The 142,436-nt window shown below is 50.0% G+C and overlaps 1 protein-coding gene, 1 long non-coding RNA gene and 1 other non-coding gene across 4 annotated transcripts; 2 read left to right on the plus strand and 1 right to left on the minus strand.

Moving 5' to 3' along the window:
- Window positions 1–20,398: 20,398 nt before the first annotated feature.
- Window positions 20,399–50,017, minus strand: Vstm2b (V-set and transmembrane domain containing 2B). Its single transcript, XM_020174158.2, has 6 exons — window positions 49,790–50,017; window positions 48,726–49,357; window positions 48,001–48,185; window positions 47,012–47,041; window positions 45,264–45,735; window positions 20,399–23,585 (listed from the first exon to the last, which is right to left on the minus strand). Exons 2-6 carry the CDS (start codon window positions 48,817–48,819, stop codon window positions 23,497–23,499), a joined length of 870 nt encoding a protein of 289 aa, XP_020029747.1. The 5' UTR covers window positions 48,820–49,357; window positions 49,790–50,017; the 3' UTR covers window positions 20,399–23,496.
- LOC141417953 (uncharacterized) lies at window positions 46,666–72,281 on the plus strand. 2 transcript variants are annotated; one of them, XR_012442543.1, is made up of 4 exons: window positions 46,666–46,779; window positions 48,679–48,783; window positions 57,394–57,469; window positions 71,004–72,281. It is a non-coding gene; the product is annotated as an uncharacterized lncRNA (long non-coding RNA). The 2 variants fall into 2 exon arrangements; XR_012442542.1 differs by lacking the exon at window positions 57,394–57,469.
- Window positions 72,282–95,102: 22,821 nt separating this feature from the next.
- On the plus strand, window positions 95,103–95,267 carry LOC141418417 (U1 spliceosomal RNA). Its single transcript, XR_012443051.1, has one exon. It is a non-coding gene; the product is annotated as a U1 spliceosomal RNA (small nuclear RNA).
- Window positions 95,268–142,436: the final 47,169 nt, after the last annotated feature.

Consider the following 142,436-nt stretch of genomic DNA (forward strand, 5'->3'; position numbering starts at 1 on the left):
GTGGATGCAGGGAGGTGGGGCTCTGAGATTTTGACTGTTCCCCAGAGGCCCACAAGGTAAAGGCTTGGTTCTCAGGGTGGCAGGTGGTGGAATCTTTAGGAGGTGGGACCTTGGGAGGTCCTTAGGTCGGTGGGGGTGGGGCATGCCCTCAAATGGAACCGTGGGACCCTGGCCCCTTCCTGTTTTTCTTGCTTTGTGGATTATGAGCTGAGCAGGATGCTATGACGTGTGTCCCCCACCACTGACATCTAGTGCCCCCAAAGCCATTGGTGTGCCTGACCCTGACAGAACCTCCAGAGCCATGAGCCAACAATCTTTTCTTTTACAAAGTTAATTATTGAACATTTCACTGCAGTAACACGGAGCTGACCAACAGACCAGGCCACGGGAGCCTCACCTGTCTGAGACCTGCCTTGCAGCTGGGGGCTGTCACCTTGGCCCACTGAGATACAGAGTGGGTGCCCCACAGGTGGGATCAACTTGAATCACAGGTTCTAATCCAGCCTGGCCATTGCCCTGGTAGCTTTTCTTCCTCAGGTTTGGGGCTTGAACTCAGGGCCTATGCCTTGAGCCACTCCACCAGCCCATGTTTGTAATGGTTTTATTTATTTATTTATTTATTTATTTTGAGATAGGATCGCTGGAACTATTTGCCTGGACTGGCTTTGAACTGTGATCCGCCTGAGTAGCTGGGATTACAGGTGTGAGCCACCAGTGCCCGGCTCATTACCCCAGGTTTTTGCTGAACCTTCTGGATTCTCAGACGCGCTACACTGGAGGTCCCTTTCCTGTGTCAGTTCAAGTCTTTATGCCACTTGCCTGCTACCCAATGGCAATGGAAGGATGTCTTATAGCTCCGGGGTATGAGGGCCTTACCATTTCCATTAGAAATGTCATTCCATTTGGAACAATTTAAGAAGAGTTTTCAGTAACAATTGTTACAACACCAGGTATCATCTTTAGTGGGGTCAAAAGAGTCAAGAAGTTGAGTTTAGATGAATTCGGCCCATCTGGCCCTCAGGGTGGTAGAGAGAAGGGTGGTGAAGAGAAGGGGTGAGGAGGGGCTCTGGTTCCCTGAGGTTTTCAGGCGGAGTAAGTAGCCATCCGTCCACTCTCAATAGTGCTGTCATTCCCTGACCCATGGCAGGAGGCAGAACCAGGTGGTGCCCAGGGCTCCCCTCAGCTTGAGACTTGAGTGTCTGGGTGCTGTAGGGTGGCATCAGTCGGTGTGAATGACCTGGGAGCTCTTGCGGGCTGAACCCCCAGCCCACCTGCTACGGACTGCATTGTACACCTGCAGTTCATGTGGTGAAGTCCTCACTCCCAAATATGGTGGTATTTGGAGATGGGACCTTTGGGAGGTAATCAGTTTAGATGAAGTCATGAGGGTGGGGCTCTCACCAAGAGATTAGTGTCCTTGTCAGAAGAGACACTGGGGGGCTCTCTCTCGTTCTCTTAGTGAGAAGGCAGTTTTCTGTAAGCCACAAAGAGAGCACCAGAACCATGTTGGTACCTTGATCTTGCACTTCAGCTTCCATAAATGTCTGTTGTTTAAGCCTCCAGAGCTAAGACACTTCCAGGGAGGCTGAGATGACTCATCTGCAGAAGTGTGATAAGTCTGGGTCAGGAACTCATAGCTCCAGGCCTTGGGCAAGCTTGGTTAATCCTACCACAGTCGGTTGGGTGATTGGTTTTGGTGAGGCACACCAGTTTCTCTTCCTTCTACCCTCTTGTCTCTTACTCAACTCCTGCTAGAAAAGAAGACCAAAGGAATTTGATTGCTTTCTTAAGATATTTCTGTTTATCTTGGGAAAAAAGTATAGAAAACTACCCAGCAATCACAGTACCCAAGGACACCCCTCCTGCTCCCAGTGACCTTGCTGGCTAGAGCCACATGCAATCTCCTAGCTGGAGCTGGATGCCAGTGCCTCATGGCTGTAATCCTAGCTACTCAGGAGGCAGAGATCAGGAGGATTTTGGCTTGAAGCCAGTCTGGGCAAATAGTTAGTGAGACCCTATCTTGAAAAAAACCCATCAAAAAAGGGGCTGGTGGAGTGGCTCAAGGTGTAGGCCCTGAGTTCAAACCCCAGCACTACAGAATAAGTAAATAAGTAAATAAATAAAATAAAAATCATCTGGATAAAACCTGCAACTCAGGGTCTCCTGTTGGGATGTGAGGGGTGGAGGTTGTCCCTTCCTTGCAAACCTGCCTGTTTCGAGGTACTGACAGAAGACATGACACTATTGACTCAGAAGCAAAGCACTTTATTTTTACAGCAGTGGCAGTAGCCAGAGCACTCACATCTTCTTGGACCTGGTCCCCAAGATCTAACTTCCCCAGGACTGTGCCAACTCCAGGGGTACCCCCACACACAGTGCTTTGTGTGGCAGGAAAGTGACTCTGGGGTCCCTGGCTTTTTTTGGAAGAGCCTTTTGCTCTTGCACCAGGAACTCGTCAGGACCCCGTGCTCTGAGAAGAGTGTGTGTCACATTTCTCCTGAACAAAGACCCCCTTCCTCAATTCTCCAAGTTAACTTTCTGCCGACAACTCCATTTGAACCTCAGAAACTCAGATTTGGGTGTGACTGGTCTTTTCCATGTGACCTTCTTGCACCTCTGCTAACTACCAGCCTGTGGGGACAGGGCTCTGCTGGTGGGCAGCAGTTCCAAGCCTGGAACTCAGCAGGAGTCATGAACTGGCAGAGCGACCATGGGCTGCTGATCTGCACTGCAGTGAGGTCCCTCCTGGGATACTGAAGTTGCCGCTGGGATGTGGTCTCTAGACTGCATTGACTTGGTGACTCTTGCAAATAGCTGTTGCCTCTGCAGAAAGCGTCCTGAGGTCACAGCAGACTGTTGAGATCTGGGTTGAAGTGGGTTCTCTAACTGATGCTGCAGGTCTGTCTCATCCTGAGTTGAAGAAGGGAGTTTTTTCTGGGAGATAGAGATACCACTGGGTTTCCAGGGTTTTACCTCTCAAGTCATTCTGCTGAGTTTCCAGCGTGCATGTGCAGTGAGTCGGGATTAGGGCTCAGGTAGGGTATAGCAGCTTCCATGCTGCAGGATGGGATCGTGGCTCTGAGCAACAGCAAGACTTGCAAACATGAGACCTGCTTCTGGAAGTGGAGTCCCCTTATTTATTTCTGCTTACTACCCCGAAATGCACTCCCTTCACAGAACGTGCACTGTTCTTCCTCTAGATCAGGACCATGGGAGAGGAGCATGGAGCAGTTCTGGCTCAGGGCTTCTTGGCTGGTAATCTCCCCACAGCAGGTGCTTCTGAAGGTGCGGCTGGGGGTGGGGAGTCTGCTCCCAAGATGGCCTTACCCTCGTGGGCGTGGCCAGGGCTTGGTTCCTTGCCATGTGTGCTGGCTTCCAGAGAGCTGTTTCTTTTTGTTTTTTCAGTGCTAGGCATGGAACCCAGGGCCTCACACATGCTAGGCAAGTGCTCTGGCACCAAGTTCCAACCCCCCCCCCCCAGAGGGATTTCTGAGAATGTCACAACATAGCAGTTGACTTCTTCCAGAGTCAAGGATCCAAGAGCGAGTGTGGCAGAAGCCACAGTGTCTTTTAAGACTTACCTTCCAAGGACACTGTTCCTGCAATATATTCTATTGGTGACCCAGGCTGGTTCTGGCTCCTCCCGTGGAAAATACATTTGTCACCTCTGCATCAGGGTCCAGGCAGGGGGCAGAGCTCCTATGGAGTCTGTCCTGCAGATGTTGCTGGTTTTGGCTGTGACACAGAGATTCCCCCATTCCCACAGGCTGTCCTGGCAGAGGGTGGGGAGTCAGCAGGTGGCCACCTGAACAGGCTGCCGTGAATCCTCCAGATTCTGCCCTTCATCAAGCTGTGGTTCAAAAAAAAGTTCTTTTTGCTTTGTTGACCTAGATCGGTCTAGCGAAAGCAAAGATACATTTTCTCCCAGGGCCCAAGGCAGTCAGCCCCTAAATGAAGTTTATTTAATAAAGGAATTAGTTCCAGTTGAATTCTCGAAATGGAATTATGGGTTCATTTGGAGCAAAATGAAAGGGGTGGCGAGCTTGGAGGTCGAGGGGAAGCTGATGACACCATTTTATAAGCACACATGATCATGGTGTACCGTCTGAAAAATGCAATGCTTCTAGAGTGACATTTTCATTTCCTGAGCTGTGCAGGCTGTCTCCTTCCCTCACACAGCACCCCGTGAACACTAAGTCTGTCACAAATGCAGGTTTTGGTAGCAGCTTCCTGCTCCTGTGTTTTCTGTGCCTGAAGGAGTCTTTCCAGGGCTCGTGCCTTGGACCGAGTCCCTTCTGATTCCTTCCTTCCTTCCTTCCTTCCTTCCTTCCTTCCTTCCTTCCTTCCTTCCTTCCTTCTTTCCTTCCTTCCTTCCTTCTTTCCTTCCTTCCTTCCTTCCTTCCTCCCTCCCTCCCTCCCTGCCCCTCTCTTCTTTCTTTTTTGGCAACACTGGGGTTGAACTCAGGGCTTCACATTTGTTAGACAGGCACTCCACCACTTGAGCCAGTCTGCCAGCCCTTTTTTGTGAAAGGTTTTTTCAAGATAGGGTCTCACGAACCATTTGCTCAAGCTGGCTTTGATCTACAATCCTCCTGATCTCTGCCTCCCGACTAGCTGGGATTACAGGCCTGAGCCACCAGCTTCCAGCACTTCTGATTTCTTGTAGGAGACCTTAGTTGTTTTGCCTTCAGCATCTGATCTCCCTCTGGGGAATTACTTACCAAATTTTCACCCCAGAGCCCTCCATCCTCACCCCTGGATGCAGCCTCAGTGCATGTGGGAAAGCCAGTTCCAATCAGGGATCACCCGTTGAGCACATTTATTATTTATGGACCCAGTGATGGCTCAGGATGAACACACGATGCAGGAGGTACCAATCAGAGCCACGACAACTCAACTCTGGAACTTTTGTTGAGCTGGTGGACCTGCTGCCACCAGCTCACCACTATGTAGCCACCTGTGCATTGGGCTGACTGAACTGAACACTTCTGTATTGCACTGGAACCCAGCCGAAGTCTGGATTTGGATTGCCAAATTCTGCCAACCGTGGGAGGTGCATTTGACACCTGCTGCCTGCTCTGTAGAAATCAGGAGTCCTGCCTGTCCTATGTGGAACATAGCACTTCGGGACAGACACCAAGGAGAGTGGGTTTCCTTCATGTCTGTGTATGGCTCTTTTGTCATGCCTGTCTTCCACTCACTCAACTCCTGGTCTCCTGCAGCTGGGAAACAGCAGGCATCCACAGCACTTACTTATAAGCCAGCCTGTCATCAGGTAAGGCATGGCAAGTCATCAGGGGTGACAAAGTGACAAGGGACATGATCTGCCAGCAGAACCAGCACACGGTAACTGTGTGATACATGGAGCCTGAACTTCACTTCTCTTCGTGAGGGTAGCATGAGAGAGTCTATCAAAGGGGGTCTTTGTTCTGTGTCACCTCTGAGACGTGAGGGAGATGTGCTTCGTAAGGCATCGGGAAAGGGGCTGGAGCCTTGCTGTTGTCTTCAGGTCAGTTAAATCATCCCCCTCCCCAGGCATCACACACAGTATTGCTCTGCAATTAAGCAATAATGCAATTAGAAATATTGCAGTGAAGACGATGCTCGGTGGTGGGGCATGTTTGTGAAAATGCCTCATTTAAATATTGAGCTCCGTGCAGAGAAAGAATCAACACACACGTTTCTGTTTTTTTTTTTTTTTTTAAATGTGGAGAGGAATTGGCTGTGATGCACTTCTGCTAGCCTGCAGTTTTCTGCTGCAGGGCTGCTTCCTTGTGGTACTCACTCTGTGCATCTGCTCCAGGCAGTGGGGACAGTTCCACAGGCAGATACTGTCCCTTGTCACCCTTGCACCCCCTGGATGCTTTGCCACGCCTTACCTGAAGGCCAGCTGACTGCTGCCTCCTAAGGTCCCCCTGTTCCCTCTCCTGGGACTGTGGGGCAGACTGCTGCATCAGTGTGATGGAGGAGGGGCTATGGAAGCTGAGTTCTGTCCCTGGGGCAGGGCACAGGGTTTCCATGGCAGTGCCCCCCCAGAATGGGCTTCCCTAGCATTTCTTTGACGTGATGGAGAAAGTGGGCCCTGGGGACTGTAGAATAACAGGACTCCCTGGCTCCCAGAGCTGGCACAGTGACCTCACCACAGTACTGGCTTGTAAACGACACATATCACGTTCTGAGACAGTGACCTTTTGCCTCTGTAGTCAAAGTTTCTTACTATTTGGAGTGTTGCTAATAATGCAGTTTTTTTTAGTGTTCTTGCTCATTAAAATTCACCTTCTAAATTGTTCTGTATTTGGTTGAAGCATTTGCAATTGGTAGTATTTGACTGGTTTTGACCTGTACGAGTGGCAGATTTGCTGTTATTCAATCATTTTTGTCAGTAAAAATGGCAACATCAGAAAGTTCAACCTGATGACTTTTCTAGTTTATGAGAAGCCAAACATCTGAGACCATGTGGTATAAGGAAAGATTTCCAACAGGTCCTGGAGGGGGTCCAGTTCACCTTCCCCTCTCTCTCAGGACCTGGTGGGGTGGAGTCCAGCTCACCTCTCTCTCTCTCTCTCTCTCTCTCCCTGGTGGGTGGACCCAACTGGACTTCTCTCTCTTTCTCACACAGATTCTGGGGTGTGTGTGTGTGTGTGTGTGTGTGTTTGGGGGAGTTCAGCTTGCCTCTTTTTCTCACACAAGTCCTGGTGGGGTGGAGTCCAGCTCATCTCTCTCTTGCTGTGCCTCTCTCTCTCTCTCTTCTCAGGTGATGGACCCAGTTCAGCTTTTCTCTCTCACACAGATCCTGACGGGGTAGAGTCCAGCCTCTCTCTCTCTCTCTCAGGTGGGTGGACCCAGCTGGGCTTTCCTCTCTCACACAGGTCCTGGTGGTGGTGGGGAGGGGAGTCCAGTCCACCTTCTCTTTCTCTCTGTGACATCAGCACTACCCTTACCTGGACGAAGCTGTCTCCTTGGCTGTGCGGTGGAACCCATGGTCACCATGCTCCTCTCATGGGGTCACGTGAGATACATGCATTAAATGAAAAGGAGAGTGCCCTGTGAATGTGGACTGACACCCTGCAGCTGGGTGACTTTTTTTTTTTTTTTTTTTTTGGTGGTACTAGGGTTTGAACTCAGGGCCTCACATTTGCTAGGCAGTTGCTCTACCACTTGAGCCACACCACCAGCCCTTTTTTGTGATGGATATTTTCAAGGTAGGGTATTTTGAGCTATTTGCCTGGGGCTGGTCTTAAACCTGAGATCCTCCTGATCTCTGCCTCTTGAGTAGCTGGGATTACAGGCATGAGTCACTGGCTCCCAGCTGGAGTGACTCCAGTGCAGTGAGTGAGTCCTTGGCTTGGGCCTCTGGGAGCAATGTCCCCTCTCTATCTCCCAATTTTTCATCTCTTTGGTTGGAAACCCTGGGGACAAGCTCTGGGGACTGACTAGGCCCCGTGAGAGGCTAAATTTACATTTGTATGGTGGCGAAAGTTGGAACAGCTGTGTTAAAAGTGCAAAAATCAGTGTCAGTGACTTTGTCTCCAGAAGGGTTTGAATCTTTCAAGAGAAAAAACTGACTTAAAAAAAAAACACACAAACTTGAAATTCAGTTTTCCCATCTCAGGGTGGATTAGAGACCATGTTACTTATGAAATGTTTTGAAGCACTTGTTGAGAATAAAGCATCATTCTCTAAACCCCAGCAAGTGACTTCACTCAACAGTCTACCAACCAAAACCTCTGTTAGCTATATTTTTGTCAAGATCAGGGTGTCGTGGTCAATGATATTCCCAGCATAAACCTAGAATTACATTCTCCAGTGACATTAGGGCCTCTGTGACAATGTGGTTCAGCACAGCCTTTGGAAATTGGTGTCGGCTCCCTGCCAATGTCCCCTCCCCCTTCCCGCTTTAGGGCAGGTCAGTCCCATTTCCAGTTGCTGACACCTGGGGTTTTTTTTTGTCACTGGGCACAGCAAGTCGGAAGTGCCAGGGAATCATCAGCAGCTTTCAACAACAAGAGATGCTGGGCAGACACCCCAGCAACCTCACCCCTCTGGTGGGATAGCTCTGGGGTCTTCTGTGGGGTCGGAGACCCCGGGGGCTTAGTTCCAATCTCCCCAGTGTTCCTCAGTGGGTTAGTTCTCTAGTGGGATTAGTGCCAGCCTTCCACTGTGGTAACTAGCTGATAATACATCCTTTGCTAGACACCTTTCTTTTACTACTCATTTTCCCTCTACCCTTCAGAGGCTTCCCGACTGCCCAGACCAGCTACTTTTGCTCAAGTCTTTCTCTAAGGATCTGTGCCTGGAGTGATCCAAGCTAAGACATCCAGTAATCCCAGTGTGAGGGGAACGACTGACAGAGGTGACTCCATTTTGGATGAGGGAGAGATTTAAGAAGCAGACATCTGAAGGGGTGTGGGGAACAATAGGCTCCTTGGAGAACTAACAGGCCTCTCACCAAGATAACAGATGTGAGTGGTGGGCCCCAAGGCCAGGACAGGCTCGACCTTCCCAGAATGTCCTGTTTGATAAGGAGGGGGATGGGCAGGTAGCTGGGTTCAGTGGGAAGTTGACTTGGTGCCAACCATTTACAAATGTAGTAAGTTTCAAGGTAGAATAGTTGGACCCAAGCTAGGCAGAGTCCTATATCACTCCTAGACTTCAGCTTCCCTAAGCCCCTCCCTTGTGGGAGCTCTGCTGTTCTTTCAATAAACTTTGTGCTTGCTTTACTCTTGACTTCTGGTCCAGTATCGTCATTCATTGACTTCACCTGGACATAAACTTGAGATCAGTGATCCAGTTTCACCAGTATGGTGAGGGTGCAGTGCACCCTATTAACTAGAAGTATAGGATTATACAGTATGCATTCTTCCTTGTTGGATGGCTACTCACTGTGTTTTTTTGCAGTACTGGGGCTTGAACTCAGAGACTACACCTTGAGCCACTCTACCAGCCCTTTTTGTGAAGGGTTTTTTTCAAGACAGGGTCTCGTGAAACTATTTGCGCAGGCTGGCCTTGAACCATGAATCTTCTGATCTCTGCCTCCTGAAAAGGCACCTGGCTCCATATTATACCTGGCCCGTTATTATACGTGGTAATTGCGGTAAGAGCTATGAATTGTTCCCAAAGACTTGGCTGTTTAGACAGTGTAATTTGCTCACCTTCCTCTGTACGCAGCTCCTCAATGCCCCTCTCCCACCCTCACTCAGCCTTAGCTCTGCTGATAGACTACAGACCTGGTTGTCCAATGAGCCTCACCTGTCCCTCACACACAACCAAAGACAGACTAGTGCCAATAGACCCCAGGGTTCTAGCTGGAGCTTTAGGGAAAGAGGTGGGCTCTTTCCATGACTGCTAAACTAATCAGGTGTGGGGTGGGGCAAGTCTGAAGCCACATAGAGATTGCTGGGAGGTGGAGCTTGGTCCTGATGCATTGGATTCACCCTACCCTCTGCCATGTCTATACTCAGCCATGTGGGTTTCTTATTTTTGCAGTTAGACCCATCCTGGCCGTGATTGAGGAGCACACTCTCTGGGGCACAAGGCTCCCTTCTCAGAAGCAGCTGTCCTAACGGAATCGCAGGCTACACTTGAGTGAGGGTAGTGAGGCTTGGTGCTTCCCTCCCTCACCTGTGACAGGTTCTGGTCCACAGAGACTCACACTGACTCTTCTGAGGAAGAATCTCCAGGCACCGGAGTCAGGATTCCATGGAGCGTGAACTCTCTGAGGACGCAGGCTCATTCTTGGTCCCAGTTTGGGGTCTGGGTGGTGTGGGGAAACTTTTCCAGAAGGGGGCATGCAGAGGTGGACAGAAGGTAGAGTGAGATGATGGCAGGTTGAATAACAGGTGTTGAAGCTCTGCTGTGCCAGTGTGTGACAGGCTCCCCTTGGACATTCCATCGCTGGAACGCAATGCCGTGTGGCCCTGGGTCTGGGTGTCTGCTTTTGAGGTCAAGGGAAGGGTCAGGCTCGCCCTGCCATCTGGCAGCCTCACAGACAGGTGGTCTGTAGAGACTCCAATGATATTCCTTTACTGTTTTAAATGGACAGTGCCTCACACTTTGTGGGTGGCTTGGATAGAGCCCAGGGCCACCTGCTACTGACTGGTAAGAAGTGAGGTCTCTGAATGGCAGGACAGGTCTCGGCCATGAAGGGTAGATGAAATAGGAGAGTCTGGCTCTTATGGCAGCTGGGGTTGTGGACAGTACAAAAGGACAAAAGCAGGTAGAGAAAAGGGTTGAGAAGGGCAGGCCAAGTGTGTAAGGCACAAGTGTGAGTCTCTGTGGACCAGAACCTGTCACAGGTGAAGGAGGGAAGCACCAAGCCTGGGTAGGGGTGAGGTTTACAGGAGGCTGGGGTCTAGGATGGATAGCAAGGCCACTCTGGAGACTGGGCAGGGGAGAACAGATGAAGCAGCCCACTTTGACATGGCTGAGCCAAAAGTGCTGTGTCAAGATGTAGAATGAACCACTGTTTTTAATTAATCAGCCATGTTTTCCGTCACAGTCCCTGGCAGATGACGGGGGTGAAGCCTGGGGCTGGGATCTGATTTGATCATTACTTGGTGAAAGTAATTACTTGGCTGAAAGTTTAATGGTTTGGTTTGTAGGCTGTGTCAAATGTCCCTGAGTACAAAAAGCCCCATAAAATGTCATCAACAACTCACTCCTTATCATATCTCAACCGGAAAGAGTCTTCCTTTTAATCTTTGCTGTTAATCTTTTAATCTTTTGGGGCAAAGGGAGGGGAAAAGGGGAGGGATAGAGGCTTACTTAGCCAGCCTGAAGCGGGGACAAGCATGTCCTCTTTAGCTGACCCTGTAAAGCCCTGGTACTCAGAGCAGGACTCTGCACAGCTATGTCAGCACCACTTGAGTGCTTGTTAGACAGGGTGGTTCTCAGGCCTGACCCCCGACTCCAAGAGCAAGACTCACCTTTCAACCAGGTCCTCCCAGGATCTGTGTGCACACAGGTGTTTGTAAAGCACTGCGGGATGGACATCAGGTCACAATGGCACTCTGTTCCCCTCACACCTGCAGCAGGGGGTGGGGTTGGCTACCATATTGGATACACAAGTCCTTGTCACAGTTGATTAGATTAGGGCTGGTCATCTGACCCAAGATGGGCCCAATCAGAGCCCTTCTCTGGGAATTTGGATTTAGACTGTGTGTGTCCTATAATCCCAGCTACCCAAGAGGTAGAAATTCAGAGGATTGAGGTTCAAGACCAGCCTGGGCAAGACCCCATCTCAATCAACAAGTCAGGCATGGTTGAGCATGCCTGTGCTCCCAGCTATGCAGGAGGCTGTAAGTAGAAGCATCGTAGTCTGGGACCAGCCCTGTGTAAAAAAAAAAATCCCCTGGGAGACCCTATCTGAAAAATAAGTAAACAGGACTGGGGGCATAGCTCAGGTGATAGAGCATCTGCCTAGCAAGTGTGAAACTTTGAGAGTTCAAATTCCAGTACCATCAACAAAAGAAAGGGAACAGGTGAAACTAATTTTAATGTGTTTTTCCTTAACCCAGTATCCCCTGTTAGGAAAATGCCACACACCGCACACAAAGGAGGCTCACGAGAGGTATCTCATATCCAAAGTTTAATAAGCAGGCTGGCTGGCCGAGAAAAAATGGTGCTGCTTCTCTCGGCGGGTCTGGCCTTAAGTAGCATTTGGGAGAAAGCAAAGGCTAGGGACAGGCAAAGGGAGGTGGCAGGAGATAAGGGACAGTGGGCTCTGTTCTGCAAGGGATGAGACCAGCTGTGGCTCAGGCTGCAGAATGGTGGCAAGGGGCAGTTCTTATCACCCCCAAATCATCATTTCAACTCATAATCAGTAATAAGACAGAGCCTTATTATGTTGCCCAGATTGGCTTGGAACTCACAACCCTCCTGCTTCAGCCTCTGAGTGCTGGGATTACAGGATGAGCCACGAAGCCCAGCTTGTAATCAGTGGTTTTCGTGAAATGGTTTACATCCCTTTAAGTCTTTTAAATGTGGTGTGTACTTTATACTAAGCAGTAGTGTGGCTTAACTCATAGGATACATTTCTATTGGAAAAATAAGACTGTGAGAGAGAGAAAGAGAGAGAGAAAAGGAAAGAAAGGTGGGAGAGAGGGAGGGAGAAAAAGGGAGGGAGGGAGAGAAAAAGAGACAGAGAGAAAGAGAGACAGAGAGAGAGAGAGAGAGACGGAGGAGTGAGGATATCTTTGTCCCTTTGAGCTATTAAAAGAAAATACCATAGCTTTGTGTCTTCTAAGCAATGGGCATTTATTTCTCAAGGTTCTGGAGGGTGGGAATCCAAGAACAAGGCGAGGTCCTCTTCCTGGCTCGTCAGTGGTGCCCTCCCATGGTTTCCTCACTTGGTGCAAAGTGTGAGGGTCTCTCTGGGCCCTCTTTCATTAGGACACTCATCCCGCAACAGTCGTCATGACCTGAGCACCTCCCAAGGCTCCACATCCTCATAGAGTCACACCCAGGACTAGGATTTCAACATAGGGACTCAGGGGACACATAGGCGCTCAGATCATAGCCGTGGCCTTTATTTCTGGATCCTGCCCCATCCTGAGCAGAGCTGAAATCTTGCCCTTGGGACCCAAGGCTTCCATAGAACTCTATTCTGATGAAGACCCCAGCTAACCTTGTCTGCCAGGGACTGTGGTGGCATCATCAGAACCTGACTCTGGCTGTCTTCAGTTGGGGAGAAGCTCTGGGGAGGGTGAGGGGGGTCAGTGCCAAGAGCCTGTGTCAGGGGGAGGTGGCCCTGAGAGATGCACAGCCTGGGCCATGCAGGGAGGATAGCTTGGGAAACACAGGTTGCTGTCAGCGGGTGAATGGCCACCTGTTCTCATCTTTGTCTCCTTCCCTCCAGGGGTGCCCAGAGGCTCAGGTCCAGGTTAGTGCTAGTCCCTAGGGGTGGGGAAGGGAGGAAACTGGTCACTTTGGCTCCCTCATGGATCTAGCTGAAGCACCAAGGCATGGTGACTCCCCAAGAAGACACCCAGTTCTTGGCACGATGAGGAAGAATGGATGGAAGCTGGACTGCTAACACCTACAAAAGCCTGAGTGCTCTGTTTTGGGGTGATTCAGGAAGGCAGGAGGAGAGAGGGAGCAGTGAGAAGGAGCCTTGATGACAAAGTCAATAAAGAACATGATATCTGGGTTGTGGTGTGGGCAGGGCCTCAGCTGCACACCCAAGCACACAGAATGCTCTGCTTGAGGGCAGGAGGCAGGGCAGTCCCCTTCAGTGATCCCCAAGGCACCACTCAACCCCAGTGCATTTGCACTGTGCCCCCTCTTGACCTCAACAGGCTTGCGGCTTTAGTGGAAGCCCTCGATGGAAAGGCAGAAAGGCACAGCCTTGAGTCATCTCTTCCCTCCTTTGGTCAGCTTCTACTCCAGGGGGGCTGAAGTCAGAGAGGGCTGAAGGAGCCCAGCACCTCTAATCTTATCTACTCAGGAGGTAGAGATCAGGAGGATTGCGGTTTGAAACTGGCCCAGGCAACTGGCTCACAAGATCTTATCTCAAAAACAAAACAAAACAAGCAAACAAACAAAAAAGGGCTGGTGGCTCAAGGTACAGGCCTTGAGTTCAAACCTTAATACTGAAAAAAAAAAAAAGTGGGCTAAAGGAATGCCCTTCACACACAAAATGCCACCTGCTGTAGGCACAGCACACCTAGAAAGTCACACTTCTACCTCTTCAGTGCCTAAGTAATCTAGACCCTGGGAACATGGTGGATGCCCACCCCCTCCAAAAAAAAATCAGAATGGCTGACTCATCAGGGTAGTTTGCATGTGAACTTCTTGTTAAAATTCCCCTTTCTGTCTTCATCAGGCAACTGAAAACTTTATTCATAGCAATAAGCAAAGACAAAAGCTCTTAACTTTCTCTGTGGTTTTATAGAGTTCTTTCCTCAATTTCTGTTTTGTGGAAAATCTACACTGTAGCACGCCAAACACCATACATCTCAACAAATAAAACTGATTGCTGAACTATTTCCTGCTGGATAGATCATTTTCTTAGTCCCCTTAGGAGGCAAATGGCAAATACCTCATTTGTTTGACCGACTTTTAGTTTTCTACACAGTCAACGAATGCAACCTTTGAACCTGGGTCCTTTTTGGTCATTTGAAAATCTCTTGAAAGCAGCCCTGTGTCAGGGCGAATTGGTACACAGAACATCTGGAGCCAACAAGGTAAGAACTGGTGTTTCTACAGTGTTTTCTCTGACTGGGAGTCTTCCTGGTTATTTTTGGTTGATGCTGTGACTACCTTACCCCACCCATGCATCTGCAAGTGACAGTTGCTCTCTGATTCACATCGTGCAGAACCATCTCTTCTGGCTTTGCTGGGGTTGTTCAGAACACACCACTCCTGTCACCGACTCAACCCTTGACTTTTGCTGCACGTCACAACCCTTGTCTAGAGGTTTCTCCATGTTCTTGAGTGGACTGCCACCCAAGCTGTCTAGCACAGACAACACACGACTCACTGGCTCTTGTTTCTACATCTCAAAACACCTTGGAAAGAGGGCTACGTGTGAAAAAACACTGGGTTTTACCCAAGTGACACCACCTTTGGCTGTGTCTATATCTAAACGACTGTGCAAGTAGCAGTTCTAATGCCAGTTCACCTCAATTCCACAAAAGCCAGGGGAGCCCTTCCCATCTCCCCCAGTCCCCGGGGGTCTATCAGAATAAATTCTCTCTTCTCCTGGTTCATTTCTAGACTCATGGCTGTGTCCATCACAGTTCAAGGTGAATTCTGGTTAACTGTGGCTGTGTTTATTCCTCTGGCCAGTTCCTTTGTGGGGGCGGAGCTCTGTGCTCATCTCTTTCTCCTCCTTTATAAGGGTGTTCATGGAGCAATGGTCAGTGTGTATTTGTTGAATGAATACGTATAGCTTACTTCCACGCTTTGTACAATCTGTGAGTCTGTGGTCCCTGTGACACCCCATGATCCCAGCTTCTTTTTCCTGGCTCCTGACCCTTCTTGTTCTTGGGCCATCTTTTGGGGTGGTGGAGTGTGGTAGGATGCCACCCACCCCAAATGAGCCTCTAGCTCCTCATCTGGGAGATCTGCTCAGTGCTATCACACTCAGCCCCACAGACGGAACCAAAGGCGCTGCTTTCCTGGACGGTCTCTTCATAGAGTAAGTGTTCTGACAACAAGTGGAAAGATACATCTTTACAAATCGAATCTTTTTTTTGGGTGAAATTGTCTTTTTAAAATTAAAATTATGTTATTGCTTTTATCTTATCACAGAAATAGTAAATGCTTGTTACAGAAAAGTCAGACCTCAGTCAGGCATGAAAGTCCACACAATTCCATCAGCTTGAAGACATAAACGCTTAACACCATGGTGTAAAGCCTTCCAAATCTTTATTCATTCCTGTATGCCTCTCTTTGTATAATAAGACTGGGATTCAACTATTTTAAACATGTGACAGGAGCTTGCTATTTAAAGGAATTCTAAAGTGAATCCTTATGAGAGGTGAATAAATTCCCAGAGATTTATTTGTGGTATTGGCTCAGGTAAAATCCAGAAGTCATGTTTATGGTTGGTGGTGGAGGGTATTTACTATCTCTGTCTCTGCCCATCCATCCATCCACTCATCCATCATCCATCCATCTATCCATCCATCAATCATCCATCTATCCATCCATCAATCATCCATCTATCCATTCATTGTCTATCCATCCATCCATCCATTCATTCATCCACTCATCTATCATCCATCCATCGTCCATCCATCTACCCATCCAACATCTATCCATCCATCCATCGTCCATTCAGCCAACCATCCATCCATCCATCCATCCTCCATCCATTTATCTACCCATTCATCATTCATGTATCCATACATCCACTCACCCATCCATCATTTATTCACCCATCCACCCACCTATTCACCATCCATCCATCTACCTATTCACACACCCATCCATCCACCCATCCATCCACCCATCCACCATCTATTAGCCTGTCAAATAGTTCCTAATTGAGTGTTGAGAGATTGACATAAAAAGACAGGCAGAAAAGCCAGTTCTGGGCTGATTGAGTGTCCTCCCGAGGGAGCCTCACACACTCAGTGCCACATATTCATGGCGTTCCCCAAGGACTGGATTACACGGCAAAAGATTAACATCCCTGCTGTACAAATTAAAAACACTCTATTATTTGCAGCACGAAGCAGACTAACTGAAGATCAGCAACTTCTCTTTGAACAACATAATTGAATGTCTCTCAGCCTGAACCCCTCGCTGTATTGATTTGAATTAATTATTTGTGCATTTGTAATCTCCTGGCTTCCCCAGCCCAGGAGTGCCTTGCAACACTGCATGACCGCCTCCTCCCAAGCCTTCATCCCGAGCCTGGAAGCCTCTGCCAGTTCTTAGGACAATTAGTCGGTCAGATGGAATCAGTTTTTGCTGATGAAGAAAAGCCTGGCCTGTGAAGCTGACATCCCATTTTATGGGGATTAACATTTTGAAAAGTGACCATGATCTGCCTCCATTCATTAGGTTCCCTTAGGTGGAAAGAGGGGCGGGAAGGGGAGGGTGGATATGTAGGTCTGAGGGCTGGGGCAGGGAAGGCGGCTGGAACCAGCATTGCCGAGTCTTTTCATCTTTCAGGGGCAGTGACGTGGTTAGCCTGACCTGGAAACAGCCATGTAGATAGGAGTATGTTAGCAGAATGTGTGTCAGGCACCCTGCTGACTTGCTTCCAAAGCAAAGCAGAGTATTTTGCATACTAGAGTTTATCCAAAAGAAAGTGAACACACAAAAAAATCGACATTTTTCAAGAAAAAGCAAACTGTTTGTCTGCAATCCAATTTAACTTTGTTGCCGTGTTCTTAAATCGAAAACTGGATCGGTGTTATTTAAAAATATCAATCACTGGCTTTGAGAATGGGATTGGGGTTAACCCAGCAATCTCTTTGAGGAGCCCTTTGATTGGCTGCAATGTCTTCTGGCCCTGGACAGCCATTCTGGTGACCGCAGGTGGCAGAGGTGGCTGAGGGTCAGGGCAGAATGGAGACCTGGTATAAACTGTTATGTCCACAGCTGCTCGGGGACAGTGTATCTGCATGGGGTGAGTGATGAGGTGGGAGGCTTGTAGGGGAGTAGGGAGACCATGTTCAATCTCAGTTGCACCTGTTGCTTGGTCACCACCAATTGTCACCAAATAGGAGTGTTGCCCTCATGTGGACATGGCATAATTTTTAAAAAGAAGCCAGAAGGGGGGAGAAATGATCCAAGCATTGTATGCACATATGAATAATAAAACAATAAAAAAAATTAAAAGAAGCCAGAAATTTGGATTTTTGCCATGAGAGTGTCTGATAGGATAAGGTGATAATGAAAACCCTTGTTGCAAACCAAAAAGATACGTCTGTGAGGCATGCTTGGGAACAGCCAGTGTGCAACTTTTAGGTGCAAGGTGAGTCCCATGTACATTTGTCTTGGGGCTGGGGACAAGGAAAGTGGTTACTGTGGTTTTGTTTTGATATAAATACATGACGGCACCCTTATCATTTTTCTTCCATTGTTTTAAACTTCACCCGCAGAGTTGATTAATCACTGTCCTTGTTCATGGTGTGCTGTCATCGTTCCACTGGGGCCTCATTCGGTCATTTATTCATTGTGATAAGGTCCCAATTGCCCCAACCCACCTCTAAGTGTGAAAACTAAGATCTTGATAATCACCTCTGTGCACCTATGGGCCCCCTGTCCCCCATCCTTCTGCCTCCCCACACCCAGACACCCATCGTCCTGTATCCATATCCACTACCCTCTGCTTCTTTCCTTAGAGAGTGTGTTTTCTTAAGAACTTTATCTATCGATCTATCTATCTATCTATCTATCTATCTATCTATCACCTATATGCCCATCTATCCATCCATCATTTGTCTGTCTTCTATCTACTTGTCATCTATCTATCCATCTATCATCTATTTACTGTATATCTATCATCTATACATCACCCGTCTATCTATCTTCTAGATGTCCATCTATCCATCCATCATTTGTCTATCTTCTATCTATCTATCTATCTATCTATCTATCTATCTATCTATCTATCTCCATCTACCTATCCACTCATCCTTATCTTTCCTTCCCTCTATCCTCAGTTTTTTCCCCTATTGGTCTTGGCTCAGACTCAGCTTTTTCTTAAAGACTGTCTTTGGGACTATCTTTTTCCTGCTGCTGGATGCCGAGACTCCCTGTTTGCTTGCTCGTTGTTTGTAGTGCATTTGCTTTGGTCCTGTGTATTACTCCATCATGGGAAAATTCTACAACCACTTCCTGTATGTGGTCACTTGTCTGTCTCTGGGTTATGTGAGGGGCTGTGTGAGGTTTTGGTCATATGCTCCTTGGTGCATGCACATAAGCAAACTTTGCCATTGAAGCGAGGACTCTGGGTGTCAGTCCATGCCGAGGTGTTCCCCGGTGGGGTTGCACTGATCAGCACTCCCACAGTCAACACACAGCTTTCTGTGGATCCGTCCGCTGCAAAATCTGCTGCTCAGAGTTCTAATCACTGGTAATTCTGTGGTATGGTCATCCTGGCTTTGATTTGCCTTTCATTTGATCACAACTGGAGCTAAAAACCTTCTATAAGTGTACCGACCACGCTTTCTCTTCCATGACATGGAGGGTCACTCCTTCTGTCCATCATCCCATTGGATTCTTCGTGCTTTTCTTACTGATTTCTAGGACTTTTGTTTTAAAATTCTTACATCTGGGGCTGAAGGTGTGGCTCAAGTAGTAGAGCACCTGCTTTGCAAGTGCAAAGCTTGGAGTTCAAACTCCGGTTCCACCAAAAAATAAAAAATAAAGTTCTTACATCTGATTTTTGGTTATTAGTGACAATTTTCCTTCTATTTATATCTATGCATTGGCAATACTGGCGCACTGGGGTTTGCACTCAGGTCCTCATGCTTGCTAGGCAGGCGCTGTACCAGTTGAACCATGTGCCTAACCCTCAGTTTCTAGGAATTTCTTTTATGTCCTTGATAGCTGACCTTTGGTGGTTGTTTTTCTGTATCTCTTCACTTTCTTTGTGGTGGATTTTGATAAGCAAATGCTTTCACATATATGTAGGCAAATTACCATCCTTTATAGTTGCCACTTCTTGGGTCTCATTTAAGAAGTCCCTCCTAGTTTCAAAATCTAGCAGATATCATCTTTATTTCTATCTATCTATCTATCATCTATCATCTATCACCTAGGTTTGTGGAGGTCTAGGCTTGTGAGGCAGGTGTTCCACTGGTTGCACCACACCTCCAGCCCTTTTTCTTTGGTTATCAGATAGGTTTTCACTTTTTACCCAGGTTAGCCTGAACTGCAATCCTTTTATTTTACTCTTCCCACCATAGCTGGGATGAAAGCTGTGCACCACCATGTGCAGCTTTTTCCTGTTGAGATGGGGTCTCCTAAACTTTTTTTTTTGCCCAGGCTGCCCTGGAACCTTGATTCTCCTGATCTCAGCCAGATATCTAGGATTACAGGTGTGAGCCACCATGTGCCTGACTCTTCTGTTCTTCTGAGACAGGGTCTTTCTATGAAGCCCAGGCAGGTCTCAAACTCAGTTTTCCCATCTCTGCTTCCCAAGTGTCATTGTCTACTCTATTAAATCTCTTTTTAAAATTATTTCCCCTTTAAAAAAATCAGATGCATGGAGCAGATCTAAACTTTGTTGATTTTTTTGGCTTGTTGATGGATTAGATTTGGTGTAAAGTCATGATTTCTTTGACTTGAAATACATTCTCAGTGCTCCCTGGGTCCTTGTCATTTAAAAGAGGTCACCTCTGGTGATGCTTCTAGACTTTACCTCATGCTCTGTCTGCAGCAGTGACAGGGCAGGTCCTTTGTAAAGGTCACAGGTCTTCTTGCATTTCTAGAGCCCCTGGGATGAGGTAAAGTGAGTGTCTTTGGCTTGGTGGGTGGTGCTGGTGCTTGGTTCATGATGGCAGGGTGCAAAGTACCATCCTTTGGTGACCAGATGGGCTGAAGTTTCTCTTGTGCCAGGTCATTCCTGCTACTGGGTCACTCACTGAAGGACCACTCAGAGAAGGAAAACAGAAGTGTTCTAAGTAGGGTCTGCTCTACACAGATGCAGACATGTGCATACACACGGGGCAGGAGCACCAGGCCCTTATCCAGGAACAGCAGGGGTTGCAGCCTCTGAAATGCTGGCAGAATGGACGCCTATCATCGCCTGATTGTGTGTGGGGGGGGTCCATAGGGAAGAAGCAAGAGAGAGCAGTGGCTCAAGTGGTAAAGCACCTGTTTAGCAAGTGCAAGGCCAAGTTCAACCCCCAGTACTACAAAAAAAAAAAAAAAAAAAAGAATGACCTGGGTGTGGTGGTGCACTCCTGTACTCCCAGCACTCAGGACACTGAGGTAGAAGGATCACAAGTTCGAGGCCAATCTGAGCTATGTAGCGAAACCCTGTCTAAAAACAACGAACAAACACACAAACTAAAAAACAAGAGCTGTCTTCCTGACCGTCAGTGTCAAAAGCTCTGAGCCCAGCCAATCACGAGTGACTGTTGGTTTGTTATGCTCCAACTGTGGTCATCTTGGATCAGTTGAACACAGTCCCCCTTTTTTTGGGGGGGTCCAGAGTTGTATCTAGGGAGATGGGTTGGGGTAGAACCAAAAGTGAGAATGCTGCTGCTTTTGGTCATGTCACCTCCTGCTAAACTGAAATTCCTGCCCCCTCCCCTGCCATGCTTGTTTTGGTGTTTGTTGTAATGATGAGCAAGTAGATTGGGGGTCCTCACAGGCTGGGGCCAGAGCACTCATCACCACGGTGGGTGCGTTCTTTCCAATGGAAACAAGCCATCTTGTCTTTGGGCCCCACCTGTGTCTGCGCTGAGCTGAGAGCAAAGCTTGGGAGCGAGCCCAGTGCCCCGCTTGTCCCTCCAGTGTTGTATTGCACATACAGTCACTGCAGGCTGCCCTGTCTGTGTCTTCATTTTGGGGTGCTGAGGAGGGACGCCAGAGAGCAGAGTCTTCACTGAGACCTCCGAGGTGCGCCCATTCTTTCTCGTTTGTTTGTGTCCAGGGATACATGCCACCAATGTCTCCTGTGGCCCAGGACCAGGGAGGTTTGCTTTATTTGCCTGGGTGGTTGCAGTTTCTGCCTGCATTCCAAGGGCTTCTGTAATTGGGGTTGAAATGGGGGGCTAACCCTCCACTTCAGAGAACTCGCCCAGCTGGCCCATGATTTCCTTCCTGGATGTGCTTGGTCCTCGGGGGGCAGATGGGATCCCTGTGGCTCTGTTCCAGGTCAGGAGAGTGGTTTCTCCAGAGCGCACCTGTCTCCCCATTTTCATGAACGTCACATCATTCCAGGATCAGGAGCTCCCCGCAGGAAGGTGACTGACAGTACTGGTGGGACCCGTCTGGTTTTGGTGATGGGAGGTGACTCCCTGCCCCCTGGAGCGAGCTGCCACAAGAGTCCATCCCCAACACACGTCTCCATCCAACTTGACATTCGGGAAGTGACTTTTTCTTTACAAACACAGAGGGCCAGTATTTTACAGGACATTAGTCCACTGCAGTATTGAGTTAACTGTAAAAATAGATGATCCTTCTGGACGGGATCCCTATCCACCGGACAAAATGATTACCTTTATAGCTTACTTGGTGCTGATTGATAGAAATCGGATGGAAACAACTTCATGTATCTCCCAGAAACAGCAGTCCTGAGTTTTCTTCCCAAAGATGCCCTAGTACATTGGTTTCACACCAGCTCCTGTGATGGGGTTTGAACTCAGGACCTCAAGCTTGCTAGGCAGGCACTCTCCCACTTGAGTTGCTCCACCAGCCCTTTTTTGTGTTGGGTTTTTTCAAGATAGGGTCTTGAGAACTGTTTACCTCTGGCTGGCTTTGAACCATGCTCCTCCTGACCTCTGCCTCCTGAGTAGCTTGGCTTACACTTCTGCCTCTACCTCTCAAATAGCTGGGATTGCAGGTGTATTACACCATACTTGTTCTCTCTCCTCTTAACTAACTCTGATTAGTCAGCTGAATACCAAAGCAGTCAGGATGGGCTGGGTTAGGTTGCAATAACAAGTAAACCCACAGCTCAGGAGCTTGAAATGGTGAAGGCTGATTCTTCAAAACAGTCACTCACTATTTTGAATGTTGCCACTTATCATGGTAGAGGAATTGAGTGCTTCAGAGGGCTTTGAACAAGTAATCAAGCAATCCACAGTCAGAGCCATCAGGTGCCAGAAAGTGTAGCCATGCCATCTGCCCGGTCAGCAGAGCTCAAGAGCATTTTTTGGGCAGTATCAGTGACAACCACACTTGTTTAACTTGATTTTATTCAAGCCCAGGGGGTCTGGCTACTTAAGTGAATCTTGTAGCATGAAAAATAGCAGGTCCCAGGGTGTATCAATTTCTTTCAGATGTGAACCTATCCCAAAGCCCGCAGATTTTCAGATGCAAAAAGAAAGGACGTGGAAGACCTCATCTTCCTTCTAAGTTCTCTTTTACAAGCTAGCAGTGAAGCCAGCAACAGTAAGTACACCCGATGTCACATCTTCAAGTAGACGAGTGCACTGCACAGCTCATTTAGCTCAAGAGGGGAAAGAATGGCTCTGGATCACACAGCGACCTCTTTCCTTCTGGATCCAGGCTGGGGTTCTTCTCACCCTGGCCTCCACAAAGTCTCCTGCCCCTTGAGAAAGGCTGGGCAAATGCTTCTGGACTGCTGGCTGTGACCGCTGCCAGTATCCCAGGCTGTTCTCCATGCTGGGAGACATCCAGTCACAAGAGCGCAGCTGGTGTCATCCGACAAGACAGGACGTCATGGTGTCCCCGACTGCAGTGGTCACCGAGGTTGAACAGTCACACATGGCTGTGGAAAGGTTATTTCAAAGTTGCGTTTTATTCAACTGTGAATTCAACAGTATACAATACGGTTTATAAACAAGTGTCTGACTTTGTTTCCAATCTTTATTTAAAAATAAATATTATTGACAGTGAATTTTAATTATGATGTGTCTTTAATCAAAATGTCTCAAAAAGAAATAATTTAATAAAAAAAGAAAATCACCCCCCCTAACGAAAAATGAAATTAAAAAAAATTCCTAAACACAATTATCTACTAAAAATATTTTGCTTTGTCAGGAAGGCTGCGACCCAATATATATATAATTTTACATATTATCCTAACAACACCTGCTCCAGAGTTCGTGCAAAATGAACACTTGGAAAAAAGTGTAGAAAAGAAAAATACATCACAGTCGAGAACTCTCTGGCCCCATGCACAGTGCATGGTTCCAGCTTCATCTGATTTGGAAACTAGATGCATTATTTGAGGTGTTCTAGATTTGTGTGACTTCCCCAAAATATATGATTCTTTTGTTTTTTGTGTGGACTTCATGCTTCTTTCAGTCTCTGTGTCCACCTGGCCACGTGGTCCTCCCTGGGGGTGTGGGCAGGTGTCACATGGCTGCTGAGGTGCTCACTCAGGTGTCCTGTCTGTCAGTGACCCAAGAGCAGGTGCAGGAGCCTATGCAGGGCTAACAGGAGCAGGGAGAGGAGTGTGTCTGTGGCATAGCTGTGGCCGGTGCCTGTAGGGGACGAGAAGACAGGAGCGGTTAACCCTGGATTCACCACAGGCCGGGGGAAGGACGACTTCCCAGGCACCCAGCTGGAGGCTTTGATTTAATGCGGAGGCATTTTGCGGTTGCTGTTTGTTATTTATGGAGTACACGATTTAGGAGCCTTGTGTGGTCAGACACAAGGTGCCTTTGGCCTGAGGGGTATGCGGTAGATCGTAGCTCAGATTCAAGTCATTACCTGATTTTAGTAAAAAGACAATTTGTGGGCTGGCAGTGAGGCTCAAGAGGCAGAGCACCTGCCTAGCAAATGCAAGACTCTGAGTTTAAACCCCAGTGCAGCCTAAAACAATAACAACAAAAAAACTGAGTTTGAAAAAGACAACTTGTTTCCCCCACCCCATATACTATACTGCAAAGTGTCCGGAGCATTTTAAGCCTGGTTTCCTCTTCTTCCAGGAAGACACCATGACTGCATACAGTTCCAGGCTTCCTGGGACCCTCACCAGCCGCCTGCCTAAACTGCCCAGCTCAGCCTTCCATAGATAGGCCCTGTCTTAGGTGTCCCTATGTTTCTGTGCCCAACTTTTCTTCCTTCTACAACCCCCTGCCAGCCCTCCTAACCCCTACCTTGGACAACTCAGAAATCACAGATTGGTGATATGGGTGGGTTGGACCCTAGAGAAACCACCTTGGCACAGTCTGGGTCTCTCCCACCTGCTTCTCCAACACAGCCATTAGCCCGGGCCTCCTGCCTTCCTCAGGGGCCCTAACCCCTTCATCCTGCCTCATCTAGGCCACCTGCCCACTCCCCACCTGTCTGTACAACCAGGTGAAGCCCACCACGCACCCAGGCTTCTCTCCTGGACAGTGGGATGCTCCCCACTCCCTCTGGGTTATGAGGTAAGCGAAGAAGCCAATAGGGCTGGGTGCTGCCCACTCTCTGGGGATCACTGTTAGGTGGCTGAGAGTCCAACGAATTAAAGAAGCAGTGTCCAGCCCTGCCTTGCTCACCTGCGCCACCTGGAGGCCTTCTGCTCCCTTCACCCACCCAGTCCACCGAAGAGAGGAGGGGGCTCCCAGATGGTGCAGAGTGGGTGATATCCTCACTCAGCTGCCTGTGGGAGCTGCTGTGGGGTAGGGGGTAGGGAGAGGAGGGGAGGAGTGGAAGATGGCAGTTCCTCTGGTGTCCACTGTTGCAGATTTGTGGCATCCTTGACAAGCCTGGATCTGAAAGTACTACTTCGCATCTTCAGGAGGAAGTACAATCAGTCTCTCCTCTTCAAGGGGCTTCCCTTGCTCTGACACAACTGTCTGTGTCACAGGGCCACTGTCCTACTCCCGTCTTCTCTTTATCCAGGGAGCAGTTTGATCAAATGATCCATCTTGAAACTCCACGATTCCACCTGTCCATTTGGAGAGCAGGGACTGCATTCAAACTTCTGGATGAGCAGGACGGGGCTGTCCACCGTACCTATTTCATGAGGAGTTAATTGTTTCTGCACGGCTCTGAGCCACTGCCGCGAGGCACCAGCGCAGCACAGGCAGACTCAATTCCTCTTCAGATCCCAATTCTGATGCAGTCATCCTCACTCCCCGCCCTCCTGCAGCGCAGCTCTGCTCCCTACTGCCTCTGGCCACCATCAGTGGGAGGAATCACAGTGCAGTGGTCACAAGTGGGTATCAGGTGGCAGAGCAGGGCAAAGCAAAGCACTGCTTCTAGGGTGCATGGGGCTCGTGAGACTAGACTAAGCCTCTGGGCCTCCTGATCTCCAGATCTTTTTATTTCTGCGCATTCAGGCAGGTGCAGATGAGACAGAAACCGCCCCTCTGAGGCGTCCAAATGCAGACATCCTTGTGCATAGAACACCAGACCCTCAAAGTAACACCAATGGGCAGGCAAGTCAGGCAAGGTGTCCTGGTGGAGCCATGGGTATAGGAGACCCGAGGAGAGATTTAGGTTTGCCTCCAAGTACTGCTCAGTGGTCATGACCCCATCACAACTCACCTATGCAAGTAAAAGCTGTAAATTGCACAAGACTCAGGAGTGAAACACGCTAGGACCAGAGTGGAAGCAGCAGGGGCAGGAGAGCTGTGGTGGTGGCTGCTGACAGTGGGTGCCTGGGGAGGGCACAGTTTATCTTCCTAGTCTATTACTGTCCCCAGCTTGCTGTGTGACCCCAGGCAACACCCTTCACCTCTCTGTGTCTTGTATCACACTCCATCATAACATAGGGGAGTGCACAGCTCTGTATAATTAATACGTGCATGGCTTGTGTCCCTGGGCTAGGCTCCAGATTAAACAACATCCTAGTGACAGAGTGCAAAAATGGCCCATTCCTTCCCCCAGCATCCAGAGCCTATAATAGTTGCCCTCCTGCCGGACCTGTTTGGGCTGGTAGAATATTACCAGGTGTGATGGAAGCAAAGCTTCCCCTCTTGAGTGACTCTAGGAACCCACTGCCCAAGCATGGGGCAGTCCACTAAAGGATAAGAGTCATGAGATGTCCCCAGCTGAGCTCCCTCTGCACCTAGCAGCCCCCAGCAGAGCCCAGCAGGGCTGCTCAAAGGACCCCAGCCCAAATCCCCAGGCCACAGAACCACAGTTAAATCAACATTATGCTGTCACACGCTAGCCACCGAGCTTTAAGGTCCTTTGCTGCATAGCAAAAGCTAAGAATAAGCAAAAGAGGCTCAAACAGTCAGCTGCCATGCCAACCGATGTCAGAGGCAAGGGTCCTGGGGCCACCTCTCTGGAAAGGGCTGGAGGGGAGTGGAACTGACTTGGAGATGCTCTTCTCTCAAGAGGAGACTTTTCCTGGATGGAACAGGCAGACCAGCCATCTCTTCCACCACTTATTTTACAGCATCTCTGGGTTCTGTCGAAAGAAGGACCCCTTTTTACTACCTTATTTATCAAACATGGTAACAGTCTCTGGTTTTCCCCAGAGGATGGCAGGTGAGGAAGCCTGGCTCCCAGGCTCCTAGGAGGAAGCAAAGTCTTTACTTCCTGGGGAGAGGGATCCCCACTCCCCAGGCATGGCCACCTTCTTCCAGGGAGACTGCATTTGGCTTTGGGGCAGCCATTGCATCTGGGCCAGCATCCCTGCCTGCCTGCTTTTGGGAAGAGCCAGAAGTGTGCACCCCAGAGGGGTCCCAGCCCACCCACCCAGGGCTGGAGGCTATGTGTGTGTGGCTCAGCGTTTTCCTAGAGCTTCTGAGGGGCCTGACTGAAGGCTGCTGTGCTGACTGGTGCTAACAGTCCCTTTATTTTTTTTTTTTTTTTGCTTAGAGGGCCTGGGATTTGAACTCAGGACCTCACATTTGCTAGGCAGGTGCTTTTATCACTTAGGCTATTCTGCCAGCTCCCCCTTTTTTTTTGAGATAGGGTCTCATGAACTATTTGCCTGGGGCTGGCTTTGAACTGCAATTCTCCCGATCTCTGCTTCCTGAGTAGCTAGGACTACAGGTGTGAACCACCGGGACCTGGCTCCAGGATGGCCTGTCTACCTGCTTCACCCTCCTGAGTGCTGGGATTACAGATGTGCACCACCAGGCCCACCTGCTGATTTAATCTTTACATTAAATGAGTAGTCACTTTGCTACAAGAAATCAAAGCCTCTTTGGCTCAAGACTAAGACATCAATTAAGATACTAATTTTTGTCATTTAGATAGTGAGCACAATTAAGAGACACTCTGGAGCTATTTAAAAGAGACTCCAGAGGAACACAATGAAAGGGCCTTGACTTGCCCTTACCCCATCCTTTCAGCCCAAGCAGCTTTGGCCTGGGAAGTTCTTCATTTCCATGTAACCAGCAACAGCAGTGTCCCAAAGTCCTGCCAGAAAAGAAGGTGGAACTTTGAGGCTTTGAGATAACGAGGAGGCCCTGATCCAGCCACCGGTGGTGACACACGCTGTCTAGAGGCTAAGCATGAGGGGGAAGTGGGGGGCCTTAGGACCCCTGGCTCTGTTTCCATTGCTGTCCTGCTGCTGGTCGGGTCATGTAGCAGGGGGAGGTCACCCTGGGTGAGAGATTTGCAGGCAAGTTGCACTCAGAGTCTATTGGTTTCTGCAGAGCTGCTCCCAGGCTGCAGTCTTTCTGTGTACAGGTTTGAGAAGAGTAAGTAAAATGAGGATGTTTTAAGGTAACCAGGCTGGTTCTGGCTCTCTGCAGGCTGATGCCGCAATGCTTTTCTTGTCTTTGAGTCATTCTCTCCAGCGTGGCACAGTGTTCCCACGGTGAGCACAGCAGCCACAACCAGTCCAAGACAGACACTGTCCAGTCCTCCACGGGCAAAGCCATTGCAATGGTGCTGAGTGTGGCAGTCTGATCAGGACTAGGGTCTCCAGGTTAGGCCCCTCCTCTGTCGGGTGGATAAAGGCTGCACGCGTCTGCTCTGCATTTTGTGCTGTTGTAACACATCTTTTGAATAAGGGCTTCTTGCTAGAAGGGTCTGGGAACCAAGCTGAATGTCCTGGATGGGACCCTTTGAGCATGGGTGTTCAGTTCTGGTTCTTTTCTCTTTTGCAGTCTTCTGAGAATGAGACAAAAAGGTTGCCCCCAATTGGCGCCAACGGCCTTATGGGCTGAACTTGGATGTCCATTCAAGGCTGGACAGAGGCCCATCTTTCTGGGGCAGCTTTTACTCCAGCACTTACCTGCTGGTCCCTATCTCCTGCCCTGGACCTCTGCCCACCTCAGTTGCACCCCGGGCCCCATTCTGATTACAGCGGATGGTTTCAGCTCCTTCTCTGTGTAACCCAGCTGAGGTGCACTGAGTCTCTCTGGGTTTGCAAGGGCTTGTGGGGTGAGAACAAAGGAAGGTATCTAGTTGTCACCTGATCACAGCCAGGTCAAGCATTGTCCCTTTCTCCCCAGAAGCCAGGGTCAGCATCCAGGGCTGTGCCTGGGCAGCACTAGGCATGCCTGGAGCCTGGCCACTGACCTTCTTCACTTTCCCCACTGCACCTGCTTCCCACCTCTCTGATTATGAAACGCTGACTTCTGCAGAGCCCAGGGTCAAGGTCAAGGCTCCCGGTGTCTGCCTGAGGGCTGAGTCTATTTGCAGAAACGGCTTAAAAATTGGGAGATGGCTGGGTGCCAGTGGCTCACGCCTGTAATCCTAGCAACTGAGGAGGCAGAGATCAGGAGGATCATGGTTCAAAGCCAGCCCGGGCAAATAGTTTGTGAGACCCTATCTTGAAAAAACCCATCACAAAAAAGGTGGAGTGGCTCAAGATGTAGGCCCTGAGTTCAAATTCCAATATTGCCAAAAAAAGAAAAGAAAAAAAATGAGAGATGTCTACATAGAAGCATCGGGAAAGACCCAAGAGCCGGAAACCCCAGTCCTGTTTTCCACCAAGCTACAGGCTGCTGAGGGCGGTGGGGGGGCCACCAGTAGCTGGCTGACTTCTCAGCAGGAATTTCCCTCTCTTTGCTCTCTTCTGGCCCTCAACCAGGTGAGATGCCCACCTCTGCCTCTCCCTGTGCAGGTGGGTCCCTGCACAGGTGTCTCACTCTCATCTGTTACCACACGCTGCCCTTTGCAGGTCCATGTGTGCAGTCTCTGAGCTAGTCCTGGTGTAGGACCCAGGTGTGCACTGTGTCCTGTACACTGGGCAAGCCCTTCCCTGATGTGGCCCACCTAGCAAACACAGCCCCTACTCTCCCTGGATGCTGCTCTGGTCCAGCTGGCCAGAGTGGAAGATGCCACTTTGCAAGGCTGTTTTCCTTACTGACATTTTAATTAAAGCTGTCCTACTAATTAATATGCCAATAAGTACCCTCTTCATGGATATTCACGGATATTTATCAAAGGGTGTCAGCTAGGAACAACTGAGCACTGACAGGGTATCTTTGGATAGAATTAATTTCTGTCATAAAATTAATGCATCCCAGTAACTGGGGCGAGAACTTGGAGCAACTAGTCAGGTTTTAAAGGAAGTGGAGGTATGTTTTTAATTTTTTTGGCAGCACTGGGGTTTGAACTCAGGGCCTCGTGCTTGCTAGGCAGGTGCTCTATCACTTAAGCCACTCCCCCAGCCCAGTGGAGGTGTTTTAAAGAAGTCCACTGTGGGATATGGATCCATGGATGACTGATAAGATGTAGTCCATCTGTCCTGTGCTGATGGTGCCCTGCTGACCTGTCCTACCCAGGATCCCAGTGCCTCTTGCTTGTGTTCAATTCCTCTCGCTCCCCAGCCCTGAGCAGCTAGGGGTTTTGCAGAGAAACTGTCCTCTCTGTGGACAAGGGACGATGCCCAGATGATGGCCTCGGCAGGTGTCCAGGGAGTGAGAGGAGCCCTAGAGGCTTCTGGGCTCTGTTTGTCACTGTGACAAAATACCTGAGCAAATACTTTTTAAAGAGGAAAGGTTTATCTGGCTCAGGGTGTCAGAGGTTGCAGTCTGTGGTCAGCTGGCTCCACTGCTGTTCGGCTGAGGTGAGGCAGAACATCATGGCGGAGGCACATTGTGGGACCAGGCTGCTCACTTCACAGTCGCTGGGAGCCAGGGAGACGAGGAGGAGGATCCAGGGACAAGACATCCCCTTCCAAGTCACTTCCTCCATCCAGGCCTCACCTCCTAATCCACTGATGATGCTAGCTTGCACACGGTCCAGTCACCACCTAGGGACCAGGCCTTGAACACACTTTATGTCCAAACCATAACACAGGGTGAATGGGGCAGAGGTGTCCCATCTTCCTTGTCAAAACCCGATGGCATCAGTGGCTTGTGAATCCTTTTCTGCCTTCATTACCACCTGTGCCTGCCTTCCTCTCACAGATACACCTGGAGAGCTGCCCTGAGGCCTGGAGGCTTTGATGGGTCCCCTCTGCCCACAGGACAAAGGCACCACTTTAGGGCACAATTGTGGTCTCCCCATGATCCTCCCCAATGGCTTCCCAGTCCCAGTTCCCTGGCTACCAGGGGAACTCTGGTCCATTGTCTCCACAAGCCACCAGCCCTCCTTTCCTTTGTCGATGACAGACATTCTTTTGTTGTTTTTCTTGTTTTGAACTCAAGGCCTTGCACTTGCTAGGCAGGCACTCTGCCACTTGAGCCACTCCACCAGTGTGACAGATGTTCTCTTAAGTCTCAAACACATGCTGCCCCCTCCAGGGAGCCTTCCCTGAACACCTGTGCACAGAAGTGTGGCACAAAGGTCTGTGCTGCTCATGTGGCCCTCGCTATACAGCCCAGGCTGGCCTGGAACTCCTGGTCCTCTTGTCTCAGCCTCCCAAGAACTGGGATTACAGGTGTTTACTACCATGCCCAGCTTGGAGCTGCTCTTTTACCCCTGTATTATGATGGGGAACTGGGACCAAGAAAAATCTAAGGCCTTGGTTGCCAGATAGGACATGGGGTTAACTTGGCATTTCAGATAAACAAGGGATGTTTTCAGTTCAAGTATATCCCACATACTGAATGGGGTCCATATAGATTACAGTGCTCAGCCTGGGGCTTGAGCCAAGGCAGTCTGGCTTCTGTGCACACAGTGAGCTACCACCACTTACAGCCCCTCTCAGAGCCAAAGAGCAGGAAGCCTCTGCCCCCATAGCCTGGCTGGACCCCAGCCCAAGGCCACTTCCAAGGAAAGGGGAGAGGAGGAGATTCCCTGCCCCCCCTACTCAATTTTAACATTCAGGATGTGTTTTTCCCATTGTTGTTATCGGTGCATATAAATTCTACAAAATCTTGTGTCATTTTCATAGCTGCAAGGAATATACTTTGTAATGTGGCCAACTCCTTTCTAGCCTGCTATTCTGGATATTTTAACTTTTTTTTGCAGCACTCTGGGGCTCTACCACCTGAGCTACCCCAACCCCCCCCCGCCCCCTAGCTTTCTGATTTGCCCTACTTCATGGTGTCACTTAATGGACAAGGTCAAAGGCCCTTTGTCTCATGTCAGGTGGCTGCTGTTGGGGCCTTGACCAGAGAGGGCACCAGGGTGCTCACCAGGCAGGGGTGCTGGCACTGCCTCCCGCAGTGTGGGGCCCTGTTCTCATCTGGGGAGCCCCCATCCCCAACTCATCTTGGTTTGATGACACTTGGGGCTGTAGGGTGCTAACAGGCACCCTACAGATTCTCAGTCCTTTGTGAGAATTCTCTCCTTTACCCCTCTCAGTGGCCTCAGGGGATAGAAGTCATTTTCCAAATTCACAGGTGAAGCCCTGAGAGGTCGGTGACTTGCTGCATACCTGGTAGGTAGTCAAGGGGAGGGTGAACCAAGGAGATGGAGCTGAGGGAATATGGTGGATGGATTTCATATACATATATGAAATAGAACAAAGAAACCTCCTGCAATTGCTTTAAGTGGGGTGGGGAGGGGGTCCATGGGAAGAGATGGTGGGTGATCTAACCATTGTGCAATGTAAGACAATTTGGAATCGTCACAAGTCCTCCTGGTACAAGGAATATACACTAATTAAAAAAATCATTACAGGGCTGGGGATGTAGCTCAGTGGTAAAGCTCTTGCCTAGCGTGCGTTTTGGGTTTAATCCCCAGCACCTGTAAATGAATGAATGAGTGAATGAATAAACAAACAAACAAACAAATAAATAATAAAAGCATCAGATACAGAACTGGTTGAAGTTGGGGGTGGGGTTGGATGCCCAGGGTTCCAAGGAACACTGTTTAGGAACCAGGATCTCTCAGCAAACCCCTCCTCCCCCTGCAACTTCTGCCCCAGTCTAAAAATTCTTGGACCTGTGGGTTCTGGAGGGCTGACGTGCTCATCACACCACGTGGGGAGTCAGGGAACAGCTAGGGGTTTGAGGAAGCAGACCCTGCCCTTCCTTGAAGTCTCCTGTCTCAGGCCTTTTCAGTCCTCGTCATCTGGGGTGCTGTGCCCCCTCTACAGTCTTGAAAACTCTCAAGTCGCTGTGCCCCAGATCCCTCAGATCAGGCAGGCAGGGGGCTCCTGCTGCTTGCTTGGGGAAGGCTGTAATGGGGCGTCCAGCCTCAGCCGGTAATTCTTCCTGTCTCTCACCGAGGACTTCTCTTTAAAGTGCAATTTGGATGAAATGGTTAACACGTTCTAAATGTTCAGGACAGGACCCTGAAAAGTCTGTAACGTGCTCATTAAACAAAATTAGCACAGAGGAGCTGCCTGGGATATGTCATGAATTAAAATATGACTCTGGGGAACAGAATGCATGATGAATTATGGCCTTGTGTATTTTTTTTTTTACATTAGTCTTTATACAAATAGTTATTCGTTTGTTCGCTTGGAGATTTGATTTTTAAAATACCTGCAAGAAACATGTACAGTAACTTTCACACAGACACGTCTAGGCCAGATTGTACTCACTAGAATGTCCAGTGTCCAGCAGATGGGAGGGGCTGGGGATTAGCTGTGCCACTTGCTCTGCCCACCCATCCTGTCTTTCCACCCCACTGTCCTGTCCAGTGGCCCAGGTGATCATGCCACCATGTGGGACCATTCCCTCTTCTAGAAGACATAGCTTGAAGGGCAGTGTGGGTGCCTGAACTCTAACCTTAGGCCCGTCTGAGCCCTGAATCCACCATCTTGCAAGGCTCAACCTGTGTCTTTCCCATCCATGACTTATCCATGTATTCACACCTCCTCCTTTCTGTCCTCCAGGTCCCCATCTATCCACCCACTCACACATCTTCCTTCCTCCCACCCATTGCTATTTTTTTCCGCCAGTTCCGAGCTCACCCATTCTTCCATCCACCCCTTGTCATGGATTGGTTATGAAGTGTCCCCTGAAAGGCTCGTGTGTTGAAGGCTTTGTCCCCAGATGTTTGATGTAATCATCGAGAGGCGAGGGCTCTGGCCTAATCTATGGGTTAACCCATTGATGGGTTCATTGGGAGATGAGGGGAAGTTTCAGAGACGGGGCCTGGTTGGAGGAAGTAAGTCACTGAGGGAGTGCACTGGCAGTTTACATATTGCACCAGGCCCCTTTCTGTGCCTCCTCTTACTTCCTGGCTTCCATGAGGTGATCGTATCTGCTCTACCACGTGCTCTCCACCATGATGCGCTGCCTCACCTTGGGCCTCAAAGCAATGGAGCCAGTTGACCATGGCTGAACCCACTGAAACCATGAGCCAGAATAAATCTTTCCTCCTTTATGCTGTTTAGGCCAGGTATTTTGTCACAGTGATGGAAACTGATGAACACACCCACCTTCCCTTCTGCCCTCTCACTAGATTCTTATTTTATCTTCCATTCCCAACCCACTTATCCTTCCATCCATTCACTCATTCACACATCTGTTCATACTTTCTTTTGTCCATCCATCCATTCCATCTACCCTTCCTTCTACCCCATCTTCCTTCCACCCCGTCTTCCTTCCTTCTGTCCTTCCACTCATTCACACATCTGTTCATCCTTTCTTTCATCCATCCATCCTTCCTTCTGCCCACTCTTCTTTCCCTCCCTCCCTTCCCTTCCTCCCTTCTGCTCATTCACACACCCAGTCATCCTTTCATTCTGTCCATCCATCCATCCACTCATTCTTCCATCCATCCCCCCAACCCCATCCTCTTGCCAGCCATTCACACATCCTTCCCTTCCACTCACCAGCAAGCTACTTTTTTTCTTTTCATCATCCACCCCACCACTTCAAGCCCTGTCATCTCTTGCCTGGATCACTGTCTTGAAAGTGGTCTTCCCCATCCATTCTGCCTCGTCAGTCTCCACACTGCCGCCAAAGTGTTCATTTCCAAGAACATCAGGCCCTGCCCCACCCCACCTGCTCCCCATCCCACTGCCTTTAGGGTGAAGCTAAGCTCCCCTAAGGAACTTTGTCTGACCAGTGACCCCTCTCTAACTTCTAGGTCAGCACTGTCTCCACTGAGAGGCTTCGTTCCTGGAGTTCCTGGTGCCATGGCCCTGGTGATGCTCTGTGGGGCTAGGACCCAATGCCCTCTGGGGCTCTCACTCTTCTGATTTGTGTCCAGGGTTACACACCCCACACCCTCTGCAGGCTCCCAGAGGCCTATGTAGCTGCTGGCTGATGTCATTAACTGACTTGGTCTTTTTGGGTAAGGTTGGAGTGACTTCAAGGCAACTTTTAATCAGTTTATTCATGACTGAATTGGAGAGGAGGGGGAAACTCTCAGAGGACCTGGAGCAGAGTGGGATGGGGTCAGTACTGATGCCAGTCCCACACCTCCTTCTCTTCTCCTGACCTTCAGAGCCCCCTTGGCTTGAGGAGCTGAGATGGATGGAGCATCTCAGGCCATCCTCCAACCCCAGAAACCCAATTCACTCTTCCACTTTCATGCCTCCTAAGCTTTCCAGAGCTGGGTATCCCCCAAACTGCCTCTGAATCTCCAGGGCCCAGCACCAACCTCATATATAACAGGAACTGGTGTGTATTTTTAAAGAACATCTGAGAAGAAGAGCGGTCAAATTGTCACCCTGTTGCCTATAGTTTGCATTCACTCAGTTCATCTGATGCTCTGAGCAGCGCCCCCACCCCTTGGCCAGGGCCAGACCAGATACAGGGCCAGGAACCCCCAACCCCAGCTGAGATGGGGTCCCACATGACAGAACTCCCCTCCCCCAGGGTTACTGAAGTGCTCCTCTGTGCTAAGTAGCATTTGTACGAGAATCAATTGCAATAAAAATCAATCTATCCAGACACCAGTGGCTCACGCCTGTAATCCCAGCCACTCAGGAGATCAGGAGGACTGTGGTTTGAAGCCAGCCCAAGCAAATAGTTTGCTGCAAGATCCTATCTCAAAAAAAAACCCAACACAAAAAAAGGGCTGGTGAAGTGGCTCAAGTGGTAGAGCACTTGCCTAGGAAGTGTGAGGCTCTGAGTTCAAATCCCAATGCCACCAAAAAAAAAGTCCCTCTAGAGGAACTGACATTAGATTAAAGAAAACCATGGTTTCTTTCCTCCTGAGGGGAGCCGATGGACAACAGATGTGGGGTCAGCAGGGGAGCTCTGTCATTGGAGTCATCCAGTTCCAGGCAGGGGACCGGCCTCGGGAGTCTGTGGTGGACTCTTCATGTTGGGTGGCAGGCGTGGAGGAGTGGGGCTGGAACAGAAAGGTCCTGCACATGCCCAGCTCACTAGGAGATGGCGTCTGGCACCTACCTTCTCACCAGTCCAGGGTGCCAAGAGGCCCCTTCATTGGCACTCGCTGGGCACAGCAGCCACAGTGAGGAAGATGGCCAGGAGGTGAACTTGACTCAGCAATTCTCCTCCCAAGAGGAATGAAAACATATGTCCACACAAAAGCATGCACACATTCACTGCACTATTACCCAAATGTTCGTCAACTGATGAATGAATAGATAAACTATGGTACATCCATATACGTGAATTATTATTTGGCCATAAAAAGGACTGAAATGCTTTTAAACATGAATGAATCTTGAAAGAATTTATGCTAAGTGAAAGTGAGGCAGGAGAGACCAGGGAAATTGAATTTACAAATAAGTATTGTATTAACGCATAGCTTAGAGATAGTGGTTTCTTTGCTTTAAATCTTATACTCCCTCAAGAGCAGCTCCCTCCCTGACCTTGACTGCTTGTCCCCCAAATAATTAGTGCACTCTGGGAACTGAGCAAGGATAGCTTAAAGAAAGACACTTATCCTGGGGGCGACATGGGGAGTCCTCTTGGGAAAATGACTCCTCTGGGCACAAAAGTGTCCACAAAGGAAAATACTTGTCGCCGGGATGGACCCCTGTCCTGAAGGAAGCATCTGGCAGGGCCCATTCCTTGTTGAAAGGGACACTCAGGCATCTATGTCACCGTGACCCAAATTTAATGAGAGAGCCAGCCTTGAAATCTTTGGGCTCAACTGAGAAAATGGTGTACAGCAAAGAGCACTTTTCCTAAGGTAAATTCAAGCCAACCCACTTTTTCACCATAAACACCCCTGATGTTAGAACACTCATTGCACCTGTTATCAGATGTGCCCGCTCCCGTGTCTGGGCGGTGCGCTATCTTTCTATCTTTCCTTTGCCTTGCTTTGCTAATAAACTTCTTGTTCAAAAAAAAAAAAAAGAAAGAAAAGTAAAGTTCAGAAACACAAGAGGAAGAGCCACCCCAAGCTGAGTCTGTGAAGGCAGGTCCCAGCTCCCCCTGCTCCATCACCTCACGCTTCCTGAGGGAGGTCCCAGCACAAGTGACTCTGTGTGTCTCTCTCACAGTGGAACCTCAGGGAAGGGGACTCCAGGCTCCCCTGACAGTCCCAGCCTTCCCAGAGGCTCCTTTCCTCTTTCCCTCTGCTCCTGTTTTCTATGGTGACACAGTTGTCTAGAGCTGCAAACACCAGCCTCTCCTCAGGGGTTGGCTCCCTTGCTTCCTGGCTCTACTTCCCTATCACAGTGGTGTCCTGCCTATGGCACCTGTACAAGGTGGGACCAGGTGTAGCTTTCCTAAGGAGCCACCTTGGCACCTGTGCAAACATGGTGATTTTGCTGGAGGGACATGAAAAGCCATCTGCTCACCCAGGAGCTCTTGACTCATGGAAAATATCCCCAGTCAGGCAAAAACAAGGATTTGGTGTCTGCCCCATTCTCTAACTGTCCCCTGTTTTCAGGGAGAGGGTGCACCAAATGCCAACAGAATGGAAATTCCTGGGGCCATTTGTAGACTCTGTCTCATGACTCTTTCTGTTCTAGAACTACCCCAGCTTCCTGCCATCGTCTCAGCCCCACGATGCTCAGTGGGTGTGCCAGAGGGAGAAGAGTCTCATGGCTGAAGTCTCAGATCGGGCATCTTGTCCAGCTTATTAAATGATCTTAGATGTGTAATGCTATTCCCACAAAACCTCTGATAACAGAGCTGACATGGACTGGGGTTCTAGGTGCCAAGATCTGTGCCACACTAGCACCCCTGCATCTGGAAGCAACACCCCGGGGAGGATAACAGGCAAGGAACTCACATGTGTAAAGTTAGGGAGTCAGGATTCGGGTCTGTCTGTTTGGACATGTCTGGAATTTGGGAAGCACGGTGCACATACAGGACACAGTGTCTGCTGTGATCTCTGGGTGGCTGGAGGCCCAGAAAGAGGGAGAATTTGTTGGCATTCTAACCCTGGCTTACCCACGAATGAACTAGCTGAACAGTGAGATGTTTAAAAAATGTCAGGAGAATGTGGGTGCAGGTAGCTCACGCCTGTAATCCTAGCTACTCAGGAGGCAGAGATCAGGAGGATCAAAGTTCGAAGCCAGCCCCAGGGAAATAGTTCTCAAGACCCTATCTTGAAAAACATCCACCACAAAAATGGGCTGGCAAAGTGGCTCAAGAGGTAAGAGCACCTGGTCTAGCAAGCATGAGGCCCTGAGTTCAAATCCCAGTGCTGCAAAAAAAAAAAAGTTAGGCAAAATGCAAAAGGGTGGAGCATAACTTCCTGCAGAACTGTCCTTAGCCTTTCCTGGGATTGTGCTTTGGGCCTTCAGGCAGAAAAGAAGCTATCCAGAGGACTTGCTTGCCCAGCTTATTCCCCGCCTCACTCCCTGTCAGGCTTTGGGTGCCAACTGGGTTCTTTTAGGAGATGTCCTGTGGACAATCGGCTTTCAAGGACTTCTGAATGGTCTGTCCCTCACAGTCATCCCTTCTGACAAATCAGCCACTTCTGAGCTGGCTCCGTGAGCACAGGAGAGGAGGTGGGTACGGGGAGGTGGGTATGGGGAGGTGGGTTCAGAACTTCTGAAATGACCACCTTGGCTTCTTACACTGACACCAGGACCTGAAGAAACTCCACCCAAGGAGCCATCAGGCTAGAGGGAAGTCTAGCCAGTCTCAAGCAGCTTTGGTATTTCAGCTTGGAGAGAACAAGAGGTCATTGCCATCAACAGCCTGGGGGTGGTGTTGGGGACAAGCCTGAGATCTCAGGGCCACCTCACGGGGATGACCAGGGCCAGGCAGCCTCTGGGGGCATGACTTTGGCCAAGTACCTTCTTCATAGTGTGGTGTTCCCCCCTTGCCCAGAGGAGGCCAAGTAGGGTAACCCATCCTACATCCACAGCACACCTGCCCTGGAAGCCCCAGTGTCAGACGAGCAGGCTAATAAAGTCCCCAGCAGCACCACCCAGGGAAGGTGTCTTGTCCTTCCTCACAAAAAAGGCAGGAATCAGGAGACACAGGGGCTGGACCTGTTGGCTTATCACCTTAAGCTGTCCAGCAGCCTTTATGTAAGACAAAGTGAAACTTCTCATCGCTTTGGATGTGTTTCCCAGAAATGCCTGGTAAGAGTCAGCAGAACACAGGGGAATAAAAACGATGCTGCAAGAAATGTCTTCAAGTCTTACTGGCGTGTCCCAGAAAGCTCAGGGGTTTAGACCACAGCCAAGCCCCACCGTGGTCCACGCGGGTGCAGAAGGAATCAATATTATATTACAAAAACACTTGACCTCGTTTATCCCCATGGATGCTTTGGGAATCCTTAATACTCAAAGCTTTCACAATGTGCGCCTGGCATATTTAATGAGAGAGCTCTTTGGTGGGTTTGGCTCCCGTTGACATTTAGAAAGGCTGGCTCTCAGCCCTTCCCTTGGGGACTTTCGCTCCATCAGAGGGAAGGAGCCGGAGCGCTGGCTACAAGCAGGGGAAGGGCTGTGCTCTCTGGGGATGGAGTGAGACAGGTGGCACGCAATGCCTGCTAGGTAAAAAGCAAGTTTGCTGTGTGTTCTCTGGCCAGAGCTTTATTTGGATGTTTGCAGGCATTGGAGCAAAAGGCTGTGCAGTGTGTCCACTCACCATTCAAGATGGACAAAGGTCGTTCCATTTGGTGTGACCTTTTACTCCCTGGGGTGCAGGGTTGAGGGACAGGCATCCAGAAGTTTACCTGGGACCCACCTAAGCCCCAAGGATATCATCCCCAGAAGTCTGTTTCAAGCCCAAGGTCACAGGTTGTCTTCAGGCAAGGTTCCTGGCTATCTCTGTTGCATCAGGACTCTGGCTTAGACACCTCCCTCGGTGGTGGAATCACCTGGGTGCCCTGAGTCTGAGTCTGTGGTCGCCATCTCTGGTTCCTTCCTGCTCATGGCAAGCATGAGGCTGGGTCCCAGCAGGACCATGGTGACTGATGGGTGACAGCATATCATATTGCTGATAATCACGTGCCTCTCTGGGGAATGACGCAGGCTCAGCCATCCCTTATGAAATCCTTTAATATTCTCCCACGGGACAGTTACACTCTCTCTGCTCTGGGATGTCTCTTGCCAGATCTATTTTTCTCCTTAATGATGACACTCATGTCACGTCAGAGCTTGAGGGAAGTGTGGATTGTTTATTTAAGGTGATGGTTTTTGGGTTCTCATGGGTGTGCATTCCCTGACCTTGCTGATGTGGTCCAAGATTCTGTCTGTCAGGATGGAATTCTCCAGGGTCACCCTGCCACTATTTCTGCCAGCTCCGCCATCCACCCAGGGTACAGGCCAAGACGTAGTGAGTGTCTTCACCTTGCTCACAGCCCGAGTTAGTCATGGTTTATGGTTGCCATGGCGACATCCAAGGATGCTCTCTCTTGGTGGCTCCCACCAGTAACAGCCTCTCAAACACAGTCACACCCCTGGCCTTGGACGTCGTTCTCTCATTACTAATTGAAATATTGACAGTCAGCTCTCCATGTGGGCACCAGGCAGTGATTTGCCACATCCAGTCGGCTCTGGGGCTAATTAGAGGTTCATATACCATGATCTGATCCTGAGGTCCATACAGAGAGGAACCTCTTGCAACACAGAAGCCCTTCAGTTGTAAACTGTATTCTTCTGAGGCAGTGTTGGGTTTCACTGCAATGCCTTACTCTACAAGAGGTGTTTGTCTGGAAGACACTGTGTGTTTCTCTCTCCCTCTCCTCTCTTTCTCCCTCTTCTCTCTCCCTCTCCTCTCTTCCTTCCACTTCTCTCCCTTTCCTCTCTTCCTCCCTCTTCTCTCTCCCTCTCCCTTCTATTCTTCTCTCTTCTCTCTCCCTCTCTTCTCTTCCTCCCTCTCCTCTTCTCTCCCCTTCTCTTCTTTCTCCTCTCTCTTCTCTCTCCCTCTCTTCTCTTCCTTCCTCTCCTCTTCTCTCTCCTCTCCTCTCCTTTCTTCTCCTCTCCTCTCTTCTCCTCTTCCTCTCTCCCCACTCCCTCTTTCCAACCAGCAACAGTGTTCATGATATGTGGATCCATGTTCAGATTAATTTCAGATTAACTAGGAGCCACTTTACAAATGTGGCTAAGAAGGGTCCAGCCTCCTGAGCTGGCTCTGTCTTGCTAATCCAGCCCTTTATTTTTTTTTTTAAGCACAAACACCAAAATGCCTTTTGACAAATGAGACGTAAAATAAATGAGTTTTTGCACATAAATTTTTTAGTGCAAATATGCTTTTAGCCATGCTGGGTTCAGAAAGGGTTTTCTTTTCTTTCTTTTTTGCCTGGTTCTCTAGTAGCTAAAAGATGAAAATTTGAGCAATTGTCCTTTGTCTCCTTCCTGTCATTACCAAAGTAGATCATGTAACAAAATAGAGACCTTCACCTGAAGTCCTTCTAGGAGCAAATGCTTAAATGGAGACCATGTGGAGAAGTCGTCTGGGATCACTCCTGAAGTCACCAATGTCCACTTCACCCGGGCCTGGGAGGAGAGCTGATGGTCCTCCAGATCCTCCGTCTGTCCTTCCCCACTCTGCACTGAGTCATGGGGCTGATCTCTATAGACCGCTTCATCATCCAGGAGGAGGCCCGGATGGAAGAATGGAGGTCTTGAGTGGAGTGAAATCCTTGCTGGGTCACTGTGGGTGGCTGTTCCTCCAACCCTGTCAAGCACCTCTGTCCACCCAGCTCTCCTCACTGACTCCTGCCAAGTGTGACCTTGCATCTTAGCTCAGGGGAGTTAAGGTCACCACTGCTGCCAGCCCTGGGGACCTGCAGCCACCCTCTGCTGGCTGCCCTAACCCTGCTCATACCTTTATAAACGCTCTTTATCAACACTCCTTGGGGACTCTGTGCTACCTGCTTCTGACAGCATTCTGGCTCATGGATGCTACCTGGTCATCAAGAGGCAGCAGTCCTTTCTGGAGCTCTTATCACCAAGGCGCTGGGAATTGTGAACTGGGGAGGCCGGGTCCAAGGTCACTTTCCCTGTGGTCTTTGCCATCTCCTGCTGCTGGAGGCCCTGGGTCAGGAGCTCACAAGGAGAGCTGAGAGCACAGTCCATATTAACGCTGTCCACCCCAAAACAGCAGGCTGCACACCCATCCACAGCCCATGGCCTGCGTGACCTTGGGTTGCCAGGGCAAGAGGGCCACAATACTGGGCATGCTTTTGTCCTTGGGATAAAGGCTGCTTAGAGGTCATGGGACCCACTTCTGCATGCTCGGGGTGGGACACAGATGTCCACAGTCAAGAGACTCCTACGAGTTCTACTTTGAGAGCAGGGGGCACAGGTTTTCTGGATTTCCAGCTGAAGACATGCCTTCCAGGTCCTCCAAAGGGGCGCTGGAGAGAAACTTGGGGCTCCTTCTGAGGTGTGGCTACCTGGTTGTTGGCCTGCTCAGGCCCTGGCAAGGGTCATAGGGTGAGAGGCATTAGGAGTGATCATGCCTTATCCCAAGGTGCTGCCCCGTCAGCCCTGTGGGAGCCCAACAGGCTGTGCTTTGTGGATGACAGTGACCACCCCACTTAGGAATGGCAGACAGGAGTCCCCAGTCCCCAGCCCTAAGGCTGCCCTGACCTACAAGGCTCTGTGGCTGGCAGGCGCTCAGGGCCCCGCCTGCAAGGATGGCTCCCGGCACTGTGCCACCAGAACTGAGCTGACATGAGAATCCCAAATCTTACAGGAGGAAGGGCACCACCTTCTAGGGATGGGTCCTCTGCTGTGGGGACTGGATGCCTGGAGCAATCCACACTGTCATTCAGCCCCTGTGGCCAGCACAGAGACAGGCCACAGGCCAGGTGAAGAGGGAGAGTCAAGTAGGAAGGAACTCAGAACTCAGGACCTTTTGACCTGGCTACCATTTTGTGGGCATGACCAAGTTCACTCACAGATCTCTTTCAGGAGGCTCTTGCTTGACCAAACAAGTCTTTACTCAGCTACTTGGCTCTTAAGGCCCTCTCCTACAGCATGCCTTGTCTCTACCATCCCCCTCTCCAGCTAGAACAGTAATAATCACGGCGACCACAATGAGCACATATGTACAAATCCCATATCCAGCTTTCTCCCAGGTCAGGGATTATCCTGTCTAATTTTACTGATGGCTCAGAGATGTTACACCACTTCACGAAAGTCACACAGCCAATAAGTGTTGGAGGCACAGCTCACATCTGAGCTTCTGCCTTCCAAACCCTATGCTTTGCTACTGTACTTGTAGTTTGGGGACCATCCCAAGGGTATGTAGGAGCCTGTGACATACATGCTCATGTGCTGGTCCTCAGAGGATAGGGTGAAAAGGTCTTTCTTTCCACCCATCAGCATCAATTAATTAATCACTTTATAAGTCAATAAACACTTTTCCAGCACACCTACTGTGTGCTACATAGAGACATCTAACTGTCCCCCAAAGATTCATGTTCTCCCCCCATTGTGGACAGATAAATTGGAAAATAGATGCCAAGCCAAAGATTAACCTTTCCAAAGAGCCTTGCACCGATGTTGGACCATGTGGTGCTCAGCAGATGAGGGCAGAAGTAATAATTACCACATCTATGTCGGGTCCTTAAAAACTCACCTTGCCATTCTTTAAAATTTTGGAGGGCAGTACTGGGACTTGAACTCAGGTCCTCACCCTTGCTAGGCCGGTGGTCTACCATTTGAGCCATGTCTTCCTCTAGTCCTTTTTGCTTTAGGGTCTTCCACTTTTTGCTAGAGCCAGCCTCAGACCAAGATTCTCCTACCTATGTCTCCTGTGTAGCTGGGATTACAGGTGTGCACCACCAAACCAAGTTGGGCTGGCCTTGAACCTTGATCTTGGTCTCTCAGGTAGCTGGGATTATAGGCATGAGCCATTATTCCTCATCTTCACCGTGCTATTCTTGATACCAGCTTGTCTCTGAGAGAAGTAAGCGCTACCAAATGGTTCAATTTCCCAAGAGTGATGAATACTAAGGGCCATCCTAAATGCATAGAAAAGAAGGTGGTTCATTGTGTGTAATTCATGCCTTAGTACAGTGAGGTTTCATTATCCAGAGAGCTAGGTGGAGAAGGGCAGTTCCCATCTCTTCCCAAGGACTCTACAAGCCACTTGCTGAAGCTATTAGAGTCTCCGTCAGCCTAGGTCCCAGAATGGAACAGAGCAACATGCTCTCCGCCCCAACACCCAGGCAGGATTTCATGTGAATGAGAAACAATAAATTTGAAATGCGTCAAGTCATTGACATTTGGGGTTTTTCAGCACGTAGTGTTATCTTCAATTAGGACAGAGTGTGGAAAGTTCCAAGCCCTCTTGGAAGCTAGGTGGTGTTTGGGAGAAGCCCTCTTCAGGTTCTAGCTGGCCCACTTTCTCTATGGCCTGGAGGAAAGTCTTATGGGCGCCCAGGTGGGCCTCCAGATCTACCCATCAGCCAGAGATAGAGGAAGCTTCCAAAGTAAGGAACAGAACAGCAGCTCAAACTGTTCAAGGAACTGGGTGCCAGTGGCTCATGCCTATAATCTTGGCTACTGGGAAGGTTAAGACTTGGGGAATCATCATCTGTGCAAAAATTTTCCAAGACCCCATCTCGACCAATAGCTGGGTGTGGTTGTGCACATCTGTCATCCCAGCGATGTCAGGAAGCATAAAATAGAAAGATCATGGTCTACGCTTGCCTGGGCAAAAAAGAGAGACCTTATCTCCAAAATAACCAGAGCAAAAAGGGCTGGAGGTGTGACTCAAGCCCCGAGTTCAAATCCAAATATCAACCCCCCAAAATCATGAATAACAACTACCATCAAAAAGCTTAAGGGGGTGGATCAGACCGTGATCAGAGGCCTGTCCCCTCATCCTCAGCACCATAGACCAGGAGCTGCAAACTTCGCTGGAGGCAAGTGGGGAGGCCTTGGGAGGAAAGACACATGGGCAGCAGGCCTTTCTGCCTATGGTATCCCACCCCTGTGTTACACAGTACCTTCCAGAACTGCCTGATTGGGCAGCCAGCTCATTTCCCTGGCCGTTTGCTGTCAGATGCCCCATATCCCCAAGTCCTCCCCTCCCCAGCCTCTCAGCTCCTTAGGAGAAAACCAGGACTTAACTCCTGGCTCCACTACCCTGCACTTAGCCAAAGAGGGCAGAGGCTACACAGCCAGGCCTGCACCAGCAGGGGAGACAACCCACTCTCACTTGGGTGCTTGAACCCCATCTGGGGAAAGCCCCTCTACAATCTTAGAGCTCCAGGAGGGAGCACAGCCTTCAGGATCTACTTCTTCAAACCCAAGCCTCAGAACCTCCACACTCCAGCCTCAGGGCCGGTCATGAATACACTTGGTCAGGGTTCCAAGAAGCCAACATTAAAGACAGGGAAACTGTCTAGAGAGAGGGAAGAGAGGCTCCCAGCCAAAACGCGCTTAAGGTGTCCACAAGTCCACAACTTCACCAGCACCAAATGCAGACACAAATGATCCAGAGATTCCAAAGACCCCCAAATGCATATGCAAATGACCACCCTCCAACGTTTCCAAACGCATACAAACGACCCCTTTCACTGTCCCCAAATGCACCTGCAAATGACTGGAGTGGGGCAGCAGCTCCGGCCTCCGCCCTCCCCCGCGCTTGCGCCCCCGGCTCTGCGCTAGCCCTTACCCGAGCCGTGCCAGTGGCGCAGGAGGACAGCTTGGCCGGGTGGCGGCGACGCTGATGAAGCAGCTGCAGCAGCCGCGACGGTGGTGGTGGTGGCTGTGTTGGCCACAGAGGCGGCGGCCTCGGGGACTCCGGGTCCGGGGACGGCAGGAGGGCTCCCGGGCGGTGGGTTCTTGTTGCTGCTGCCAGGCTCGGAAGTGGTGCGCCCTGTGGCGCCTGCGGGGTTAGCGTTGACGGCACCGGGGGACCCGTGGCGACGCGGGCCGCTGCTCTGGATGTGGGACACGGCCTCCGCTGCCTGCATGTTGGGCGGCGCGAAGCGGGAGAGCACGCGCAACAGCGCCTGGGCTTTGTGCTCCTGCGTGTCGTCGTCGCTGTAGTCCGACACGCGGCACTCGTACACACCCTCGTCCTGAAGTCGCACGGCCGACAGCCGAAGGCGGTGCGAGATGTCATTGCCCTGGACCCGCACGGTCTGCAAGAGAGCGGGGTTAGATCCAGAGATGGGCAGCTTCCCAACCCGCGCTTCTGGCAGGGACACCCCTAGCCAGTGCACTCCAAAACGTCCCGTACCCCTGATTTGCCCAGCCTCAGGATCCCCCTTTCTTTTGACCCTTCTCCCTGCCGTGTCACTAGGACCACTGCGTGTGGACTCCAGTTCTCCATCGTCTTAATCCAACCCACGCAAGCAGGATGGCTTCTCGTCTTCCTGCAGCTTTCCCTCAATGACACCCCCATCCCTCCCCGTTCCCCAGAAACCTCAGGCTAAGCCTCAAGTTTTCTAACAGTTCACATCTTTCCCACAGCCAAGTGCTCCAGGTGACCCCATGGGCTCTGGGGCATCGCTCAACCGCCGGCCACTTGCTCCTGGCACCAAGTTCCCTTTTATCTGGAACCCGGGAGCTGGAGTCTTGTCCCAGGGAAAGCCGCTCCAAGTACAGCAATAGACCTGCTCTCCCAACCCCCCTGACCTTCACAGCCCTCGCCCTCCCAAGGAGGCAGGCGACCACTAAGGCTGCTTCCTGACCCCTGGCTTCCTGCTAGGATCCCGCCTTTCTTTCACTAGGTCACGTGACCTCCACTCCCTGCGACTAAGCTCTTCTCCCCAGTCCTGGTGAAGACCTAGGGTGACCTCCTCCTAGCACCCAGGAGCCCACAAAGAGACTCTCGTGTCTTCAGGCCCTGCTCCTTCCACGCTGCAGCTGGGAAAGCTTGGATGCTTCTCTTCCAACCCCCGATACCTGGGTCGCGTGCAGCTTGGGGGACACTGCTCTTTCTGCCCCTTCCCCACCCTCCACCCTCAGCCTACAACGCTGCACTGGGCGGAGGAGAAGCGCAGAGCCGGGGGAGCCCGGCGCGCGTGCTGGGCGGGGCAGACGCGGGTGGGAAGCGGGAGCATCAGTGCTGCCAGGCGAGCAGCTGCGCGCTCACGGCGACGAGAGAAATGACAACCGAGGAATGGCGAGCGGACGGGTGGAGGGGCCTGAGCGCGCGATCCAAAGCAAGGAAAATTACACAGGTGAGCGCTGAGCTGATTTGGGGGTGTCAGGTTTTGGACCCTTGATTTACACAACAATGAACCCGACTCCACTAGGCGACAGATGGCGCCAAGCAGCGGGCAATGGAAGGCTGAGAGCCCGGCCCTACACCGCTGCCACCACGCCACGGAGGCTTTCTAATGGGGAGGGAGCTGCGGGGCGCGAAGCAGCCAGAAGGGGTCTCCCGCGGCCCACGCTGGGCTCCACACTTACGCTGATTTTAGTTGCATCCTTATTTGTTACCTAGAATGCAAAGAGGGAGTGAGAGAGAGACAGAGAGAGACATTAGGTTGGTGGCTTTCAGGCTGGGGAGCTTACATCCGCTTTGCGCAAGGCAGCCGGCTGGGACTTGAAAATGCTTAGGGTGTGGCCGGGGTTGAGGGCAGGAAGGATGGCAGAATGTCCAGCAATTTATCCTGGAAGGAAGTGAGGTCTGGAGCTAGCAGGGTGCGTAGCCAAAGAGTGGCTGCTCTATCCTAAGCCTGCCAGCTGAAGGCGAGATTACCAGGAGTGTGGGAGGGAAGGAAGGGCCTGTCTCCCTCCCTGGAACATCCTCATCCCTGCCCAGTGTCTTCAAACCTTCCATTCAATTTGGAACAGAGAAAAACTGGATATAGACTTTGGTATGTCTGGACAGGATCCAGTGGAAGACATGAACAGTAAGGTTGGGTGACCCAAAGTAGGGAGGTGTTGTAGGTATGTGGGTGATTTAAGTGGGGGTCCTAGCAGGTTTTCCCACAGGGCGGCCATCCCTCTGGTCCTGAGCGCGTTAGAGGTGACCCACTGGTTGCCCAGTACATGGTCTCTACTGGTCCCTGGAAGCAGCTCAGAGGACCTTAATTGGTTTGGGGCTGTGCTCTGGGGACATCAGAGTGGCTGAGGGCAGGGAAAGCCTGGTGGGATCAAGTGATCTTTCTCACCACCCAGCACCCAAAACAAGCTAGGCTGGCAGCTAGCAAGCAAGAGCAGAAGAACTGAATGAGGTGTGGCACTCCAGGGGCTAGGCTAGGCTTGAATGGAGTTAGGGGAGGTTTCAGGAGAATGGATAGGATTTTCGGATAACAACCACTAATTTTGATAATGGTGTGTAGGTGCGGAGGGAGGATGGGAGCGCCCGGCGCTCATGCACTAACAGCCTTCTTCCCGGGGATAGCCCTTGCCCCAGCTGGTTGAGGGTGGGTGCCTTAGCGGCCTCGGGTTACCTTGCTCCGGGCGCCCGGCACGCTGAGCGCCAGTTCGTGCAGCAGCTCCCGGGGCGGCTCCTTGAGGTACCACCACTGAATCTCCAGGGAATACGAAGTGGCTCCGCTGGCCCGGAACGCGCAGGGCATTTCGATGTCGTCTCCCTCCCTCACTGTCACATCTTTGGGGACTTCGGTGAATGTAGCTGGGAGCGGGAGGGGGGGTAGAGGGAGAGAGAGGCGTGACCAGCTGTAGGGCGGGGGCTTGGGACAACCCGAGGCGGAGGCAGTCGGTCCTCAGCTCGCTCGCTGGCCATGGGTTCCCCACCTCCTCCCCTAGCTACTCTGCAAAGTTAAGTGAGCAACTAGCTGCAAGATGGCAGCAGGGACCGGCCACTGGCCGGTTGCTTCCCTCCTGGTTACAGGAGGGCGGTTCATGCGTCCCTCTTGCGCGGGGCCGCACCCACAGAGAGCCAGACTGGGGCGCACCAACTCTCGCTCCGCACAGGCCTCCTCTCCGCAGCCGGGGAGTCAGGCCGGACTTGGAGTGACTCCCCCAGGAACGCCACTGCCGCGGCGACCCTTGGCTGCTTTCCCTCTTCCTCCCCTTCTCCCTCCGGGCCCGGGCTGTACGCCGGGATTGCTGGAGACCTCGAAGACTTCCCTTTCTCTTCCTCCTTCTTCTCTCGGCGTCCCCAGCAAAGGATCCCCCGAGCCCACCGCGGCAGCGAAGTTCCCGCGCTCACCATCGGCGACCAAGAGCAGCAGGGCGTGCAGCGGCAGCAGCAGCAGCAGAGGCGGCAGGTATCCGAGGGCGCAGAGCCGGCTCCGCTGTTCCATCTCCCGCAGGGGGCGCGGCGGCGGCGGGGGCCCGGGCGCGGAGAGGTGGCGGTGGCAGCAGCGTGGGCTCCGGCTCCAGGCTCCAGCTCGGGCTAGGACGCCTCGGAGCCTGCCATGGTCCCGCACGGCGCCCCCTCCCCTGGCCGCCGGCGGCCGCCAATCAGTCCAGCTCCCTGGCCTGCCTGCCCGGCACCGCTCCGGCGGGGGGCGCAGGAGGCGAGGTCCTGCTGGGAGGCTACTGGCGATCGGTCAGTGCCCCCCCTCTGTCCGGTTGTCCACAGGACGATGGGGGTGGTGGTGGAGGGAGTTCGCGGTTCAGTCTCTGCCCCACGGGCCGGGCAGGAGGAGGGGTCCGGCTGCACCAGGACCCATCCCTGGCCGAGGGAGTGTGCGCTTAGGAGCCGCGAGCTTCTGCCTCCGGGTCTCCTGGTTGGGCTCCCGACTGCCACCTCCTCGGGGCTCTCCCGCCGCCGCCCCCGCGGGTTTCTCCGCCGCTCTCTCCGCGAGGCGAGTGGGCGCTCAGCCGCGGCGCGCAGACCTGGCGTCCGACCCAGCGCAGCGCGGGGAGAGCGGGTCCGGCGTGGCGGACCCAGAGCCCAAGAAAGGCGAGGAGAGGGGGGAGGGGAGGGGAGAGAAGGGAGGGGGCGGTCAGTGGCTGGGCGCCGAGCCGCCTCCACCACTGCATCACCCCAGCCCTCCCTTCCCCTCCCCTGCACCAGCCCCGCCCCGGAGCGCGCCCCCTCCCTCCGCGGGGGTCGCTTGGAGGGACCACCAGCTCCCTGGTTGGAGCGCAACCCCGCCCCGCACCCGCTTTGCTTGGAGAGAGGGGGGGCGTCCTCCCACCTAAACTCTCCCTGGCTTCTCAGTCTCCATCCTTTCCATCCCTTGAGACGGCCGCTCAACCCCCTGCTCGTCCTGTGCCCCCCCCCTTCCCGGCCCTCTCCGCAGCCCCCAGGCCTCAACTCCTTACCCCGCTTTGGGCAACGAGCTGCACCACTCTTTGGCCCAGGTCCGGGCCATGGCGGTTGGGTGGGCTCCGAGGGGCCAGAGAGAAGGGCGGAGCGCTGTGCGGGCCGGGGACGAGGCCGGGTGACAGCGGCGGCGATGCCGAGAGTCTGCAGTGTGTGAGCGAGAAGTGAGCGCACAGCGCCCGGCGAGCAGGTGCCTGTGGCGCGGAGCGCACCAGCGAGCCAGCGAGCAGCGGTCGTGAGTGACGGCAGAGGCGGCGGGGGTGGGGTGGGGTGGGGAGCGCCGGGCACGACTCAGGGCCCTGGAGGGTTCTGGGCGGGGGCGGGGATCCTAACCCCTCACTAACTGGTCCCTGCGTCCCTGGACGCTCTTCACTGGCCTTTGCTCTTCTTTACCGCATGCAAAGGGGGATCCCCAGGCAGCTGGAGGCAGAGGTCCAGTCCAGAGCCCATCCCCCGCTCTTGTGCCCGCCGCATTTCCGTGCCTCCCCAAGCCCTCACCGGGACCCTGCCACCTCCTCAGTCATCTGAGGCTTGTGGTTAATTCCCCAAAGGGAAATGAGGGTGAACGTGTGATTCGGACCCAGCACAGAGTCCTTCAGGGGAGCCCATAGCTCCTCTTGGGTCTCTTCTCTTTCCCTTCCCTATGGAGTCTCCAGTCAGTGGGATTTCAGTCTCCTGTTCCTACTCCAGGACCCCAACCCTCAGCTCTGACCTAGGGTTGGGGTGGAGCCCAGTGGATTCAAGTCTGCTTTCCCTGCCTTCCAGCCTCCAAGAGGTGGAAGGGTTGCCAGAGAGCTGAGGAAGGAAACCCAGAGGGAAAACGGGTTCCCCACATCCACCTTGGTCCTGGCTGCCAGCCGCAGGCAGCCCAGAGGGGAAGAAACTGCAAATGCTTTCTAAGTGTGGTCCAGCGGCAGATGGGCACCTCTCTCCTTCCCTCTTTCCTGTGCCTGGGTTTCAGGTTCCTATTTGTGGCCAAGGGGTCCTTTTCACCTGCTGGGTCACAGCTGCTCATCTAGTTCCTGCTGAGAACAGTGGTGTGCAGGATCTTCCTCCTCTCCCTGGAGTTCCTCTCCCTGGAGTTCCTCTTCACTGGTATCTGCCAGCTCTTTCTGTCATTCCATGCCCACTGGCCAGTTTCCCCCTGGAATTTCCACCTGCCCCTAGAAACTACAGGGCCCAGGAATGAAAGACCCTGCAGCCCCATGCTGTCCTCGGCTTCTGAAGGGAGGGGGCAGACTTGCATCATGCTACACAGATCTGGACCATCCTGGGATTCCAGGAAAGCGATTTCACCTGGGGTGATGGTGAGAGCCTAGCCCACTATGCAGTGGCCCCATGGACAGACAGCAAGCTCCTCTCCCAATACCGGATCTAGACAGACTGATGATCAGGGTTCTGTGCAAGGGGAGAATGCCTGCAGCAAAAGGCAGTTACACCTTGGTTACCTGTAATGTTTGGGGGATTTTCCATACTTGGACCACGTTGTGTGGTAAGGTGTTTCTTTCCCTTCGCATAAGTTGGTATTATTTTCAATAAGAGGTAGGGTGTATGTTATCACTGCATTCAGCAGACACTGGCTACTCCCTTTCAATGTAGTGCTCCTCAACATGGCGCCTGAGAGACCCTTCTCAAACAGAAATCAGACAACCCTTCCACTGCTCAAAACCCCACGGTGGTTCCCAGGTCACTGGGCACCTACACTGGTGGCCTGACAAGGTCAAATGACAAGTTCTCCCTAAACCTTGCTTTCTCCTCTTCTGCCTTCACCTCCTGGTGCTTTCCGTCCTTAACCTGTGGCCACACTGCCTTCCGTTCCACAATGCAACTCACTATGTGTGCTCCCACCCCAGGACCTTTGCATCAGCTGTACCATCTGGTTGGGATTCTCCTGGCCCAAATCCAAAGCCATCATGCTGTGACTTTTGTCAGGAAGTCACTTTCTTTTCTTTCTTTCTCTCTCTCCCTCTCTCCTTCCTTCCTTCCTTTCTTTGTGATGCTGGAGTTGGAACTCAGGGCCTATACCTTGAGCCACTCCACCAACCCCTTTATTTGTGATGGGCTTTTTCAAGACAGGGTTTTGTGAACTATTTGCCTGGGCTGGCTTCGAATCACCATCCTCCTGATCTCTGCCTTCTGAGTAGCTGGGATTACAGGTGTGCGCCACTGGTGCCCAGCAGGAAGTCACTTTCTTGATGAGGCTCACCTGGACCACCATATTTAATACTTCGATCTACACACCACGCCCCACCCCCCCGCACCAACCTCTCACCCTGCTTTCCTTTTTCTTTTCTTTCTCTGAAAGAACCACCATACAGTCTCTCCATTCAGTGTGTTTCTTGTTTAAGTCTTCTTTGGGCACTGATACATCTCCAGTCATGCAGAACAAGGGCTGGCACACAGTAGGAGCTCAGTAGATATCTGTGGGTCATTTCACCTCTCCAACAACTCTGGAGGGTAGACACTGTGATTTCACCCCATTTGAAATCACAATTTCACCTCATTTGGTGGTTGAGATGACGCAACTCAGATTGCTTATGGAACTTCTCTGAGCTCACACAGTTAGTAAGTGGCTGAGTGAGGTGTCAGTCCAGACTGGCTTACTCTGGAGTCATAGTTTTTAAGCCAAACGCCCAGTTCTTGCCTACTTCAGGTGAGACTATACTTCCCATACTTGGAATTGGTGAGGAGAGCAAGGTTCCTTGCCCTGGCCCCACTGATGGCAGCCAGGAGCCTCTCCCTTACCTGCTCAGCTCTGCGTGCGTGTGTGTGGGTGGGTGGACAGGTCTGGTTGCTCCTCTGTCCCTCTTTGGACAGCAATTCCACCTTCCCCTCAGTCTTTCACTCCCAGCTGGGCCTGATCCAGAGTTGGGTCCCAGAAAAGAAGATAGAATCACTGCTAGGACCATCTGGGAAAGGCACTTTGCCCTCTCTTGCTGGGGTTTCCTGGTGGACAGGGCAGGGGCTTCGACTTAGCCCCATAGCCAGTTTGAGGGTCACTGAGCTGACCATGCCAGTCTTTGCCAAAACCTGCCTTGCAGGGGAGACAGCTCCTTCTCAGGTCACAACCTCTCAATTGGAGACCCTAAAGAAGTTGTCTGTGGTGGAGGGTGTGTGTGCCGACTGCCCCAAGGAGATGCTTCTCTCTGAGGACACAGCGAGGGCCCCTGGGCTCCCATTAAGAAGCCCTGTGTAGAGAGACTCCTGCTTGTGTGAAGTGAAGTGAAGTGGGTCTCCCATGGAGAGACAAGCTTCGCACAACTGTTCTTCAGCCGTGGTTGCATCAAGACAGAATGACAAATTTCTCCCCTCTCTCTGTCCCTCCTAGCACAGCTCTAAAATGGGCCACACGCTACAGGGACCTGGTGGTGAAGCCTTCTTTAATGCGACCAGTGGGGCCACCATTTACCTGCCCTGCTGGCTCTGTCCAGTGAGGTGGTGTTTGCCAGGGCCTGGCCTCCATATGTCCAGCCTCTGGGCTCCCTTGCACACACCTGCCTACTACTCCTTGCTAGCTGTTGTTGGGGCTGAGAGTTGGGGTACACCGCCCTTGTCAGTACTGTTTTGTGGATGGTTATGCTGGCTCTCAAAGGCATCTTGAATAGTGCTGTTTAAAAAGGCTGCCTGGCTGTTTGTGGAAACACCCTCATGACAGCCCTTGGCCAATTCTGTTCCTGGAACTCACTTGCCAAGTTCATTTATTTTTTTTGCTGAGGTCCTCCTAGGCTTGGGGTTTCGATATTCTCGTCTCGGCTGACCTTTCTTGTCCTCCCCCGTACCATGTACAGCCACATTGATTTTGGGTAATGTATTTTGATTTTAAGACACAGACCATCCATAAACTTTTCTATCAATAACTCTGGCACTCTGCATAGCCGACAGCTTAGAGCAAAATATCAGATTTATGGGACTTTTATTTTTGGTCAATTTAGTCATTCGTTTGCCATCAGTGTCAGGGGAGAAAGTTCTGAATCCAGCCCCCAGAGAGGCTCCCCTGCAAGGACACACATAGAGTCAGTGAAGGGCAGGGGTCTGGCTGGTCTGGTCCTATAGAAACTGTTGGGGATTGATAGACAGGGAAGGGGTGACAGAGAGCTCCTGTGCCAGGGGAGGGCAAGCAAAAGGCTCTCATTTTGTGTTCCCTTTGTCTTCCTCTGTCCCACCTCATGACCGATTAGGACTGCCAAATTCTGGGAGGAGGACAGCCAGTCTCCTGCTACTTTGTTGCATGGAGACAGGCCTACTCTCACCAGGCCTTAGGGCCATCAGGGAGGCCACCTGGCTCTGTCCATGCACCCTCAGCAAAGTAGGCCAAGTTCTCAATCAGTCTGGACTCAGCCAGCTGGGGGAAGGGACCCACAGCTATCAGACTCCAGGGCCTGGACTGTTACTGCTGTTTTGTGTCCTCCTCAATGGGTCCCTTGAGCCTGGGGCTGTTGGTTTGCTTGTCAGAGACAGGGTTGATTGGACTTAAAAACTATCTCTAGAAGAGGGAGAAGTTCCAGGCTGAACGTGTCTCATCTTAAACATATCTTCAGTCAGCACATGCTGAAAGCCTGACCACTCTATCCAGCACCTGTCTATGGACTCCTTCTCTGTGGTGTACTTGGTGTTGGGGGGTCGCAGAGAGCAGGAGAGAAGAAGGTCCTGTCTTAGGGGGAATCTGTAGTCAAGACAGAGAAGGGGAAGAGACAGTCCCTCAAAGGGGAAATGCCACTGTTAGTGATAGGGGAAGACCCTGGCCTCAGCCAGGCACAGAGCCAGGAGAGAAAGAGGGCTTTAAGCACTGGCATAACAGGTACAGAGCTGGGAGGGTGGTAGAAGGTAGAGGGTGGCAGAGCACAGAAAGTGAGGGAGGCATGCGTAGTAGGGGTGGCGTGGGGAGGGCACACTGGGCCATGGTGCCAAGGTGAGAATTCACGTGCCAGGAATAGAGGCTCAGTGCTGAGCAAGGGCTGGCCCTGGTGGTGGGGCTCAGAGCCCAGTGGGAAGCAAATCTGAGGATGGAGCGAGCCAGCCCCAGCAGGGATTTTGGGGAGGGAGAGATAGATCTTACTCAGGAGGCTTCTGAACTTGAGCTGAGCCCTGAGCAGAGAGCAGAGGTGGGGCTAACTTAGATGGGACTGGGTTGGCCTGTGCTGGCATCTTTAAGGTCTAGCTGCCTGTGTGTGGAGGCAGAGATCGAGGTCAGGGTAAGGTGGAGAAAGGAATCCAGGAGACAGGGTTTTTGGTGGAGTTGAGTGACAGCACAGGCTATGGCTTTGGACTGGTAATAAGGTGGAGGTGGGAGCCTGACAAACAGAAGTAGGGTTGGAGTGGGAGCAGGGAAGCAGGTCTCTGCTGGGTCTGGATTGGGAGCTTGGAGCAAGAGGCAGAGAGGTTGCCAGGAACACGTCTTATTTTGGCTCTGTTTCTTAGCTGCCATCCTTTCTCTTCTGTCCACTCCCCTTGCATTTGAGAGGATGTGTGACAACCATCAGCAGGCTGGGTACACTAGCTGTGACTGGTTTTTTTTTTTGGCAGTACTGGGGTTTGAACTTGGGACCTCATGCTTGCTAGGCAGGTGCTCTACCACTTGAACCACTCTACCAGGTCTAGGTGTGAGGGTTTGAGTATGAGCACCAGGGTGACCGAGTCTGGAGGCTCTGAGCATCTCACCCTACCCTTCCTGGCTCCTTGGAGTTCTGGGTTTGGGTGGGGAACCCCAGACACCCCCTTTAAGGAGTGTCATCCAAGCAAGAGCTTGCCTTCCTGGCCTGGGATCTCTGTGACTCATTGGACAATTAAGTAAAAAGCAAAGCAAAACAGAACAGGATGGCTCCCAGGATTCTGGAGCCAGATGGACCTGGATTCAGATCCTGCCTTACATTGGCCATCAGGAGTCTCACTTTCCTCTTCTGTGGAAAGGGTGTGCTTAGCACAGAGGGCAGGGGAGGGGGTAGAGGATGATGGATTCTGAGAGCAGGTGGCCCTGCACCTGGGGTGCAGCACTAACAGCAGGGCTCCAGCCTTGCTGGTTTGAGTGCTGTGAGGACGTGGATGGGGCACTTCGGGGCACTGCCTGGCCACCTATGAGCTTGGGTGCTGGGGAGGGGTGGTGTTAGCACGAGGAGAGGGGGGCAGAGTGTAGAGATGACCAGTAAAATTGAACATTCCCTGATGGATTTTATTACAGCCTGGGTGTACATGTTACTTAAACATTTGCCAAAATAACTCTTACAGCCCCATAGAGAGTTAATGTTTTTATTTTTATATTGTCAGTACACTTGGGGTTTTATTTCCCCCTAGATCTATTAGTTTAATTTAGTAGAGGACAGACTGTGTACTTAAGCAAAAATTGCTTTGACAGTGTAAGGGATTAAGAGTCTGGGGCTAGATGGATCAGATCACACTGGTCCGTTCAAGATAAAGTTAATTATTCCCCCATTCACTTTTTTCACCTTAAAGATGAGGCTGGTGAGGGAAAACATGAAATGACTAATCATGACTCAGGATCAGCTAAAGGGTCAGGTCTCTGCCTCTTGAGTTTTCTCCAGAGAGGTTGCCCCTTGGTGGGATGTTGTGTGGAGATGTTCTGGGGAGTGAGGGGGATCTGTGGCAGTCCCCCTTCATCCCCCAGTGTCCAGTCTGCCAGCCTTGGTCTCTCTGTGACTGGTCAGCCTTCTAAAGGGTGACCCTCATGTTGTCAGGACACCCGTGTGAGCACAAGGTGAGGACACAGTGCTGGGGGGCAGTGGAGGGGAAGTTGGAGCAGGAATTCTTTCCTGCAGTATTGTGGCTGGGTCCCTTCACCAGGCTGAGCCCCAGTTTTTCCTGCCAGAAGGCTGGGATTCTGCCCGGGCTGCTGTGGAGTCCATGAACTGATGTCTAGTTCATGGGGTGGTCCTGTCAAATGACTTATATTTCTGTGTCCCCTGCATTTATGGATCCCAGGAGCAGCTCAGGAAATGCCAGTCACACTAGGGAACAGCTTCCGATCCAGGGCCCCACAGCTCTGGCCCCTTTTACAGCTTTCTGAACCTACCACCTAGAAGTTTCTTTTCTTTTGTGGTCCTGGGGTTTTGAACCACGATCCTCCTGATGTCTGCCTCTTGGGATTACAGGTGTGAGCCACTGCTGCCCTGCTCACTTAGAAGTTTCTGATCAGAGCATCCCCAAAGGGTCTGGACCAGTGGGAGGCACTGTGGGCACGCAAGAGGCTCTGAGATACCTCCATGCCCCAGCAATGACTCCACAGGATGAGGGAGAGCAGAAGGACCCTCCCACCCACTGACCCTGTCCAGGGTTGAGTGGCAGCTCCAGCTCCAGCAAAAAAGTCCCACCTAGGAGCTCCAAGGCTAGGCTGGGAAAGCTGACTCTAGTCCCAGGTGGCCTGTCCTGTCATCTCAGCCCTGCCCTAGCACTGGGCAGCCCTGCCTGTTCACACAGATATCATGGCTAACTCCAGCCAGCCAGCTGGGCTCTTCATGCAGGAAGCTTTCCTCATGCTTCCCCTCCCTCCATACTTGTGGCCTTTGTTCTTTGTCCCCACACCCAGAGTGGCCCTATATGTGTCTTTAAGCTATTAGTCTAGAAAGACCCAGACCTATTTTTCCTCTCTCAGGTCAGCTCCCACGAGGGGCGGTGACTACTGGGGCTCTGTGTTGAGAAGGTCTCCAAGCCACATCTAGGCTTGGCAGGTAAGTATGTACGTTAGTGATGTCTGACGTCGGCCTGGGGATAGAGCAGACAGGAAAGGGGCAAGATTTACCACCTCCTGGGCCTCCTGAGTACTGAACAGGGCTTCCACTTTCTTGTGTGTCCCTCAAGGCCAGCGATGGGCTCACAGCACAAGCCCATATGGGTCTGTGGCTGCAGCTGGCAGACCTTAGGAGACTCGCTGCCCACCTACAGTGACAGAGACAGCTGCTTTATTCGGCCCAGCTCCCTGCTTCTGCCTGATTGGGTTACCTGGAGGAAAAGATGCTTGTCTGAGCCTTTCCTGGATAGGGGTTGTGCCTAGCTCCATTCTTGTACCTGCCTGGACACCTTGCTTGGCATGTCACGGGTGTTGAATAGTGCTGGGTTGCATTTGCGTGGCCACCTGTGAGTCCTCAGGCCCAGGCTACTCTCTCAAAGGAATCTTGTTGTTCCCTGGTTTCCTCCTGGGGGATGGCCCCTGCCCACTGAAGGGTGACAGCAGTTCCACATTGACAACTTCTTTAGTCGCCTTAGGTGTGGGCTGCCTGCCACACATCTCCCCTGCTGGAAATGAACGACAGGGTCTGGAAAGGACGGAGTGGTTGCACAGGGGCCTCTGCCCCATCTAAACAGGCCATCCAGGCTCTCCTGCAACTCAGTACTGATGCTGAAGCTAGGGAGGGGCTTCTGGGCACTGCCGTGACCTTCACGCCTGACTCTCTCCCTTAGAGCTCCTGCCGGTGGACTGGCAGCTGCCAGTGCTGCTCGGTTTGTGAAATGTCAGTGGTTTAATATCAATTCTGGAGGTTTTATTGCCTTCCCCCCATCCCACCGCTTTCCAATGGGATTTGATCCAATCAAGGCCGATCCAGAGTGACGGTAGATTTGTGTTCCCGTCCAAAGTTGACAAAAGGTCACCCTGCCTGGGGAGCCGAGGGCTGTAGTGGCCTTGTGTTTGTGTGTTGCAACTGCCCTCCCTCCCCTGGCTCTGGAGGCCAGCCCCTCTTGTCCTAGGAGTGCAACGTCAGAGGACACAGCACTGCACTGTGGGACTGTTGGGTGGGCCAATGCACCTGGAGGTTTAAACTCCGCAATTTGCTAGCCACAAAAGGCCCTGGTTTTATCCGCAGAATGTGTTTGATATTTCAGATCTAACTTAATTTCTCATGGTAATGTTTCAAAATGTCATTTTTTGCCTTTCTGGAAAAAAAAAAAAGAAAGAAAACTATTGAATGAGACTCTGGAGAAAGCTCAGTGCTGGCCACACTGGCCTGTGCCCATGTCTTCTCTCTGATTCGGCCCCTCACCTATCAGGGAGCACACTCCACCATCCTGCTCCCTCCAGGGCTGGAGAAGCCACAGGGGAGAAGAGGTGCAGGGAGTTTTGTGAAGTTTTGAACACAGGTCCCATGTCACTTTAGAGAGGTGGTATCCAGAGGCTCAACTCAGCTCGGCAAGTCTTTGGGGAAGGCCTATTGTATGAGTGGTCTAGGGCGACTCAGGGGCTGGCACTGGGTGGCAGACCTTGACCAAGAGGACCAGACCCTGGTGGGATCCCTGGCTGGGAAGGACTGGCTTATGAGGTCACAGAAGCACGGCCTGGCAGCACTGTGGCGGCCTGGATCGGGCAGGCTCAACTAGGGGGTGGACCAGGATGGCTAGGTGGTGGGGCAGAGGGCAGGGATCAGTGACAGAGCTGGGGTGTGTTTTAGTGACAGCAGGGAGCACCTGGAGTCAAGTTGGAGGCTTAACGAGGGGTATAGCCTTGGCCTTCTGGCCCTGGACCTGGGGAGGGGCTGGGGGACAGCTGCCCCTGGGTCCCACCCTTGGTCATTCCTGCATTTCCTTGCCTGCAGACTCTTACCTTAGGGACAGTCTGCTGCAAACATGCTCTCCAAATGGGCCCCATCCTTCTGCCACCAGCTTTTCCTTCCAGAGCCTGAGGTTGCTGGGGGGCGGGGTGTACCATAGGACATAGGTGTGGACATGGGCACAGTGCACACAGAGAGAGGATGGCCATGTGTGCACACATGTGTGCAAATGGCAGAGATGCTCAGATGGGGCACCCTTTGTGCACAGAGAGCATTTACTGGCAAAGACAGAGTGACAGGTGTGGAGACAGTACAGATGTGTGTAAAGTGTGTGCATGCAGAGGGTGTGTTGTGCACATGTGCATATGGTGTGTGTGCAGGCTGGCGTGTGTGCATAGTGTATGCACACAAGGCATGTGTGTGTACAGGCTAGTGTGTGAACGCAATATGTGTACAGGCTAGTGTGTGTGCACACAGTGTAGCAGTGCATGTGTGCACGCGCACACAATGGTGGCAGTGAGGCAGCAGCTCCCATGAGCCTCTCTGTGGAGGCTGAAGGAAACAGGAAACTAGAGCCTGCAGTAGGGAAAAGCCTGTCCTCCCTGTGTTCCTCCCTCTCACTTCCTCCTCTTCTTCTTCCTACTTGATTCTCTCTCCTTCCCTCCAGTTCTCCCTCCTCTGTTCCCTGTCCATCTCGTATTTCCCCCACCATTTCTACTGGCCCACTTTCCCTCTCTCCTCGAGACCACACATGTGGGCCTGCTTCCCTTCTTCCACCTACTCAGAGTAGCTCTTCGCCCACTAGTTGCTCTTGAGGGAGTGGACAATGGCCCTTCCTCTTCCACTGAAAGCAGGCCTGGGTGGCCTTATGACCTGCTCTCAGACCCTGCCCAAGCCAAGGAAGAGGGCCGGACCTGCCCACGCAGCACCAGGACTGCGTCCCCCTCCTGCTGTCTGGAAGGCCATGACCAAGATTCCCTGGAGGCTGGAGCCCAGCACATGGACTTGCAGGCCTGTGAGGACCAGGCGCACATACAAAGGGGGAAAGGGCTCAATGAGAGATGCTGGGAGGGCCCAGGTATCTGTCTGCAGGTGCAGCTAATCCCTGAGGGAAAGGCCAGATGGATTCCCCATTTGGCATAAGGGGCAGGACGCTCACTTTGCAATGGCCTCTTTCACATGGGGGACACAGCAGCATGGCCTAGGGCTGTGGGAGGCCTCATGTCATTCAGGAGGAGGTGACAGAGGCCTCATACCTGCCCCCCAGTCCTCATGCCCCACCTGTGAGCAGGTACTGCTCAGCTCTGGTGTTGCTGTCATGTGGAACCAGGCTGCGTGGCAGTGGCTCCAGAGAAGGTCTGTGCAGATGGCCCTGGTCACAGGGAGATGTGTGTAGGTGCCAATGGCCTCAGGAAGGTCTGTGCAGGTGACGCTAGTCACAGGGAGGTTTGGGTAGGGGGCTCTGGCCACAGGGAGATCAGTGCAGGTGGCCCTGGCCACAGGGAGTTGTGTGCAGGTGACAGTGGTCACAGTGAAGGTCTGTGCAGGTGGCATTGGTCATAGGGAGGAGTGTACAGGTGGCTCTGGCTACAGGGAGTTCTGTGCAGGTGACACTAGTCACAGGAAGGTTTGTGCAGGTGGCCCCAGCCACAGCGAAGTGTATGCAGTGACAATGGCCACAGTGAAGGTCTGTGCAGGTGGTCCTGGCTGTAGGGAAGGTGTATGCTTTGCCTTGAAGTGGTGGACATGCAGCTGGAGCTGGTCAGATTCCACACTGCTGTTTCACCCTCAGAGCGTGTGTGTCTGGACTTGCTGCTCTTTTTACAGACGAGGAAACTGAGCTTGACAGGAGAAGGACTGGAAGCCTGGCGACTGCTGGGCCCTCAGCTCCCTGCATCGCTGGCTTTGCCTCAGCCTCCAGGGTTTGCATCTGGGGAGCCAGGGCCTCCTGGGTTTTCCTGTGGAGGCCACCACTGTCACTGCCTTCCCTTCCACTGCACGTGCATCCGCTCTGTGTCTGTGCTCAGCCTGGCTTCCACCCATTCCTCCAAAGTGACTCTGGGTGTGACGCCTCAGTGACTCAGTGTCTTAATGTTAAACTCTTCCGATACATACACCACTGTGCTTATTCACAGGGTACAGTGTGACATTTCTGTATGTGTATACGAGGTGTGATCTCATCAGGGTCCTCAAGTTTGTAGGACACTTTTTCGTCCTCACCTTGACCTTCCATCACTTGTAGCAGCGTTGGTTAAGCAAGCTGTGCTCTCTGAAGTACTGGCTCCTCTGGCTTTTGTGACACAGTTCCTGACTTTCCTTCAGTGGGTCTGGCTGCACCACCCTGGTCTCCTTATTGGGCCACCATATCTGCGAAATCATTGAGTTCTGGGGCTCCTCACAGCTCGGTGTGAGCTCCATCTTTGTGGGCTTCCACACAGGTGTTACAGTGGTACCTCACCACTGGCTGTGAGGCTCATGGTTTTGCCACACACAAGCCTGGCACACTACCGTGCTGATGGCTTCTCCATCCTGGCATTTGGCCTGATACCCGAGAGGCCACCCAGAATAATGCTTGACTCCTCTCTCTCTCCCTGCCCCCATGACCGATTGCCACAAGCTTTTGCCTTTGGGATGTCTCCAGCTCTGTCCCCGTTTTTTGTATAATTAATGAATTCTTAAAAAAAAATATTAGGAAATATTCATTGTACAGAGGGGATTCATTGTGACAGTTCCGAATAGGCTTATATTGTACATTGGTTAGATCTCCCCACCATCTCTCCTCCCATCCTCCCCCCCCCCACTTAAAGCAATTGCAAGAGGTTTCTTTGTTCTATTTCATGTAAGTATATGAAGTCCATCCACTGTGTTCCTTCACCTAATTTCCTTCGTTCCCCCTCCCCCTCCCACACTGTACCTATTTTACAGTCCTGTCTTTCATTATCAATATTTAAGTTGATGTTCAAAGGGCCTTCTCAACGTAACCCTGCTGTAAGTCTACTTCACTTTGGTCCATTCAACCCCTTCCAGTGCTCTCCCTCCTCCTTCCCTCCCACCCCCATTTTCAGCAGCTTTCAGTACACATCCTTATGTCCTCCACCTGCACAGATGTGATGCTTTACGATATCACTGATGCTCTGTCATTCTCTCTTCCTTTCCCTCCTTCCCTGAGTTCCATAGAGGAGTTCCACTGTTACACACATGTTCCACATCTGAGTTTGTGTGTGATCGTGCCTGTTTTTATATATGTTTATCTTTTGGATCCATCTTCAGCGTATGAGAGAAAACATGGCGGCCTTTGTTTTTCTGAACCTGGCTTACTTCACTTACCACGATGTCCTCCAATGGCATCCACTTAACTTCAAACCCCATGTCATTCTTCCTTACGGCTGAGTTAAACTCCATTGTGTTTATGCCACATTTTCTTGATCCATTCATCAGTTGTAGGGCATCTGAGTTGTTTCCATAGCTTGGCTATTGTGAACAGTGCTTCTGCCCCTTTCTCTTCACCTCCTCAGCCGCCATCCTGGTTCTGGCCTTTATCACCAAGTTCCCTCACAGCCCTGGCTCCTGGCATGTACCTCTTACTGAGGCATCTCACTGGAAGTCATTTAAGCATGGAAGCCAGGCTGAGGAGCTACTGGGCAGAGGACACAGAGACAGAGAAGACACACCTCTGTGGAAGGGAAGACAGCAACAGGTGGTAGCCTCAAACCTTTTTGTGTTGAAGGATGGATCTTTCTGGTGTTTTCCTCAGGACTGGAGCTGTGTCTGCTACAGACTTCCCTGCCTCTGTTGCTGCTGGTACTGTGAAGTCCTGAGACACACTGTCACCGGGGCCAGGGGCCACCACTGACCTGATCTGTTAGAATACCTGTGTGCTTTCTCCCCTCCTCATCCTCACATTCATTTAATACCTACAGTGTGTCTGACAGGAAGTAGGACTGCAAAAAAATTTTTTACATGAATTGATAAACAAATGAAAGCCTAACTGTATTAATTTGCCCTATGAGAGAGTTACTTTTATTCTCATCTCTCAGATAGAGGGGCTGAGTTCTGAAAACACTTGGTAACACAGCCAAAAGACACAGTAAAGGGACACAGCAGAGCTGAGACCAAGCCTGTCCCAGCAGCCAGCAGAGGCTGCTATCCTCTTTCCTGGCTAACGCACTTCCCTTCTTAGAGTCTGGAGTTGGGGGCTGTGTAGACACACCGCTGGGTCAGCCAGTGCAGACTCTGATGAGCAACTGAGTAATTATTTCCAAAAATATTGACTTGTAATGTGAAGAAAGCTCTTCTCCGGCCCACCCGTCAGCACAAAATTGCTTTTGGTATTAATGTTTCATCAACTGCATAATGTGAATTGATATAAATGCATAATTAGAAATAACAGCCTGGGAAAAATTCACTTTATTTATTTATTTATAAAATTGGGCTTGTTAAATTAAAACAGGAAGTAGTGACTTCCATCTCATGTTCAGATGTCCATCCGAGGCTCTGCCTGCTGGCTGTGCAGAAGTACCTGCATCTGACCAGCAAGCACCTGGGTGCCTCCTGAGCTCTGTGGGGTGGGCTGAACAAGGGACACTGTCCCTCTCTAGGAGGCATGGACACCACCTGTCCTACAGGGGTCTCTCTAGTAACACGAATGTGCCTCTTGGAAACATCTCAATCAAAATGCAATAAATAGCATCCCTAAGGGAAGAGGGCTGGGTGACGATGTCCTTGGTGCTTGTTCTTCTGTACAATGGGGACTGACCACTGGCTTGCCTGAGTCCCAGGGATGGTGTGGCACTTTCTATACACAGATGACAAACCTCTCCTCCACTTGGTTCTTATTGGGCAAGTGCGACCAGCCGGCCCCCTGCACCAGCTTCAAACCTGGGATCCAGTCCTTGCAAACCAGGACAGCCCTGCAACCTGTCCACAGTCACAGGTATAGGATGCTCTGAGTCTCGCTGGGCATAGTATGAACGTCTGGCCTGAGACACGGGGACAGTGACCTCTTGGGTACCCTGCAAGGCCAGCCGTGAGGATGCTGGATCTGTCTTTGTGCTGTGACCCCTTCCCCTCACTGTCTGCTTTTCCTTTCAAGCTGGGACTCAGTTTTCTATCAGTTGTCTGAAGCAGCCCTGGTAGGGTCTGTCCTGATCTTTAGTCCTGATTAAAAACCACTCATTAAATAGCAGCCCTTGCTATTTTTAGCAAGGCTCAGCTTCAGTGGGTCCACCCTCATCCCAGAAGCCTTACTGATGAGCAGACAGCTTTACCACCCAGCTGGATGGCAGGCTTTCTGTCCCTCTTGTGCAGCCTGGATGTGACCTTCCTGGGACGTGGGTTCCATGTGCTCTGCAATTGAGCCTGAAGGGCCTCAGGGTCACATCCTGTGTTTATCCAGTTTTGGAGAGAGAGAGAGAGAGAGAGAGAGAGAGAGAGAGAGAGAGTCCCTTCTGGACTGCCCTGGTGTGTGTGTGTGTGAGGTACATGTGCACACAAGGTCGTGTACACACACACACACACACACACAGACACACACTATGGTGAAGACTGCTGCAGAAATAGATGGGTTATTTCCAAAGAATGAGATACATAATTAATGAGAAGAGGAGACATGGAAACTGACCCTCTGTAGCTAGTTTTCAGTCCTGCTGGCTTTCAGAGGAGGGTTTTGAGGGTCCCCTCCTGTGACGGTGAACTTGAACTCCATCGGGCAGATGGGCCTGCCCACCCTCTTCCACCACGCCTCCGCCTTGGCGCCTTCCTGGGTCTGGAGGAGCAGGCACTCAGGTGGCTGCTTACCTTGTTCCTGGGCCAGACAGGTCTGCTTCTAAGCAGACAAGGGTCCGCAGGTGCTGTCTGAACCCTAGTCCTGCTGAGTGCTGTGTCCAGGGAGCCTGGTCTTTCTAGGAAATGATCTCATCCTTTCTTTGACTTTGGTCCTCTGGGATGATCCAGGGAAAACATCTCCATCTCCCGCTTTCCAATGGAGGGGGCTGCATCAGCTCGGGAAATGGCTGCAACCTGGGCTACTTGGGGCCCCACCTCAGGCTCTCTCAGGCAGAGGAGGCTGGGCAGCCAGAGCTGCCTTCTCCCTTCTGGCCCAACTGGCCACTCCAGCCTAGTGCACAGGGGCCTCTGAGTGGGGGTGTTTACAGCCATGCCTGGGCTGCTGTTCCCTACTCCTCTCCCTCCCCCAGGGGACATAGGTTCCCCTTTCATGTGGGATGAAAGCTGTGCACTTGTCTCTAGGAGCAGCTGGGCCTTGTCCGCTCAGCTGTGGCTCTGTGCCTGCCGCTGGCCAGACAATCCAGGCTGTGTCCTGGGGGCCCAGCGGCTGACAGAAGTGCCTTGGCTGGGGCCCAGGAGCTACAGGGGGCCTTGGGCCTGGGAGGCTGAGGCTGGGGCCCTCAGGAGCCCACGCCTGGGCCTCTTGCTTTCTCTCACACCACACACAAGCGATGCCGGAGGAGAAGGCTGTGACCCTCATTCCTTTCTCATTGGCCTTCTTGTGCCCACTGGAGCAACCTGAGCAGAGTCCCCCCAGGGGGGAGGAGGTGGAGGCTCTTCCATGGGGCGCAAAGGGGGAGAAGGGTGGGAAAAAGCTGAGTCAGGAGTGGGCTCCCGGGGCTGGTGGACTGGCTCAAGTGGCAGAGTGCCTGCCTAAGCTCAAACCCTAGTAGCACCAAAAAAAGAAAATTATTTTAGCAGTGGGCTCCCCCATCAGGGATATCTGGTGCATGGATATCTGCCTCTTTTGCCAACTCCTTGGAGCTGGCAGCTGTGCCTCTGTGCCGTCACCAGACATACTATGCCAGGCCACCTCAACCCCCCTGCCCAGCCTCATCACCCCTCGTGGCCAGCTCTGGTTCCCCCACTAATCAGCATAGACCTTAGACACAGGTGTATTCTGAGTCCAGCATTCTCTCTCACGACTACTCTATAACCCGGCACATCCCCACGGGGGAGGCACAAGCTCCCATGGCCCTCACCCGGGAGCCGAGACTCAGGATGGTCAAGTGCCCAAGGCCACACAGCTGGCTGCCTTGCACCTGTCTCACTCCTGGCTTGCCCTGAGAATCACTAGGCTCCCAGGCTTCTCTGTTCTTTTTTTTTTCCTGCCTGGAAAGCTGTTTTCTTTATTCAGGTGACAACTGTGTGCTGAGTTTCTCCCCTGTGCTTGTTCATGGCCTTAAATTCCAGAGGAGGAAACAGCTCATAAACATGTGGATAAAAAAGAAGAAAAATCAGACAGGGCTAATTTTTTTTTTCTTTTTGCAGTACTGGAGTTTAAACTCAGGGCCTACACTTTGAGCCACTCCACCAGCCCTTTTTTGTGATGGGCTTTTCTTTGAGATAGGGTCTTACAAACTATTTGCCCAGGCTGGCTTCGAACCGCGATCCTCCTGATATCTGCCTCCTGAGTAGCTAGGATGACAGGTGTGAGCCAAGGGGTAACTTCTGTGTAGAAAACTGAAAAAGAGGTATGCTGGGGCATGGCTGGGGTGCACTGTAGCAGTGAGATCAGGGAAGGGTATCCTGAGGACCTGGGGAAGGAACAGCTATGTAGAAACCAGAGGAACACATGTCAGGCAGAGGAAAGGCCATGCAAAGGCCCTGGGGTGTGTGGGTGAACACAGGCATGACGAGCTATGGGACTTAGACTTGCTGGAGTGGGAGGGGAGTTGTGGGGACTTGGGCTGCTGACATGAATGAGCCTCTGTGGGACTTTATTTGCTCCATGTTGCCTATGTGGACATGGAGCAACAGCCCATGCTACCCAGGTGGCAAAGCTGAGAGGAGCTGTGGGGACAAGCAGATGTCTCTACCCAAGCAGCTGGCCTGTTGCATATGGGCCTAGAGGAGATCCAAATGGGGGAGTCGCCTTTGGGAATTTGGGTAGTTTTAGATATTTAATTCTGGCATAGGGTCTAAGGGAGCTCTGCTGGCAGCCAGACTCTGGTGGGACAGCTTTGGGGGACAGGGGAGGGGGGCTGGGAGACTGGGGGTGGTCCAGGCTGACACTTGGGGCTCTCTCAGTGGTCTCTGTGCTCCTGTGTGGGGGAGGATGATGTTCTTGGAGAAAAGGCTGAGCTGGCTCTAAGCGCTGGGCCAGAATGCACCTGGTGCAGGATAAATTTTGTTGCTTGATTGATTTTATCCTGGCCCTGGAGGGAAGTGAAGGAAGAAGTCTTGATTTGAGGAGACCAAATTAGGAGCAGATGTCTTTCCCTTTCCAGCTAGTCATAGGCGGCCAGGGGACAATGGGCTCATTTTTTAAAGGTGCCCATAGTGTGCAGACTGCTGCCGAGCGTGCCAGTGTGCTGTGCAAGGTGTTTCCTGCGTTTGCTGGTGGACGGTGATTTGCACGGAAGAGCCAGGCCCTCCCTTTCTGGTCAAATACAGCTGGTCCAAGTTAACCTCCAAGTCGCCCAGTTTCCCGGGAAAGGGCCACAGGACACCCCGCGACTTTGATAAATGGGGTGCAGCCTAGAATTCTTTTCCAGATGACACACCAGCTGAGTACTGATTAGCTTCTTTTTTTTTTTTTTTTTTTTGATAGGACTGGGGTTTGAACTCAGGGCTTCCTGCTTGCAAAGCAGTCTCTCTACACTTGAGCCACACCTCCAGTCCATTTTGCTCTGGTTATTTTGGACATGGGATCTCTTGAACTATTTTCCTGGCCTGGCTTCAAACCTTTTATTTTTTAAAAATATTTTTATTAGGATGTATTATAATATTATATTATATATAATAAATATATATTAATATATTAGGGGATTCATAGTGACAATTCTGACTTATATTGTGCCACTGTCTCTCCTCCTAGGCCCCCTCCCACCCCACTTAAAAGCAAGTGCAAGAGGTTTCTTTGTTCTATTTCATATAAGTATATGAAGCCCATTTACCATATTCCCTCACCTCCATCTCCTTCTTTCCCCTTCCCCCTCCCACAAAACCCACCCCTTCCACATTGACCTCAAACCTTAATCCTCCTAATTTCAGCCCCCCATGTAGCGAGGATTACAGGCATGAGCTACTGACCACACCTCAAGTCATCTTCTTATTCAGTACAGAAGTCTGGAACTGTGCTTTTAGCCAAATGAATATAAACCACTGTGAAGACTATAACACATTAAGCATTATTCACAATTGTCGAAAATTAGAATTGTCTGTGACTTCTGTGCATGCGTGCTGTCTCTTCCGATTGCAATTTAAAACCTAATAGCACTTAACTCATCAAAAATAATACTAGTGAGGAAAAGGGCTCGTCTTTAAAAACTTCCCAACATTATGCCTTAATTGGTTCCTTTGAAGAAAGTAAAATTAATTATGACGCAGACAAGAGAATTATCTGGCTTGAGTTATCATGGTGTTGATTGAGCCTGTGCCCCCTCTCTGTCTTCTGCCCAGAACTGGGGGGCAGCCAGCTTCAGCACACAGCTTCCCAGGCTCATGGAGTCTTGGCAAGAGCCCAGCGGGAGGCTCCCCCTTTTCTTGGTGACTTTTAGCCACTTGAGAATGAGGCCTGGGATTCTCCATGGGGACAGAGGCCTTTCCCTGCCACCTGGGGCTTGTCTCAGCACTGTAGGCCTGCTTGGAGCTCACAGCAGATACTGTGGTGTGTGGCCTGTGTCCCCTGCTCACCCATGAAGGCCCTGCATATGGTCACCAACTACCCTATGTGACACTCACCCCCACTGTCCCCTCTCCATGGCTTCCAGCCTCTCTGTGGTATATGAGGAAGCCAGGGAACCTCACATTCAAGTGACAAGTGACAGAGTGGGAGGAGTGGACAGGAGAGCTGTGGCCCAACCCTCCACACAGGCCTCCTGCATTTCCTGGGGTTTGACTTTTGGATCCACAAATCTTCTCTCCTCACCCCATCTAGTTGGTGTGTGTTTCTGTCACTTGTCACTTGAAACCCATACAACCCCTTACAGGGTTAGTTCTGGACAGCAAAGAGCCCCAGAAGGAAAGGGCTCCTCACTGTGTGGTGGAGGTCATGGTTCTGTCGTGGGCACCCTTCCTTTGTCCTGCGTGCTGTCTTGTGATGTCTCTCTCTCTGGGCGGGGGGGGGGAACGACACATTTTCCCTTGCTTCCTGTGGGCAGTATCTGGGGATGAACATGGGGACCCTGCCGATGGGGCCCTGGGGCTCATGTGCAAGGCATTTTCAATTTGGAACCAAAGGAAAACTTTACCCCCTGCTGTCCCCAACACCCTAGGGAGGTTGGAGCTTTTGAGCTGGAAGCTGGGCCCCCACAGTCCAGCCTCAGGGGACTTTTAGCACCTTGAGAATGATGCTGACCCTTGGGAGGAGTGGAGAGGTGAGCTGAGACACCCTGGTGGCTCAGCCCTCCACACACGGTCCCTACTGTCATATCCACATTAAGATGTATTTGTCCAGCCACTCATTCATTGCAGTGGCAGACAAGCTCATCCTCTGCAGACCTGCTTCTGTTCAACCATTCAGTGAGACGTCTCTTGTTACCGAAGCCCTGGGGCAATCTCCAAACTCAGTAAGAGACAGAGCTGGTCCTTGGGGAAACCAAGCTGAAGACACAGCAGGAGAGATGGGATACCAGCCGCCCCTTCCCCTGCAGTGGGGTGCGGGATTGGCTGGAGGAAGGGGGTGGTAGTGAGTTCTTAGCACCTGGGTGCCTCTCAGAATGTCAGGGGAGCCTCACGTGTCAGCTCAGTGAGTGCAGAGCTGCCTCAGTTGTCCACACTTCAAATCTGTCCTGGTTTCCATCCCCCACATGCATCTTCTCATCAGAACCTGTGTCCTGCTCCGGGCTTAGAAAAGGGGTCACAGCAGTAGGCAGAGGCCTTTGCCATTCCTCAGGTTCAGAAGTCTGCAGACTTCAGAGTTGAAGGAAGTTCTGAGCTCCTGCCTGGCTCTGCTGCACTCCCCAGGAGCCGGACTCGGGGGTCACCTGCATCCCAAGGCTTGGACTTCTGGAGCTACCTTGATCGGTTTCCCAAGCCTGGTGAATCTGGGAGGTGTTTGTGGTTAAACCGGATTAGAGAGCTCTTAGCAGGTGCTCAGAGCCCATCTTCTAAGAATCCTTGGCCGGCAAGCACCTTTGGGGGCTATCTTACCTAGACCTCTGCCTCTGGAGAGGTGTGAGGTCCTGGTAGGCATCCATAAACTGGCCTCACTGTTCCTGGCCTCCACACCTCTTTTTCAGTAAGTGCCCCCCTGCTGCCTGACCACCTGCAGGCCTGCTGCCAAGTGTGATGATTGTATTATAAATTTGGGTTTATTCAGAAATGGCACAATCTCACTGATTTTATTTTATAACAATCAAAGGGAATTCTTCCACTCCAAATGCATCTCTCCCCTCCCCTCCCCCTCTCTCTGTCTGTGCGTGGGTCATGGTTCCCAAATCTGCTTGCGTCAGGCCTCTGTGGTGTCTGGAGTCTCCAGTGTCTTCCCATAGACGCTGGCATTGGTTTTGCTTCTGTTCCCCTGTGCCTGTCTCTCACAAAGTGTTAACACTGGCTACTGACACAGGGACTCCCAAGGTCTTGCAAACGATCAGATCTGCAACTTTTAAAAAAATATTCGGTAGTACATTTACGCATTGGGGAGTTTTAGGGAACGAGCCACTTTTCAGCATTTGGGGAATTCTGGAGAACCACCAAATTGCTGCTCTTTTTTGCATGTCATCTCTTGTCCTTGCTGCTGATGGTTTTTTTTGACTATTTGCTTGCGTTTTAGTGACTTCAGGAGGAGACAAAAATTTGAGCTGCTTCCATGTCCCAGGGTAGAGAGAAGAGAATGCAGGGTGCCTCTAGGGCTGGCTCTCTGTGACCTTGGATAAGTCATCTCCTCCCCCTGGGGATTCACCCGGCTACACTACTTACTACTTGGTGGCTTTTTTTGTGGGTGGGCAGTGTGCACCAGGGGCCTCATGCATGTCAATTTGTGCTACAGCCCAGACCTTAACTCCTTTTTTTTTTGTTTGTTTTTCAGAACTAAATCACACCCCTAGACCCTTGGTTTCTTGAGACTGGTTTTCCCTCTGTCCCTCAGGCTGGCCTGGAATTTGGGATCCTTCTGCCTCAGCTTCTGGAGTGCTGGGATTATAGGTGTACTCCACCACACCCAACTTATTTAACTGCTGTTAAGAGGGGGGTCAGCCAGCACAGAAAGTCACTTGAACTTATGTGACCTTGAGCCCTTGAGTGGTGAAGCTGCAAACAGAGAATGAGGGGGCCGCATGGCCCTTTAGAAGGGGTCTTTCTGTCCTGACCTCTGCTGACCTCACAGAGCCCTGAGGTTGGTGGCTGGGGTGGGGGAGAGCCCTCAGGCTTCTGAGATGTCACCCCCAAGTGTGACCATAACAATGGGGCTCGAGATTCCAATAGAGGGCTTTTGACACTGAGCTGCACATGATGACCGAAAGTGACAGTGGGAGAGGGGCGACCATGCTGTGTGAACTCCTGAGAAGACAGGGGGTGATTCCTCCCCTGGGAATCACCCACCTCCTCCCCGACTTTGCCCTGCTTCCATCTGTCAGCTCTGCTCAGGGGAATCTGCAAATGCACCTTGGGCAGACACTTGAGGAAATTGGTTTGGACAGGAGACATTTAGCACTGGTTAGGTCAGCAGCCATGACTGGGAAGCACCAGCCCCTGCCCAGATGGCCTCTTCTTCCCCTCCTTCTGAGCTGGGTGGGGGCCATGAGAGCAGGGGCCCTCCTTGCCTCCTTGCTGGGAGCCCCAGAGCCAAGACTAATCCCTGGGGCACAGATGGGCTGCACTTGCTCACACCTGAACTTGTTCCTTCCCTCTGAGCCCTGGGCTAGGCTGGGGCTCCACCCTGAGCTCACAGTGGGTGGGGAGAGGGAGGCCCACACCATAAGGGAAGGTGGGAGTACCTTGTCATTTCAGTGGGGGTTCACAGGCTCCTTGGTGGGTGCCTGTCACCTTCACTGTCACCTCATTTCCTAGGGTCCTTGGGACCCTTAATGCTCTTTCTAACTCCCCATCTTCAGCAAAAGCAGCTTTGGGGGTTGGGCACACACACACACACACACACACGCGCACACACACACACACACACACACACACACACACACACACACACGCAGCCCTGGGGAAGTTGACTCTTGGCCTAGCTCCCTCCTGCTTCCACTCCCTCCCCCAACCAAGAATTTTCCTTCCAGGAATTCCAGAGAGAAGTGAAGCCCTCTCTTCCAGTTTTCTAAAGCAGATGTAGGCCTGGGATGATGGGCTGCCTCTGACCCCACACCAGGGGTGGATTCTCCAGAGGACTAGAGCTGGTGTGTGTGTGTGTATGGGGATGGTAGTGGTTGTCAGGTTGTCACATGGGAAGTGGCCACTTGCAGCCTCAGTTCCCAAGAGGTGTCTGCTCAGGGGCCCTGCCATTTGCTAACTGCTTTGCTTGGTGACTGACCTTGGGAATTGTGCAGCTGAGACATTGTCAGGCATCTGCAGGGAACCATTTATAGGGTAACAGAAGTGGAAATGCCTGTGGAGGAGGTATTATTGTGATGCGTGCACTCATAGGTGACAGAAAACCACCCTATGCTTGGTTAAAGCCAAGGGTAGTTGATTTGGTAACCAAAAAGCTCAGGCTTCAGGTATGGCTTGAGTCAGGTGCTCAACTCTTCTCCTTTCTTATGTGTCTTTGCTCTATTTGGTTTTAATCCCCTTGAAGACTCCGCCATGTGGGTGCCCTCTTTGTCCATAGGCTGTCACCTGACCAGGTTAGCTGCCCAAGTAGAAAGCAAGCCCCCTACCCTGGTGGTACTCGTGAGCATCTTGGAAGGGGTTGCCATCACCCACTGACGTCACAGGTCTGCGGCTGAGCCTCAGGCAGTGGTCAGAGAACTGGGAGCTCTTAACTGGCCTGGTCATGCATGTCTTAGAACCACAAGTACTTGAGGGTGGTGAGGTGTGCCCACCCAAAGAAACATCAAAATGACAGCTCTTTTTTTTTGTTTTGTGATACTGGGATTTGAACTCAGGGCCTACACCTTGAGCCACTCCACCAGTCCTTTTTTGGGAAGGGTCTTTTCGAGATAGGGTCTCATGAACTATTTGCCTGGGCTAGCTTCAAACCGCAATCCTCCTGATCTCAGCCTCCAAAGTAGCTAGGATTACAGACGTGAGCCATCAGTACCCAGGTTCTAGGTAGCCCAAAGCACTCATACTCTGTGCAGGGCTACAGATCCCACCCTCCCAGGAGCATGGTCCCTCCAGAGCCACTGTGACAAGGAGCTTCCAGGCTGTTAGATGAGTGAGAGGGCCCTCCCCAGCCCTGCTGCGTCATACATTGTCTTACCTGCCATCCATTCCTTTTACTTGGCCCTGTCCTGGCTCCCCGTGGGACCTGCACTTTCAGGTCCTTCCTCAGCTCTTCGAGGGACTCTGGTGTTGGAAGACTATGGCTGGGCTGGGAGCTTCCTCCTCTGTGGCAGTTGTGCCTGATCCTGGCCTGGACCCTTCTGGTGCTCCTGCTGGCCTGCAAGGTCCCTCCTTCCCCACCTTCCCCACCTTCCCCACCTTCCCTGGACACGCTCCTCCTTGCAGCAAGGGGCTGGACTGCAGGGAGGGTTGCTCCTCACCCTTCCCAAGGTCAGAGACTTTGACCTTCAGCAAAGGTTCAGTCCTGAGCCATTGCTCAGAGGTGTAGGTGGGAGGACCATGGTCCAAGGTTGGCCCAGGACAAAAACGAGAGACTCTATGTGAACAATGACTAAAGCAGAAAGGCCTGATGGTGTGGCTCAAATGATAGAGCACCTCCCTGGCAAGTGTGAGGCCCTCAGTTCAAACCCTGTACCAATGGCTAGGTCACTGCACAGGAGGGAAGAGAGATTGGGGGGGAGGCTTCAGGACACTGGGGCCACACCTATGATGTGTCCCAGTAACTCCAGAGGCTGAGGCAGGAGGATCACTTCAGCCCAGGAGGTCAAGGTCAACCTGAGCAACACAGTGAGATCCAGCCTGAGATAAACCAAAATAAAAACAAACCAGAGAGCAAGCTTTCAGAGTAGGTGCAAACACTGGCTCCCACTCACTTACTCATTGTGCGCTTTGGGCAGGTCACTGACCCCAGCTGGGCTTGTCTGCACATCTGAGGACAGCAGAGATGCAAACAGGACACAGGGCTGGACTCAGGGAACCAGCATTGGGTAAGGAACCCTAAGCATCAAGCTAGCACGCTGTGCCTGTTTTTACTTTGCTGTTGAGATTCCCTGCATCCGCAGGACCTCAGAGTCAGCAGGCCCCTTGGAGGACCTCCTTATCCAGTGGGGAAGCAGAGGCCCAGAGGCCAGGTGCGTGTGTGCAAGGCCAGGCTGTGGGGAGAGGCCTGGTCTTCTCACTCCCAGACCAGTGCTCTGACCTTCTGACCTCACAAAGGATCCCCTGGTCTTGAAGGGATGAAGACAACGAAAAAGAAAGGGGGAAAGGAAACGTGCACCCTCTTTTTTCTTTCTTTTTTTTTTTTTGTGGTACTGGGGTTTGAACTCAGGGCCTCACATTTGTAGGGCAACGCTCTCCCACTTGAGCCACTGCCCCAGCCCTTTTAGCTTTAGTAATTTTTCAGATAGGATCTCTTGCTTTTTGTCCCGGATCAGCCTTGAACCATGGTCCTCATACCTACATGTCCAGCATAGCTGGGATTACAGGTGTGAACCACGGTGCCTGGCCCTAATTATTATTTTTATTTTTTAAAGACAGCATCTTACTATCTAGGTTGGCCCGGAACAGGCAAAACTAAGATCAGCTTGGAGGTTTTTATCTTATTTTTTATTTTTTGGTGGGACTGGGTTTTGAAGTTAGCTTTGCACTTGCAAAGGAGGTGCTCTACTGCTTGAGCCACACCTCTAGTTCATTTTGCTCTGGTTATTTTGGAGCTGGGATCTCACAAATGATTTGCCTGGGCTGGCCTCATGCCATGATTCTCCAGATCTCAGCCTCTCAAGTAGCCAGGATTACAGGGGTGAGCCATCAGAGCCTGGCCAACTTGAAGTTTTTCATGCTTAATTTTCAGTGAGTTGTGACAAAGATTTCACACATAGAATGGACTCTAGAGAATCTTTGTCATTTGAATTTTTTTTCTACACTGGGGTTTGAACTCAGAGTTCCATGCTTGCTAGGCAGGTGCTCTGTTTGAGCAACAACTCCGGCTCTTTTTTGCTGTGGTTATTTTGGAGATAGGGTCTTACTTTTGCCCAGACTGGCTTGGACTTCAATCTCCTATTTTTATGCATTTTGTAGTAGCTGGGATGACAGGCATGTGCCACCATGCCCCACTTTTTCTATTGAGATAGGAGCTCATGAACTTTTTACCCAGCAGGCTTCAAATTTCTATCCTCCCATTTTCAGTCTCTAGAGTAGCTAGGATTACAGGTGTGAGCCACTGGTGCTGGTCTTTTTTTTTTTTTTTGAGACAGGGTCTTGCTATATAGCCCAGGCTGGCCTCAGCCTCTGGAGTGCTGGGATCACACAGCTGAACCATCACGCCCATCTCTGAACCCTAACTAGGCAAATGTGATAGTTCTGCAACCCACCTCCCAAAGGGACTCAGTCGGAGCAGCTCGGCCTGTCACCACCCCGGGGGCTGGGGGGGGTGATGGGCATGTCTAGGAAGGCAACCCACTGTTGGGAGGGGCTGAAACCCCACTCCCTTGTCCTGGGGGATGATATGGGAGTCTGGCCTAAGGCTTAAGAGCATATGTGATCTTCCTCCTTTCCTTCTGTGAGGTACAAAGCTCTGCCCAGCATAAGGTCACTGTCAACAGGACTGTTACAGAAGACAGGTCACATAGAAGTTTATGTAATCAGTCTACATGACACAACAGCCTGCAGTAAAGAAAAAGACCTAGGGAAAAAACCCAAAAACCTAGGGAAAGGTTTTATTAGTCTGCTTTTATTCTTTTGGCTCATGAAGACTATGCAGACGTGTGATTGAATGAGAGGGTCTGACCAGCCACCATGGTGTCGCAGGCCTTTGATCTCAGGCCTGCACTCAGGAGGCAGAGGCGAGAGGGTCTCCATCATGAAGCCGGCCTGGGCTACCTAGGGAGAGCCTGTCTCACAGCCATTACCACCACCACAAAGCCCGGTCTAATGGCAACAGGCCGAGGGACCAGCAAGGCGTCTGTTGTCTGTTCACATCCTTCTTGGATTCCTTCCTTCTGGGCATAGACAAGTCCCCTCAGGAATAAGAGTTTTCAAAGAAGAAGGGAAAGGGAAAGAATGTACCTTCTAGGTTTTATAGATGGCTTTGGGAGACAGGGGTTCTAATTTCTATGACCTGCCTGGGGAGGGAGAATTGTGGTTTCTATAACTGGTTTTTGGGGGAGAGAGGCAGGGAAACTGGGAGAACAGGAGATGGCCAGAGACTATCTTTTCTTCTGAGGCCTCCCAGCATCCTTGGAGCACTCAGCAGGCCAGAGTCCCATGCATGGGGTCAAGCTTGGACCACAACACTCCTTCCATCCCTCCCTCCCTTCCTTCCCCCCTTCTTTCCTTCTCCTCTTTCCTTTCTTCCCTCTCTCCCTGTCTGACCTTTCCTTCTTCCCTTCCCCCTCCCTCCATCCCTCTCTTCCTCCCTCCATCCCTCCCTTCCTCCCTCCCTCCCTCTCTTCCTCCCTTCCTCCCTCCTCCCTTCTCTCTTTCCCCTTTAAGAACAACGACGTTACCAGTTTTATAAAAATAACGAATTCTCATGAATTATTCGAGGGAAAGGCGAAAGAGAACATACAACATCTCACCCCCAGAAATAATTGTTGGAAGTAGGTGGCAGCCATTCAGGTGCCCCTCTAGGAATACGCACAGGTACACAAATAGAAGCCTTCTGGTGAGACAGGCATTTTCACACGTGCTGTTTTGAAACAAAATTGCTGGATTTTAGTTGAATTTCACAGCAGCCACGAGAAACCTGAGTTGAACTTCAGAGCAATGTCTCTTCACCTCAAAAAACCATGGTTCTTAAAAGTCTGAAGATTAAAAAAAGAAGAAAGATTGGGAAAAGAAGAAAGATTGGGAGTCTTGATTGAAGCACATCCCCGATTCTGGACAGTTTCAGCCAGGTCACTCTGTGACAGCCAAGGACTTGGACAGTCCTGCTTTGGGTTCTCTGCGCTGGCTGTCCTTTCATCCTGTCATATTCAATGCTTGCTTTTTTTTTTTTTTTATGACTTTCAATTTCAAGAGGTTTTTTTTTGTTTTCTATTTTGATACCTTATTTTATTGTGCAGTATATATATGTATATATTTAAGAATCAGGGGTGCTGTTACCAGAGTTCTTTGTTCTAGAGAATGCTTTTCCCTTAATTTTTCTATTTTAAAGACAACTTAATGCATATATGGTTTTCCCCTTTTTTTTTTTTAATTAATTAATTAATTTTTTGGTAGCACTGGGGATTGAACTCAGGGCCTCACACCTGCTAGGCAGGTGCACTTACGGCTTGAGCCACTCTGTCATCTTGTTTAAGTTTTTTAAAATTAGCATATAATAGTTGTGCAGGTGATGTGTTGTGATATTTGCATTTGTGCTTACTATGTGTCTTAGTTGGACTCACTCCCTCCGTCATTCTCCTTTTTCGTCCTCCCCCTTCTTAGAACAATTTCAACAGTTTCATTCTTCTCTTTTCATCTATGGATATAAAACACATCCCCCATATTCACCCTCATCCCCCTTTCCTTGTGCCCACCCTCCTACCCCTGGTACCCACCCTCAGAAAAGACCTATTTTTCCCTCCTGTCCTTTGTTTTTTAAAGTGTGTATTGATAGTCCAAGGGGGTTTGACCTTGGACATGGGTACATCATGCTTTAATCAGATTGCCCCCATCCTTTTCCCTTTCTCTGTCACCACGCTCCCCTATTGCTAAACAGCTTACGGTGCACTGTTAAGTTCTATCCATAAGAGATGGAATGTTCCAGTGTTTTCATCCTGTACCATTTTCTTTTCCTCTTCCATCTCCCATAGTCCCAAGGACCTTTCCACAGGCTTCACTTAACTGTTGAGACTCCCTTCTCCCTCTCCTCCCTCTCCTCCCACAGCTTCTCTTCTTCCTTCCCTTCCACCAGCCCCTCCTTTACCTTCTGCTTCCATGCCTTTCCCCACCTCTCACCCCTCATCCTCTGGCCTGACACTTGCTGAGTAGGAAACTGAATGCAGGGGTTTCATCGGCACCCTCTTTCCCTGTGTGTGCATGAAGACCTCCTCCTCCTTCTTCTATTGGGGTTTGAACACTGGCTTTTGAACACTGGGGTTTGAACTCAGGCAATTGCTCCATCACTTGAGTCAGGCCCCCAACCGTTTTTCTTTGGTTATTGTTGAGATAGGGTCTTGCTTTATGCCTGGGATGGTCTGGGCCATGATCTTTCTACTTATACTTCCCACACTAGCTTGGCTGACAGGTGTGCACCACCACGCCCTACTAAAGTCTTGAGAACTTTTGCTCTCAACCTCATGACATTTCTTGATGGCCATCCTTCTGAGCACATTTTTCCTGGACATGCTGGCCTTTTGGATGTAAAGATGAAATCCTTCACTTTGCAGCAGACTTCCTGTGTGACATCTTGGAATACCTTTCTTTTTTCATTTTTCACTCATGGATTCAGGCTGGGTGGGGGAAGGAAATAGGTATGAAAATCTTGAAACATTCTCAAACTCACTTTACAGGGCAAGTCTGCACCCAGTACTAACATCAGACAAAAACCACAAAGGAGCTCAGCACTGGTGGCTCACGCCTGTAATCCTAGCTACTTGGGAGCCAGAGACCAGGAGGATCAAAGTTCAAAGCTAGCTCAGGGCAGTTAGTTCAAGAGACCCTATCTCAACAATGCTCACCACAAAAAAGGGCTGCAGAGCAGCTCCAGTGGTGGAGCACCTGCCTAGCGAGAGTGAGACCCTGAGCAAAGGAAAACCATGAGTGAGCATGAATGAGATGTTGCTGAAATGTCACCTATGAACTATTGGAAATCAAATCTAGCAAGAGATGTTCAGAAACAGAACAGAGTGTTCAGAGGAGGCTATTCCATCAATAAACATTACAAAATAACGCTGAAATTCACTCTCTTGATAGAGTAAGCCAATAGTCTCTTACTTGAGCAACACTGATACAATTTGATACACAATATGACCAAAAAGGAACATGGGAAGCTGGCTCAGGCAATACCCCATGTCCTACCCCCTTGGAAGGAGCCTTGAGAAGTCACAATTCAGAGGGTGCCAGCTTGCCTGGGACTCAGGGTCTTCCTGAGATGTGGACCTGCAGTACTAAAAATCACAAGCCAGGATGGTGGCCCCCAGGTACAGAAGCTCTTGGTGGCAGCCCAGGAAGTAGAGGAATGGCTAAGCCCTTCTGCAGAAGAAAATGAGATTATTTTTTCTTTTTTTTGGTGGGACTGGATTTTGAACTCAGAGCTTCTTGCTTGCAAAGCAGGTGCTCTACCGATTGAGCCACACCTCCAGTCCATTTTGCTCTGCTTATTTTGGAGATAGGGTCTCTTGAACTGTTTGCCTGGGCTGGCCTTGAACTGTGATCCTTCTGATCTCAGCCTCCCTAGTATCTAGGATTACAGGCGTGGATCACAGTGCCTGGCTGAGATTTCTTTCTCTGTGGTTGTTGCTCCAGAGAGAGGAAGGAGAAGAGAGAGAAATGGGGGCAGAGAACATAAGGATAGAGGCAAGAAAGCATATAGGTGGAGTTGATGTGGGTGAGGGGCCCCTAGAGGTGCAGGCTCAGGGTGGGGTATTTTAGGAACTATGGTGCCTGTCACCGAGAGTCAAGCTGTGTTTCTGTTATGGAGGCTTCTGAGCACCACTGTCTTCTCCTCTCTCCCCATGGTGGTGCCCTGGCAAGGTGCTGCTCTGCAGGGCTGCTGCCCCCACCCTTGGCTGCTTTGAGCGTGGGCTATGACCCCTTCCTGAAGAGTCCTCTGGAGCTAATTACACCCCCTGCTCCCCACAGCCCATGCTGGCTGACAAGGTGTACACAAAAGACTGACTTCTTTCTGAACTGCTGGGGACCTGAGAAGTTGCCTTCCAGCAAGCCTGCCACATTCACAAGGTGTGTGTGTGACGGCTGAGAACAGCCCGGTGTCCATGGGTGTCCATGAAGTGAGGCACAGGGGCAGTGCCGGGGAGCAGATCACGGGGCAGAGGCACCCAGGAGGATCTGCAGGGGTCTAGGACAGAGCACTGGACTCACACTGGGGGCAGGGCTGGAGTTTGGCCAGTCCTATCTACACCTAAGTGGGTGCAGCCTTCACCTGCACCTCACACACGAGCACACCAAGACTCAGCAGGGTCCAGTGACATGTCCAAAGTCTAGGCAAGGCTGAAAAATCAGAGCCCAGTCCCATGGGAGGCAACACTGGAGGATGCAGGTGATCAAAATCACCAGTCGATGTGTGACTTTGGGCTGGTTTTTTCCACCTGTCTGGGCCTCAGTTTCCCCAAGGAGGCTGTGGGACCAGTAAACCCCAGTAACATCTCCACCTCTGATGTCTATTGGAGGGAACACTGCGGTGGCTGGAAGGAGGTTGGGACCTGAGCCTGTGCTGATGGAAGGAGGGCGGAGCTGGGTGTTAGGACTTCTAAGAGGTCACAACTCACTGTGCAACTTTTTCTTCCACGATGTCCTCGACTTCTAAGTAGGTTACACTCGCTGTGATGCCTCTGCACCCTGCTTTGCTTAGAAAGCAGCCTCTTCAAAGCTAAGCTTCCTCTTCAGCTTGCGGGATTGGCATGGACTTCAGATTAAAGGGGTCCAAATTAATAAGATTTGTCACCATGACTTCAAGAGCTGTGGGACTGCTTACACAGCTGCCTTTTTTTCTGCAGCGAAATTTGGGACATTTGGACTAACAAGAGGTGTTTTCTCTCCGTTGGGCACATAAGCAGAGGGAACACTGCTGGTTTCTGGCAAGCACATGGGGCAGAGGAAGATGATATGGGATGGGAGGCCAAGGAAGCCCCTGGTGTGTCGACTCAGGTGCCAAATAAATATCACCCTAAGCAGAACCCAACATTTCAGCATCTGCAGCAGGTGGAATTTGAACTGTCCAAAATGTTGGGGTCTCCCCAGGCTTCAGGAGTGGAAGACAATAGATGGCACATGGTGTCCAGTGCTGGCCGTCTCACATGTGCCACTGCCATGTGTCCATGCCATAGCAAGAGGTGGCTACTGGATCCCAGGTCCACCTTCTTTTTCTTGGTGGGTGTGGTTAATGGGAGCTCCAGCTTGGGTCATTCTTGGAAACTTCACATCATCCATTCAATGTGAGGTGACCGATGGCCAAGACAGGCTCTCTGAGGAATCAAGGGTCTTCACACTGGCCTTCGACTCTCTCTGGGTGAAGCTGGCATCAGAGAGAGGCTCAGAACCCCATGACCACAGGAGGTGCCTGGCACCTTCCCTTCCCCGTCTCCTCAGCAAATGATGTCGTTTCCCCATGTCATTTAGTTCTAAATGATTATGTAATTACATTTGTGAATGTAGTCCTGCAGGGGATTATTCTAATTATAACCCACAATCCTTTTCAGCAGCTTTCAGGGAAATAATTTGTGAGAGGAAACGGGGACTCTTCTGGCTGCAGCGAGGCTGGAGTCTGCACAGCCATTGGCTCTGCCTCCTGTGTCCTTAGGAAGGGATAGGAGGGTCCAATCCATGGAGGTCACTCCTCTGGGACAGTCTGGGGCAGGGCATAAGTTTCAGGTCCCCAAACAACACCACGGAGGTCCCTGATTCCCAAGAACTTAGTTACTCATTCTGCACCCTGTAAGCAGTGGTTTTGAGTGAATCTTGTGTAAATTACGCCTCCATAAGGCTGTTTAAAAAGAAAGTGGTTACTAAGTTAATTACAATCAAAGACAGCAATGTATTTATCAGAAGGTTAGCATTGCTTGTGGGCCAAGAGAAAGCCATGGGAGATGACAATCACCGAAAGGCACTGAATGGTCTTTTCTGCTCATTGGCATTTTTGTAAAAAAAAAAAAATTACTTTAATATTTAAACATTATGAATTATGTATTAGTCTGGGCTCTCCGGAGAGACAGACCAATGGATAGATGTACAGATTTACAGGTCACTGACTGATGGGATTATGGGAACAAGTCCTGTAAACTGGAGGCCCTGCAATGTGTGGAAAATGGCTCAGTCCAAGGTCAAAGCCAGGGGTGTAGCCTCAACCTCAACTTATACCTGAGCACTGGGGGCTCTGGTGTAAGTCCTGGCGTCCGAACGCTGGAGTTCTGATGGCCAAGCCAGGAGAAGAGTCCATCCCAGCTCCAGGAGAGGGACCAGTCCACCTTTCCTCTCTTCGCTCTCTCCCGCCCCCACCACTGGATGGTTTCACCCAGCTTGAAGGCTGAGCTCCCCACTGAGTCCACTGTGACGCACAGGCTCAGACCCACCCTGAAATGATGCTCGTCCACTCTCTGGGTGTCTTCATCCAGTCGGCTGACTACTATGTGAGTGCGCGATAAATTACCATCAACACGCCTTTTCAAGTAATCCCTGGGGGCCAAAACCTGCCTTATGTGGGTGGCATTTTAGTTTTTTGCGTATGGTATCTGGAGTTAAAATGAAGAGAGAGAGGGAGAGGGAGAGAGAGAGAGAGAGAGAGAGAGAGAGAGAGAGAGAGAGAGAGAGAGAGAGAGAGAGAGAAAGGGGAAGGGAAAGAGAGAGAGAGAGAAAGCGGTAGAGAGGGAGGGTGAGGGAGAGAAAGGGAAGAGAACGAGGGTGAAAGGGAGGAAGAGACGGGAAGGAAGGAGAAGGAGCAAAGGGAGACTGGAAGTGTTACTTTGGGGTTTTCTAACTGGCTGTACTTGTTCTGAATTCGAATCGATGTTCAAACACGCACCTTAACGTTTTACACAGAAAAAAATTTATGTAAGAGAATATCCTACGAGGTGTATTTTCACCTCTGAAGCAAGCACCCACATCTTTCTCATGCACGATGTGCGTGTACATGAACTGAGAACCTGGAACTTTCTCCCAAGACTGAGGCAGAGGGCTATTCACTGAAGCTTGTGCCTGTCTGCCTGTCTGTCCCGTTTTCTTTCTTTTCTTTGGGTAGTATTGGGTTTTGAACTCAAGGCCTTAGACTTGTAGGCAGGTGCTCTACCACTTGAGCCACCCCTCTAGCCCTTTTAGCTTTTGTTGTTTTTTGGGTAGGGTCTTGGGTTTTTGCTTGGGGTGGCCTCGGGTAGTGAGTGATCCAACTACCCATAGTCTCCCTAGTAGCTTGGATTACAGAAGTATATCATCATGTCTGCCATGTTTGTTGAGATGGGGTCTTGATAACTTTTTTTAAACCTGGGCTGGCCTTGAGCCTCCATCCTCCTAGATCTCTGCCTCCTGAGTAGCTGGGATTACAGGCTTGATCCACCATGCTCAGTGTAGTTTGAATTTTGTTAACTTATTGCCCAAATCAGATCAGGTTGACTAAGTGCAGGCCATGGTTCTGCAGGCCAGGGTGTTGGATTGGCCAGAGCCTGGGCTTCTAACCTTCTTCCTTACAGTCCTGTGTGTGGGAAAAGCTCAGGAGCTGTGTTACATGGATCTGAACTCTGGTTGCCCTCAACGTGGTGGCCATCTGTCAACTGGGAGTGGGAACAAGGTCTTGGCAGGGATGTAGGGAGGCCTAGATAAGACTGTAGGGAAGACTGTCCCCCACCCCACCCCAGTCTGAATGACCACTCCTCTGGTCCCCACTCTGCCTCTCTGGGACTGTTTCTTCCTCTCTGCTACATAAGTGGCTCTCCTGGGGGGTGGTATGACATAGGGTTCCTCCAGGGAAGGGCTGATGTCTCCCTCTTGTGGAGGGCACCCTAAGTTGTTTCCATAGCTTGGTTATTGTGCCAGACGCCACATATCAGTGGATCTGTCCCTGTGACCTCAATAGAGTTCCTTCACTGCTGCCAGCCTCAGCTTCCTCACCTGGGAAATGGGTTTCTTTCAGGGGGTGTATGAGTCCATAGAGGAGAGCGTGCTGGAATGCTTGGTATGGCAATAGGTCCATAGGGAGGCCTGGTTGTTAGGCAATGGTTAGAGTCAGCTCCCCAGGCAGTGGGCAAGCCCTGGGTAGGATGGGAGGAGCCCACCGGCCTTTCTCTTTCCTCAGATTCCCTGAGGAGGAGGGGTTTTCCCTGGGGAGCACAGCGGGAAAACAGCAGGCTGCTGGAGACTGTCTAGTATATTTTTAACTAAAGATTTTTTTTTCCCATTCTGGGCATTTCCACAAATCTCTCCTGGTGCCAAGCTCCTGGTCACCCCTGGCCCTCAGTTTATCATGGCTCTTGTCTGGTCCTTCCTGGAATGGTAAGTCGGAAGGCTGTAGCTCAGTCAGTGAAACACCCTGACATTTAATTGCTTCCCCTGCCCTTCCTTACAGCACCTGCAAGATCTTTCCTTGCCTAGGAAATAAATCGGGATCTCTCCCGATCACACCAGGGTGTCTGTGTGCTCCTTGGAGCTGTCTCTGCAAATGGAGGCAGAGGACAGCCAGGCTGGCCTGCCAGGACCCAGGTCCTGCGGGAGCAGGTGCCCAGCTCACACCCATCCTAGCAGACATGGTGGACTGCACAAACGTCTGCACTCTTACCTCCCTACAAACATGGTCAACGTCACGTTTATCTCTGTATCTATGTATCTGTCTGTCCATCTGTGTATCTATCTACTTATCTATGTGTGTATATATGTATCTACTGATCTATATCTATATCTATCTATCTATCTAGCTATCATCTATCTACCTATCTTTCTATGTCTGTCTATCTATCTATTGAGATACTGTCTTTCTATGCAGCCCAAACCTGAGATCTTCCTGCCTCGGCCTCCTGAGTGCTGGGATTGTCTGCAAAACCACTTTGTATTTTGAGGTAAGCATAAACCGACTGGAAGGTGCACAGATAGTAAATGGAGGTAGCAATGTGCCTTCACCCACTTTCCTGCATGGTTGCATCTTGTATGGAAGCCAAGAACTTGCCCTTGGTCCAGTGTGTGGACAAGCTCCTGAGTTGCTTTCTCACACAAGTCCTGCAAATGCTTGCTAGTGCTCCTCCTTGGGACTGTGGTTCTGCCTCCTCCCAGGCCAAAGGCCGGCACTTGTGCACTTCCGGGAAGTCTGGGAAGCATTTCCTGTCCCCCGGGGTCCAGGACTCATGGATGTACCATGCAGCCTCAGCAGGGCCTTTGTGCTCTGGAAGTGCTTGCTCGGTGGGTGCAGCCAGGAGCTGGGCAGGAGCAGGAAGGGTGAAGAGATGAAGTGGGTGGCGAGGAGCCTGAGCTCTAGGCCTGGCTTGCTGGGTGGGTCTGCGAGGCTCAGACTCCTCACCAGAAGCAGAGGGACAGCACAGAGGCCCGGAGCTCTCACCTCCCGCACCAGGACAGATGACAGGTGATGGTTTCCTATGCCTCTTCCCTTTCCTGGACACCTGGCACCGTTGTGGCTGTTGAGGCTAGTGTAATGAGGGAGGGGCAGTGTGCAGAAGAGTTCCAGGCCCAGAGGGAGGGAAGTCAGATTTTAAGCCAATGGTAAGAGGAGAGTGATGGCCACAGTGAGTCTCAGTCTCCTCCATCCTCCTGCATCACCCTGATCCTTTGGAGTAGAGGCCAGGCACTGCAGAAAAAGACTGGCATTCTGCTCCAGGGGCAGGGCCTTAAGGAGGTCAGACTGGGAAGGGGCCGTGGGACAGTCCTGAAGGGTTGAAAGGCCTGAGAATTATGGTAGGGGATGGTGAGCTGGCTGGGCCAGTTTCCTGATTGAGTTCAGTGGCTACAGTTTGGGTCCTGAGGACGGTAGACTGGTTGGCCAGGTGCCTGTGTCAGTGAAGAAGACACTAAGGTCCTTCCTGGGTCTCCCTCTGTGAAGAGAGACTGTTTAGGTCATTTGCCAGCTGCATGGACTGAGGTGGCTGACAAGAGGTCTGCTGTGCTGTGGCCCTGTGTGGGTGCAGCAATAGGGTTCCCTGGCCGTGACCTCCTGCTTCCCCTTGGGATGCTGAGCTCAAGGATCTCTGTTTCTCCTCCAGGCTGCAGAGCTGGACGTATGTGAGAAGGGACAGCTCCATGGTGGATGGGCAGTGGCGGCTCCTTCACTGAGAACATGGCTCCTGATTTCCCAGCCGATGTCAGGACATTTCTGCTCTCACATGGCTAAGCTGGGCCATCAGTGTGTGGGTCTTTCCTGGCATGGGTCAGAAAGTGGCCTGGTTCCAGGGGGCCCAGGGCTCCTGCAGATGTGCACTGGTTCCCAGGTGAGCAGGTCACCTCCATCGTGCAAGTTGCAGAAGACAGGGTAGGGTTGCTGCTCTGCCCTCTGGTCTGGCCCTGCTCTCCTGGTTCAGGGATGGATTGTTCAAACACAGATCCTTCAGAGTCTTGCTGTGTCCACATCCCTGCAGATGGAGGACCCTGGCAGCGCAGAGCTCAAGGTTGCCTCTAGCACAATATTTTCCAGACCAAAATGGAGTTTAGAGGCTCGTGGCCTTGGGAGTGAGAAAGACTGGCAAGGTTGTGGACTTGCTGTGTGGCTTTGGGCAGGTAACTTAACCTCTCTGCATCTAAATTTCCTCAGCTTTAAAATAGGGATTATTCAAAGACCTCTGAGCCATTGGAGTTTTTAAAAAGCCTGGCATTGGAGGGAGAGTTGACTCAATCCCATGGTCATTGCTGTGTCACATGGGAAACTGAGGCCCAGGACCCATAGAGGGTGACAGTGCCATTATAGTAGCCTGGCATGGAGTCCTAGCCTAGGTCTACTCTCCTGGGAGGGGTCGCTGAGGAGGAGGGGTCAGAAGCCATGATCCCTGTGCTGTTGGAGAGACAAGCCACACACCTGACTTCCCCAGGTCTGACACCCTCCCAACCTCTTGTCCCTCAGTAGATGAGGTGGGGACTCGGCCTGGCCTATTACCCCCCACCTGAGACAGAGGGTTATGTGGCGGGTCCAGGAACTCCTTCATCCCCTTTAAGTATCTTCTGTTTATCTCAGCCTCTTCCTGGGACCCTCTGGGCCATGGATAATTCCTCTGCCTGGTTCCTGGGTGCACATGCTGGCTTTTTGGTAAGTGGACTACATCCCTGGTACTCTTCTCCCCCGGCTCACTGACAGGTTCAGATGTGGACGGGGGCCTTAGAGGTATGGAGTGGTTTTCCAGGAAAGTGACCGTGTAGCAGTGAAGAAGTGGATGTGAGAGCCAGCTAGTCTAATCCAGTCCCAGCCTGTCCTTTATCTGCTGAGTGGCCCTGGGCAAGTCGTTTAACCTCTCTGAGCTCCACGTCCTTATCTGCAAACTGTTTTAATTTAGGCTCCTCTGGAAGCAGAGGTCTATTGGAAAACTTGGGTGCTGCAGGTTTATTTGGGAGGTGATGACAGGAGGACAAAGGGGGTTGTGGAGTAGAAGAAAGGCAAGTTTTTTTTTTCATTTTTCTTTTATTATTCATATGTGCATACAAGGCTTGGTTCATTTCTCCCCCCTGCCCTCACCCCCTCCCTTACCACCCACTCCACCCCCTCCCTCTCCCCCCCCAATACCCAGCAGAAACTATTTTGCCCTTATTTCTAATTTTGTTGTAGAGAGAGTATAAGCAATAATAGGAAGGACCAAGGGTTTTTGCTGGTTGAGATAAGGATAGCTATAGAGGGCATTGACTCACATTGATTTCCTGTGCGTGGGTGTTACCTTCTAGGTTAATTCTTCTTGATCTAACCTTTTCTCTAGTACCTGGTCCCCTTTTCCTATTGGCCTCAGTTGCTTTTAAGGTATCTGCTTTAGTTTCTCTGCATTAAGGGCAACAAATTCTAGCTAGTTTTTTAGGTGTCTTACCTATCCTCACCTCTCCCTTGTGTGCTCTCGCTTTTATCATGTGCTCATAGTCCAATCCCATTGTTGTGTTTGCCCTTGATCTAATGTCCACATATGAGGGAGAACATACGATTTTTGGTCTTTTGAGCCAGGCTAACCTCACTCAGAATGATGTTCTCCAATTCCATCCATTTATCAGCGAATGATAACATTTCGTTCTTCTTCATGACTGCATAAAATTCCATTGTGTATAGATACCACATTTTCTTAATCCATTCGTCAGTAGTGGGGCATCTTGGCTGTTTCCATAACTTGGCTATTGTGAATAGTGAAAGGCAAGTTAAAGGCGAGTTGTTGCTTGGGGAACTTGCTCAGTGAAAGAGGTTTGTTTAGTGTGCACACAGCCCTGAGTTAGATCCCCAGTGTAGCAAAACAAAAACAAACAAAAACCAAAAAAGCTAAAAAAGAAAGCACTATTGAGCTAGGTGCTGCAGAGAACAAGGGGCTCACTGTTGCTGGGGCCTTCTGAGGTGCCATTCAGAGTGCCCCTCAAACTGTCCTTCCACAGATCCCTGTCCCCCACTGGCCAGTGGCTACCTCCTGCTTTTGGGAGGGTGACTCCCACCCTGGCCCCAATCCTGCATTAGAGATTTTTGTCCTCTAGCTCTGGAAGAAAAGCCAGTAGCTAGAGCACAGAGAGCTGGGCAGGTCCTTGTGTGAGGGGAGCAAATGACAGAAGTGACAGGAAGTCACCCTTAAAAGCAAACATCCAAGGAGACACGGGGAGTGGGCTTTTCACAGAGATAATGAAATACAGCGGTCTTTCTCCTAGATGTGGGAGATAGGGAAGCATTTTTGAAAGCAAACATCCAGAGAGATGAGAAGCAGATCCCTCAAGGAAAGTTACACAGCAAACTCCCACCAAGAGAGCAAAAGGGAGTTGTAGAATGTAAATGGTGGGTCTCACCAAAATAGCAAAAGATAGTCATAAAATGTACATATTGGTTAGGATGAGCTGACCAGACCCTCCAGGAATGTCCAGTTTGATAAGGATAGGAGTGGCCAGGTGGTTGATTCAGTGAGAAGTCAACTAAAATGACATCCAATCACAAACTAGTTTCAAGGTAGAATAGTAGGACAGAGCCCTATGTCATCTCCTAGACTTCAGCCATTGTTTGACTTAGCTCTTTCACTAAGTTCCCCCATCAGGAGCTTTGCTGTTCATTTAATAAACTTCGTGCTTGCTTTAACTGTGAACTCCTGGTCTTGCATCTTCAGTCCTCGACTTCACCAGGACATGAACTCAGGATCAACAATTCTGTTTTACAGTACTCAGAGGCTTTTATGAAACAACCCAGATGAATAGATCAAGACACAACAGAGGAATGGATCTAGCAAATGTGGTGTGTATACACAGTGGAGTTTTACTCAGCCATAAGGAAGAATGACTCCATGGGGTTTGAAGGTCAGTGGATGAAATTGGAGGGCATCGTGTTAAGTGAAGTGAGCCAGGCTCAGAAAGACAAAGGCTGCCATGTTTTCTCTCATACGTGGAAGATGGATCCAAAAGATAAACATATACACAAAAACAAACACGATCACACACAAACTCAGATGTGGAACATGTTTGAAACAGTGGAACTTTTCTATGGAACTCGGGGGAGAAGGGAAAGGAAGAGAGAATGACAGAGCATCAGTGACATCGTAAAGCGTCACATCTGTGGAGGTGGAGGATACAAGGATGTGTACTGAAAGCTGGGGTGGGAGGGAAGGGGGAAGGGAGAGCAATGGAAGGGATTGAATGGACCAAAGTAAAGTACACCCACAGCGGGGATGCATTGAGAAACCCCTTTGAACATTGACTTAGATTATTAATAATGAAAGATAGGACTGGAAAATAGGTTGGAAGAGGGAATATGGTGGATGGGCTTCATATACATATATGAAATAGAACAAAGAAATCTCTTGCAATGGCTTTAAGTGGGGGGGAGAGGAGTCAAGGGGGAGAGATGGTGGGGGCGACCTAACCAATGTACAATATAAGCCTATTTGGAACTGTCACTATGAATCCTCCCTGTACAACTAATATTTTCTAATAAAAAATTAATGGAAAATTAGTTACCACTATTCACAAATCTGGGCACTTTCATCAAAAACAACAATAAAAAGCAGGCAGTTCCAGTTTTCCTGGAACTTGCCTAGTGGAGTAGGAGATGAAGGTGCCCAGTGTGGGAGCTGGGCCGAACCTTGGGGTTGGCAGGTTCAGGGCTCCTGCAGGGAAGGTCGGGAGATGGACCAGATGTTATGGACTTCCTCCTGTGGACTCAGGGATTCACTGGGCTGTCATTGAGCCTCCTGCAGGGCCTCCAAGAGCATTTCCCACTTTTGGAATAGCTGCCCCATGGGTTGCCTCCTGCCTAGATCTTAAGAGGCCCCTGCTGTTCAAAGTACTGTGCGTTTTTCTTGATGGTAAAAGAATGAGCAGTCTGAGCTTGACTGCCACAGATCCTGTCCAGGAAATCGAGTCAAGAGCAATCAGGAAGACAGATGGAGAGAACACAGGAGTTTTCTCATTCTGCTCTTGGAGCTTTTTCTAAGGCATTTAAGCTTCTTGGATACCAATGGTAAGTGTCTGATAATTAAGAGGGGGGAGGGTGGAGTGGCACAATGAACCCACAAGTTCTCTCATTTACAAGGACCCCTGCTGTCTGATGATACTTGGGGGACCCTCTTAGAAGATGGCCCTGCCCTGTCTCTCCTTTTGGGGCTGCTCTCTCTATGGGTTTAGGACCTTGGGGAATGGTCTACCCTGTCCATATTAATTCTCTCCTAGCCTTACATTCTATCATTAGGGCATGAGGTGGCCTTCTGGCATGTGATCTCTGCTCCCTCTGATTAGTTGGGTGACCCTGCCTGAGTTAACTTTCTCCCAGTTTCTCCCCTGTGGAATGCAGGCAAGACCCTAAGGGTTCCCAGAATTGTTTTAGGGAGTGAGGGTGAAAGTCACAGGGGACAAACTGTGTGGTTTTGGGCACACTGGATTCTGCTCATGTGCTGGCCATTGTAGGGGATACCTGTCCATGTCCTCCCTGTGATGACCTGGCTGTGTGGTGTCACCTCAGTTTTCAGAGATTTTTCAGAACAGTGTTGGCCTCTGTCTCCTGCTGCAGCCCTGCCCTCTGGGGGGCTGGCAGAGGGACAGAGGCTCCTGAGCTCTTACTCCTGAGGGCTGAGGTGGAAGTACTGATACACTTCCCTTAGCTGTGGCAGAAACCAGTCTTGGACCAGGCACTCTGGGAGCCAGCAGGGTGTCCAGAGTACTGGTGTCTCTCCCACAAGTCAGGCTTTTAAATCACTACAGCTTAGCCAGGTGCTTTGAAAAAAAAAAAGAGCATTTATTGTTCTTGTTCAGCTTGTAAAAGTCCTACATGCTTACTGGAGATGATGTAGAAAATATAAAAAACCAATGTAAATAAATGAAGAAAATTCCCTGCAATGCTCCACCCTAAGATAGCTGCTGTAAACATTCTGGTGAATGTCTATTTTCTTTGCACCTCCTTTCCCTCATCTCTCCCTTCTTCATATGTTTTTGTTATAAAATGATTCTAACAACAACAACAAAAAAACCCAAACAAAACAAGGAGGGGGGAGGATATAACAATATGATGTCCTTGTCATTTATCCATCTTTTTATCCTTTTCTTTCTTCTTTCCTGTCCTTTTGCTGAAGGAAAATTGTTCTGGATAGAGTTATGAATAGAGGTGCCCTTACATCCTCCCCCAAATGGAATGTCTGCTTCCCAAAGTTTTGATATTTTTGCTTCATGCATTTTCACTAGGAAATGGTGTTGATACTGAATTGTTGATCTTATGAGATCCTGGCACAGTCGTCGATTGAAGACGCTGGCCCAGGAGTTAAGACTAAAGCAAGCACAACGTTTACTGAAAAGACAGCAAAGCTCCCTGATGGGTGGGACTTAGTGAAAGAGCTAAGCCAAAGGATGGCTGAAGTCTAGGAGGTGACATAGGGCACTAAATGGCTTAGGTCTAACTGTTCCACCTTGAACTACATTTGTGATTGGTTGGTGCCTAGTCAACTTCTCATTAAATCCAACCACCTGTCCACTTCTCCTTATGGAACTGGACATTCCAGGAGGGTCTGGTCAGCTCGTCCTGGCCTTGGATGTTTGCCCAACTCATCCTGGCCTTGGGGCCCCCTACCCACTTGTGGAGCTGCATCTTGTTATTTTGGTAAGGGGTTTGTTATTTCTCTGAGAAGCCCATTGTTTCCCATGCCTCTTTAGACGTCTGCTTTTAAAGTGCCTCTCTCACCCAAAATGGAGTCACCACTGTCATTGCTCCCCTTACAATGTCATGCAATAACACATACCTGCTATTTATTTGAGATTTATCCCTGTTGAGATGTAGACATTCAGCCCATTTGTTTTCCTGCAGGGATTATATCATATTGCATGAACAGACCACCGTTACTTACCTATCTTCCTATCCTGCTGGGATTATATCATATTGCATGAACAGACCACCGTTACTTACCTATCTTCCTATTAATGGGTTTTATGTTGCATCAATGACCTCGGTCAGGTCCTCCTGACTGGCATGCATCTTCCTTCCCAGCCTACACTCAGAACTGCACTTGCTGGACCATGGAGTGTGTGCACTACAGTCAGCCTCATCAAATTGTTGTATCCATCTTCATTCTCACTGATGACTTATGCATGTTTTTATTTTCCCTCAATTGCAACTATTACAATTTAAAAATGTTACCAAATCTGACAATGTGCTCTGATGTAAATTGCATCTGGTTTTGATTTGCATTTTCTTGACTATTAGTGAAATTAAGTCGCATTTAATAGGCTTATGGTCCATTGGGATTTCAACTTTGGAGAATGTTACCATTAAACTATTTGTTTCTAACTGCCTTGTAGGAGTTCTTCATGAAGGTTTGATTCTGGTAAGATGTTGGTTGTATGAGTTGGGATGTGTATTTCTCTTGTCAGCACTTTTTTAAAACAAGTTTTTATTTTTTGGTGGCACTGGGATTTGAAGTCAGGGCCTCACGCTTGCTAGGCAGGTGCTCTAGCCCTTGGGCCACTCCACCAGCCCTGTGTTGGGATGCATAGTTCTCAATTGCGTCTTATCTTTTCACTTTGTAATGGTATCTTTGGCCACAGAAGTTTTGAGATTTTAATGTAATCAAATTTATCATTTTCTTCTTTCTGATAGTATGTATGTTTTATACTGTGTTTCAGGAAATGTGAGCTGGGCACCAGTGGCTCACACCTGTAATCCTAGTTACTCAGGAGGCAGAGATCGGGAGGATCATGGTTCAAAGCCAGCCTGACCCTATCTTGAAAAAATATCCATCACAAAAAAAGGCTGGTGGAGAGGCTGTAGCAATAAGAGGGCTTGCTTAGCAAGCGTGAGACCCTGAGTTCAAACCCCAGTATCACACACACACACACACACAAAATCCTGATACAGCACCAAAAACACAGTCAACAGAAGCAAAAGTAGGTAAGTGGGATTACATCACAGTAAAAGATTTTCACAGCAAAGGCAGCAATCAGCCCAATGTAAAGGAATGGCAGAAAGGGGGAAAATATTTGCAGACCCTATATCCGATGAAGGGTTAATATCCACAATATATAAGAACACAAGCAACTCAATAGTAAAAGAAAAACTGACCAAGTTTTCGTAAAGAAGCAGACTTTCATAAAGAAGACCACAAATGGCCAGCAGGTGTATGAAAAGATACAGGAAGAAGTGCAAATCGAAGCTATAGTGAGGCATCACTTCACGCGTGGTAAGATGGCTGTTGTCAAAAGATGTAAGTTTTGGCAAAGATTGGAGAAAAGAGAAACTGGCTCCCTGTTGAGGGGACGTAGGGGGATGTAAATTGGTACAGCCATTGAGGAAAACAGTATGGAGTTCTCTCAAACACTTAAAAGTAGAACTGTCATATATATGACCCAAGAATCCCACTTCTGGACGAATATTCAAAGGAAATGATATGAGTACACTGAAGACATACCGGTTGGTTAATGTTCATTGCAGCGTTGTTCACAATAGCCTAGGGGTGGCAGCACCCCAAGTGTCCATCCATGGATGGATGGATGGATGGATGGATGGATAAAGGAATATTACTCAGCCATACAAAGGAAATCCTGTCATTCTCAACAACGTGGATAAAACATGAGAGAATTATGCTAAGAGAAATAAGTCAGGCAGAAAAAAGACAAACACTGTATGATTTATTTTCTCTTAATTGTAGAATTCAGAAATGTTGAACTCGCAGTGACCAAGAGTGAAATTGTGTTCCCAAGGGTTGGAGGTGGGAGAGATGGGTCATGCTGGTCCAAGGGCTCAAACGTTCAATGATGAGATGAATAAGGTGTAGGTGTGTGATGATAGTAGGGGAGCTGACGTTAATAGTACAGGACTGTGCACTTGGAGTTTGCTGAGTGTGCATCAAAAATGTTCTCACTACAAAAAAGAGAAGGTGACTGTGTGAGGAGACTCCTGTGTTCACTAGCTCCAGTGTGGTAAGGATTTCACAACATATGTACATTGTAGGGTTAACGGTAAAGGCAGCCATGTTAGGACCACAACCTCTCCACCTTGTAGCTGGCTTGCTGGAAACTCCCCACCTGACCTCAAACACTGACCTTTATCTCCAGGTGGGCATGAAGAACCATTGAGCAGATGAGTGACTAGCCACTGCTTATCTTCCTTGGTTGCCCAGCAACAGCATCCTTAGTGACTCACAGGAACATTTTCCCACCCAGTGACCCTCCTGCTACTTTTCCACCAGCTCCCCCCTGTATCCACCCCAAGTCTGCGCTCAGCAGTGGGCTCTGGCTGTCTTGCTGGAGACCCCCCCACACACAGGTTCTCTTTCCTGAATAAAGCCTGTGCTGATGGAGAACCGCCTCCCTCTGTCCTTCTGTGCCTCTCTTCAGTCTAATATATATATATATATATATATCAAGACATCCTATACTTACCTGGCAGGGGAGATACCATGATCATGAAGGTGGTTTTCCCAGAGTGAGGTTTATCCATTGCACGCCAGATGTGATGACTCCTGCGATTTCCCCAAATGTGGGAAACCTCGACTGCATAATTTGTGGTAGTGGGGGACTGTGTTTGTGCTCTTCCCTGGTATTAAAAAAAAAAAGACATCCTGTTGCACACCTTAAACCTATGCAATTTACTTTGTCAATTATACCTCAATAAAGATGGGGGAAAAGAAATTCTCTAAATCTTTTTACATTTGTAATTGTATACGTCCTTGAATGCATATGTAAATAGTGAAATGTAGTAATATATATGCATGTGTGTTACAAATATGTATATCCTTACACACACACAGATGTACATCAATGCATCTGTATATTTTTTGTAGAAATACACATGCACACATATCTAAGTTCCATGCCTGTACAAAGATCGTACATGTAGATAGACACAGTAGTCTAGTACGTAGACCTATGTACTGACACACATTGCATGTTTATACATAGATCGTCTGCATAGCTAGACACACCACCCTCCCAGCACCATTTTCTGAACAGTTCACCTTTCTCAACTGTTCTATTTCTACTGTCTGTCATGTGCCCATGTCTGCCTGTGCCTGTCACAGCGTTTGCTCCTTGTCCACTAATCTGCGTCTTCTTATGTCATACCACCTTGTTTCAAAGATGTCAGCTTCTTACCCAATCTTATCACCTGACTCATCCCCCTCTGCACACTGTCTTTAAAATTGTCTTGTCGACCACACATGTTCACTTCAGTATGAATTTTAGGATCGGATCACCAAGGAATTTAATAGAAATGGTTTTGATTTTAGAGTTCAATTTGGGAAAATAGACCATCTTTAAGATAGTGATTCTTCTTGTCCATGAATGTGGTATATCTTCTCATTTACTTTGGTATTTTTATATTCTTTTAAATATTTTTAATAAATACACTAAACAGCTGCATTATGTTTATAGCTGATTTGAGTCACTCTGAGTGGCACTTTACAAAATGACATTTTCTAATGGTTTGTTGTTGGACTATAAAAGAATTATTGATTTTTGTGTGTTGATCTTGACTCAAGATTCTTGATGGTCTTAGATATAATTTGTATATATATATATATATATATATATATATATATATACACATGTGATATATAGATACATATGTACACTTATTTTATAGTGTTGTCTTTATTTGACTTTAGTATTGAAATTAAAGTAGACCCATAACTTGACTTGGATAGTTTTCTGTATTCTACTATTTATTTATTTATTTTTTGCAGCACTGGGATTTGAACTCAGGGTCTCACTCTTGCTAAGCAGGCACTCTACCATTTGAGCACCAGTCCTTTTTTTTTGTGGTACTGGGATTTGAACTCAGGACCTACTCCTTAAGCCCTTTTTTGTGATTTTTTTTTGAGATAGTGTCTCTTGAACAATTTGTCCAGGTTGACTTTGAACCGTGATCCTCCTGATCTCTGCCTCCTGAGTAGCTAGGATTACAGGTGTGAGCCACCAGCGCCTGCCTGGTTTTTTTGTTATTTTAATAACATGGGGTGGTTATGTTTGACACCTAGGAAAGATTTGGGCTTTCTATCTATTTAGGATGGAGATTCTTGGTTGGCACATATACAAATTATTTAATGATTCTTTGTCCATTCTAGTTTTGTGATTCAATATTAGTAAATTTATCTTTTCTCAAGAGTTTTCAGTTTTTTAAACAAATCTACTAGCATAAAGTTATGCTTTCTTACGATTAAAAATTATCTTCAGGGCACCTGTAATGTTCTCTCACCTTTATTCCCACTGTTGTTCTTTGAAGCTGTTTCTATTTATTTTCAATTCATATTCAGTGATAGTTACGCATTTTGGTGTAGAGTTTTGGCAACTATAACCACCATCACCCTCAGTATACATCACCTCCCTCCCTGCCATCTTCCCTCTCTCTCCATCCTCAACCGTTCTCATCCACCTTTTCTGAAACGAGTAGACTCGCACAGTGTGCACCCCAAACGGCTGTATCTACCTTAGTCCAGAGCTTCTGAAATCCATCCTTGCTGTACTTTTGAGAGTTTGCTCTTTTTCTGTTGTTGCACAGTGTCTGTTGGACACCCATACCCCAATTTGTTTATCTAGTCACAGCTGAAGATACTCACCTTGCTTCCGGTGTTTTGGTGACTGTGATTAGAGTTGCTATAAACATTCGTATGCATGATTTTGTGAGGATGTACGTTCTCATTTCTCTTGGTCGAATACCTAATCCTTGGATTATTGGATCACAAGGCATGTTCAGCTTTGCAAGAAATGGACAACCTTTTTCATGGCTCCCCTCCCAGACTGCATTCCCACAGTGATGCTTGAGTCTTCCTGCAGCTCTGTATCTTAGACAGCAATTGAAGTCACCAGTTTTTAAAGACAAATTAGCCATCTTTATAGGTAGATAGTCGTATCCCATATGGTTTTGATTTGCATTTCCCTAGTGACTGCTGACGTGCACCTTTAATGTGTTCATAGACCATCTTGGAAAGGCAAAGTGTCTTTCCAAGTCATTCACTCACTTTGAGTTGGGTTGTGTGTCTTTGAATTGTTCAATCTTGAAATTCTACTTTTTTTTTTTTTTTTTGGCTGTACTGGGGCTTGAACTCAGGGTCTCACACTTGCTAGCCAGGTGTGCTACTGCTTGAGCCACTCCACCAGCCTCTTTGGTTTGAATATTTTTGAGATAGGGTCTTGGAAACTATTTGTGAGGGCTGGCTTTGAACTGTGATCCTCCTGATCTCTGCCTCCTGAGTAGCTGGGATTACAGACGTAAGCCACTGGAGCACGGCTTTAGTTTATTTTTTATTCTTCTTCTTTGAGTTGTTTTTCTTTTCTTCTCTCAACCCCTCTTTTTGTTTTATATTTGATTACTAAAACTTTTATTATTCTCCTCTGCAGATTTGGAAATTATATTTTATTTCAATTTTACGTGATTATCTTATTTTTCTTAAATATATTTTTGACTTTTAAATTTCATCAGATGGCAAAACATCAAAATTTCCCCCCAAACCATTAGCACCTTCCCCACCAGAAGCGAAAATCACTTCATGTGTTGACATTGTTCTTTCAGTTGTTTTTCTACAAATTGACCATGCATATCAGAAAGACTTCAAACAAGGGAGAAATATATAATGAGGAAAGATTTTAAACATCGCCTAAGTGCCACCACCTTAGGCAAATGCAATTCCAGCCGTTTATCTGTGCACCTATACAGCAGAAGGAGCACAGACACACTGACAGACCCTAACCTTAATCCTCTCTTGACCCAAGAGTAATCCAAGTCCTAAACATCAAGACCTAAGAGCTAGACAGAGCAAAGTTTAGGAATTTCCAACAGAAATTTTCTGTCAGTTAGGGCAGGAACTAGTAAATTATTCAATGACAATGACCCAAACCCAGGAAATCACCCCAGGATGCAAAATGACCCCTCCCTGTTTTAACAGCCATCTCAGCCACAGGGACCCATGACCTTTGACCACAAGTATTCCTTCAGCTCTCCAGTATAAGACTAGGAGATGTGGACTACCATTTTGAGATTTTGCTCTCATTTCTTGCATGGGGAACAGAAAATTCTCTCTCTTTCTCTCCCGTCTCACTCCATTGTTCTCACTCTAAAGACAACCTGCTTTCCCTCTGTTGGAAGTGTATCCATTCCTAATAAACTTTACTGTTACTTTCACTGAATTTTTGCATCTTGCTTGAATTCTTCTCTTGCTGGATGCAAGAACTGAGGTAAATTTTCAGGACCATTTTTCTGGTAATATCCCCAATAATGCCATCAAATTATGACTCCATCAGTGGGTTAATCCATTAATGAAGCCAGAGCCCTCAGGATTCAACCTTCCCCAAACTCCCCTCAGTTGACAACCAAGACTTGAACACATGAGGGTTGGAGGCACCTTTCAGATTCAAGCCATCACCGCAGGAATGACTTGAGCTTGGTTAATCACCTTTGCTCACCTAGGTTTTTTCTTCAAACACATACACGGATCCCTTTTGTCTGGCTCTGGATGTTCCTGTAGCTGAGTCTGAGTCATGCCTGAATTTTCCATCACTTGTGATTTTGTGATTTCTGCTTGCACGTGTGAACTTTTCTCTCAACGTTCAAGTTTAATAACTTAATTGGGATGGACATTTGTGTTGAGATTTCAGTATCAACTTTTTCTGAAACACATTGTACTCTTTTGGGTTTGCTTTGCTTTGTTTGTGGCAGGTCTATTCATTTTTTTTCAACACAGTACATATTTTTTACATTATACCTCTGCACACATATTTGGTTCCATTTGTTGGGTTTTCTTCTAGGAATACCAATTGTTCTTAAGATAAACTGTCTCTCTCTTTTTTTTTATAGTCAGTCTCCTTCTAACAGTTTTAATTTCTTTTTATATGCATTCATTTTTATTATGTCAATTGCACACTATAAAATTTTCTCGGTAATTACCAGTAATTGGATTATTAAGAGTGTCTTTTCTGTTTCTCTATAATAACGCTATTTGAGTTCTAATTCTACTTTTCAAAGTTTCTTTTTTGTTTTTAACTTTAAACTCAGTCTGCAGTTTAATCATAGAATCCTTGAATTTTGATTACATTGAGCTCCGTTCTTTTTACGTTTTCTCTCATCTCAAACAGTTCTGGGGATTCTCCTCTGTCCTCTGAGTGCCACCCTCCTGTCTTGTGGGGCTGTGCTGGACTTTCTTCTTTGGAGCTCCCATGGCTTCCTCTCAGAGACAGAGATGGCTCATCTGTTCACCAGTGGCAACTCTGTCCAGGCTTCTCTGCTCTCCTGTCACAACTGAGACCCCCTTGTTCTCCCTCTGGCTTCATAGTTTGCCCTCAGCTACCATCTTGGTGACAGCTACTGTCTTGGTGACAGTAGGGAGTGGTGACAGAGCTCTTGGACATGCTCGCTGTGTCAGACCAGCTGGGCTCTGCAGCCTCTTCTGAGACTTTCCTAAGTGTTCTGGGTGTACTGGGACTGTTCACCATTCATGGGGGGCAGCTCAGCTATTGGGACCCTTCCCATTCGGTAGGTGGCTTTGGAACTGAAACCAGGGTTTCAGACTCAAGGCCCAAACTCCTGAGATTCCAATATGTAAGGTATGGCCATCTGCCCCTAAACACCAAATAAAGAGGCGTGGTGAAGGCAGAGAAAGGAGGTTTATTACACAATGGGAGAGACTTGCCATGGGAAGAGGCAGAATAAGCACTTACTTCATCTTCAGCCATCTTTGGGGTACAGACATGAGCTATAGGTTTGTGTAGACAGAAGAACTGGGGACATGGGACAAAGGTATGTATAGTTAAATAGTCCCAGTCACCTCTGAGTTCTGGTTGACCATTATCTCAGTCCAAGTGTTCTCAGAGGGGTTCTGGAGGAGATGTCATCACGGTCATCACTTGAGGGGAGCCATCTGGTTCCCATGAGATGATTGCTCCTGCTTTAGGGTGCAGCCTCATCGTTATAAGTAATTGCCCTCATTTGGAGGGGTGGTCTGTCTCGCAAGACTCTGCAGTTCCTTAGCAGAAGTTTCAGTCCCTTGTCATAAAGATGCTATCAGTTCTGTCCTCTCTGGAATCCAAGGTGATTGCAAACTGACTGCAAATAGAAAGGCTTAGAGCAAAGACAGATTCAAAAGGGAGGCAGGGATGCCAGGCTTTTCTTTTTAGTTAACTCATGTGTCCAAATAAGGAGTCAGTGCTTTTCAGCAAAAGCAATTTGAGCGCCTCTTATAGAACCACTCTTCCCATAGGACAGTCCTGTGAGCTCCTTGACCTTCACCCCTGAGGTGTCTGAACACATCTTTTCAGGCTCCAGGTGCTACATTGCCAATCGTAGTGACCATATGTGTGTGAGAGATGTCCTTTCCACAGGTATTATTCCCCACGCCACTTATGAATCTTGACCTTGACTCCCTGGGGTCCCTGCCAGCATAGAAACTCATTTCTTTTCCGGATGGTCTGTGGGGACGAGGAACCCCTAATGATCAAGTCACAGCTGTACTTTTCAGTTTAGTGGGTCTTTTACTGTGCCCCCTGCTGGCAGCTTCCCCTTAGGGGAACAAGACCTCTGAAGCTGGGGGATGGGGTGGAAGATTGAGAATAATGAACAGCAGGGCCTTCGTCATTTCATTTCAGCCTTGAGTCCTTGGGTCAGTATCTTTTATCAGTTGAAGACAGAGCACCATATATGGCCCTAGAGTAGAGGTATATCCTGCACTCAGGTCTTCTAGGGTTCCCTCAAGATGGCAGCTTTGGGTTGATAGAGTTCATGACAGATCCAGTGCGTCTTGGACAGGCCTGACCTTCTTAGATATAAACTGAGTGACCATGTACAAGGTGATGCTATGTGGAATTCAATGACATTGGACCTCACACTGCTTTGGGTAGTGGTCCCGACCAGGACATATGGGTAGGAAAGGCAAAGCCATACCAGAAACATGGCTGAATCCTCACAGGTGAGCCACTGGTCTTTCAAGAGTGAGACGACATGGATATAATGAACTGGTCACAAGGACCAGTTGTCCTCATCGAGGGTGATCCTGTGTTGAAGGTCCTGCTGACCAGCTGGACATTTATAGGGCAGGTGATGGAGTGGGTTTTGATACCCACTGATCACTCCTGTGCACTGGTTGTTTAATGCCCATCCTGTAGGGCTGCTCATGGTGAGCACTGACGCGGGATATGAAACCCACACCCATGGCTGCTATATTCCTATCCATATGATTCTTGCCAAGTTTCTCACTTTCCAATCTTGCTCGTTTGAGACTGACCAACCAGCAAGACAACGGGCAACTCAACAGCCCAGGAACTGTGTGCCCCCTTACCCTGGGCCATTTCTCTCTCCGTGCAAAGTAGACACTCAGAGGAACAGCCTCACTTTCAGGGCACCCCTAAGTATAGTGTGGTGCAGTTGTAGTGTAGGAGATGCCCAGTCTCTTCTTGCACCCTACGTGGAGTGCCCCCGTCCTGGTTTTTCCTTCTGCTGATCACTGGCTCCCACCTCCAATGAGGCCACTGTCACGAGCTGGGGACATGCATTGACACAGCATAGATGGGTGGTGGGGAGCGGGCAAGTCATCCATGTGCAATGCTTGTTTTTGTTTTGGGACCTGCTTGCACCTGATCCCTAGTGACCAGTCCCTGTAGATGATGGATTGTTACTGTGTCCACAGACTGTGATATGTTGGTGCAGACAGAGCCCAGCTTTCTATAGGGAGCTCTGATGGTAATCACCCCATGTTCCATGGTCAGGGTCCTGTTTTTATATTTATATGGCTTTTGCATTCCAGGAGCTGAGCTTTTCTTTTTTTGCAATAAAAACTACCTACTAAGTTTTTCATTTTGTCCATTTCTTTAAATACACATATATTGTTTGCTTATTGAATTATAAAAATTTTTCATACCTATGTATATGAAGAATTTACATATATATAATATATACATTACTAATATTTTCTTTTAAAATGTATCATATTTTTCAAGATGTGTTTTAAAGAAAAATCTGTCTGTTTTATAACATTTTCTTTTTTAAAAATTATCATATTATTGTTGTACTGGGAGTACATTGTGGAGTTTACAAACGTTCTTACAATATGTCATAGTTGAATTCACCCTCTCCATCACTCTCCTTTATCCTCCTTCCCGCATCAGGAGCTGAGTTTCTTTTTTCTTTCTTTTTTTTTTTTTCGCAGTACTGGGGCTTGAACTCAGGGCCTACACCTTGAGCCACTCCACCAACCCTTTTTTTGTGAAGGGTTTTTTTGAGATAGGGTCTCTTGAACTAATTCCCCTGGCTGACTTCAAACCTCGACCTTCCTAATCTCTCTGACTCCTGAGTAGCCAGGATTACAGTTGAGCCACTGGTGTCCAGCAGGAGCTGAGTTTTGATCAGAGGTATTTTCTTCAGCAGCTGCATAGCTGCTCTAAAACCTCAGGTTTCAGTGCCCTAACTCTCCTTCTGAGGCTGTCCAGAGCTCTTCACTGTGCCTTTGTCGTCCAGATACTTCAGTTCCACAGGATCTGCTGAGTCAAGGGACCGAGCGTGAGGTTGGCTTGCACTGCATTACAGACCTGCTGCTCTGAGACTCTACACAGAATGACTTGTAAGATGAGTCAGAGTAGTATTCTGGGCACAAAGTGTGCTACTTTTGAACCCCAAAAGACTTCCAAAGCACTAATCTTTGCCTTAGAGGTTAGAGTGTAGGGGACAAAATGTTCCCAAGACCGAGGGGCCAGTGCATTAGGTGGTGGCTTCTTGTAGAGCGTATCTTCCAACCTCTGCAGGACAGTTGTGGACCCAATGTAATCTTCTGTGAAATGTCCAGATGTTCAAGGTCACCTTGGGCTGTATTGCAGCAGTGAGAGGGAAACTGAAGTAGCTTTAGGGAAAGACCATGGATGTATATGTCACCATGATCTATTCTGCCTATGTGAATAAAAGCTGCCTCTGAATCTCTTTTCTGATGGGGATTAAAAAACAAAACAAAACATACTCAGTACATTGAAAGCTGCCTACCACATAACAGAAGCTGTATGGATCGCTTTTAGGCAAAGACACCAAAGCCGTCACAGTAGCTGTGATTGGTGCTACACTTGGCTAAGTCGGAAGTGCTCTAACACCAACCACCATGATTCACGTGGGTTTTGCAGCTTCCAGACTTACAAATTCAATGGTGAGGGGGACATAAAGAAGACCCCACCACTACACCATCACGACTTTGAGAACCATACTCATTGCTGTTCTGCCCCCAAAGTGTGGCATTTCTTTGATTATTTGGGTCAGGGGGCAGTTTCAGGGGCTGGCACTGGACCTTACCTCCTGTGCTAAGTATGCCCGTCCCGATTCTGCATCCAGGAATGGAGGAGGTGAGCACTTGGTGGGTCTGTGGGCCTATGGACCCCTTGAGAGAAAGATTCCAGTCATCGATGGCACCTGGATACCTTTGCTCTAATGGGGTTGGGGTCGTCTATGCTTTCATATTTAACAGCACTCAAAGGATGCATATCAACCAATGCACAGTTACTCAGGGTCATCTGCTGCTTGCATTTCCTGTGTCATTGTAGGACCCTTCTTCCAATTATGATGTGAGAACTGACTTGACTTGTTTGGTTAATCTTCATTTGATGCTCATTTTGTTCATTCTTGAACAAAATGAGCATCACTTTCGTCAGCCACACATAAATCTTGTCTGCAGATCTATCATGGTGTTTAGGGCATCACCACGCATTTCCGCAGGTCAAACATCCCCCTTTTAAGCCTCCCTATTGTCATCCTGATATTAGTGTCAGCTTTGTCTCTGATGACACGATATGGCTACATGCTCTGGGCTGTCCCAGAAGCCTTCTGTTCTTAATGAGTCCGGCTCCATAGCCAGATTTATGACCAGCATTCTGGGAGAAGACAGGAGCCAGTGATATTGCTGATGCTTAAAGCTCCTTCATTCTCTTCTCACCTTTCCGTTTCCTTCCCAACTCCATAGTAAAGGAAATTCCCTCTGGATTCTCTTGAAGAACATGGTCAGAACTCAGAACATCTAGGACAGATCCTTCATAAGGTGTCCACTTATCCAAAATCAAAAGTTCCAAAGAGCTGAATCCCTTATCTAACACTTCAACTAAGCTGCTGTCATATCTTCAAATTTTATTTATGTAGGACATTACTCCTCCCCCACCCGCAGGATTCTGGGAGCCAATCAGACATTTTTTAGGACTGGCATGTAGTATCTTGACAAGGTGTTAAATTCCTTACGTAGCCTTATATTCTGTGTCTACCACCCACCCTTGTCAAGTGTGCTCTCCTGATTCTTCAGGTCCCTTGGTGAATAATCCTCTTTTCTTAGAAAGGCCAGCATTTTCTAAGTTGTACCCTGCTGAGACTGGACCTGGGTTATTTTTCTAGTGGCTGGAGAGGAGGAAAAGGCAGATGGGCAGATCGTTTTTCTTTTTAAAAAAATATTTCACCTTTTTTATGACTTTACAGCATATAACAGTTGTACAGGGGGATACATTGTGATATTTATATGTGTGCTAACAATATACCTTAGTTGGATTCACCCCCTCCGTCATTCTTCCTCTTCCTCCTTCTTCCCCTTCTTAGAACAATTTCAACAGGTTTTGTTCTTCTGTTTTCATGTATGGATACAAAACACATCCACCATATTCACCCTCGTTATCCCTTTCCTTGTGTCCACCCCCTCCCACTGGTACCCACAGCTCTGGAAAGGATTTATTTTTCCCTCCTGGAAAGAGCAGATCTTGAGATCACTGTCTTCTAAGATAATTGTCACCATTGAGGCCTTGGAATAAATGTGAGGCAAACGGGAGCTCTACAGGGAGATAGTAGGCCATTTCTGTACCAGAGAGAGACCAGGGGAATGTGAAGGTTCAATGACTCCAAGCATCCACTCAGATGTCACTATCCCAAGCCTCAGGGGCCCAATTCTTTCAAGACCTTGACTTTGCCATAGGCGACCTCATTTTTCTTTGAAGTTTGCTGCTCTTGCAACCAGATCCTGGGTCTCATTTGCAGCGTGGTTTTCTCTCCTATCATAGGAAGGACAACCACTTTAATCATCACCAAGTTCACCTCCTGACTTCAGTTAGTAATTGTCTGGCTTGAGCCTATCATTTTGATCTTCAATGCATCAGTGGAATTCAGCAGAACTCAACCAGGTAAACCAAGTATCTTCAAATTGCTACTTCCTTTGTGCTCCTCAGATCCTAGATGTGTTGAATATCTAGTTCATCCCTTTTCACTGACAATATTTCCCTAGCTACCCTTCATAAATTAGGGGCACAGCTTCAGCCTGTGGGCTCACACAGAGGCTTTCAGTCATGCCTGCACCTCACAGGGGATAATTTTAGTCCCCATCGTCCCTCACTTTGTGAATCCCAAGGTCAGACACCGGAGTTTTGCCATTTTGTGTTTCTAACTAATCTCTTTTCCTTACAATATTTGCCTTGAAGTTTGAAATTATTAAATGATATTTTGCCTATCAAAATGGCATGTATTTGAAGCAGGAATTTCTAACCCAGTCCTGAATGGGAGCTCAGCCAGTTTTTTTCTATGTCTACTTTTAAAAAATAGTTGATGCCTCTAAGGTGTATTTTTTTTTTCATTTTTATTAGCATATATTCATTGTACAGGAGGGATATGTTGTGACAATTCTGAATAGTCTTACATTGTACACTGGTTAGGTCAACCCCTCTGTCTCCCTGTCCCCCTGCCATCCCTTCCCAGTCCCTCTTAAAACAAATTCAAGAGGTTTCATTATTCTATTTCCTTTATGTATGTGAAGTCCATCAACCATATTCCTTCATCTCCTGAATTCACCCCCCTTCCCATTGTACCTGTTTTACCGTCTTTCGTTATTAATTCTAAAGTCAGTATTCAGAGGCCTTCCTCAATGTATCCCAGCTGTGATTATGCTTTACTTTTGTCGGTTCAGCCCCCTCTGTTACTCTCTAAGCTGTATGATTTTTAATTGTGGGTTTTTGACATGGTTATGGGATGGTTGGTTATTTTAATATTTTTGAGAGCCTGGAAGCCAGGCACTGTGCTAAGCACTTTACAAAGATTATTTCATTTACTTCTTACTGCCATGTAATCTCCACTTTATTTTACAGATGAGAAAATGGAGGTTCAGAAGGTAAGACAGAAAGTAACAGTCAGCAAGTGGAAAGGAAGATTAGAACTAAGAGTTTATGACGCCAAGTCTGGCTCTTCAATTCACTGTCTCTCCCTCCATTCATTGACTCACTCACCTAGTCACTCACTCACTCACTCACTCATTGACTCACTCACTGACTCACTGGCTCACTCACCTAGTCACTCACTCACTCACTCACTCATTGACTCACTCACTGACTCACTGGCTCACTCATCCAGTCACTCACTCGCTCACTCACTCATTGACTTACTCACTGACTCATTGACTCACTCACCCAGTCACTCACTCACTCAATCACTCATTGATTCACTCACTCACTCACTCACTCAATGACTCACTCACTGACTCACTGACTCACTCACCCAGTCACTCACTCTCTCACTCACTCATTGATTCACTCACTCACTCACTCATTGATTCATTCACCCACTCACTCATTCATTGACTCACTCACTCACTGACTCACTCATTGACTCACTCACTCACTGACTCACTCATTGACTCACTCACTCACTCACTCATTGATTCACTCACCCAGTCACTCACTCATTGACTCACTCACTCACTCACTCACTCATTGATTCACTCACCCAGTCACTCACTCACTGACTCACTCACTCACTCACTTGAATATCAAACTTATATGCAGTTGGTGCATTCCAAGTGTGCTGGTGCTGATTCACTGGTGGGAGGGAGGAGTCCTCAGGTTTATGAGAATGCCTGGATGGAGCTTGGGTCCTGGTAATTGGAGAGGGGTCAGGAGGTGCCATTTGTCCAGTGGACACTTGTGCAACTTAATTTAATGTCCTTCTCTTGAGCCTGGGGCATGCATTGGTGGAGTTCAGTACGATGTTTGCATTGAATCATAATAAGGTCTGTATTTGATTTTCAGCAAATATTGACTGAGGTCCCCCCAGAGAGCTCTCAGAGCTAAATTGTAGGGGCACATCACTAATAATGGGATTTGTAGACATAATTTCTCAAGCGAGACTCATTCAGGCTTACCTGGAGCTATTGCTGATGGAGTGCCCGGCTCAGAGATGAGACTTCTTACCCATGGGAGGAAATAGTTCTCTGAAACTGTACTTGCCAAGTACACCTTGTCTCATTGCAGGGCGGGGGAGGGATGGTGGGGCAGGCTGGAAGCACCCCCATTTTCCATAGGATGAGCCCAGGTAGGGAAGGGGGTGCTGGGCCTGGTTTGGGGGGTGAGCCAGCACCCCCAGATCTGTGTCAGGGATGAGGGTAAGAAGAGAGCTGCTGGGGGCTGGTTGGCTTTGTGGGGGAATTGGAAATACATTTTCCTTGTTGGTTTCTCAAAAAGAGTGGGGTCAAGGCAGGTTTGGAGAGTAATGGAAGTGTTTCCTATAATCAGATAAAGAGAGACAGGAAGATTCTTCAGCTGGAGAGGAGGTAGGAGGGGTAAGACTTTTGCCAGTGTCCAGATACCCAGGCCCAAGGAGGTCAGAAGAGCCATGGGACCTGGGATCCCAGATCCACTCAGCTTCCTCCAGCTTGTCTACAGATGCCTTCCCAAGGATGGTCTTGCCTGGCACAGGGATGCCTATACTGGTCCTTCACATTTCCAAGGCCTCCTAAGATGGGGGACACACCACCAGGGCATGCCTGTACAGGGCAAAATTTATTTATTTTTATTTATTTTTCTTAAAAAGTCATTTTTCTTTATTCCCCAACACTCCCAATCTCATAACATGGTCTCTGGGAAAACTGAGAGTCCTGCCACCTCACAGACTTCCCGGCTCTGTGTGACACCTGGTTACCCCGCCAGGGACCAACACTCTCAAGGCCTGGCCAGGGGACTGCTACACCAGAAGTCCCCAGCCACAGTGGGACGGGAGGTAGAATCAAGTCCTCCTCCCAGAAACACAGGGACAATCCGGCAACTTGCTCCTCTGATTTGCTGGGCCCATCCCAGTAAAAGATGGGGAGAGGCCCCTGAAAGTGGAGTTCTTAGTCAAAAGAAGCTGGGGCCTGGGCCTGTGGTCCAGTCTTACCTGGTGCAGGTCAGGTCCTGGGGATGCTCCAGAGCAGGCTCAGGCCTGACCCTCATCAGTGAATGCAGGATCTTCACCATAGACTGCTGACGTCCTTCCTCACCAGTCCAACCTGATAACACACTGAGCGTGCAGGGGACACATGTGACAGAAATCCCAGTTTAACTCTGCTGGATGTAGGGTAGAATTTTAAAATCATTCAGTTTGAGTATAAACCTTTTTTTGTTTTTGCAGTACTAAGGCTTGAACTCAGGGTCTACTATGCTTTGAGCCAACCCACCAGCCCTTTTCTGTGAGTTTTTTTTTTTTTTTGAGATAGGGTCTCTCAAACTATTTGCCCAGGTTGTCTTCAAGCTGTGATCTTCCTGATCTTTGCCTCCTGAATAGCTAGGATTACAGGCATAAGCTACTGGCACAGCACCCAGTTAAACCTACTTTTGACAATTAACTAGCTCTCAGGGAAGTTCCTTAAACCCCCAGCCTCAGGTTCCTCAGTTGTGAAATGAGACTATGACACTGCTAGCCTGGCAGTGTTAAGTGAAAGGATTAACTAAGATAAGAAAAAACAATGTTCTTGGCCCCTGTCCACCTGGCACAGAGGAAGTGCCCAGTAAGTTACAGTGGTTAATTTCATCGCTGTCACTTGAGTTTATCACTTGTTTTGATATCAAGGCATGTCTGTGATCCCTTTGTTTGTCCAAGAGGGGACATCGTCTCTCTAGGGATCCTGGAGTCTCCTTGCTGGGGACATCTGGGAAGACTGGTTCCTAACACAACACCAATGGAGGGGTCACCATTACTGTCTTAGAGTAAAGCTCTCTGAATGAGCTCTTAGTGCTCAGGGGGGAGACTGATTGCATTATCTGGGGATGTCATGTTTTTCTCATTAATCAGCACTACAAAATGTTTGGAGGAGGCATGTGCAAGGAAGTTTGTCAAATCCTTTACCAATGGCTGTGTTCTCACATCCTGTGATGCCTTCTGCTGTGAAAGTGTTCAGTGATGATAGGAAACAGGCATGATGGGGGGCTAAGGGTTATGGGGTCTGGTGGATTTACCTAGGGCTCATCTATGGCTTTATCTGTAAATCAAGGGGCTTCTGAAGTAGGAAAAGCAGGGAAATGACCAGCAGGTGGTCGGCACTCTGTGTGGCTATTACCTCTCAGGGAAGGGAACCAAGACTCTCAGGTGACCATACTTGGAACTTGACTCTGAAATCCACCATGGATTCCTGGTGCTAGAAAGGTAATGGGCTATCCCTTGGCCAAGTGGAACACCCTATGTCACATCTGGACTGAAACTTCTTCCAGTAGTTGACCCAGGTCTTGGTAATGACCACATGTCCAAGATTGGGCTCCAAGACACTTGTGTACTGCAGTCATGGTGTACTGTGTCAAAGCTTACAGAAAGGGGCTTCAGCCATGAGAAATATTGTACCTCAGCACCAAGAGGTGATAGGGTATCACTGGGTGGTTCTTTCCAGTCACTGGCACCATGTTGACAGGCTTGTGTTTACAGAGCCTGAGCAGAGTGAGACCTAGGAGCAGAGGACTGGGAGGAAAGGGCCAGCTGTGTCTGCTGAGGAATGAGCCCAAGCCTATAGGGAGTCACATGGAATCTGTCTTTTGGTGCTTGGAGTAAGCCAAAACCTTAGGGACTCCAGTTCAACAGCATGCTATGTGGTGTGCACAGGAGGTGAAACTCCAGTGATACCTACAGTTGTTTAGTTGGGTGTCACAATGAAGAATCCCTTCACTGTTTCAGGAGATTGTTGACACAGGCATTGCCTTGGTTGAATTTTTTGAGCTCCAAACACAACCTGGCCATGTCCTGGCTATCTTTGGTCACCTAATGCTGGAGGATTCTGAAACACCTTCTGGAAGACGGGACCAGGAACCCGCAGCTCCGAGTTGGGGAGCATGAGGTGCTTCAAGTATTATACTCTGCCATTTGCTTCACCTGAGAAGAGAGAGAGAGAGAGAGAGAGAGAGAGAGAGAGAGAGAGAGAGAGAGAGAGAGAAAGGGAGAGGAAGAGGGAGGAGGGAGAGAGAGAGAGAGGGAAAGGGAGAGGAAGGGGGAGGAGAGAGAGAGAGAGAGAGAAGGAGTGAATAAGGTGCGATCGGTGAGGATTGCTTCTGAGACGTCCTGCCTTTGTGATCCTGCGCAGTGAGGGGCCAGGGCTGGGGGTCCTGGGAACCCTGTCCATCACACCTCTTGGCCCAGGCCTGGGTTCCCATATGTGTTTTTTTCCAAGGGTAGCTGCCCCTGATACAGGAGAGGAGGGGCTGTTGGCAGAGATGAGCCTCGGGGTGCTCCAGACTGTTATTTTCAGGTGTCCAGAGCACAGGTTCAGAAAATGTAGAGTCAGAGAAAAAGAAAGCGGTCTCATCATGGCTGTAGATTCTAAGCCACAGAGCTCTTGAGAAGAATCTCTCTGGCAGGTGAACATCTCTGGCAGTTCACCCTCCCCCTCCATTTCCACCATCAACTGGGGAGCAGCTCTGTTTTGCAAAACAATTCTTCAGTTCTGGTCACAAATGTTGATTGTAAACAGAATCTGTCCACAGCACTGGCAGAATGGAAATTAAAGACACAGACACAGGCACGAGTGAGTCCAAGACAGTGGGACTTGTCACTAAGAAATCCATTCATTCCCCAATGCTGACTCAGTGTTAAGGACACAGGGAGGCCCAGACCCCTGTGCTGTGGGCAGGCCCGGGCACGAGTCTTTGTCTTGGTTTTTGGCCTCTCAGGTTGAACAAAATAATTGAGGTGTTTCTCAAGTGCAAAGGATATACACACTTTTACTCTACTGCTACCTTCTTGGGGTGACAGCTGTTTTGTTGGATCAGACAAACTTCATGACTGAAATTGCTGTGAGCCAGCAGCTGGAGCCCTCAGGGAGCCAGACTATGTACGGATAGGATGGAGGCATTTCCTGGGAAGGCATGAAGCAGCCATGTCTGTCTGGGTGCAGGATGGCCCTGCTGCTGAAGCTTGAGGCGGGGGGGAGTCAGAGCCACCATTCATTCTTGCAGTACTTCAGTGACAAGTTGTGAGGGGTAGGCATGGACCAGGACTACTGTTCTGGGTCCTCTGAACTGTCCAGGCCTTCTCAATAGTGTGTAGACCTGCAGCGTGGATGCAAATAGGCCAGTTGGAGGCCTCCTAGAAAGAAAAGCCAAGCCCTTATTGGTCACTGAAAGCCAGGTGACATGGGAACTGTTCCTACTTGTCACTAATGAATGCAATTGTCTACTATTTATTGAGCAACGACTTGTGCTAGACTATCCTGTGCGTTATCTCACTTTTACCTTTCATGGGCCTTAGGACCTATACATTATTGCCATTCCTGCTTTACAGAGGCGGAGACTGGGGCATAAGGAGGTTTGCAAGTGGCAGAGTTGGAGGTTCCAACCCATGTTTGGGAACTGTAGAAAATGTGGTGTCTCTTGCAGCCTGCCCCGCACCTGGCCACCTGGCATTGGAGAAAGACCACGGTCCGGGAGGGAGAACTTGAGAACACTGGGAGGCTCCATCGTGTGCCTCAGAACCTGTGGAGGTAGGCACAGTGAAGAGCCATAGTCAACCTTCCACAAGGGTGCAGACTCATGCAGAACGGGAGCTTCAGCTGTGCCTCGCCCTCCCTCCAGCCACACTTCAACAGGGCCATCAATGCACAGTGTGAACTAGGCAGAACCCCACCACCCTGAGGGGACCCCTCCCACTCAGAATCTCCAGGGCAGGCTGAGGACCCGCTTTCAGGAGGGAGAAGAGGAAAAAGAAGAACTATAAATTAAAGAAAGGACAGGAGACTCAAAAAAATGGAAAACAGATTTGAATAAGCACTCCACAAAAGAAGATATACAAATGGCCGATAAGTATAGACGGACTCCCAGTGTCACTAGTCACCAGGAAAATGCTAAACAAGACTGCCATGAGCTATCTACCAGAACACCTGAAATTTATTATTTAAAATTTTTTAATTTTAGTTTATTAAGTTTTAAAAGTTATCATATCATTATTGCACTGGGGGTGCATTGTGACATTTACAAAAGTTCTTACAATATATCATAGCTGAATTCACCCCTCCATCATTCTCCTTTATCCTCCCCCCACTCCTTGGATAGTTTCAACAGGTCTCATTTTTCCATTTTCATACATGAGTGCATAATATTCCACCACATTCATCCTCCTTCACCCTTTCCTTATATCCTCCCATTTGCCACTGGTGCCAACCCCCAGACAGGACCTGTTTTGTCTTCCTGTCCTCGGTATTTGCAAAATGACATTTTTTTATTTGTTTAAAACACAGGGAGTTTCCTTGTGACATTTCCATGTATACATGTATTATAACCTAAATTGGTTCATCTCCTCTATTTTTCTCCTTTCTGCCTTAGTCCCCTTCTTATGGTGATTTCAACAGGTTTAAAAATTCTGTATTCATTTTTTTAGTTTTATTGTGCTGAGGATACATTGTGGAATTTACAAAAGCTTTTACAATATATCGTAGTTGAATTCACCCCTCCATCATTCTCCTTTATCCTCCGCTTTCCTGGAATAGTTTCAACAGGTCTCAGTTTTCCATTTTCATACATGTGTACACAGTATTTGCAACATATTCACCCTTCTACACCCTTTCCCCACCTCCTCCCCTTGGTACCAACCTCCCCGGCAGAACCTGTTCCTCCCTCCTGTTCTCTGATTTTGTAAAAGAAAAAAAATGACATTTTTTTTCTTTTTAAGATAGCTACACAGGGAGTTTCCTTGTGGCATTTCCACGTATATCTGTATCATAACCCAAACTGGTTCATCTCTTTATTTTTCTTCTTTCTACCTTAGTCTCCTTCTTATGGTGATTTCAACAGGTTTAAAAATTCTGTGTTCATTCTTGTATAGACAGTGCATCTGTCGTATTCACCTTCTTAACTTCTGTCTTTAACCGTCCCTCTACCAGTAGCACCCTCCTCTTAGTGTGACCTGATTTTTCATAATATTGCTTGTATTTGTACCTTCCACATATCAGAACAGCCTGAATGTACCAAGTGTTGGTGACGACACAAAGTGAACAGAACTGTCGTGAGAACCGTAGAGCCTGGCCAATTGCTGTCACCAGTGCCTCCTCCCACCTCACCACATGCACGGTGGCAGAAGGCCACAGTGGGGGATTAGTACACGGCATAGTCACTTTGGAAAACCATTTGCCATTTTCCCCTAAAGTTGAAGACAGTACAACTTATGACCCATCAATTGCACTCCTGGATGTGTACCCAGAACATGAAGGAGAAAGTGTATCAAAAGACAGAGACAAGGTGCTTGTAGCAGCCGTGGTCACAGAATTCCCAGACTGGAAAATCACCTGAACAGGTGAATGATGGGCAAACTGAGTGTATCAGTATAGATAAATCTCAGAAACATGTGGACCACAGAGCAAAACCAAACCATTTAAGGGAAATTCAAAATCAGGTGGAACTAGTCAGTGGTGACAGGTTAGCTTGGTGGGGAGTGAGTGTAGTCAGAGAGTAGAGAGGATCAGGATGGAACCTGGAAGGTTCTGGAAATATTGTCCATCTTGACCTAAGTGGTGGTCTCACAGGTTAAAGTTAGTGGGACTGGACACTTGAAATACTTCACTGGCTGTATGTTATATTAAAAAATCAAAATTTAAGTCACACAACGGTCCTGTGGTCTGTCTCCCATGTACCCCTGCACCAAGCCTTTGGGTCTGTCTTCTGAGAGTTGGGACATGCAGACGGACCACTCCCTGGGAGCTCCTCACTGCAGCCTGCCTTGTGACTACTGATTCAGCGATAAAAGGACTCTATCTTGGCCACTACCTTGTGATTTAACACAACTGAACACACTTTGTATGGAAGCCTCTCTTGGCTGGGTGATGTTGGCACAGTTTTCCTGACTCCAGGCTCCTGGCTGTGCTAGTTACAGCAGGGAGGAAGTGATGCTTCTTCTTCAGACCACTGTGCCTGGCTCTTGGGTCACTGCACATCCATGTGGGGCCACCTTCACTCCCTCCAGTTGGGCAGGAGGCACAGTGCAGCCCTTGGTTGGGTCCCTGTAACTTTCAGGTCCATGGATCAGGGCCAGTCACTGCCAGGTGACAGGGAATCTTTTCCCTCCAGAGTCCAGCAGCATCCTGAGGTGGCACCAATGGGTACTTCCTCCAGTCCCTGCTTATGAGCAGGCAGTCAGGGTGGGGATAAGTGAACCCATCTTCAGAAAAGCAGATTGAGCCTGGAGATGTGAACAGCTGTGCCCAAGGTCACAGGCTTGCTTAGTGGCTCAGCTGGGACACAGTTCCTGATCTCAGGTAGGTACCTACACCCCACTGCCCCTAGTCCCATATGGTAGCTGAGGAATTCCATGTCCTGTAGGATCATGACACGCAGGTCCCCTCCAGAGTGGATGGGAGGGGAGGAAGCCCCAGCAGCTAGGACTCCTGCCCCAGATTATCCTGCCTGGCCTATGGGGCCTGAGCTACTCTCACTGGAAGGAGTCCAAAGAGCTGGGTGAACCCTCAACAGAGCACTGGAGCCATTAGAAGGTTTTGAGGGGAAAGGGTAGAGGCGTGGAATTAGACCCAGAAAAGCAAACAAACCAACAAACCAGTTTTCTCCTCCTTGGAAAATCTTGCTCTGCTGGCCTGAAATGGGCTCTGCTCTCACCCAGGGCACTGGGAAGCAACCACAGAGCCTCAAGGTCAGCAAGTGCAAGTGGCCAGGTGGCACTGGGGAAAGGGTGATGTCCAGAGGATGCTAGGACCAAGTCCAGGACTCCACCTTCACTGGGTCAATTCTACCATCAGCCCGGAACTGCTAGAGATTGTAGTGGGGGACCTTGCAGGTCTCTGTGGCGTGGGATGACCCTTGTATCCTCCTTCTACAGAGGGGTTCCCCCCACCTCCTCAGACTCTCCAAGCCTCTAGCAGGTTTCTGCTTAGACTGGTGGTGTTTTCCTTTGTGGCTGCAGAGGAGAGGAATTGTGGCTTCTCCCTCTGCTCTACCAGAGCCAGGGATGGAGGGAAGACTCAGCTGTCCTGCCCATGCTCACCCCATGTGTTCTGGAGTTATGAGCTGGGGGTTAGCAGTGTGTCCTCAGATCCCCATGTCAACTGGAGAGTAGAGCTGGCACCTTTCTTCCCTGTCCATGAGGCCCTGGGTGAAGCTTCTGATGTGTGGCCTGCACAGGGAAAGGGGCCCCACCCAAAGGCAACAGTGCCTGCCCATGAGGGAAAGGGTGAGTGACTCCCTCATGGATAGGTGGGGGGCCAAGCCTCACTCTTAAATCTTTTGACCTATGACACTTAGCTCCCACCATGCTGAGATGGGGCTGCTCATTGCAGTGATTCCTTTCTACCTCTTCCCTTTGCATCATGGGCATCTGGTCTGGGTTCCTTTCTCTTTTGGGGGCACACCCCACTCTCCCCCTTCCATTGCTGTGGTATGGAAGAGCTGAGACCTACCTCGCCCTCCGGTCTCCATGTGAGCACATGGCCCAGGCCTAGCCAATCAGCAGAGTCCATCCTTTTGCCCCATGTGATTGGTTTAGAGATGGTCATGTGACCTAGGCTGGTCCAATGAGGATTTGTCCTGGGTCTTTAGGATATTGCTGTGGAAAAGAGTGATATAGAGTCGTTGTCATTGGAAACAAGAGTCTTGACCTGAATGTTGGCTAGATAGGTGGTTTCCTATCTGCAGATTTTATTCTATTCTTATATTTTAGTATAAAGTATATTTTGCATTTTAATTTTATGCATTTATTTCATCTCATATACTTTATATATGTAAATGTATTGAAGTTAAAAATACTGTTGTAAGAAGGGCTTCACCAGATTGACACAGGGATGGGAGGAGCCTGATTGAGAGGGAAGCCCTCATAGGAGAGCAGGACTGAGAGGCAAGGAGAGACATGTCCTGATGACATCACTGAGCCCTGGACTCAGTCATGCCTGAGCTACCCCTGGGCTTTGCAGTCAAGGAGCCAATAAAGTCCCTTGTATAAATTAAGCTAGTTTGAGTTAGGGCTTATTTTATGATCACAGGGGTCCTGGCTGGCACATCTAGTGGGTGTGGGATGTTGGCGGTGAGCCCAGCCAGTGCTGGGCAACTCTGAGTGGGTTGCAGAGCAGAGGAAGTCCTGAAGGCCATTCTGTATGGGCAATGGCAGCCCACCTGAGATGGGTGGGGTGTGCACAGCCTGCCTGCAGCAATGAAGGCCCTGGGGCAATGTCTCGGGGTAGAGGAGGGGCTCCAGAGAGACCCAAGGCTGCCTGCAGAATCCTCCTCGTGGCCAGATCTCCAGGAGGTCGCCTGGTGGGTGAAGCCTTCTGAGTGGGTTGGATGCTTCTGCTGCCAGGGTATTAGCCAGCCTCTGACTCACAGTCACTGGTTTAACCAGGTCTTTCCTGAGTTTTCTCAGTCTGCTCCCCCTGGGGGCCTTTGGTGTGGGGATGGGCCACACAGATGACAGATGGTCCCAGGTCCTCCTCCCCAGCAGGCACCCATAGGGCAGCCTCCATGCGGTCTTTGTGATGGATCTTCCTGGTGACCTTTCATCATCAATGCTAGTCGTGGGGTCCTAGGAACACTGGGAGAGAGTAGGCACTTTCCCCTGATGGAGCAAATGTTCTAATGGGAACCGGCATGGACAGAGTTAACATACCTAAGGAAGGTCTTAGGGTACCTACACCATGCAGGAAATAACCAGGGTTACATGAGGGAGAATGGTGGTGACAGTGGTGCTGGAGGAGCTCAGGACAGGTCTTTCGGAGAAGGTGATATTTGAGCTGAGACCTAATCGCTGGGAAACTGGAGAAATATTCCAAGGAGCTGGAATAGTATATACAAAGGTCCTGCGGCAGAATTGAATTGGGAGACTGCAGCCCAGAAGGACCAGTATGGTTGAGCCATATAAATGAGGGGAAGAAGGAGAGATGTGATGAAGGTGGTAATGGAATTTCAGGTCCCCAGACCTGGTAAATCATGGTGGAGAGGGTAAATGTTACTCCCATTGTGGCACAAATCCATGGGAAGGTTGATTTGTCTTTGTGAGAGATCACCCTGGCTGGCTGTCTAGAGAATTCATCAGAGGAGCTTGGACTGTTGCAGTAGCCTCTACCTTGGTTTCAGTGGACCTAGTGAGGGACAAAGGTCACTTGGAGCCTGGGTGACAGCAGTACCCTTAGAGAGCAGAGAAAAGGTTTGTGTCTCCCTTCTTAGCATCCTTCCTGTCTTCCTTTCATCTCTCCTTCCTTCCAGTATCACTCTTCTGCTGGTCTCCTCAGCTGTTCTCTGCACAACCAGTGAACCCCTTCTCCTGGCCAAGCCCAGATCTCAGTGGGAGCTAGGTCTTACCCCAAATGCAAGCATTGGGGACCACACACCACACCCGTTCAACACACCACACATGCCACAGCAGGCCGCCCACTTCTTCAGCTCAACTCCCCCACTAGTTACACACGGCGTTGAGGGGGAGACCCTGTTGAAATCACAATGGTGAAGCCGAGCTAACGATCTCCTCCATCAGTAATCAAGGTCCTTGGCTCAATTTGGGTAGCGGTTTTATGTGGTGGCTTAATTCATTGTACACCAATTTCAGTTGTGCATTAATTACAAGCAGCTGAATAGTAATTAACTAATCACCATGTCACTCCTTCTCCGTTTGGAACAACCTTGTTAATTCCAGCTGCAAGGCTGCCGTGTCTTCCCCCCTCCCCCACCCCCTTTTTTTTTGGCTGCTTTTGACTTATAATCAAAGATGAAAGTCATGCATTTTAAAATAACTTCTTGGCTGTTTTTGCCACTGAAAAATTCATGGCATTACACAATCTCTTTAAATAATGTTCATTCATTACACACTTCTCGGGAACAGGTTTGGTGCTAGAGCCCTGTTCTGGGCTGCTTTGGGAGCCAACCTGGAGCCATCTTGGTATTGAAGGTGGTTCTCCCCACAGGGCTTTGTGACTAGCTGGTGATTGCATGGGTGAGGGAGGCAGCAGGTATATCCTGGGGTATGACTGAAACTGAGTCCTCCACCTGCATGTGATCTGGTCCCTTCCTACCTCTATATGACCTGTCACCTCCACCTCCGTGTGTCCTGGTCACCTCCACCTCTAGCTCCATGTGACCTGGTCCCCTCTACCTCCATGTGAGCCGGTCACCCCCATTTCCCACCTCCACGTGACCTGGTCACCTCCACCTCCATGTGACCTGGTCATCTCACCTCCACACTGTGCCTGCCCTGTGCCCTTATCTGAGATTGTTCTCCTCCATTTCTGCTTTACTCTGGCAGGGCATTTGGGCCTAGGTTCAAAGGTACCACTTCAGTGATATCATCCTCACCCAGTGATTCATACTCCATCTTTTCCCTCCTGGGTTGTGTGCATTGCTTTGATGCACATTTTACAGACTTATTTCCAGATTGGTGTTTGAAGCCAGCTCACTCCCACCTCCCAGGCCCTGGAGGTCAGCCCAGCCAGGTTCCTGCTCCATTTCAGAGACAAGAACTCAGAGGGGAGCAAGATTTGCTCAAAATCTCAACATAGAGGTCAGGAGCCAGCTGTCCTGATTGCCAGATCACAGGAAAAGTATCTCCCTGTGTCCCTGGATGGCCACCCCTCCTGAGACCCCTGCTGGAGGTCAGCTCTATCCACTTTGACTCCACAGCACCCCAGAGTCTGAACCTGTCAGCTTTTCACCTCTGACCCTGCAAGGCGCTGTCCTTTGCTGCCCCTCCTGCTGACTCCATGTCTTTGTTGATTCATTGCCACCTCCTTCAAGAGGTCCTCCCGGATGCCCAGCTAAAGGGCTCCTCCTTGGCTCTGTCCCCCTCACCCAGGGCTATTTATGATGGCTGATAAATCATGATCTGATGTCCCTTGCTCATTAACTCGTGATCCCTTCCCTATCAGGATGTTCCCGCTGCCCTTTGGTGGCTTACAGCTGGACAAAGACCAAATTCCTCTGAGTGATGCACAGGGTATACACTGTCTGGCACTATTGAGTTCCCTTAGAGCTGGTTGTCACCATATTTGAGCAGCGCCAACAGAAACACGCTGCCAGTTGCACGTGAGATTAGAGAATTTCTGGTAGGTATACTTAAAGCAAAAAAAAAAGAAATAGGTGAGATTTATTTTCATAATATATTTTCCTTAACCCAATAAAGCAAAAATGCTATCATTTGGCCATACAATCAACACAAAAAATTATCAATGAAGTTTTCCATGCTCTTGTTTCAGATTTCCTTGAAATCTGATGGTGATTTTACATGAATATGTGTCTCATTCATACTGGCCACATTTCTTTTCTTTTCTTTTTCTTTCTCCTTTTTTGGAGCAATACTGGGATTTGAACTCAGAGCCTCACACTTGCTAGGCAGGCACTCTACCACTTGAACAACTCTACCAGCCCTGTTTTGTGTTGGGTATTTTTGAGATAGGAGCTTGTGAACTATTTGCCTGGACTGGCTTTGAACCTCGATCCCTCCTGAGTAGTTGGGATTACAGGTGTGAGCCCTGGGTGCCCGGCTGCCACATTTCAACTACCACCTGACCACGCATGACTTGTGACTCCCTATTGATCAACTCCTAAGGAGTGAGTAGGAATTTACCAGGTAGAGAAGTCAGAAAAAGGCAGTCCACATAGACTGTTCAGGGAGGTCAAAGGCGCAGGGGTGAGGAATGACAGAGGAGAGAGCTGTTAGCCTGGTGACGGCAGAGAGTAGGTTTGTGGCAAAGCCAGTGGGCTGGACAAGGTTGTTAGAGTCCTGCTGTCCCCTGTGGAAATGGCAACAGAATACGGGAGGGGTTTGGAATAACAAGATCTTTAGCTCTGTAGCTCGTGGGGCTGGGTGCTGTGGGGAGCACATTAGGGTCAAAAGAGGAGTTTGGTAACAAAGTAGCACAAAGTAGCCCAAGCTACTTTGTTACATCCTTAAGATCCCTGTGGTCAATGTTCCTGCCTGGCTCAAATGTGGGTGAGACTGTGGCTGGATCGGGGGCCCTGTCTAGGACAATAGCACGAGCTAGGGGTGCTCATGGCTTGATGTGGGGGGGGAGTTGGTGCGGGGGGCCCTAGGCTGAGCCTCAAGGAAGGAGCTGGAGCCTTCCTGAGGGGACGGGTGCAGATCCTAGTGAGGAGGCTGTTCAGAGGAGGCAGGCAAGGGAACCCACTCTGCTGAGCCCATCCTCAGGCTTGATACTGTCCAGGTAATCCTGCTTATAGCTGTGAGGTCTGGAAGCACACACGCCCATTTTACAGGTGAGGTCACTAAGGTTTAAGGTTAGAGGCCTGCCTGAGGTCAGGCAGCTCAGAGGGAGAAATAGCACTCAGGTTCGTCCACATTTGATGCCAATTCTAACCTTGGCCCCCTTGGCAGCATGAGCCTGACTTTCTCCTCTGCACCCCAGAAATAAGGAGTTGCTTTGTGTGTGATCCAGATGACTGATGAGGATGGAACGAAAGAAGAGCCATGCAAATGGTGACATTTTGCAAGCATGAGTCATGGGAGCAGGCCAGTAAACAAGTCCCTTATTTGCAAGGCTAGGTGAGAATCTAAGTTTGGGTTCTGGAGGGACAAAACCCAGGCTTTTTTTGTCCGATTCACAAGAGGCAAACATCATGAAGTCCTGACCTGCAACACTGGGAGCCTGAGTTTGAAATGCAAACACCGGCCGGAAGGTTTGTGTGGTCTCTCCTCTCCAGGACACGTGCATGGAACACCTATACTTGAGAAGACCAAGTGTGGCGATGACACACAGCCAGTCTAGCAGCGTCCCTGAGAGTGTCAGGGTGACAGTTACAGGCTGTTTATGGTGACACCAGCAGATAAGAAGGCATCCATCACCAGCACTTAATGTGTGAGAAATGTACCTACTGTAGGGGATGAGAGCCCAGTGTGCTCCTGCAAGAATGATTATGTGAAGATAACATCTTATCAGAGCCAAGATGAGCCGTTAGACAGCTGTGTTCTGCACCAAAAAGCAAAAATAAACCCCTCAAAACAAATCGTTGTGATAGTGGGAATAGAAAGGAAATAATTAAGACCCCACTACCATTTCTGTAGTAAGATGTCTTTTCCACTTAGTGACAGAGATGCTTACTTTGGCTGGTCTTTGACATTAATATGCATCACAGGTTACGTGGATTTCACACTCAGCCACACGTCTCTCAATTACTGACGCACTGGGTTTGGAAAAGCCAAGGACCACTCAATGCACCAACACGCCAGGCCGTGTCGTGTCTAGGTGGTTGGAGCGGTTGACCTCACTGCACTTGACATGGCTGGCTTTGCTTATTTTTCACTTCCTGAGATGTTGGGCTTGGGAGGTGACAGGCCTATGAGTCACAGGGTTGGGGCTGTTGGCAGAGGGTCTGGAGTGGGTTCTGTGACCAGCCCGCCTTGGGGAATGCATTACTCTTGCTGGCTCCACATTTTCCAAGATGGGTTCCATTGAGTCCTGGTGCTGAGGTGAGCTTAAGAAAGGAGTTCTGAGATCATAAACTCTTGGAAGATGCCCCAAGACATGGTGGCCATCCCTGGTGAGTGTCACCATTCCACAGTGAAGGCCTGGGAGGCCCTGTGGTAGACACTATTCAATTTAGTTCAATGCGCTCTTTCTTATAATCTCTCTCTCTCTCTGTCTCTCTCTCTCTCTCTCCTTCTCTGTCTCTCTCTTCCCTTCTCTGTCTCTCTTTTCCAGTACTGGAGTTGGAACTCAGGCCCTCACACTTGCTCTACCACTTGAGCCATACCCCCAGTCATTTTTTTGCTTTAGGTATTTTTCAAGTAGGGCCTCACATTTATGCCCGGGCTGGCCTGAACTGCAATCCTACTTTTGCTGGGATAGCAGGTATGTACCACCACAGTCAGCTTTTATTTATTGGTTGAGATGGAGTCTCAGGGCTGACCTTCAGCCACAATCCTCCTGATCTCTGCCTCCAAGGAGCTTGGATTACAAATGTGAGGCATCCCATCTTTCTCTTTTTTGGAGATTTTCACTCAGGCTTCATGCTTGCAAAGCAGATTCTCTACTGCTTGAGTCATGCCTCAAATCCCCTCCATAGTCTCTTGATGGAAGAAACTCGACACTCCTCCTGCCACCCTTGGCCTGAGTGGGAACATCTGTGCTTGGAGCTCAAAGGCACACATTTCAGGAAAGGCTTCCCCAGCTCTCCTGGCATCCAGTAGGGCTTAGCTGTATAAACAGCAGCCTCAGTGTCCTGTCCTGTGTCTGATGACACGGACACTTGGGGATGCCCCACCCACTAGTCGTCAGGGACCTCACTGCCTGTGAGCTCCCTCGTTCCCACCTGGGATATGGAAACCTTGTGTCAGTCAGCTTGATGTCAGGAGAACAGAAACCTGAGATAAGTTATAGAGAGCCAGGTTTTACCTTAGCTCCCAGATTTGGAGGTTTCAGTCTGTGATCCATTACCCATGTTGTCTTTGAGCCTGTGGCAAGGCAGTGCACCAGGATGGGAGCAAGTAACTGAAATAAACTGCTTACCTTATGGTCAGGGAGCAAAAGAGAACAAGGAGGGAGCTGGAGACCCATGGCTGCCTTCAACAGTGCACCCCCAGTGACCTAAGGTCTTCCCACTAGACTCCACCTCTTAAAGGTTCCTCTACCTCCTAGTAGTGCCTCCCTGGGGACCAAGCCTTGGTGATATGGGCCTGTGGGGGACATTCATCCAAAGTGTAGTGGGGGACAGGAGTTCCTCCCCGTGGGCCAGGCTGGAAGTTCGAGTGGGACAGGGGAAACTTAGCTTTCTGGGCAGGGCTAGCTACACTTTGGGACAGTGTGGTGAAATTCTCATGGCCCCATCCCCCATCTCCAGGACTAAATAACTTTTGCAGGTAGCTTTGCTCCCTGATGACTCCTTCTTATGCGCTGTGTCGTCTGGCTCCATGCTGGCTCCCAGCCTTTAGGCTATCATGCATTCCTGCCAGGAAGTCCTCTACACTTTTCTTTCTATGTCTGCTCTCAGTGCCACCACCTGTTCAGTCTGTGTGACCTCTGGTTCTCTCCTGTTTCCTCTGGAGAGCTCCTCACCTCCACTATCAGCTCCAGGGTCAGGCGAGTCTAACCTCATCATCTGGGTCTAAGGGTGAGCAGGTGTCCAGGGCTGACCTAACAGTATTCTCCCTTTCTGACCACAAAAATGGCATGTGACCGCCAAGATGGGTCAATGAGAGAGCTTGTTTCCTGCTGCCTTATCTGAGACAGGAAAATCTCAGAGCAAGGAATTGGCTTTGAAGTTGACCTCAACAAGCAGTGGTCGTGGTGGGTGGTGGGAAAGAAGCCATAGGCAGATGACTGCTATGGATAGTAGCAGAGGGACACCTGTGGGAACTGCTCTGGTAGCAGCCCCTGAGTGACTGAAGGGCCAGGAAGTAGGTACTTGTCCATCAGCCTCTGCTCCCACAATGTTAAGTCCTGTGCCCTTCTGCTTGGAACTGAACTAACACTGCTGTGACCACAGCCTGCCCTTGGGAGAAAGTGTGGGGCTGGCCCTGGCTGGTTGGTGAGTCTGGAGTGGTGAGAGTGGAGGTGACAGTGTCCTTGTTGGAGAGCATGGGGTCCACCCCTCCCCCACATTCCCTTCCCTGGCTGCTCCTTACTCACTTGACTGGATCCCTATGTGCCCAGCATCCCCTGTCCCTGCCTGGGTTTCATGGTGTTGTTCTGGATTTCTCTTGCCTTCCTTCTCACCAAATGCTACACTTTTACATGAACTCCACCCCTGTCGCTGCAGCATTCACTCACAGAAGTGCAGCTCTGACAGTGGAGTCCAGGGGTGAGGTAGGGGTCTTCTCCCTGAGCCCATCTGCCTCCAGGGTGGGGGAGGTGGTCTTCAGCAAACCCTGGACCTTGGGACCTTGGTAATAGGTGATTCTTTTTTCTCCCCCCCTGAGGCAGAGGGCGTGCCTAGGCGAGCAGGGGTAATTCTAGATTGTGTATCTGTTTACACAGTGAGCTACATTGTTTTATTTTGTGCTACATTTCTAACTCTAGATAACTCAGCTCTAAAAAAAAAAATTGGGACATTACAATTTCCCTCCCATCCTGGGTTTTTGGTAAAGATTAAAAATGTGACTTCTCTAATCTGCTTCTGAAATTGCTTTGGAAATACTAGCAAACAAGCCCAAAATGCACCCCGCAGTGCTTAGAAAAGCCAACGCACTCCCTCCGCTTTTGCCCTGGAGCCGCTGCTCTGTCCTGCCGTCTGCGAATAGCGCCCAGTCTATCCCCCGAGTCCTGTGCACATTTGGGGAATTAATTATGACTCTGTTATAAGCACCATAAAAGCGATGCACACAGCCTTGAGTTTACTCCATTTCTGCCAGCTGGAGCTATGAAGGCAGGGAGGAGCTGTGTCTTGTGAGGAGGGAGTCTGGGTGTGGGTGGAGAGAGGTGGTGCTCAGGAGGCAGGACCAGGGAGGCCCTGGGGTGCAGCCCAAGAGCACAGGCAACCATCCTGGCAAGACTTGCCCTAGTCGTGTGACCTGGAGTGGCTTCCTTCGTCTGGCTGAGCTTTGGATTGACAACCTCATCTGTGAAGCAGGTGCAGTTACAGTACCTTATGGCTGAACTGGGACCCAGAGGAACACACAGGCAATGGTTAAACTGGGAAGGAAAGGGAGGGGATAGGTGCATCCCACGGTGAGGGGAGAGCCTCACTGCTGGCTGCTGTAATCCACGCAGGACAAGTTGCCACTCCTCGGCTGGACAGCCTAGCCTCAGTTCCCACCTTCCCTGGACAGGCCAGTCCTTGGTCTTCAGTGCTATAGAGGAAAGATGGGGGAAAGGGGAGCTGGGTCATGAGTTTGGGGAGCTGGGCTGCATCAGGCAGCAGGCATAGGCAGGGAGGTGCCCAGAGGGCTATGAACCCCAGGATCCAAGAGCACAGGAGAGGGTACTGCACAAACCACTGACAGTGTCATTCCCTCCGAGCTGGTGTTGTGGGATGAACGTTTGTGTCCCTTAAATTTGAATGTAAGATTCGACCCCCTAAGGTGATGGTGTTAGGAGGTGTGGCCTTGAGGAGGTGGCTGGACCATGAGGGGGCATGACTGAGGTTGTGCCCTGAAAAGAGAGATCAGAGGACTGCCTCACCTCTTCCACTTGTAATGACTCAGGGAGAAGGTGATCCTCTGAGAACCGGGAAGGAGCTCAACCATAACTGTCCCTGTAGCCTTCAGAACTGTGAGAAAGAGCCAGCACCGGTGTCTCACGCCTGTAGTCCTAGCTAATCAGGAGGCAGAGATCAGGAGACCCAAGTTTCAAAGCCAGAAACAGGCAGACCTTATCTTGAGAAAACCCAACCCAAAAAAAGAACTGGTGGACTGACCCAAGTGCTAGAGCACCTATCTAGCAAGCGTGAGGTCCTGAGTTCAAACCCCAGTGCCACCAAGAAAGAAATGTCTGGAGGCCTCCAGTGTATGCTATTTTTGTCACAGCAGCCCAAGCAGACTGCTCAGAAGGTGGTTAAGGGCAACAGAGCATGAGGAAGAGGCACTAGTCAGATGGGGGAGGGCAGGGCCACGTGGCCACTGGATCACAACTGCCAGTGTGAGACCTGAAGAGAAGGGAGAGCCCCACCCTGGCTCTGGCTCCTGGCTTTGACCACAGGCCAGTCTCTGCCATCTGCAGGTCACCTTCTAGGAAACCTCAGGCTAAGCTCACCATCCTCCCCTGGTGAGGCCTGCCTAGTCCCCTTCCAGCCATTGCCTGTGGGGACATCCCCCAGGACCCTGCCTCTCCCAAGGCTGGGGCTGGGCTGGGTGGGTCTCGCCATGTCAGAGTTGGGTGACTCCTGAGTTTAGCCAAGATCCTCCGAGCAGAGTGGAGAAGGGCACCGAGCCTACCTCAACTTCCACAAACAATGGCCCTTGTGTTTGGGTGGCTCCCTCATGGGGTGCTGTGCAGAGTTCAATGCCTTGCCTCATGGCCTTAAATGTCACCTTCACATAGTCATTCTGCCAGCAGACTGCTGAGTCTACATCCTCTACAAAACTTAGGTTTCTTGCAAAATTCAGTGCTGGTGACACATGCCTAGTTATCTACTGGTGTCGCCACAAACAGCCTGCAATCTGTCACCTTGCCACTTGTCAGGGACACTGCTAAACTAAGTCATCACAACTTTGAGTTCACAAACCTCACCCCTCCCTACTGTCTTATGCCACCCTGCTCCAGTCATTTATGCTACTTGACTGACCTCTTGAAAGGACGGTCCAAACCTAACACTGGATTTTGAGACCGTGCATAGAGGGAAGGTACCATTTTCTTCCAGGATTCTCTCTCTCTTTGTCTTTCTCTCTTTCTCTCTTTTGGTGGACCTGGGTTTTGAACTCAGGGCTTTGCATTTTCTAGGCAGGCACTCTACTGTTTGAGCTGTGATTCCAGACCTTATTGCTCTGGTTATTTTGGAGACAGGGTCTTGCATTTTGCTCAGGCCGACCTGGACTGTGATTCTCTGATCCTCTTATTTGTGCTTTCTACTGTTGCTGGGATGACAGGAATATGTCACCATGCCCAGTTATTTTTTTTCTGTTGAGATGGGGTCTCTCAAACTTTCTTTCCCAGGCTGGCCTGAAACCACATAGCTTGGGATGACAGGTGCATGCTACCAACACTCAGCTATTGATTAAGATGGGGTCTTAAAGATAGCATTACCATCCTCCCGATCTCAGCCTCCCAAGTAGCTAGGATTACAGGCGTGAGCCACTGGCACCCTGCTTCTCCCAGGATTTTTGATTGAGGTAATACATTTGAAACTTACGTTGAATGTACACTTTCCAACAAACTTGTTTCTCCTTCAGTATAAATACACACACACATACCTGACAACACTGGTATTGAAAGCGTTTTCCACGTGGCAGGAAGGTCTCTGCAAAATGTCACAGGTCTGGACCTGCAGGAAGGGGAGCCTGGGTTCCAGACACTGAAGTGCTTCAGTGACAACCTGTGACCAGCTCTCCCCTATCCCTTCACCCTCGGGGCACACAGAGAAATGTAACTGCCAGCTTCCTACAGGGCTTCCTGTGATGGTTCTGTTCAGCAAGCGTCAGAAGGAAACTGCAAGATTTGCTGGGTCTCCAACCTGAGCTGTGTGTCCTGTTTTGAAGTTGGCCTCCCCACCCCGATCACCCCAGCAAGGCCACTTTCTCCTCAAGACTTCACAGTGAAGAGTAATGGGGGTGGATTCTGGGCGGGGGCACCTGCTCATCTGTCCCCGTAATCCACCCACAGCCACCCCTACGGCTGCATTCCTGGCAGAGGCAAAGGGAAAAATACCTGCCCCATGGACGGCGATAGCCCTTGCAGGATGATGAAGGTCCTGCCCTCAGAACACGGGAGGCCCAGTTGCTGTCATGTAGGGGAGGTACTGGGCCAGGCCAAGGCCCCAGGAGGACTCCAAGGTTCTGCTTATAAGGCCCATGGGCAGCATCTCGTCAGTTACAGGAGTGAGCTGGCCTGCAATGTTAGCACCAGTGAAAACAAACAAACAAACAAAAGGTGCAGGGCAGGGGAGGCCTCGAGGCACAGGGCAGAAACTGGCTCTCCGGTCTGAGTTCAAATCCTGACTTTGTCTTCTCCCACTGGTGTGAGCTCGGGCCAGGTGTGTGTCCTCTAAGTTGTTGGTCTCATGACTTCCGGGAGATGGAGGACATGCTGGTAAAGCAGGCTGGGTAAGGCCTGCTTGCTGGTGGAGGAGGGTGCCGGGCACCTGCAAAGGTATTGTGGGAGGAGGAGCTGGGACTAGCTCTGCTGGTCCAGGAGGCTGAGCTGCTGCCAAAGGCAGAGACATCCATGAGTGGCCAGATGCCTTCTGAGTAGGTGGCCCCACATTCCTTGTTGTTCTGTCCTCTCACTGCCTGGGCTGCTGCCACCCCACTCTGAGCTTTAGGCACTAGGCAAGTTGCCAGCCCTTTCAGCCTGCGTCTTCCTTGGAACCCCAGAAAGAAGAGCCAGGAGGAAAATTCCTAACCCAACAGAGCAAGTCTCCTGGTGCTTTTTCAGGGTTTTATCTTACAAACTATGTCCCCTGTTTGTCCTTAGGTGATCTGGGCCAGAATTAGCCAGCTTCCTCCCTTGCCCCATCAGAGGGTGGCCTTGTGAGAGGAGGACCCAGGCTTCAGAAGAAACTTCTCAGCCACATCTCCTTGCCTCCCTCCTCCACAGCCTGTTCCCCCAGCACTGAGTCAGTATTTGGGGGACCAGGGAACCCTCTTCCCTTCAGCAGGGGACAAGGGAGGAGCTGAGGCTTTCCACTGCTGTCTTCTTAGTGATTCTAGCATTCCTGCAGGCAGCTATAAGAATCAGGAATTTGAGGGTTTATAAAGAAGAGGGTTTTCAAGAAACTACAAAAAAAAAAAAAAAAAAAAAAAAAGGCTGGGTGAAGTGGCCCAGCCCCCCAGTGATGGAGAAAGGCTGCCATTGTGAGCCTTTCCTGCTGTTGTACACCGAGAATAGAAAACCAAATCCATTCATTATGGATGGAGTTTCCATTAATTTGGGAGGAAATTGAGACCAGATATTAAAGGAATATATGATGGTTTTTATATGAGGGATAGAAAATCATTAAAGCTGACATCCATAATTCCCTTAATGCCGTGTGTCCTGTGAGTTACGAGCTGGCTGGGGACTGAGCCCTGGCCTCCACTCCAGCCCCCTCCTGCTCTGAGCATGTCTGAGCTTCCACCATCAACCTCCATTATCAGAGGTTTATAACTCGGTCATAAAAGCCAGCTCCAGGGCTGGGACTTGGCAACCAAGGTCTCAGTCTGATGATGTCCGTCCTCCTTCCGTCTGGGGACTGGAAAAGTGGATTCAGCAGGCTCGAAAGACAGCAAATCTGTTCTGAGAGGAAGAGGAGGTGCATGGGTGAGAATGTGTATGTGTGGCTGTGCACACGTATGATCACTTGTGCACGTATCCCCTTGAGAGAGAGAGAGAGTGCGTATGTAGGCGAACATCGTGTGGGTGTGTACGTGTGTACCTGTGTGCAAGGATGTGTGTCCGAGTCGTGTCTGTTTGAGCATGTGCACATGTGGTATGCATGTATAGATATGCGACTGTGTGCATGAGACACCACCTATGTGCATGTGGGTTGTGCGTGTGTGATGAGCTGTTAGGGTTAGGTAAGAAGTGTCTAAAATAGCTCGTGCGTTGGAGGCTTGGTCCCCAGCAGGCAGCGCTATTGAGAGGTGATTGGATCACCAGGGCGCTGACCTCACTGGTGGATGAATCCCTGGGGCGTTCACGATGGATCACTGGATTAGTGGGTGAGTGAATGGGGTGTTGTGAGTGTGGGGGGCAGGGGCTCACTGAAGGGCCTGAGGCACTGGAGGCGTGACTTGGAAGGGTGTCCTTTGTCCCTGTACACTTCCTGTCTCTGCTTCCTGGCTGCCACAGGTGAGCAGTTGCACTCTGCCACATGGTACCGTCATGGTTCCGCCATGACGGCCTGCCTCACCAAAGGATCAACGTAGCCAAGTGACCATGGGCTGAAACCTCTGAAACCACGAGTCAAAATAAACCTTTCCTCTTTCCTCAGGTATTTTGTCACAGCTATGAAGAGTAACTAAGACACCTATTCATGCATGTTGGTGGGGTAATTGACAGACAGATTTTTAATATTCACATAGCTGTTTCAGGTCAAAGGCAAAACACCAGTTCTGGGTGATGCTTTTTATTTTGGAAGAAGGAAGCCCCAGACTTTGGGAGCTGCCAGCTCTGGTAGAGTGCGTGGGAGCTGGGGAGTTGGGATAATAATAACTTTCTGTGCTGCAAGCTCATCCGGAGCTGGGTGCTGTACGGCCACGTGTGAAAGGTCCAATTCATCCACCCTCCTGACTTGGAGGTGACAGCCATTATAATCTGGTCTGCAGGGGAGGAAATGAAGATTCAGACAGATCAAGTCACTTCCTCCTGGCCCCACTGCAGTGCCGTTGGAAGCTGGGGTGTGCAGGCCAAACACCCATGCCATGAACTGAGTTTGAAAGGCAGTGCCTTGTGACTGTCTTATAGATGAGGACAGTGCACCTGACAGGAAGGCCTTGCCTACTAACGTTTCCTGGAGCCTGGCACCTGCCCTGGCCCCGGGCCCTTCCCTAGCTCAGCTGCTGGGCGGAAGCAGGAAGTCAACTTGTGCTCCTTAAAGCAGCAGAGCCCAGCGCAGACCAGCTGAGGAGCCCCAGGACAGCTGGGAGCAGGCTGTGGATTGTCTTGGGGGACTCAGTCCCCCACACCATGCTCTCCCCTCCCTGTCTTTGTGGTCTCTGAGAGCTCTGGCCACACAACCCGGAGGGACAGACACCTTTCTTCCCTGGGAAAGCTTTGGGCAGGAGCCTAACTCATCTGGCTCTGGGGGGTGACCATGGGAGCCCCTCCAGGAGGCCCTCATTTGGAGTGGGAGATTCCCTCCAGACCGAGGCAGGGGTGGGGGACAGATCAGAGGTAATTGTGGCTGGCATGGGTGTTTTGTAGGCATGCATGCAGGCCCCCAGCTTGCACATGTGGCCCCAGACACTTGTGGTCATAGAACTATGTCCTGCTGCCCTGCCTGACTGGTAGGACTGGGCTCCACCTGTTTTTCACCATCAGTTTGGGGAAGGCTGGACCCAGGAAGGGAGGAGGGAAAGCCTGTGGTGGCCCTGGGAAAGGAAGATATCTGGGGTGAAGGAATGGGTCTTTTATATGAGAAGAGAAGTAAGGCCTGGCTTTGTGGGCCATGGGGCAGGCAAAAGGAGACACTGGCAGCTCTGCACCCCACTACCCATCAGTGCTGCACAATAGTTCCATCTCTTTGGGGTCGAGAATGTGCTCAAAGGACCATGAGGAAACTGGGTGTGGTAGTACATGCCTGTAATCCTAGCCCTGGGGAGGTAGAAGCGGGATATGAAACTGGAGACCAGCCTGGGCTATGTAATGAGACCCTGTCTCAAAGGCAAAACAAAACAAGACCACAGGGTTGTTTCTTTGGTGAGAGGGAGTAACGAGATGTGCTACACAGTTGGCTCCTGTTGGACTTGTATCCCTGGGGAGTTGGGGGAGGCCAGAAAGGGTGGAGGCCCAGCATGTTATGAAAGAAGATATTCTACCACTGTTCCTTGTCCCTCCCCTCCATGGTGGTTTAGAGCATCCCTCAGCTCTGGCTGCCTCTCAGAAAGACCCCCAGCTGTGCTTAGCACCTGTTGTGTTGCTAGCCAAGGCAGGACAGAGATGTCCGTGGGATGCTGCTGACCCTGGCAGTGGCAGATGGGGTCCTGTGTCCAGTCTCCTTCTTTATAGGCTCATTATGCTGGGACTTTCAGACTCTCAGGAAACCCACCACACGTTCCCTCTGAAGAGCTGCAGTATATAAAGGTTCTGAGAAGTCCTGCAAATGGCGATCTGGACAGAGTTTGGGTCCAGAACACTAGGCCTGCATCCCTGCTGCTCTGCCTTCTGTGGAGATCTTCATGGCCCAGAGCCATGCTAGAGCGAAGGCTGCCATGTTCCCTGCCTGTCCTGTTCCTGGCCACCGCAGAACCCCAGCAGAGAGAGGGGATCAAGGACAATTTGTTGGATTAGGAACTGAAATGTCAAATGTAGACTTGGAGGGGTTCGGCTACCTTTTAATGTAACTGTGAGACAAGACGTAGAATTTTCACTGTTTGCAGGCTGAGCAGGAGTGAAAACCTGAACAAACACCAGTGTTCGTTCCCTCTGCCCTGGCTTTTCCTTCTGTGAGTGTGCCCGGTAGACTGGTCTGGACAGATTCCTGAAGCAGAGCCTGGAAAACCCGCTAGCCAGCCACATCTCCACCGTTTGGCACACCCGTGCTGAGCTCTGCCGTGTAGGAGACACCGGCACTCACAGTGGCTGGAGGTGCTCCATGGAGGGCACCCACTGCCTCCCTGACGGTCCCGTACCTAACGGGTTGCTGCAGGGAGCTTGCTCCCCAGGCGCTCCAGCATTGCCTTTTGTGTCTTGGTGTGTGTTATAGTTGGTGTCTTTGGTCCCCTTTCTTTGGAGAAGGCTGCAGGTTCAGAGGGTCGGATGAGAAGTCAGGCTGCAGTGAACCTCAGCGGGCTCGGCCTGGGAGGAAGCTGGCCTGTGTGTGAGCTCCAGCCACTCACTTTTTCCCAAATGCTGTCCCCACAGTTTGTGACCGCACTGGAGGTTTCAGGGTATTGCAAGGCCCAGCTCCTGTGACCTGGGATCACACTGTCTTGAAAAGGACATTACAGTTCATGGGCAATTTTGCTGATCCATTTTGTTTTTCAAGCGTAACCTAAGCCAAGAGCCAGGGATGCTGGCCTGAGGAAGGTGGTCCTGGAAGCTCTCGCCACCACGGGGTTAAAGAGACATTGGAGCCTCCCAGTCACGGGTAATGTTGACATCTGCCCTCAAGGCTCAGGAGCAAGAGTCCTCAGAGAAGATTCTGAGGTCTGGGAAAATGCAGGTGACTATGGACGGTGAACCACTCACTTGGAGGTAGCCTGGCTCTAAGATAATGGGGCCAAGTGCTTCTGAGGTGCTAGTCCCTATCCTCCCATCCCCATCTGCTACGGGTGCCTCAGCCCACCAGGTCCCCCTCTGCCAGCATCTCTTCCAGGTGTTTGAGGAGTCAGTGGAGGGCCTGACATGGCCCACTGCAGGATTCTTGGTCAGGACCAATCAGACAAGCGTTGAGCAAGCAGGGGGTACTGGGGACGGGGAGCAGGAAGTGGCAGGAGGCTCTGTCCAGGCTTAAAGGTGGAGGCCAGCCAGAGCTGGCTCAGCCTCTGGTCCACCTGTCTCTGGAGTCCCAGGTACTCTCAAGGAATTGTGGGTAAACCTCCAGGTTTCTCTTCTGGTCCTGTGCTGGTGGCCCCTCTCCTGGCTCTTTCCTATCCTGGGCAGTCTGCTGGAACCCTATTTGCTTAGCTAAGCTCATGGTAGGGGCCACACCTGGCCTTGGGGTGCAGCACTGAATAGGACAGATGTGGCTTTTGTCTTCCGGGAGAGCAGAGGTTAACATGAGTTCTTCTGGGGTGCACCAATCCTGCGAGGCACTGGGGAGCAGGGCAGGAAGAAAGGGGTTTTACAATCCAAGGTAATTAAGGATAGCTGGTCACCATGTGAAATATATAGAATTGTGTCCATCCTAAAGATACATGCATCCTAACTCCTGGTACCAGTGAGTGGGACAATTTTGGAAAGTCTTTGCAGAGATGACTAAACTCAAGATTTCTGATGAGGTCATCCTGGTATCATAAAAGAAAGGAGAGGGAAATTTGTCACATGCAGGGAAGGTGGCCTTGTCTGATGATGCAGGGAGACGGGTTATATTGAGTCAAACTGATGACCTTCTGAGCCATCAGAAGCTGGCAGAGGCCGGAAGACCCCATTTTAGAGGCTCAGAAGGCGAGCAACTGGTAAACACCATGGTCTGGGGTTTCTGGCTTCTGGAACTGTGCCAGGACACACTTCTGCTGTTTCATGCTGCCCAGTGTGGGGTACTTTGTGACAGCAGCCCTGGGAAACTGATTACTTTCTGTCCCCCTTGCAGATTTTGAGAGTTACATAAACAGAAAATTCTGACAAATCTCTCATAAAGGTGTTTAAAACAAGTATTCCTGAGTGGCGTCCCCAGAAAGCAGAGCCTGAGATGATGGTTTTTAAGCCAAGTATCCGAGAATAGTACCACCCCAGGAAGCAGAGACGATGGCTTGGTTCAGGTGATTGAGTTTGGAGATGTGGTCCCAGGGAACAGGAGTGTGCCACCAGGAAAGGTGAAGAGGGGAGGAGAGAAGGACTGCTAGGGGTAACAGGGCTCTTTGCTCCTGGGGACCCTCTGTGCACTGTGCAGGACATGCTTCAGAATTGCCTCTGTGAGACACAAGAAGGGGAGGGATGATGTGCTGGGCTGTTGGCTGCCCTTCAGGTTCAAAGGTGGACATGCACCAGGTGGCTGGGAAGCTTCCCGGGAACCACAGTGATGTGAAGAGCTGCAGAGGGAGGCAGCACTGCCAGCAAATCCTGCCCACAGCTGGCTGGTTTCTTCTACCATGGCTGGGATTGGCACAGGCCCATGTCCATCACACTAGGGCCACCCCCCACTTCTTGAAGCCTTGAGTCTTTCCTCTTGTCACTACACAGGAAGTCCTACTGGGCCCTCAAGGAAATGGTGCAACGTTGCAGACTTGGGTCTTGTGACACCTGTGACATCTCCGTCCACTCACTTGTTCACTCAGGTATTTGTTAACACAGCAAATGTTCTCTAGAGCTTCCTGGGGGCAAACTAGAGAGCTGCAGGGTAGAGGCAAGCCGGACTCTTCCTTCCTCTAGCCTGAGAGAGGCTCGTGGTCTGGGGCAGGCTCTGCAGCATTTTCTGCAGAGGACTAGACGGTGTTTCTGGCACTGTGCACCGTATAGTCTCCCTCTGGTGCAGCCTGAGAGTGACCTTAGACATATATAATGGTTGTGTTTCAATAAAGCTTTATCAAACAAACAAGAGACAGGCAGATTTGGCCTCTGAGTCGTGGTTTGCTGGTCCATGACATATAAGCCCAGTCCTGAAGGAAGTGTAGAATGTGCTGGATGGAGTAGGGGCAAAGCATTTTGGACAGGCAATGACACCCGGCGTACATCATCAGAAGAATCATAAATGGTGAAGGACAGTTGACTGTTGCAAGAGGAAGGTAACATTCACACCGAATGAAACTCAATTCACAATTTTCCAGGGAATATTTCCAGATGAGACAGGCAATGGACAGTTTTAAAAGCAGAATGGGGTAGGAAGGGCAGTCAGAGCCTTCCTTCTGTGTTGGGGATCTAGGACCCGCCCCATTCCCAGGGGTCCTCAGATGTTACTGAGGGCTGAGTCCTCAGGTTCTGCCCAGGTCTAGGGGTGAGCAGAGCCCTTAGAACCCCAACTCTGATCACAGAGCCCCTGGATGGTTTCCTCATGGACAGAATCACCCAGTGGGCTGCAGCCACTCAGGCTGGTGTGACTGCAGCCCCCCCTGAGCCCTAGAGCTGGAATGGTCTGGTTTCTGTGCCATGTCGTGTGGGGCTGGTTGGTGGAGTGTTTCCTTGGCGAGATGATCAGTATTCACTTTGCTCATCAGGGGAATTAGCAGTGTCACCCAAGTGCCCGCAGGTGCCTGGTCCTGTGTGCTGTGTGCTGGCACTGTGGTCTTTGGGATTGGGAATCTCCTTGTCTTTGAATGGACACTGGCTAAGTTCTGAATCGCAACTCTCACCTTGAACCGAGCCCCTCCCCTCTCCCGACTCTACAGAGAAAAGAGGTTGGTTTGGATTGGCAGGTTGTAGAAGAAAACACAGTATTTTGTTCTTCCTCTACTCTGACATCACAGTCAACAGCCACATGTGGAGCTGAGGGTTTTCCTGCACGAGAGAGAGAGAGATAGAGAGAGAGAGAGAGAGAGAGAGAGAGAGAGAGAGAGAGAGAGAGAGAGAAGAGAGAGAGAGAGAGAGAGAGAGAGAGAGCGAGAGCAGTGCTGCTCAGTGGACACCAGCTCCCAGCTGGTGACCTTGGATCTAAGTCATTCTCAAGCTCCACCTGCAGATAGTGACCAATGCCAGGTAGGGCTCGGTCCCCAGCACTGCCCACCTCCACTTCAGAGGCTAGCAAAAGCCCTAGGTGATTTCTTACCGGTGTTTCTGACCCACCACCCATCAGGGGTCTGCAACCCCTTCCTTAGTTTTTGTTAATTTGAACAACTCCCAGAACTCAGGGAAACACACTTACTGGTTTACCGTAGAGGAGATTACACTGGATACGAGTGAGGGTACAGATGCATAGGTTTTCCTGGTGCACCACTATCCAGAAACTTCCACAGGGTCAGCTATCTGGAGCTATCCCATCACTGTCCTTTTTGTGTATGGCAGTACTGGGGTTTGAACTCAGAGCTTTGTGCTTTCTAGGCAAGCACTCTACTGCTTAAGCCACGCCCCTTGCCCCCTTTTGGGTTTGTATGGAGACCTTATTGCAGAGGCATGGCTGTTAATAGACTGTGTGGGAAACCCTACAAGGGTTTCCCTACAAGGCCTGTCTAAGACATTTTACCTTCTTCTGGTCTCTCTGGGCAGCATTCATCCCTCCCCGGTGTAGGGCAGGATCTTCTGGAATGAGAAAGGTTTTGGGGACTTGCTATCAAGGGTAGATAAGAGAACAACTTCACGGCCACTTGCAAGACAGAAAGTGGGGAAAGATCAGAATTTCTACAACCTACGCTAGGGAAGAGAAATTCGAGCTTCTCTGACCTGCCTTGAGGAGGGGGTTATGAACCAGGAACTATGGATGAAAACCAATGTAAATGTCAGAGTATCAGAAGGTGATGTTAACAAAAAAGGAAGGGCAGTATTAATTGTCACGACACTGCATGACAAGTAGCCACCAGACCTCATGGCAAGGCAACTGTACACACGTATTTTTGCCCATGCTGAGTGGCTCAGCCATGGCTCTGCTGACCTGAGCTGGGCTTGGCAAGATTCCCTTGTGTGCATGTGGTCATTTATTTGTTGCCCAGGTGGATTGGATGACCTTCTTCCCAATCTGGGAGTTGAGTAATTTGCTTGAGTGACTCACGGAACTCAGGGAAATGCTTTTAGAGTGTTTGTTATAAAGGACACTTCACAGCAGACAGGTGAGGAGATGCCATTGCCTACAGGACCACTTGGTTCTGCTCCATGTCTCCTCCTTATTAGACAGGCCAGGCTTGCTCCCCTGGTGGAGGTAGAGGACACAGATAGGGGCAGCCTGGCCTTGGAAGGACACGGTGTTACCTCTACTGCATTCTGTTGGTCAAAGCAGACCGCAGGGCCAGGCTAGAGAGGTGGGCACTACCACTTCTTTGTGGGATTTGCTGCATAGTGTCACAGAAAGATCTGGAAGCAAAGACCAGTGAGGAATTAGGGTCTTTATTTTTGCAATCAATCTACCATAAGTGAACTTCCTAGCAAGAAGCAGAAACTGAAGATGGACTTGCTTCCCAGATGAGTATCGCTGGGTACCACAGACCGAACTTTCCCTTTGAACCATCCTTGTTCAAAGGCCAGGCCTGCCTACAGACCCTATCGTGGCACGGTCTCAGGAGGTCCCAGCTTGCTATCAGCTTCCTCTGAGCCTTTTGTGTCAGTCAGACGTTTTGTCACTGTGACAAAACATCAGACAGAAACAACTCAAGGAAGGAAGGATTTATTTCGCTCATGGTGTCAGTCCATCGTGGTGGGAAGTCAGAGTGACTCACATCATGGTGGCCAGGAAACAGAGAGAGAGAGAGAGAGAAAAAAAAATGATACACTAGCTGGCTTCCTCCTCTTTATCCTTTTGTTTCACCTTAGCCCCACAGCCCACAGGAAGGTTCTGCCCACTTTCAGGGCAGGTCTTCCTGGCTTCGTGAAGACACTCCCAGAGGAGAGCTTTTACTAATCTCCCAAGTGTTTCTCAGTCGAATCCAGTTGACAGTCAGGATGAACCCTCACGCCTTGGGAACTCTTGCCCAGATCAGACCCCAGGAATCTTCTGGAAAGGAGATATCAGAGGGAGGTCAATTCCATTTCTCTCTCTGTCTCTCTCTACCATCTATTCTGTGGGGCCTCAGCTTCCCATCTGGCCACGCTCAGTTTTATCTTGCAAACAAGGCTCCTAGACACCTGCCAGGAGACTGCACAGTGTATGGAGCATTTATTGTGTGCCAGGCATGCGTGGTGCTCTGGGTAATCGCTCCATTCAACTCCCAGCACCCCCGTGAGGTCCTCTTCCTCCTTGTCTTCTTGCTCAAAGGAGGAAGCAGGTGCAGTGACATGCCAGCTTTCCCAGCTGCTAACTAGCACAGCCAGGACTGAAACCCTGGTTGGTCTGACCAACACACACCACACAACTTCTTGCCCCCGTCCTGTAGGAAAGAAGACCAAGACTCCTCTGCTCAAGTGACAACTCCCTCCCCACCCAGGAGTGGTCTGGCAGATGAACGCTGGAGTTTTTGTTTTTCTTTTTTTCCCTTCAAGTTTCCATCTGTTCACACAGCAACCGAATTTATGCGTGTTCAGGCACCATCTGGGATTGCAGCCCCGTCTCCCATCCCAAAGCATCTTTCCTTTTTGTACTTAACATGCACGATGGGGTGGCAGTCCAGAATAAATAACTCATCTTGGATTGCCAGAGTTCCAGGGCCTCTGCAGGAATTTTCACCAAGGAGGGGTGTGTGTGTATGTGTGTGTGTGTGTGTGTGTGTGTGTGTGTGTGTGAGTTTTGCTAAACTGGAATTCTGGTTTTCAGACGTGGGGCTATTCCTTCTGGCTGACATTTCAGTGGGGTCCCATCTGCTGGCTGCATTTCACGCCATCACTTTGTTGTTTTCATTGACGGCAGAGGATGCTTCTGTGTGCACTTGTGTTGTGCCTCTGTGTGCAGAAGTGTGTGTACACACATGTGCATGTGTGCAAGTGTAGATGTGTGTGCGTGTGTGTGTGCACATGTCTGTGCTCATGAGCCCATACGTCATGGCTTTGGAAACTCTGCTCACTGCCTCAACTTTAAAGGCACTGTGGCCACAGTCACACAGCCTGGCACCTGGGAGAGGTGACCTGGCCTGAAAGATGGGTTTTGTGACTTTCAGTTTTCACTGGGTTCTGAAATGCAGGAGCCAAGCGCTGCAGCTCCCTCGACTCAGAGGTCAGAAATCAGGACTGAATTTAGAAACCTTTCTCTCCCTGCCCTTTCCTGAATGGCCTCACCATAGCCTGACTGTAACACTCTGAGGTGAATTTCCCTCATTCTTCGTTCTTTTCTTATCACTTCCTGTTCACGAACCCTTCATGGATGATATCCGTCATCACAGTGCCACCCATGACTGGTCCCCTCCAGACCCTGAGGACTGCTGGGTCCCATCTTTTCTGCTCCAGACAGGGCCTTGCTCTTTAGCACACACTGGCCTTGAACCCCTGGGTGCTGGGATTACAGCCATAGTGGCGTGTGCCTCTTTTGGTGCTTTTGCATGTACCACACTCCTCCAGGGGGTGTCCTCCCATTCTCTTCTTCTTCCCACACCCTTCCCATTCTTGTCCAGAAGGTCACTCTTCTCTGTCCTTGAGAGCCTCTGAGAGCTGGGTCCAGATGACTTGCCCTCTGTGTCCCAGCTATGTCTCCCTTGGGCCTCACAGCCTGAACAACAGATGCATGGGAGTTGGACAGCACTTGCTAAGCAGGGGGGCTGTTCACGTGCAGGGAAGGTGCCATGCAAAGGCCCCTGACAGTCAAGTGCACCTTCCCTGCAGAGAGTGTGTGAGGAGTGGACGACACAGTGTGCACTATGAGCTTGGCCTGGGGTCTGGCACCCGACTGTCCCGTGGCCCCCACTTGTTCTCTGCGTTGCTTTCTGGATTAGGGACCAGAAGGAGAAAACTGGACGCTCAGAAAGCTAGATGGGTGGTGGACACTCAGCATGAGGACCCTCTGAAGTGTCAGTCAGGGTTCCCAAGACCCTGGAAGCTCCCCGAGGGCCAGGGACTCTTTCCCAGGTGTCTTTTCCTGTCTGCAAGTCCCACCCCCAACCATTCAAGATGTGCTTTTCAGTGATAAAAGAACTTACATTTTGTTGAAAGACTTTCTAAAACTTACTAAAACTCTCCACAGTGTGGAAAGTGACCTGACGACTGCTCGGCCCTCTTAATACAGCTGTAAGACTTCCTGCAGGGTGCATGGCCACATCACAGGCTTCTCCTGGAGGGCGGTGGCACTCACTGTCTGCCTTGGAGTTCCCACGACACTGCCCTTATGTGTCCACGGTGGTAGAACTGGGCCTCAGAGGCACATGGCTTGCCCGAGGGCGCACAGTGGGCACAGAGCCCCTAGGAGACTCCAGTGGGTGGCCCTACTGGCTACTGTGCTCTTCAGAGCCTCTGTAGGTAGGACAGGGCAGGGCGGGACAGGGGACAGCAAGTGTCTCTGTGGTCCATTCTTATAGATGAAGGAAGTCAGGTGCAGAAAGGTAAGGAAATTTGCCCTATAACCAAATCACCACCAAATTCTGTAGATTCTTCCTCAGAAGTGCCAACCTCAGCTTTCATCCAACACAGGCTGGACAGGACTCCCCGGACTCCCAATCTGCTTCTGAGTCCCCTTCCCAAATTCCTGTGTCAAAATCCTAGCCCCAAGGTGATGGTTTTTAGGAGGCGTGGTCTTTGGGGGGTGAAGAGGTCATGGGGAGGAGCCTCTTGCCTTATGAAAGAGGCTCTGGACAGCCCTTGCCCTTACCTCCCTGGGTGGGAGACTAGAATTAGGGAAAGTTTGGGACTGAGGCTCGTCTCTCACTCACCTTAAAAGCAGAATGGTGAGAAGCAATTTCCTGTTGTAACAGCAGCTGGGTGGGCAAGGGACCATCTGAATGTGTCCTCTTTCCTGGTCCTCCTCTGAGGCTTGGCATGGTATCCAGTTTCCTCACACACTGATAGCTGGTCACAGCGTCTGAGAGTTCCAGTTTCTAGACCACAGAGGCTGGGTTTGAAGGGTGTCTGGCTCTGACTCTGGTTGGGAAAATACTTTCTGTCTGGAATATTTCTCTTTGATCCCATTCTTGGAGACAAACTCCTATTCATCCCTCAAGACCTAGATATCAATTTCACCTCTGCTGGGGAGTCTTCCGGTTCCCCTGATATTCCATCCTGTGTGCTCCGTGCATGGACTGTCTGGTCTAATTGCAGGCTAGTCTCTTTTCCCTGTGTGTTGTCACAGGTTGTCATGGCAGAGTTGGCATTCATCCAAACATTAGATGACTAGACTGGTCATTACTTTGTAGTAACAAGGGCTTCCTAGAGTCCACGTCTATTTGCTGCAAAGTCTGTTTCCTTTCCACCGGGCCCTTAGCACAGGCCGCAGCCCCCTGGCCAGGTGGCCGCTTCTACAGCATCTGATGGCCCACTCATCTGGCCTGCAGTGGCACAGCTCAGGGAAGAAGGTCACTACAATCATTTCTTTCCAATTATCCTAATGAGCCACAGTCGCACACCTGACCATCCCCCCCCATCCCTCCCTCCCCTCTCCCTGGCAGCTGGAGGCTTAGCCTGTGGCTGGTTGAGGCACGACTGCAGAGGAAGGTGGACACACCTACCTGGTGCCCACCCAGCCACAGTACCCGAAAACGCCCACTTGCCAGGTCCTGAGCTGAGCCATGTGACAGGAACTCAGTAGTCCAGAAGAGCAGAGCCGAGTTCACAAGGTGGCACAGGCCGCCTGCCCTCCCCTGTGCATCCCTGCCCAGGGTCCCTTCCTCCAAGTCTCTACATGGCCAAGCTTTGGAAGGAAGGCTCAGGTGTGTCCTTGAGTATGGCTTCTCCTCAGGACACTTAGCAGCTGAGGCAGGTGGCAGTACTCTGAAGACCAGATCTTGGCCACCTGGGTCTTCTTTCTGAACCACAGTAGTGGGTTTAGTTTCAAGGGTCTCCTACCACTTAGAACAAAGGGAGAAGCAGTCCCTTCATTTGGGTCAAGGCAAGCACTTCTGAGTGTGTGTGCCCAACCTCTTAGAGCAGTGGCAGGTGACATTTGGCCCTGCCTTCTGTTGGATGCATTG

Source organism: Castor canadensis, chromosome 16 (assembly GCF_047511655.1).
Source record: "Castor canadensis chromosome 16, mCasCan1.hap1v2, whole genome shotgun sequence".
Classification (NCBI taxonomy): domain Eukaryota; kingdom Metazoa; phylum Chordata; class Mammalia; order Rodentia; family Castoridae; genus Castor; species Castor canadensis.

What these genes read in the sequence shown, in the direction of transcription:
- Vstm2b (XM_020174158.2), bottom strand. Translation starts at nt 48,819, where the DNA reads ATGGAACAGCGGAGCCGGCTCTGCGCCCTCGGATACCTGCCGCCTCTG. An exon ending in GCTGCTCTTGGTCGCCGATG is followed by an intron (nt 48,186 to 48,725) that starts GTGAGCGCGGGA and finishes TCCCGCTCCCAG; the next exon opens with CTACATTCACCGAAGTCCCC. An exon ending in AGGATGCAACTAAAATCAGC is followed by an intron (nt 45,736 to 47,011) that starts GTAAGTGTGGAG and finishes GCTCTCTTGCAG; the next exon opens with ACCGTGCGGGTCCAGGGCAA.